Source organism: Rhinoderma darwinii, chromosome 1, assembly GCF_050947455.1.
Source record: "Rhinoderma darwinii isolate aRhiDar2 chromosome 1, aRhiDar2.hap1, whole genome shotgun sequence".
Lineage (NCBI taxonomy): Eukaryota > Metazoa > Chordata > Amphibia > Anura > Rhinodermatidae > Rhinoderma > Rhinoderma darwinii.
In genome coordinates this window covers 289,715,392-289,859,570 of record NC_134687.1, presented here as the reverse complement: position 1 = coordinate 289,859,570, position 144,179 = coordinate 289,715,392, and the positions used below count along the sequence as shown (strand labels likewise).

The window sequence follows — 144,179 nt, the reverse complement described above, 5'->3', positions numbered from 1 at the left end:
CAGGCAGGCAGCTGTAGTACTACAGCGCCCAGCATTCCCTGAGTGCACCGTGGCTGATAGAAATGCTCATTCATTGCCATTTGCCAAGCCAGTGTGTGAATAAGCTTTTATAAGGGACTCATCCCCGTTGCATGGGTTAACATCCAACTTGCAATCCAGGCAGGCAGCTGTAGTACTACAACGCCCAGTATTCCCTGACTGACTGGCACCTTATGAGTCACTGATTTTCCGCCAGTCCGAATAACAATTTAAAAGGGCCTCATTTCTGTCTAAGGGTTTAATTCAACGTGCTAATTAAGTACAGCCGGTGCCTTTGGTGCTATTATATAAGTCACAGCATACACTGACTGCCACCTATTCACAGTCACTCATTTTCAGCCAGTCCAAATAATATTTTATAAGGGCCTCATTCCTCTAGTAGGGGAAGGGGTTTTGATTCAACTTGCTGCACTCCAGCAGTGAAATGTCTGGTAAAAAAAAGGTTGTGAAAGGACGGGGTAGAGGAAAAAACACCCATGCCATGTCCTCTTCCAGTCCAAATGTTGGATCTGTTGGTGCCAGACCCAGTACCAGCATTTTTGGCACAAGACATGTGCCCAGTTCTAATAGTAGCAGCAGCCATGTGCCTGCTGGTAGTAGTAGCAGTATCAGCAAGCCAGACTTGTCAATCTCCTCCGGTGGGCGGGTTACTTTAGACAATATGGCCATTGTGGACTGGTTGGCTGGCTCGCGGTCATCTCAGCAGGAAGACTCTGACGATCTGGCTTCAAGCCAGATTTCGTTGGATTCCAGATCCTCTACAGTTCCTTGGCACAGTGACAGTAGTAATATGAGTATTTCTAGTGTTTCCATTCCATCATCTATGTCTTCACTCCCCCTTCCTAGCGGGAAGCCATCTTTTCTGAGAGTCCTAAGAGACATCTCCTCGGGTGCGAAGGAAGATACTGAACAACATAGTAATGATGATTTGTTTTTCGCGAGCTAGCCAACGGAGTGTGTTGCAGCGGTGGAGGTGGAAGCGGTGTCCGAGACGCATAGCTGTGGTAGTGGGGGTGTTAGTGGTAGCCGTGGTGGCAGACGCAGTAATGAGGGGGGGCATGGAGCCCGCCATGATGTCACATCACATTCACAACACAGTGACAGAAGTGGCAGGGATGATGAGGAGGGCTATGATGATGTTGTTTTAGACAGGACGTGGGAACCAGGTGACGAGGTGAAGACGGCGTCAGAGGAGGAGGGTAGTAGTGGCGGCACTGGCAGTGATAAACAGCCAAGCCGAGGTAGGGGCAGAAGTAAATCTGCAAAACGTTGCAGCGGTAGGGTCAGCTCAGGAGCCGGTGACGGCGACACTGCTGCTACTGGTGTAGGCTCCCGAAAAAAGCCTGCCAGACAAGGGGCAAGCTCGGGTGGTGGTGGTGGTGGACGTGGTACTACCTCTTTACGGTACTCTGCCGTGTGGCAATTTTTCTGTACCTTCCCGGAGGACGAAAACATGGCACAGTGCCGTATCTGCAAGCAGAAAGTAAGGCGTGGGCAGGGCAGCAATGTAGGAACTACCGCTCTACGTAAACACATGGAGCGGCATCACAAGGCCATGTGGGAGAATCGACATGCCCCACCATCATCATGTACATCTAATGAAGACCCCTCTGCCGCTGCTGCTGCTCCGAGTCCCTGTCATCTAAGTAGTAGCCAGGCCTTATCCACCATCTCGTTGTCATCATCATCATCATCACTGTCATCTAGTGCTCCTCCTACGTCCCGTCAGTTATCCATTACGGAATCGTTGTCCAATAAGCAACAATATATACCCAGTCATCCACTTGTCGTGCGGCTTAATTCACACCTGGCTAAGTTGTTGGTGGTGCAGTCGCTGCCGTACCACCTGGTCGACTCCGCCGGCTTCAAGCAATTGATGGCGTGCGCTCAGCCTAGGTGGCGAATACCTAGCCGCCATTACTTCTCCAAAACAGCTGTCCCTGCCTTGCACAAGCACGTGGAGGAAAAGGTGAGCCAGTCCTTGCAATTATCCGTGTGCAGCAGGGTACATGCCACCATCGACACGTGGAGCAGCAACTATGGGCAGGGACAGTACATGTCTTTCACGGCCCACTGGGTCAATATTTTGCAGTCCGATGCACCACCGCAGCAATGCCAGGCATTACCACCTCCACGCTTGTATCTTTCTGGTTCAACTCCGAACACCAGGCACCTACCATCCTCCTCCTCCTACTCCTTGCCCTCCTCAATGGAGGTCTTCCCGTCCCCGACAGGACACAGCGTATCTTCCACTCCTCCTCCCTCCTATTTTCATAGGTGCAAGGTGAAGCGCCACAACGCTGTCTTACACCTGCTGAGCCTGGGTGAGAAAAGCCACACAGGGCAGGAGCTGCTGCTGTGCATCAAGGAGGAAATCGCACGCTGGCTGTCTCCTCTGAAACTCACACTGGGCAATGTTGTCTCTGATAACGGGAAGAACGTTGTTGCTGCACTGCGTCTATGTCACCTGACACACGCTCCTTGTATGGCACATGTGATCAATCTGGTCATAACACGCTTCTTAAAGTCATATGTTGGTTTGAAGGGTGTGCTGGCCATGTCCAGGAGGGTTTGCGTTCGCTTTAGACGTTCGTATGCATTTAAGCACGCCCTCCTGGACTGGCAGCGTCAAAACAATCTCCCAGAACACAGCCTGATTTGCGACGTTCCTACACGCTGGAATTCCACCCTGCACATGTTGGACCGTCTGTACGAACAGCGGAAAGCCGTGAATGATTTCCTGATGCAGCAGACGGGCAGCGTTTGGAGCCAGTGTAATTTCGAGCTCAGGCACTGGCAGCTGGTTAGAGACGCATGTCGCGTTTTGAGGCCCTTTGAAGAGGCCACACGATTTGTGAGCCGTGACGCTAGCGGAATGAACGATGTTATGCCGCTGATATTCATTCTGGAGCAAACGCTCACAGCGATGATTCAGCAAAGGATAGAGGAAGGATCACATCTGGCTATGAATGTTGAGGAGGAGGAGGAGGAGGATGAGGATGAGGAAACAGGACCTGAAAAGGAGCTGGATTTGGAGATGGAATCACAGGAAGGGATAGGGGATGAGGCAGCCGCACAACATGACAGTGATGATGACGAGTCTGACGACGACCTTGATGATGTACAACCATGGCAGTATGGGGCGGAGATGGAACCAACCGGGCCCTCTGAAACGCTGGCCAGGATGGCGAGCTGTATGCTTCGTTACTTGCGCGCTGACTGTCGTATTGTTAGCATGAAGCAAAGAGATGAGTACTGGATAGCCAGACTTTTAGACCCTCGGTATAAAGCCAGAATGGGGGCGTTTTTTGCGCCTTCCGAGAGGGAGGCAAAATTGGCTTATTATCGAGAGAAGCTATGCAGCCAGCTTGTCACGGCTTTCAAACGGCAAACACCTGCTGCAAGCATGTCTGACCGGGGGGCCACTCTCCGCTCCCCACTGTCTCATCGTTCCACTGCCTCTGGCAGAGCTACCTCTGTAATAGGCGGCGGCAGCAGCAGCAGCCAATTCGGTTTGGAAAATATGATGACAACATTTTTACATCCAATATCCCGACCTGACACACATCGTACCCCAAGAGAGCAGCTTCTTTTTCCTAAACCAAAAGTTAAGTCTGAATTACATGTAAGATTCACGACCGATTACCACTCACGCTGGTTCCACATGAAGGAAATATAACAGACCCTACAATTGGAAAATACATAACCAAATACCCCAGTATTTCTGCTCGCAGATTACGAAACCTTAAAGATTTCTTGGTCAAAAGCCATTACCAACACAGAAATTCAAAATTCCCGTTTGGTACTAAGGGTCCTAAGTGGGGTTGCAAGGCATGTGGACATTGCGTCGCATGCCCAAATATTGAAAGAGCGACCTCTTTTGTAGACTCAGCAGGTAAGAAAACCTTTACCATTACACACGCTATCTCGTGTTCTACAAAAGCCGTAATTTATTACGCTACCTGCCCTTGCCCCAAAATATATATTGGCCTAACAACAAGGGAGTTGAAAGTTCGGGTCAGAGAACATATGAGGGATATTTTGGGAGCAGCAGAGGTAGATACATTGGAAATTTTAAAACCTATAGCCAGACATTTCAAAGTCCATCATGCATGTGATCCGACGAAGTTAAAAGTGAGAGGCATTGATTGCATTGAACCCAATATCAGAAAGGGGGACACCTCCAAAAAATTGGCGCAATACAAATCCAAATGGATCTGGACTCTGGGGACCATGCGCCCTTTTGGGCTCAACGAAAATTTGAGTTTTGCTCCATTCCTCTGACTATTGACCTCCAGTGGGCCATTTTTTAACAGTATGTGATGTTTAGTTTTATTTGTATTGTTAATTATTGTTTTTAATGACCTTCATCTTTTTGCAGCTATATATAGATGGTAGTGTTTGTACTACATGGAGACTTTGGAGACGATGGATGGTGGAGGAGAGGGGACTCTGGACAAGTATACGGAATCTCACTTCAGAGCAATAACATATGGAAAATCCGGAGCCCACTTCCTTTACTTTCATCTTTTATCATTTTTCAGATTCATCATGTGTGTTTACGCACACACGGCGTATTTTTTGCTATATGTGCATGGACACACACGTTTACAATATGAACATCAATTTTGTATATATATGGATTATTTCTGTATTTTCTCCATATTTTTGTATTTAAATCGAGATATTTGTGAGATACTACATATGGTTGTTATTCTATATGGAGATTCAGATATTACATTTATTTCCTTTATATATATACACATTCAATTCTATATGCATATATATAATTTTAATTATTCTTTTTTGCTTTTATTATTTATTTGTTGATACCATTGTGGGCTGAGTCAATATGACTTTTTACGATGTTTGGTTTATTTGGATCAATTAACATGCGTTAATCTATTATATCACACACATGGTTGCACACACATCCTCTCTTTGTCTGTCCAGTTTGTTTTAATGTGCCTGAGGCCAGCCCCACCACAGGGCTTTGTCCTGTGACTGTCCAGTCTGTTTTAATGTGCTGCTACTACTACTACCACCACCCTTGCTGTCCGTTGGCTACCTCTACTACCAACAATACCCCTCCACTGCCGTCTGCTACAAGCAGGCCTGAGGCCAGCCCCACCACAGGGCTTTGTCTGTGACTGTCCAGTCTGTTTTAATGTGCTGCTACTACTACTACCACCCTTGCTGTCCGTTGGCTACCTCTACTACCACAAATACACCTCCACTGCCGTCTGCTACAAGCAGGCCTGCCCCACCACAGGGCTTTGTCTGTGACTGTCCAGTCTGTTTTAATGTGCTGCTACTACTACTACTACCACCACCCGTGCTGTCCGTTGGCTACCTCTACTACCACCAATACAACTCCACTGCCGTCTGCTACAAGCAGGCCTGGAGGGCTTGTGAAAAGCCATTGCTTGTTGCTTTTACATCCATGTATGGATGAACCCCGGCAGACATCTGCCAATAAAAAGGGTAAATTTTTGGAGGGCTTGTGAAAAGCCATTGCTTGTTGCTTTTACATCCATGTATGGATGAACCCTGGCAGGAATCTGCAAATAAAAAGGGTCAATTTTTGGAGGGCTTGTGAAAAGCCATTGCTTGTTGCTTTTACATCCATGTATGGATGAACCCCGGCAGGCATCTGCCACCATAAAGGGAACATTTTTTGAGGGCTTGTCAAAAGCCATTGCTTCTTCTTTTACCACCTTATATGTATGAACCCTGGCAGGCATCTGCCACCAAAAATGGTTAATTTTTGTACCTTTTTTAACAATGCATTAAGCATACAACATGCACAAGTGCAGTGGTTTCTGTTAGTTATCACCGTGTCCCATCCGTTTTCCTATAGCCATACATGTTGGCGTAAATTTGACACTAACTTTGCCTTAAAGACAGCTCAAAAGTACTTGGATACACTCATGGGTGACCTAAGAGTGTTATACAGGGCTTCTAGGGCTTTTAAACAGTGTTATACACAATTTTTAGGGGCTTTCTTGAATTACAGGTTCGCTCAGAACTAGTTCGGTCCGAATCGAACTTTTTCATGAAATTCGGCGAACCAGCCGAACCGAACTTTTCATAAGTTCGCTCATCTCTAATCTGAACGAACCCCCGTCTGTGCTCTGAATCAGCCACAAATCTTTTCACAGTACGATGATCACGCTTAAGTTTTCTTGAAATATCCAATGTTTTCATACCTTGTCCAAGGTATTGCACTATTTCACGCTTTTCATCAGCAGAGAGATACTTTATCTTTCCCATATTGCTTGAAACCTGTGGCCTGCTTAATAAAGTGGAACGTCCTTCTTAAAGGCAATGTGTTGCCAGAAAAACATGTTTTGTTTTTTTAATTAAACATTTAGTGTGTGGGTGATTAAACATTGTTCACATTTTTTTTATTTTTTTCACGAGTCAGGAAATATTATAAATTAATTCTAATTTATAGTATTTCCCATTTCTGGTCACTAGATGGAGCTATTCCCAAAATTGCAGCATTGCAAAATTGGGTAAAAAGCCCTCGCTCTAGTGAGCTCTCAGCATCCCCCCCCCTCCTTTATCCTGGCTAGTGCCGGGATAAACGAGGGGTTTGAACGGTGTAACCTCCTACACTGTGTGTCGCCATTTTTTGAGCTAACACACAGTGTAGTAGGTTTACATACAGTAGTAAACACACACAAACACGAACATACATTGAAATCTCTTACCTGCTCCTGCCGCCGCGGCTCCCTCCGGCCCGTCCGCTCCGTCTGCTGCCGCTGGTCCAAGTGCACAAGTCCGGAAGCTGCGACCGGAAGTAGTAATATTACTGTCCGGCCGCGACTTCCGGTCCACAGGAAAATGGCGCCGGACGGCGCCAATTTCAAATTGGACTGTGTGGGAGCGGCGCATGCGCAGTTCCCACACAGACGCCGTACACACAAGTGAATGGGACGGGAGCCATTCGCAGTCCCTATGGGACTGTGGCTGCCGTATTCCATGTCTGTATGTGTCGTTAATCGACACATACAGAAATGGAACAAAAAATGGCAGCCCCCATAGGGAAGAAAAAGTGTAAAAATAAGAAAAAGTAAAACACAAACACACAAATAAATATAAACGTTTTTAATAAAGCACTAACATCTTTAACATATAAAAAAATAATTTGTGATGACACTGTTCCTTTAAGTAGTTTTGCTTTGATTGGGCACACCTGGCAAACTAATTATCACCGGTGTCTGAGATTGATTACAATGATCCAAAGAGCCCTAAGACACAATACCATCCATGAGTTTAATTGAAAAACGAATAATTAAATGTTTATGACACTTAAATCCAATGTGCATAATAATTTGGAACACGGTGTATAAAAGGTGGTACCACTCAAGGAGAGGTAAGCTAATTTAAAAAAGGCATCTAGAGACTACGCTGCTCTCCTTGAGGGCTCATTTACACAAGCGTGTTATGCGTCCGTGATATTCACGCACGCCGCACGAACCTATATTAGTCTATGGGGCCGTGCAGACAGGTGCGTGAAACGCACGACATGTCCTATATTTGTGCCTATATTTGTGACTTCAATGGGTGCGTGAAAACCACGCATGTCACACGGAAGCACTTCCGTGGTACAAGCGTGATTCGTGCAACAGCACTGTAAAGGATGAATGAAAACAGAAAAGCACCACCTTCTTTTCTGTTTACAAACATCCAAACGGAAAATAACGCAGCCGCACATCATACACTGATGACACACGGAGCTGTTAAGTGCCTTTTGCGCACGCATAACGCCGCATTTTTTGCGTGCGCAAAACGCACACGCTCGTGTAAGCCCGGCCTGAGATATACTCGGGTGTTGGCGCAAAAGAGCTTTTCCCTAGGCCTGAAGTTAAGTGACTATTTGTTGCTTATTTGTCTTGTAGGCTTATATACATATATATTTACTGCAGCACACTTTTTATGTATTGTTTTGTTTGCCATAATATTAAGGAACGTTACATTGTTATTCCCCTAGATATCAAATCTATTTTGTGAAACATTTAGTGGCAGTAGTGGAGTATTGCCTAGATAAAAATGTTTGCATGGGGGGCGTGACCGGAAGAGCATGGAGTGAGCCGTCTTTGCCTCAGCTCCTTTGCACCAGACATCTCAGCGGCTCTAAACGGCTTTAACTAAGACGATATTCTCGTCAAACACTGCACTACGACTTGCCTCAACACTTCTAGGCATGGGGAAGGCAAAAAAGAAGGAGAGTTCAGCGAGACTCACAGAATTTTTTCCTTCCATGAGGTCCCAAGATGGCGCTCTTACAAGACCAGACATGGAACTGGAAGATAGAAATACTCCATCGCCAGCTTATTCACTTGTTTCTATAGCCAGTGCTCTGGAATCTGTTCTTTCTCCTCACCTCATTTCCGAGTGGACCTAACAGCCAACGGAGTAATGTGAGTAACTGCGCGGTACTCCCCATTTTGTCCACTCACAGGTCCTGCATCGTGTCAGACGAGCGAGGACACATCGGCACCAGAGGCTACAGTTGATTCTGCAGCAGCATCAGCGTTTGCAGGTAAGTAGCTACATCGACTTACCTGCTAACGCCGATGCTGCTGCAGAATCAACTGAAGCCTCTGGTGCCGATGTGTCCTCGCTCGTCTGACACGATGCAGGACCTGTGAGTGACGTCACAGCGTGATCTGGCAGAAGCTGGGCGTTCTGAAGAGAAGTGGATGATACTTCTCATCAGAACGCCCAGCTAGTAAAAGTATTAAAAACGCCCCGATGTACGCACATAATACACGCCCACTTGGACTTTTACTTTTAAACACACCCACTTGGACTTTTGCAAGCCTCATTTGCATAACTACAAAAATGGTCATAACTTGGCCAAAAATGCTCGTTTTTTTAAAATAAAAACGTTACTGTAATCTACATTGCAGCGCCTATCTGCTGCAATAGCAGATAGGGGTTGCAAAATCTGGTGACAGAGTCTCTTTAAAGCTATGCTAGAGGGTTTGAGATGATCTCTCTAAAAGGACATACAGACAGCCTTTCTGAATATACAGGCTGAATTCTCTGCATTAGGAGAAAGAACGTCCCACATGGAGACCAAAATGGCGAAATTTTCAAATGAGCTAGTTGATCTTAATACTTCTTTGGAGGAAGAGGTGGGAGACATGCACTTGAAATTAGCTTACATGGAGGATCGCTCCAGGTTAAATAATGTGCGCTTTAGAGGAATTTCAGAGTCGATTAAACCGGAACAACTTGGGGAATTTCTCACTGACTTTTTTGTTACTCTTTTACCTGATGCACCCCAACCAGATCTGCTTATTGATAGAGTGCATCACATTCCAAAGCCTAAGGAATTATCTGCCGCCATTCCCAGGGATGTGATTGCTCGGTTGCATTTTTACCATTTTAAGGAAAAGATGATGCAAGCTGCTAGAAATCCTGTGGATCTACCTGAAAGATTCCAAGACGTGTCTGTATTTACAGATCTATCTGCAGCTACACTGGCAATAAGAAGGGAATTTCAGGAAGCTGCAAAAATCCTGAGAATGCATAATATTCCCTATAAATGGGGTTTTCCAGTGAAGATGGTGATTTCGAAAGATGGCAGGAAAGTGATTACGACTTCTCCAGGGCCAAGTAATGCAACTCATTCAAGATTGGCGGTTGGAACCAATCCCCTCTCCTCTACTCCTCCAAGACAGAAATCCACACTTAGATTGGAAGAAGAATGGATAACTAAATCTTCCCGTTGAGAGCATTCTGGTAGTTCTGCTGATGGAACTGAAGTCTTCTGTTTCATTCGAGTGATTTGAACTATGGTGGCGCAAGTCCTTGCTACCACTGATTTCTTATCTTCTAAAACTCTTATGTTTCATATATATGTCATGGTACGGTTCACGTTGAAACACTGCAAATGATGTGTTTCTTTTCCCTCCCATGTCATCCTGCCTTTGGTTGCGATATTTCCTTATTCAGGAACTTGTTCAATGTATGTATGTTAGTTTTAATTATTTTTCTGTTCTCAGGTCTATGTCGGGCATGTGTAAGGTACTTTGAATATAGTAATCCTATACTGATTCTGGTGTTAGCACATAGTCCAACGGAGGTTCCATTAGATGGCCATATTTTTTCAGTAAAATGGTGTAACAAATAGTCTCGCATAATGTAAAGGGACCTAACAGTCCTTTTAAACAGTCTATGGTATGGAAGGATGCCCAAAGAATGCATGCAGATATCATATGTATTCAGGAAACACATTTAAATCAGACGGATATTTGTAGACTTCATCATAAGCAGTTCCCACATATTTTTGTGGCTATAATAGGCTATAATAGTGAGGCATTCGGTAGCTTTCACATTAAGGTCGTCTCATATTGATCCGTATGGGAGATACGTCATGTTAGTTTGTGATATTAACAATATTACATATACCTGAGTGTCAGTATATGCATGGCCGGCCTTACCTATGTGCGACACGTGCGGTCGCACAGGGCGCCGGCCGCCATGCTGTAAGGGGTGCGCCAGCGGGTACGAGCCGCACATCAGAGAGGAGAAATGTTCCACCTGTGTGAAGTGAGCGCTGATTGGTGGAGCAGCAGGGGCATCTGTCTGCTCCACAAATCAGCACAGCCTGTACTGCACCGTCACACAGACTCAGAGCCTCCCGCAGCTCCTTTCTGCTGTGCTGCTGCCACAGTCAAGACTCCTCCACGGAGCTCCGGTGTCAGGTAAGAGCAGCAGCTTTAGGTTAATCCATGTTTATTTATTTGCAGCAGTGTGAGGGAGGAGGAAAGAGGGAGCTTTAAGTGATGTGTAACAGAATGTTTTTTTTTGTTTTTTTTTCCAAGATCGATTTTGTGGGGGAGGGGAGACTAGGTTATAGGTGCTTTGTGTGTGTGTATTTTTTACAGATCGATTTTGAAGGTGAGGGGACATTGCCCTAAATGCTATAGGAGTGTGGGGGGGATTCTTTATAAATGTATTTTGTGAGGAGGGGGACTTCTGTATAGTTTATTTAGTGGTGTAGGAGCTTATTATGAATCATGGGGGAGGTGAACTTGATGTTATATATGGGGAGAATGGATTATTTAGGGTACGGCCACATGGAGCGGCCCTCACACTGTCGCAACGCGGCCAACAACCGCGCTGGTACTATGTAGGAGCGGCTGTCAAATACCTTGTTAAGGGGTATTCCGGTTACATGCTTATGCGCACTGCCGCTCCATTCATTCTCTATGGGAGCGCCGGAGATAGCCGAGTGCAGTGTTCTGCTTTTTCCAGCGTTCCCATAGAGAATGAATAGGGGGTAAGTTGTTGTAATTTGCAAAATCGTGCGGCCATAAAGGGTGTATTAATTCATGGCCACATGTTAACGCGGGTAAACCGTCCCTTTATCTGCAAAATCGTGCGGCCATGAATTAATACACCCTTCATGGCCGCACGATTTTGCAAATTACAACAGCTTACCCCCTATTCATTCTCTATGGGAGTGCCGGAAAAAGCCGAACACTGCACTCGGCTATCTCCGGCGCTCCCATAGAGTATGAATGGAGCGGCAATGCGCATGCGAATGTAACTGGAATACATGCGGCCACTAACAGGCTGTTTGACAGCTGCACCGAACATGTGCCGGCGTGGTTGTTAGCTGCGTTGCGACTGTGTCAGGGCCGCTCCGTGTGGCCTTACCCTTAGAGATAATATTTGTGGGGGAGAGCAACTTGATTATAAGGGTAGGAACAAACAGGGTGGATACGTAAAACTACACAGCGTATACGTCCTGAGAACCGCAGGGAATTTCACCTGAAAAACGGCACCAAATTTTGGTGCAGTTTTTTGGGCGGAAAGACTGCAGAAATAAATTTTAAAAAAAGCTAATACTCCCAGCTGTAGTACCTCTCTCTCTCTGAGCGTAGTCCGACCTCCTGCGATGACACTGTAGTCCAAATGACCGCTGCAGCCTTTGATTAGCTGCAGCTGTCACATGGGATGAATCGTCACTTTTTTTTTTCTCATTTGAGATTAACGATAAGCAAATCTTCTCCTTTGTTAAAACTGACCAAATATCATGACCTGCCTAAGTAGAGTCGTGTGTTAACCTTAGACCATACTATCCCACCACCCCCACTTTAGTAAAGACACATGACACCGAGGTTGGATGTGAAATGGCCACAGCAGCCGTTTATTAATTTCACAGTTTTATAAAAACAATTTAAATCCGAAACATTCGGATAACTAGTTAGGAATCCACCAGAGAATTCCTCCTAATAATTCACATGACCCAACATGGGTCAGAATCGTAAATAACAATTTAACGTTAACATTAACCCGAGCAGAGGAAGTCCTTGAAGCCCCTTCAGATATTCCTTTTTTAAGAACACACCGAATTAGCCATCTGCAAACCACCAATTACCTCCAGCCGTCAACCAGCTCGGAAGCACCGTTCACCTCTGCAGATGGCTCCAACCACTAGAAGTCCACTTCAAGGGGATAACACCCGATGAAGCCCTCAAGTGATATACCGACCACTAGAAGTCCACTTCAAAGGGATAACACCCGATGAAGCCTTCAAGTGATATACCTTCTACCAGAAGACCACTTCAAAGGGATAACACCCGATGAAGTCTTCAACCATGTACCTTTTTTGGGGGACGCATACCCCCGATGCGACCCCCCCACCATTTTGTACTGACTGGCCTCAAGGACTCCCCCCGCCAGCTGCCATGACAACAGAACCTACTCCGGAAAAAAGAAAAAACATGTTAAATAAGCACACAAATAAAAACACAACGCTCATAGACGGACGTACATAAGACCCACAGGAGTAACAAACCAAGGGCGGGAGGGTGGGAGCTTACTTTTCCCGTGTTAATCCTCCCGCTGCTTCCGGCTCAATGGCGAAAAACAGCGGGAAGCTCAGTAACGGCCCCCGTCCCCCCTGACTCCTCCCCGTCCCCCCTTCAACTCCCTCCAACTCTCCCTCACCTAATTAACCCTTTCCCTACCAGGACGGTCATGTCGGCTTTCCCTTAAGCCCTGCAGGCTGCGTCCAGCCTCTTCTTGACCTGCCTAAGTAGAGTCGTGTGTTAACCTTAGACCATACTATCCCACCACCCCCACTTTAGTAAAGACACATGACACCGAGGTTGGATGTGAAATGGCCACAGCAGCCGTTTATTAATTTCACAGTTTTATAAAAACAATTTAAATCCGAAACATTCGGATAACTAGTTAGGAATCCACCAGAGAATTCCTCCTAATAATTCACATGACCCAACATGGGTCAGAATCGTAAATAACAATTTAACGTTAACATTAACCCGAGCAGAGGAAGTCCTTGAAGCCCCTTCAGATATTCCTTTTTTAAGAACACACCGAATTAGCCATCTGCAAACCACCAATTACCTCCAGCCGTAAACCAGCTCGGAAGCACCGTTCACCTCTGCAGATGGCTCCAACCACTAGAAGTCCACTTCAAGGGGATAACACCCGATGAAGCCCTCAAGTGATATACCGACCACTAGAAGTCCACTTCAAAGGGATAACACCCGATGAAGCCTTCAAGTGATATACCTTCTACCAGAAGACCACTTCAAAGGGATAACACCCGATGAAGTCTTCAACCATGTACCTTTTTTGGGGGACGCATACCCCCGATGCGACCCCCCCACCATTTTGTACTGACTGTCCTCAAGGACTCCCCCCGCCACAGCGAAACAGGCCTTGACCACCTTAAGCCTGTGAGTTCCTCCACACCACCACCGCCCTTTCTATGCCTTCTGCTATCGCCAAGCTCCAAAGATCAATGCCAACCTCGGTCAGATGAACCCCATCACTCCTCCAGAAGTTCCCCACTCCTGACTCCAAATCCCTGTGCCGCACGCAAATGCCCCCGCTTTTTGCCACAAAACGGGACACCGCCCGATTAACTTTAATGCGAGCCTTATTGACTCTCTCCACAGATCTAGCCAACCGCCAATGTTTCCTTGGGACTATGTCCGACCACACTATCACCAACTTGGGATAAGAAACCCACAAACACAACATATCGTGTTTGATATCCCGCACCAACTCACGAAAGGGGCGGACTCCTAAGTCATTCCCACCCACGTGCAGCACTAAAACCTCCGGAACCCTATCAAGCCGAGCATATGTCTGAAATTCCGCCAACACCCTGCTCCACGACATACCTCTAAAACCCAGCCAATGCACAACCGCATCCTGTCGCGAAATGCGCAACTGGCGACCATCCGGGCGGACGTCTGCCCTCAAAGCCCCCCAGTGCACGTAAGAATGACCCATCAACCACACCAAACACGGAGGCGAATCTGAAACGGAAAAAACAATTAGGCACCACCATATAACATTTTAAAGCGTTAACAACAAACCTCATAACATATGGGGGCGAACATAGGACTTAAACCTGTTGGACTCCCAACGACCAATACGCCGCACCCCCTCATCATCCAACCCCCAGCGCCCCGCTTCTGTTGCTGCGCCAATCCTGAAGGAATGAGATGAATATGAGCCTGCCGCAACACCAACCGCCGTCAAACATTTTTTAAATACAGCTCCAAACTGAAACCTGGACAAAAACGACCCGTCCACATGACGTAACAAAGGCAAATCTGGAGACCCCCTTTTTGGCGTAAAACCCCGCATGCACTCTACTGGGCACATAACCGACCCCGGGAGGGCGAACAAAACTATCAGCTTACCCTTCCCTACTTGGTCAGTTTTTGACCGACGCAACCATACCTCCAGCCGATCTGCGAATAGGCTCACCTCCCCAGATCTCAGCCCCCCTGCCTGTTTAGTACTTGGCGACACCAACTCACCTATTCTAAATGCCCCAAAGAACGCTAACGAAAAAGCTAACCGAAACAAATCCATTTCGTCTGCAGAACGACAGACCGATGCTAATGAACCGCCCAACGAGCTAAGCAAAGCAAACGACACAGGCCTTCTACTATCCGCCTCCACCCTACCTCGGCGCAACCCCTTCAAAGCCTGCGACACCAGAAATTCCTTCGATACATCCTGAAAACCCCGCAACTTAAACCCAAACGCCACCGCAGATATGAACCGGTTCACCTTTGCCACTGAAAACCCCGCCTCCCAGGCGTCCCCTAACCAGTACAAAAGTGCCACCAACCTGTCTCTATCCGTATTGACGTCACCCAAATCTCTTACCCACTCCTCCCACTGCCTCCAACAAGCAGCATAAGCACTCCACGTCGTGCGCGCCAAAGACCTTTGTAACAGTTGTTCTACGGGACCGATACCAGATCCCAAAGATGTTCCGGACAAGCCAAACCGAGACGTTCCGCTCCCGGTGCCAATTGCCGAAACCGGTCCCACTGCGAGCGAGAAAGAGCATCAGCGATACAATTCCGTACTCCCGGGACATGCACCGCCACCACCCACGCGTTCAACGACAAACACACCAACACTAAATGTCGCAACAATTGAACTACCGGAGGAGAGGACGCCGTGATATTATTAATGGCCAGCACCACCCCCATGTTGTCGCAGTAAAAACGGACCTTCTTATCCCTGAGCCTGTCCCCCCAAATGGTAGCCGCCACCACGATGGGAAACAGCTCGAGCAGGGCCAGATTCCGCGTGAGTCCACTGGACACCCAACTAGCCGGCCATTGACCTGCGCACCACGGACCTCCCCCGTAAGCTCCAAAACCGCCCGCCCCAGCCGCATCCGTAAAAATATTCAAATCACTCGTATCCTGCGCTGGGGCCATCCATAGCGAGCGACCATTGTACTGGCCCAAGAAGTCATCCCAAACCTGAAGATCAGCTCGGTGCTCCTCCTTGAGTCGCACAAAATGATGCGGCGCACGCACTCCCGCCGTTGCCGCCGCCAACCTCCTACCAAACACCCTCCCCATCGGCATAATCCGGCAGGCGAAATTCAACTTCCCCAGCAACGACTGAAGCTCCCGCAGCGTCATTTTCTTCAGTCTACAAGCCCGCCGTACCTCCAGCCTCAAAGCACCCAACTTATCCGCAGGGAGACGACACTCCATTGCCACCGAGTCTATTTCAATTCCCAAAAAACAAATGGTCACTACCGGGCCCTCCGTTTTTTCTGGCGCCAAAGGAATCCCAAAATCCCTCGCCACCTTCTGTAGTGCATGAAGCAAATTACCGCAAACCGGCGAACCCCCCGGGCCAACGCACAAAAAATCATCTAAGTAATGGATCAACGAGTCGACCCCGGATGCTCCCCTCGTTACCCACTCTACGAAGCTACTAAACGCCTCGAAGTATGCACAAGAAAGGGAACACCCCATCGGAAGGCACCGATCCACGTAAAAAGCTCCATCCCAAAAACAACCCAACAGCCGTTGGCTTTCTGGATGAACAGGCAACAACCTGAACGCCGCCTCGATGTCAGTTTTTGCTAGCAGCGCACCTGGACCCACAGCCCGCACTAAACCCACCGCCTTATCGAATGAGGTATAGACTACGGAGCACAACTCGTGATCAATCCCGTCATTTACCGACGAACCCTTGGGATACGATAAATGTTGAATCATACGAAATTTTCCGGGCTCGCGTTTAGGGACAATACCCAACGGGGACACAACTAAATCTTTTACAGGCGACTCAACAAACGGCCCCGACATGCGGCCCAACGAAACTTCTTTTAACAACTTTTCCGACACGACTTTTGCATGCAAGTAAGCCGATTTTAAATTCCTCCGCGTAACCGGAACCTCATAAGGAGGCGGAGGAATAACAAAACCAACACGAAACCCTTCGGAAAGCAACTTAGCCGCCGCCCTATCCGGATACTCATTTAGATAAGGGGCCATCTTTTCCACCCTCACCGGCGACACCCCCTTGACCAGCCGCGGAGGGCTGGTTCCCTGACCTCTTTTTCCGCAGACACTTTGCCGCCCCGTGTGATGCACCATTACACTCGGAACACACGTGCTTGAACTTGCACGTGGCCCCGAACTTACACTGGCCTTCATTAAATTGCCAGCAAAACCCCGCCTTTCCCCCGCCGCTTTGTCCAACCTGACTAGACTGGCCTCCCTGGCCGGCGCTCCCGGGAAAGGACTGCCTAACCGGAGCCGTAACCCGTAACCAGAGAGCAATATCCTTCTGGTCCCACCGAATCGCCGGCCGAACCGCTTTCCGCTGACGGAATTGCTCATCGTATCGCAGCCACGCCTGACCCCCATACGCCCTATGAGCCTCCCCAATGGCATCAAAATAACAAAACAACGCCGAACAATTTTCCGGCGCCTTTTCCCCTATCACACTAGCCAATATGGCGAACGCCTGCGACCAATTAACGAACGTCTGCGGGATAAGCCTATACTGCCGCCGTTCCTCCTCGTCCTTTTTACTCTCGTCCCGCTTGCTCTTATCCAAATTAAATTTAGCGAGCGGCAAGAGAGAAAAAATCTCAACATATTCGTCCTTCCAGATCCGCTCGCGCACCTCCTGCTTTAAATGCGCCCCCAACGGACCTTCGAAACAAACGTACACCTCCCCCCGAGCACGGTCATCAATACGCACCCGATCGCCATCCTTTTGTGCCTCGGTCTGTACCGACACCGCGACCGCCTCTCTAACCGCCGTCAAGGGCCGCGCCTGTAACGATCCCACGTCCCTGGGGCCTTCCCAAACTACCGCAGGGGACACTTCCGTGACTACCGGCGCCGCGGCCCTATCTAGGCGCCCGACCAGCTCCCGTAAGCAACCCACTAAGTCCGCCAGACCCGCTCCGTCGCGCCCGCCCGCGCCACTACCGGCCACCGATGCAATGCTAGCAGCCCCCCCGCCGACACCCGACATAAAAATCGCTGGATAAGACAATGATGGAGTTATACACTCACCGGGCTGCACAGGCGCTGTGTTCTCGTCAGCCGGACCATCCTGACCTCGACGATACACGTCCAGTTCACCTTCCTCCAGCTCTTCTCTCGCCGACGACTGTCCATCCCAACGACATCTTCGGAACGGGGATGAAGACGCGCTGACCGATGGGCCGGCAACCTGCCGCCCGACCGCTGGGACCCAGACTTCCGACCGGACCTGTTGCCTCGACGTCGCTGCAGATCTAGGCGTCCGTCTAGACGATCCTGACGAAGCCTGCCCCCTGGCCGGAACATCACCAGGCGGGGCGGCCGTACCTTGTCCTCCAAATCTTCCATCTGATGGGGGAGGCGTGACAGGGAGCCTGGCCTGCGACTCCCTGCTTACCGCCGGACCCCGTCGCGGCCTGGGATTCCTGCCAGGACGCAGGGCCTGGGAAGGGGCGGTCCTCCCAGCTGCCTGGCCTGCAGCGTCCGAGATCGGGCTCCCTCTGCGACGCCGTGTCCGCGGGACTGCCTCAGGACTGAGGCGCTCTGGAGGTCGGGACCGCCGAGAGGGACGGGTCGACCCGGCCTGAGTCGCCGTCACCCCCGGCAACGCTCTCTGCCTGCTCTGAGCAGGAGCGGTTGTTGCCGACTCCCCCCCCGCCGCCATAGCCATGCTTGTAAGGGGGCTGGGGGAGGGGAGCCTGTCCCCTGCAACAGACCCCGAACGCCGGGCCTGACGTGGCGAAACGGCGTCCGGGATCCTCGTTATTGCAGCCACGGTCTCTTCTAGCCATCCGGGACCGTGGTGCACAGCAGCGGCACGCAGCCGCTCTAACATTACTGCCTCTGACATGCTGAGTAGCGCGGGCAACGGGGAGCTTACTTTTCCCGTGTTAATCCTCCCGCTGCTTCCGGCTCAATGCCGAAAAACAGCGGGAAGCTCAGTAACGGCCCCCGTCCCCCCTGACTCCTCCCCGTCCCCCCTCCAACTCCCTCCAACTCTCCCTCACCTAATTAACCCTTTCCCTACCAGGACGGTCATGTCGGCTTTCCCTTAAGGCCTGCAGGCTGCGTCCAGCCTCTTCTTTATAATTGGTCAGAAACTAGCGAATCATGATGATAATTGGCTAAACTAAATAGGGCTTTAATGGGGGTATATTCAAGCTTAGTGCCTAGGGCAGCGTGAGTTGTAAATACGGCCCTGCTAAAGACGCAGATACTATTGAACACTATAGCAGAGCAGGGAGGTATCTCTCTGCTCTGTGATCTACTAGGCTGGTGGTTCCCAACATGAGGTTCCCATGAGAACCCTCCAGGGGTGCCGCGACACTCCTCTGGACAACTGCCACGGACGTGCTTTCTTTCCTCCTCCTCATAGCGCGAAGTGGATGTGAGTAGGAGGAGATTTTTTTGCAGAACCCCTGTAGATAGCACCCCCCCCCCCCCCCCCCGACTAAATGGACAGAGACGTCAGGGGCTTCTACTGGAGTGGAATCCCCGGTCACAGCGTCGGCAATGCTGTGGACAGGGATTCCGCTTCAGGAGTTAGTTGCCCCTGATGTCACTGTTCATATATGGACCGAGACGTCAAGCACTCCGATACTGTGCATCCCCAAATGGTTCGATGCCGTTGTTTCATGTATTTTGATACTAAGCTGTGCGGCCACACAGCTAAGTATAGTAATTCATGATGAATGAGAGCGGGGCTGCGGCTGTGTGATACAGCCATTGCCCTGCTCCTGAGTCCTGAGTCAGGATGATGCGATGCGGCCAGCGCTGCATTAATGAGCGGTGGCACTGAAGACAGAACATGGCGTCCGCACTGCAAAACACCCCCGTGTTCTGTCTTCGGTGTCTGCGCTCTGCACTGCCGCTCATTAGTGCAGCGCCGGCCGCATCACCTCATGCTGACCGCGTGTGCACTTAATGTCAGGAGCGGGGCAATGACTGTATTACACAGCCGCAGCCCCGCTCTATAACGGCGGAGATCAGAGAAAAATCTCATATCCGCCGCTATTCCCCTGAATGCTGCGATCACATCTGACTGCAGCATTCAGGGGAAAGTGAGAAGGGGGGATGCCACTGGATCGCGTCACAGGGAATTCCTGTGACACAATTGAGGGCCATACCATATATGGGCAGACAGCCCAGGGTCTATTGAAAGACCCCAGGGCTGTCTTACCATATTTCCTGTTCGGGCATACTGAGGTATATCCTAACAACTGCCTGTGTACTATACATACACAGGCTAATGTACTGGCATATATCTGATATATGCCAGTATATTAAAGTTTAAAAATAAAGTAAAAACATAAAGTAATATTAAATGTTAAAAAATACACATACGCCTTTTTTTACACTAAACATTAAAATAAGTCTCAATACATAAAATATACCCATATTCGGTATTGGCGCGGCCGTAATAACCTGTACAACAATTTTTTTGCGTAATTTATGATGTGTACGCTGTAAAAAAATAAAATAAAAACTTCTTTCACTTATTAATGTGAGGCACGAGGTGTGATGAATTTAACCTCCATGTGCCTCACATTAATAGTAATTAACCCCATCATGTACCTCACACATTAACCCATTATGACTGAGAAACATGATGGGGTTAATTACTATTAATGTGAGGCAAATGGAGGTTAAATTCAGCATCACACCACGTGCCTCACATCAGAAAATGGGAGAACTTTTTTTTTTTATTATTACTGTTGGCAAAGTATCGTTTTGGTATCGAAATCGCAAATACTACACGAAGTATCGATATCAAAGTCCGAATTCAGGTATCGTGACATCCCTACTACCTACAAAGGGGCTGTGTTGCACGACCTACAGGGGGCTGTGTGGCACTACCTACAGGGGGCTGTGTGGCACTACCTACAAGGGGGCTGTGCAGCAAGGGGGGCTGTGTGGCACTACCTACAAGGGGGCTGTGTGGCACGACTTACAGGGGTCTGTGTGGCACGACCTACAGGGTCTGTGTGGTACGACCTACAAGGGGGCTGTGTGGCACGACCTACAAGGGGGCTGTGTGACACTATCTACAGGGGGCTGTGTGGTACTATCTGCAGGGGGCATCTGTGAGTGGCAGTACCTTCAAGGGGGCTGTGTGGCACTATCTACAGGGGGCATCTGTGAGTGGCGGGCTGATGGTAATTTTCCTGTGATTTGGGGCTGATGGTAATTTTCCTGTGAGTGGCGGGCTGATGGTTATTTACTGTGAGTGGGGGGCTGATGGTTATTTCACTGTGAGTGGGGGGGGGCTGATGGTTTTCAAGTGGTTTCCACCGCTGACCTCCAATTGAATTTAATAGTAGGAAGAAAACAGCTGTGGCGCTCGTTTGGAGCTTTTTCTGCTGCGTATTTTGCATTCGCTTCAACGGCTTACAAAAACGCAAAAAAACCCCATCAAATAACGCTGTCAATTCAAAAGCAGATTTTTTTTCTGCCTTACAAAAAAACGCTGTGTGAACATACCGTAAGAATGTAGTGCTTATTTTTAGCTATTTTCTGTCTTTCTCTAAACTATTTTTGTAGGGGGCCCCTGAGGATTTTTTTCTTCCAGGGTTGCCTCAAGTCCGAAAAGGTTGGGAAACTCTGTACCAGGCTACAGAGGCGCCTGCAGCCTATGAGGCGCAGGGACAGGATCCCTGCGCAGTCGGCGTGATGACATCTCTGGATCAAGCTGGCCTATGAAAGGATCCTGTCATCAGCATTGTGGATCAGCTCCATTCATCGTGGGAACGGGGCCTAGATGAGTACAATTTTTTTGGTTTGGGGGCACTGTCTACAAAGGAGAGGTGGGGGCTGTATGGCACTGTCTACAAGGAGGTGGGGCTGTATGGCACTGTCTACAAGGAGGTGGGGGGGCAGTATGGCACTGTACAAGAGGGATGTGGGGGCTGTATGTCACTCTCTACAAGGGGGAGGTGGGTGCTGTATGACGCTGTCTACAAAGGGGCGGTGGGGGCTGTATGACATTGTCTACAAGGGGGAGGTGGGGGGCACTGTGTACAAGAGGGAGCTAGGGCTGTATGACACTTTACAAGGGACAGGTGGGGGCTGTATGGCACTGTTTATAAGGAGGAGGTGGGGGATTATGGCACTGTCTACAGGGAGGCTGTACGGCACAATCTACAGGGGGCACTTTCTACAAGGGGGGCTGTGGGGGCATTATACTCTGTGGAAGCCACTAAGCAGACATCATACTGTGTATGGGCACTACAGGGGGCAATATAATGTGTGTGGCACTTAGGGGGCATAACACTGTGTGGGCACAATTAGAGGACAAAATACTGTGTCCTTGAAGGCGTTATAACATATTACATTATTAAATATTATTATACTGTGTGTGGGGCACTAAAGGGGCATTACACTGTGTGGGGGCACTATATAGGGCATTATACTGTGGGGAGGAATTATGCTTTTTATGGGGCATATTTTATAATGGCCTGGGTCGCCGAAAGATAACTGCGCACGGGGCACCATCTACCCTAAGGCCGGCCCTGAGTATATGCTCCCAACAAGAGACAAACGAGGTTCTTTCAGTCTATTTTTTTAATTGATTACTACTGTAGACACAAATCAGGTTCAATCTTGCTTATGGGGGATTTCAATAGAGTAATTGTAAAGGATCTGCCAGACACAGCTTTTGTGTAGATGCCCATGGTTAATCAGTCTGCATCTGTCCCTAGGTCTGATACCACTCAGGCTGGTAGGCTGAGGAGTGGGAGAACCTATCACAGCCTGGCCAGACGGTTCTAGCTCCCGCCCTTGGTCTATTTATACCTTCATTTGCTGCCTGTCCTTTGCCTGTGATTCTTGTGTTTCCTGGCTCTGATGTTCCTGCTATTACCATTGACCTCTGCTTCATATTGACCCTGCTTGACTGACTATTCTCATGTTCTGCTTTTGTTACCGCGTACTGTCCTGGTTTGACTCGGCTCGTTCACTACTCTGTTGCTCACGGTGTTTCCGTGGGCAACTGCCCCTCTTCCCTTGCTTCTGTGTTCCCTTGTCTGAGCGTAGGGACCGTCGCCCAGTTGTACGCCGTCGCCTAGGACGGACTGTGCAAGTAGGCAGAGACTGAGTGGCGGGTAGATTAGGGCTCACCTGTCCGTCTCCCTACCCCGACATTACAGTAATGTGGCCTTCTTTAGATACTACTGTTCAAAGGGCAACGGATAAACCCTCAGATATGTTCGATCTTGCTCATAAAGAAGCCCTATTGGATGTCTGGAGGCTTCAACACCCTTCTGATAGAGATTATACTTTTTTTCTAATCCACATAAGACTTACTCTCGGATTGATATGATTTTTGCTGATAACTTATTGTTTCAACGGGTACTGTCTTCTAGAATTGGAACAACAGATTGGTCAGATCATGCTCCAATATTTGTTTCCATTTTGGGAAAAGTACGGTACTCCTGCATCATCCCTATGGCGTCTTAATAATTACTTTTTGCAATCCCTTAAATACATAAATACCATTAATTGAATTCTACTTAAATAATATGTCTGAGGCTGTTTCTTATTACACACTTTCGTGTGCTCAAAAAGCATATATGAGGGGTCACTTCATTAGCATTGCATCTAGAGATAACAGAATGAAGGTGTCATGCCCATAGCCGCGGCCGTCAGGCTCACTCACCTCCTGACGGCCACAGCCATGGATCTGTGAGCGCTGGCCCCATCTCCTCCTCAGGAAACGCCAGCGCTCACTTACGCTTCTTCCAGCTAGGGTCCCGTAGGGTGCGCGCGCACGCTCGTGCCTGCTCTTAAAGGGCCAGCATGCGCACCTGAGTTAAGTGCCAAATTAGCCCATGAGCACCCTGGACTATAAGAAGGGCCCAGCCCCTTCCTGCCTTGCCTGAGCTTTGTTGTTGTTGTCCGAAGCTACCTCAGGTACACCTATACGAACTATAGACTTTGACCTGTGTCCTGTTGGCCAGATGCCATACCGTTAAGGTGGTACGGTCCAGTGGGTCCACGTAAGCAATGTGACAGTAAGCTCAGGCCATGGACCCCGCTGGTCAATCCAAGACCATGATGACATCACAAGAGATGTGGGTGGATATGCTAGACCTCCAGTCTCGACAGGATCAACTCCTCCAGTCATTGAACATTATTGCACATCGGCTGTAGGTTTAATCTGCCATTCCTCCTACTACACCTCGTGGCAGTACAGATCCTCCGACTACACCTCCTGGCAGTGCTGACCCTCGATTATCTTTGCAGCTTCCTGACCGCTATGATGGAGACGCGAAGACCTGTCGTGGATTTTTGAACCAATGCCAGATCCACTTTAGCCTGTATGCGAGGGCATTTTACTCTGACGGCGCAAGAGTCGCTTTCATCGCCTCTCTCCTCACTGGCAGGGCCCTTGCATGGGCGAACCCTATCTGGGAGAGACAAGGACCAGAGACCCATGACTTCCAGGGGTTCCTACGGACATTTCGCACGGTGTTTGAGGAGCCTGGACGAGTCTCGTCTGCAGCCACCTCCTTTATGAACCTTAACCAGGGGGACACCTCCTTGGGCGAGTACGCCATCCACTTCCTCACCCTAGCGGGAGAATTGTTGTGGAACAATGAGTTCCTGGTGGCTACATTCTGGCAGGAACTGTCTCCTGAGATTAAGGACAAGCTTGCCGCCCGAGATCTACCGTCTACCCTGGATGACCTCATCCTTCTGGCTGCCCAGATTGATATAAGGTTCCGAGAACGGTTCCAAGAAGCTCGTCGGGAGGGATGACTCCCTAGCCAGATTCCTACTTTGCAGCAACCCCTGCTGTCCCTAGATGCTGATCCTCTAGAGGAGCCTGTGAGGACAGACCAGTTTTACGCTGTCTACCCAGGAGAGACAACGCAGACGCACCTCGGGACTCTGTCTATATTGCGGCATCAAAGGCCATCTTGTGCGTCTGTGCATCCAAAGGTCCCAGAACCTAGGGTTGGTGGCAGAGACAACCCTGGGTAAAGAAGGACTTTTGTCTAAATTGTCCATTCCCATGACCATAGTGTCCGGCGAAAAAACGCACCGAGTCTCTGCTTATCTGGACTCTGGATCCACTGCTAATTTCATTCGAGGAGACCTGGTGGATCTTCTCCAATAGCCCACAACCCCTCTGGAGAGGCCTTTGATGGTTGCACCTGTGAATGGACTTCCTCTGCCAGACCCAATTGTAGCTGTGAACGAGGCATTGAGACTCAAAGTGGGAGCCCACCAAGCCGAGATCATCTCTTTCTTTGTCCTGGCTAAAGCCGTCAATCCTGTGCTGCTGGGCCTGCCCTGGCTCCGACTACATGCCCCAGTCCTGGACTGGAATTCTGGAGAGGCTCTCCAGTGGGGTTCCGAGTGTCTCAACCGCTGCCTGGTACAGAATCGTTTGGCTCAGCCTCCTCTGCATTCTCGGATGTCTTCAGCAAGAAAGAGGCGGAGACGCTGCCCCCACACCGGGCATATGAATGTCCTATCTAGCTGGATCCTGATGCATCCCTTCCCCGTGGTAGGGTATATCCTCTCTCCTTGCCAGAGACTCTGTCCATGTCCGCCTATGTTAAGGAGAACTTGGATAGGGGTTTCATACGGAAGTTTTCCTTCCCAGCTGGAGCCGAGTTCTTCTTCGTCAAGAAGAAGGATGGTTCTTTGCGTCCTTGCATCGACTACCGGGGTCTCAACCAGATCACATAAAAAATAGATATCCATTGCCATTGATCTCTGAACTGTTTGATCGTATACGAGGAGCCACGATTTTTTCGAATCTAGACCTATGGGGGGCTTACAACATAATCCAGATTCGCCGGTGTGACGAATGGAAGACGGCATTTAACTTCCGTGACGGACACTATGAATATCTAGTAATGCCCTTCGGCCTGTGTAATGCTCCCGTGGTCTTCCATGATTTTGTTAATTACATTTTCCGTGACCTCCTCTATGTTTGTGTTGTGGTCTATCTTGATGACATCTTGATTTTTTTCTCCAGATCCAATGACTCATCAGAGACATGTCCATCATGTTTTGTGGCGGTTAAGGGAGAATTGCCTGTACGCCAAGTTGGAGAAGTGCATGTTTGAGAAAGATGGATCAAGGCCTCAAGATGGATCCTGGGAAGGAATGGCCACGCCCCCAAGGCTTGAGGTCCATTCAGCGCTTCCTGGGATTCGTTAATTTCTACAGACAGTTCATTCCAAACTTCTCCTCACTGACATCTCCTATCTCTACCATCACCAAGAAAGGCATGAACGCCAAGGTGTGGACTCGTGAGGCGGAATCCGCATTTAATAGCCTCAAGAGTGACTTCACGTCAGCCTCTATCCTCCATCATCCATATGTATCTCGACAGTTCTCGTTGGAGGTGGATGCCTCCAATGTGGGTGCTGGTTCACTCCTGTTCCAGAGAGGTTCCAAGGGCAAGACAATGGTATGTGGCTATTACTTTAAACTCTTCTCTACCGTAGAACGCAACTACTCGATTGGGGATTGGGGTTACTGGCCATAAAATTGGCTCTGGAGGAGTGGAGACATCTATTAGAGGGCGCAGTTCATCCCATTCTGATATTCATGAACCACAAGAACCTCACCAAATGGCCCAACAACCGAATCCCCGTCAGGCCAGGTGGTCGCTGTTCTTTGCCTGGTTCCAGTTTGAGCTCCACTACCGTCTGGCCGACAAGAATGTGAGGGCCGATGCCTTGTCCAGGTCGTTCGAGACAGAGGACACTATAGAGCCTCCACAGAATATCATCGATCCATCCTGCATCATCCCTGTCAACCCTCTGCAACTTAGAGACATTCCCCCAGGGAGGACTTTTGTGTGTCTGGCTGACAGAAGAAGAATCCTCTGGGGACACAGTTCCAAATTGGCAGGTCACTCGGGTGCATGTAAGACCCGAGACCTGATTGCCCGTCACTTCTCGTGGCCCACGCTTCCCAAAGACATCACGGGCTTTGTCTCCTCCTGCACGGTGTGTGCAGCAAATAAAGTTGCCCACTCCCAACTGGCTGGCTTGCTCCAGCCACTGCCTGTGCCCGATGCCCCCTGGCAACATATTGCTATGGACTTTGTTACGGATCTGCCTCCCTCTGCTGGATGCAGTATGGTCTGGGTGGTGTTGGACCGATTCTCCAAGATAACTAATTTTGTTCCACTGACCGGCCAACCTTCTGCTTCTCGACTGGCCAATCTCTTCATCCAACACATCTTTTGTCTGCACGGCTTGCCTCTGCATATTGTGTCGGATCGGGGGGTTCAGTTCACATCAAAGTTCTGGAGAGCCCTCTGCGGACTCCTCCGTGTGAAGTTGGACTTTTCCTCAGCCTACCATCCCCAGTCCAATGGTCAAGTAGAGAGAATAAATCAGATTATGGAGTACTATCTACGACACTTTATCTCCAGGCAGCATGATTACTGAGTGCAGCTGCTTCCTTGGGCTGAGTTCTCCTACAACAACCACACTAGTGAGTCCACCACCTCCAGCCCATTCTTCCTTGTCTATGGCCAACACCCACGAATACCTCTTCCTGTTTCCACTACGTCCAAGGTGCCTGCAGCCAACTCTACATTCAGGGACTTTCTACAAATCTGGCAACGGACCCGATCTTCTATTCTGCTGGCGGTCGACCGCATGAAAAGGAAGGCGAAGGCAAACACAAGAAGATGAGAGTCCCCCTAGTTTCCTCCAGGCACCAAGGTCTGGCTGTCATCCAGGAATATACGGCTGTGGGTGCCATCGTATAAGTTTGCCTCCAGGTTCCTCGGACCCTTCGAGATTTTGCGACAGATCAACCCTGTTTCCTACAAGCTTCTGCTGCCTCCTACCCTGAGGGGGTTTTGTCCTGAAGAGAGGTCCTGGGAGCCAGAAGAGAACCTCAATGCCCCTACCCTGCTGAACAAGTTTCTCTCTTGCTCTGGCCCTAAGAGGAGGGGGCGTAAGAGGGGGGATACTGTCACGCCCATGGCCGTGGCCGTCAGGCTCACTCACCTCCTGACGGCCGCAGCCATGGATCTGTGAGCGCTGGCCCCCATCTCCTCCTCAGGAGATGCCAGTGCTCACTTCCACTTCTTCCGGCCGGGTCCCGTAGGGTGCCTGCGCATGCTCGTGCCTGCTCTTAAAGGGCCAGCGCGCGCACCTGCGTTAAGTGTCAAATTAGCCCATGAGCAGCCTGGACTAGAAGTCGTTACATTAGTTTGTCTCTGCAAATGGTCTCCTAGTGTCTTCCAGTTACCAGTGTTTCCCGTTCCTGCTACCTGTATCCTGTATCCCGTGCTATCCTGGTCAAGTGCTGTATCGAGTTGGAGTGGTGCTGTGCCGTAAACCACGCCTGTCCTGTTACACCACGCCAGGTGTCCGACTGCTGCCAGATGGTTTTACTACCGATTATTATAACAAGTTCAGCTCTATTCTGTTGCCTCACTTGTTGAATTTATTCAATTCCATACAAAATGGAGGCAGTTTTCCTGATGAAATGTTACGTGCCACGGTAGTTATCTTACCAAAACCGGGAAGTCTCCCAACAGATCGGGTGTAGCATCCTTGGCCGCGGGCCGTCAGGTTTACTCACTCCGGTCCGCTGTGTTCCATAGGGTGCGCGCACACGCTCGTGCCCAGTCTTAAAGGGCCAGCGTGCGCACATGTGAACAATCATCATCATCAACTACACTTGATTTCCTGGACTATAAGAAGGGCCCTGCACTTCTGATCCTTGCCTAAGCATTGTTAGTGCATCCCAAGTCTGTCTTGCAAATAGTCCCTTTGTGTTTTCTCATTCCAGTTGTTACCCGTGCCCTGTTACCTGTTCATGTATCCCGTGCTGTGTTCTTGTTCCTATACCTACTAGTGTTGGAGTTGTGTCTACTGCACCTGCTGTCGTTTGCCACATCCTGTGTCATCTGCCATGTCCTGTGTCATCTGCCACGTCCAGTGCCAGATCCACTTCAGACTACATGCCAGGGCCTTCTCTTCTGATGACGTCAGGATCGTCTTCATCATCTCTCTCCTTACTGGCAAAACCCTGACATGGCCTAATCCTCTGTGGGAACATCAGGGACCAGAGACCCGTGACTTGTAGTGCTTCTTAGGGACTATCCGCTTGATTTTTGAGGAACCTGGGAGAGTTTCTTCGGCTGCTGTATCCCTGCTGACCCTACAACAGGGAGACAACTCAGTGGGCGAGTATGCAATCCAGTTCCGTAACCTGGCTGCTGAATTAAATTTGAACAATGAGGCTTTGGTGGCCACATTCTGGCAGGGACTGTCTTCTGGGATTAAAGATGAGCTGGCCGCTCGCTATCTACCATATACCCTGGACGATCTCATCCTAATTGCCACCCTGGTTGACATGAGGATCCGGGAGCGTTCCCAAGAGGTTCTCCGGGAGAGAGAACTTCCTAGGCTGGATGCTATTTTCCAGCAATCCTTACTATCCTCTCCAGTCGTCCCACCAAAGGATCCTACGCAGATTAACCGAGTCAAATTGTCTACCCAGGAGAGACATATTGTGCGTTTATGTCCCCAGAGACCAGAGAGACCCCAGAGCCTAGGATTGTTTGGAGAGACAACCCTAGGTGGAAGGGTACTAAATAAAGCATTCTAACTATTCCTCTGACCATAGTATCCAGCGAGAGGACGCATCAGGTTTCTGTCTATCTAGACTCTGGGTCCACAGCAAACTTCATCCAAAAGGAGCTAGTGGATCATCTACAGTTGCCTACAGTTCTCCTGGAGATACCTTTGGCTGTTGCCTCGGTGAATGGACTGCCTCTGCCCAATTCGATCGTATCGTATCTAAGACCAAGCCGTTGAAGCTCCAAGTTGGAGCCCTTCATTCTGAACTAAATTCATTTAATTGTTCTGCCCAAGGCCATCAATCCTGTTCTGATGGGCCTGCTTTGGCTTCAACTGCATGCCCTCGTCCAGGACTGGAATTCTGGAGAGGTTCTCCAATGGGGCTCCAAGTGCTTCAGTCGTTGTCTGTTGCTGAACCATTCTATCCAGCCTCCTCTGCCTCAGTCATTGGCGGGACTGCCCCCCCATTTCGCTCAGTTTGCAGATGTCTTCAGCAAGAGGGAGGCTGAGAAGCTGCCTCCACATAGAACTTATGACTGCCCCATTGAATTGGTTCCTAATGCCCCTCTTCCCCGGGGACGGGTATATCCTCTCTTCTTGCCAGAGTCTCTATCAATGTCGGCCTATATCAAGGAGAATTTGGAGAGCGGTTTCATACGAAAGTCTTCCTCCCTGGCCGAGGCTGGTTTACTCTTTGTTAAAAAGAAAGACGGATCCCTTCGACCCTGCATTGACTACCGTGGTCTCCACCAGATCACGGTCAAGAACAAATACCCGTTGCCACTTATTTGACCGTATATGAGGAGCCAGAATTTTTTCGAAACTAGACTTGCATGGGGTTTATAATTTGATCCGAATCCGTCAAGGGGACGACTGGAAGACAGCGTTCAACACTCGAGACGGGCACTAGGAATACCTTACAGTCCATGCCATTTGGACTGTGTAACGCTCCTGTGGTCTTCCAGGAATTCGTCAATGATATTTTTCGAGATCTCATCTATGTCTGTGTTGTAGTTTATCTCGATGATATTTTGATTTCCTCCCCAGATTCGACTACTCATCGGAGGCATGTTCGTCAAGTTCTACTGCGATTAAGGGAGAATCGCTTATATGCCAAGCTGGAGAATTGCGTCTTTGAAAATAATTCTCTGCCCTTCCTGGGCTATATCATTTTGGATCAAGGTCTCAAGATACACTACCATTCAAAAGTTTGGGGTCACCCAGACAATTTTGTGTTTTCCATGAAAACTCACACTTATATTTATCAAATGAGTTGCTAAATGACTAGAAAATATAGTCAAGACATTGACAAGGTTAGAAATAATGATTTTTATTTGAAATAATAATTTTCTCCTTCAAACTTTGCTTTCATCAAAGAATGCTCATTTTGCAGCAATTACAGCATTGCAGACCTTTGGCATTCTAGCTGTTAATTTGCTGAGGTAATTGGGAGAAATTTCCCCCCATGCTTCCAAAAGCTCCTCCCACAAGTTGGATTGGCTTGATGGCCACTTCTTGCGTGCCATACGGTCAAGCTGCTCCCACAACAGCTCTATGCGGTTGAGATCTGGTGACTGCACTGGCCACTCCATTACAGATAGAATACCAGCTGCCTGCTTTTCTCTAAATAGTTCTTGCATAATTTGGAGGTGTGCTTTGGGTCATTGTCCTGTTGTAGGATGAAATTGGCTCCAACCAGGCGCTGTCCACAGGGTATGGCATGGCGTTGCAAAATGGAGTGATAGCCTTCCTTATTCAAAATCCCTTTTACCTTGTACAAATCTCCCACTTTACCAGCACCAAAGCAACCCCAGACCATCACATTACCTCCACCATGCTTGACAGATGGCATCAGGCACTCTTCCAGAATCTTTTCAGTTGTTATGCGTCTCACAAATGTTCTTCTGTGTGATCCAAACACCTCAAACTTCGATTTGTCTGTCCATAACACTTTTTTCCAATGTTCCTCTGTCCAATGTCTGTGTGCTTTTGCCCATATTAACCTTTTCCTTTTATTAGCCAGTCTCAGATATGGCTTTTTCTTTGCCACTCTGCCCTGAAGGCCAGCATCCCGGAGTCGCCTCTTCACTGTAGACTGGCGTTTTGCGGGTACTATTTAATGAAGCTGCCAGTTGAGGACCTGTGAGGCGTCTATTTCTCAAACTAGAGACTCTAATGTACTTGTCTTGTTGCTCAGTTGTGCAGCAGGGCCTCCCACTTCTCTTTCTACTCTGGTTAGAGCCTGTTTGTGCTGTCCTCTGAAGGGAGTAGTACACACCGTTGTAGGAAATCTTCAGTTTCTTGGCAATTTCTCGCATGGAATAGCCTTCATTTGTAAGAACAAGAATGGACTGTCGAGTTTCACATGAAAGCTCTCTTTTTCTAGCCATTTTGAGAGTTTAATCGAACCCTCAAATGTAATGCTCCAGATTCTCAACCAGCTCAAAGGAAGGTCAGTTCTATAGCTCCTCTAAACAGCAAAACTGTTTACAGCGGTGCTAACATAATTGCATAAGGGTTTTCAAGTGTTTTCTAATCATCCATTAGCCTTTTAACACAGTTAGCAAACACAATGTACTATTAGAACACTGGAGTGATGGTTTCTGGAAATGGGCCTCTATACACCTATGTAGATATTGCATTAAAAACCAGTCGTTTGCAGCTAGAATAGTCATTTAGCACATTAACAATGTATAGAGTGTATTTCTGATTAATTTAATGTTATCTTCATTGAAAAAAACTGTGCTTTTCTTTTAAAAATAAGGAAATTTCTAAGTGACCCTAAAGTTTTGAACGGTAGTGTGTATCCTGAGAAAGTAAGAGCTGTCCTGGAATGGCCACGTACTCAAGGCCTGCGGGCCATACAGTGTTTCCTGGGATTCGCCAATTTCTACCGGCAGTTTATCCCAATCTTCTCATCACTGACGGCTCCCATCTCTACCCTTAACAAGATGGGTGTGAACGCTAAGGTACGGACTCCAGAGGCAGAATCCGCATTTATTAGCCTCAAGAAAGCCTTAACTTCAGCCTTGATCCTCCATCATCCTGACGTATCTGGCAGTTTTCTTTGGAGGTGGACGCTTCTTCTGTTGGTGCAGGTGCACATCTGTTCCAGAGGAGCTCCAAAGGAAAGGCAGTTGTATGTGGCTATTACTCAAGACTTTTTTCTTCTGCAGAGTGCAACTACTCTATTGGGTATCGGGAGCAACTGGCCATCAAATTGGCTCTGGAGGAATGGAGACATCTTCTAGAGGGCGCAGCTCCCCCCATCCTGATCTACACCGACCACAAGAACCTCACTTATCTTCAGACCGCTCAACGACTAAATCCCCGTCAAGCCAGGTGGTCGCTGTTCTTCACCCGTTTCCAATTTGTGCTCCACTACCGTCCCACTAACAACAATGTGAGGGCTGATGTGCTGTCCAGGTCATTTGAGATGGATGACACGGTGGAGTCCCTTCAGAGTATCATAGACCCGTCCTGCATTGTCACTGCCAATCCTTTGCAGGTTAGAAATCTTCCTCCGGGGAGGACTTTTGTTCGGTTGGCAGACAGAATTCTCTGCTGGGGACACAGCTTTAAACTGGCTGGACACGCTGGTGTTCATGAAACCCGAGACCTGATTGCTCGTCACTTCTGGTGGCCCACGCTACCCAAAGATGTTGTGGACTTTGTCTCTTCCTGCACGGTGTGTGATTCTAAAAAGGTTACTCACTCCAAGCCTGCTTCAACCCCTGTCTGTACCCAATGCCCCCTGGCAGCACATTGCGATGGTCTTTGTCACAGACCTTCCTCCCTCAGCAGGATGCAACACTGTCTGGGTGGTGGTGAACCGGTTTTCGAAGATGGCACATTTTATCCCACTGACCGGCCTACCTTCTGCTTCCCGACGCGAGTCTCTTCATTCAGTACATCTTCCGCTTGCATGGCTTGTCCCTTCACATTGTGACCGATCGGGGGTTCAATTTACCTCAAAATTCTGGAAAGCCCTCTGTAGACTCCTGGATGTGAGATTGGACTTTTCCTCAGCCTATCACCCCCAGTCCAATGGGCAAGTCAAGAGGATCAACCAGATCATGGAGAATTATCTCCACCACTTCATCTCCTTGCAGCATGATAATTGGGTACAGCTTCTTCCATGGCCGAGTTCTCGTATAACAACCACACAAGTGAGTCCACCACTTCCACACCATTTTATATTGTGTACAGTCAACATCCTAGAGTCCCTCTTCCTGTGTCGACTACATCTCAAGTACCCGCTGCTGACTCTGCATTTGGGGACTTTCTGTAAATCTGGCAACAGACCCGGTCCTCTTTTTTGCTGGCTACTAGGTTTTGGAAAACTAATAAACCAATTAAACAATAGATAGAAATTGAGAAAAGTATACATGACAAGGTTCCTGTTGATGCCCAACTGTGGCTAATCTCTAGGGGTGATTCGGTACCCAAATCAAATTTTTTTACTTTGGATGCAGGATTTAAAATTTGGAAAAAAGTCAGTGTGACTCATCCTATTTTACCTAAGAGATCTTCTTATATTCCACTTCGACTCATTCCCTTTCTGATCCCTGATATTGTTATCCAAAATCGGATTGATGCCGGAATTGAGAACCTTTCTGATATTGTAGATCAGCATCATCTTATGACGTTTATGGACATTTGCAGTAAATTTGAAATTCCTCTGCATACGACATCTGTTGAACTCCTTACCTAGCTATGGTGACTCTTCCAGATCTAATTTGAAATTATCCTTTAATAACTTGAATAAATCTGTCAAGGGTATTTCACGACTTTATGCTGTAATTTGTGAAACTCTACTTAGAGCAAAAATGACCTGTTTGACTCGTTGGGAGAGAGGTCTGGGAATCTCTATCAATGTAGAGGAATGGGAATCAACTTTTAGACCGGCAAGTTCTTTTTCTAGATGTGCAATACATTTAGAGTCTTCAAGGAAAGTACTGTATAGATGGTATTATACTCCGAATCATTTATCCCTTATATATCCTTCCTCTTCAGATAGATGTTGGAGATGCTTGGTCTCTAGAGGTACCATACTCCATATCTTTTGGGACTGCATAGTTCTTAAACGCTTCTGGAGGAACATAGAACAATTACTATTCTCTATTTTGGGGATTAATATTAATTTTACTCCAGCTCTTGCTCTTTTGCATGTTAGATTGGCAGATTTCTCTCCTGGCGATAGGCTTATCCTCTTTCATGTGTTGTTGTCAGCAAAAATTTTAATTGCAAAGTATTCGAAATCCACTAGAATGCCTAGTATTCCTGAACTCATCCACTATGTGAATAATAACTGCTATATGGAGCGCTCACTTGCTTCAATTCAAGGTTTATATACACGGAGTTCTTTGTGGGAAAAATAGATGTCCTTAAAGTGTTATAGAAATCTTCTGTAACTGGATACAGCTATGTTCGAAGGATGTGCAGTACCTGGGATAGACATTGTTACCTGGTTCTAACTGTTGTAATGTATGTATTTGTTAAAAAAAACTTTTTGAATCTAGCATTTCTGTTTTTCTGTGCAATGTAAAGGATCCTATGAATTGATATGTATTTGAAATTGGTTAAATAAAAACTTTTATTGTTAAAAAGTGTTTGCTAGACTTAGTATGTTTACTAAGCATAGAAAAGGGGGCGTAGTGAATCCTGGCTACTGCCTGGGTGGGTGTCTAGTTTTGTTCCGTGGACCCCCATAGCACTGGAATGTAATAAGTATATGGAGAGAGAGCAGCTTGCAAACCCAATGCAAACTGTTACCCAATTTGATCTCTAAAGGTAGGAAAGAAAGTCTGCTGCAGCTGCGGGGTGGATCTGTATGCAGGCACTCCAAAGTCAACAATAGGAAATTGACACTCTACGCTTACTTGTATTACAAACAGCCTTGAGAGGTTCCATACATGTTAGGACTCTGAGTAGGGGTCAGAGGACGAGAATGCACTAGTCAGAACCAATTGTCAAAGACTAAAACAGAAGTAACACAGCGTACTGGAGACAGGATGGAGTCAGGGCAGGCAGCCACTGATACAGGAGCCGCAATGACTGAGGAAATGCATGGCTACACAGCGGGGAAGTTAACAGAGTTGGGTTGAAGGTTTAGACAACAACAGCCTGTAGAGTGTTTGATGACATGGGTTCCATGGTGCTGATCATTCTAAACAGTCAGGAAGCGATAGGCTTGGGCAGCATTTATGCAGATCGCATGGTACATCTGAAGATAAGACGTGCCAGAGACACAGCCGACAATGTCTCCTTGTTGAACTTAGTGAGAGATTCAGTATCACAGGTTTACAACAATCCCACTGTACTAATACCACACACTTCCTGGGATACTATGTCAAGAGGAGTTCAGAGATTTAGGGAAATAACTACATAACATGGAGTCCTCTGCCTGACGCAAATGAGGAATTTGCAGTTGTAGAGGATTAAAAGGGACCAGATGCAGGATTATTCCCTGCAATAATGAGAACCAAATAGATAGAGCGTGCCCCACCTTCCGACAAAACGCTATTGTTCAATATGTTAAGTGCATCCATTGGAAATTTCACCACAGTCTACACTGAATGCAATTTTCTATCTCAACTAGGAGCTCTAGATAAATCATAGCTGTCTACGAATAGAACAGTAGAGAAAAAGGAGCAAAAGAGGGATTATACCCAAATTAAGATATCAAGGAATTACATAGTTACATAGTTACATAGTTAGTACGGCTGAAAAAAGACACATGTCCATCAAGTCCAACCAAGGGAAGGGAAAAGGGAAGGAAAAATTACTACACATAGGAGCTAATATTTTTTTGTTCTAGGAAATTATCTAACCCTTTTTTAAAGCCATCTACTGTCCCTGCTGTGACCAGCTCCTGCGGTAGGCTATTCCATAAATTCACCGTTCTTACTGTAAAGAAGCCTTGTCGCCTCTGCAGCTTGAACCTTTTTTTCTCCAGACGGAGGGAGTGCCCCCTTGTTTTTTGAGGGGGTTTTACAAGGAACAGGATATCACCATATTTTTTGTATGTGCCATTAATATATTTATATAAGTTAATCATGTCCCCCCTTAGTCGTCTTTTTTCAAGGCTAAATAGGTTTAATTCTTTCAATCTTTCCTCATAACTTAAATTCTCCATGCCCCTTATTAGCTTCGTTGCTCTTCTTTGTATTTTTTCCAACTCCAGGGCATCCTTTCTATGAACTGGAGCCCAGAACTGAACTGCATATTCTAGATGGGGCCTCACTAATGCTTTGTAAAGTGGCAATATTACATCTCTGTCCCGCGAGTCCATGCCTCTTTTAATACACGACAATATCTTGCTGGCCTTTGAAGCAGCTGATTGACACTGCATGCTGTTATTGAGTTTATGATTTACAAGAACACCCAGATCCTTCTCAACAAGTGAATCCGCCAGTGTAGCTCCCCCTAGGACATATGATGCATGCAGGTTGTTGGTACCCAGATGCATAACTTTACATTTATCTACATTAAACTTCATTTGCCAAGTGGACGCCCAAACACTTAGTTTGTTTAAATCTGCCTGCAATTCACAAACATCTTCCATAGTCTGAACTATATTACATAGCTTGGTGTCATCTGCAAAAATAGAAATAGTGCTATTAATCCCATCCTCTATATCATTAATAAATAAGTTGAATAATAGTGGTCCCAGCACTGAACCCTGGGGTACACCACTTATAACCGGTGACCATTCAGAGAAGGAATCATTGACCACAACTCTCTGGATACGGTCCTTGAGCCAATTCTCAATCCAATTACAAACTATATTTTCTAAACCTATAGTCCGTAATTTACCCATTAGGCGTCTATGGGGGACAGTGTCAAATGCCTTTGCAAAGTCCAAAAACACTAAATCCACAGCGGCCCCTCCGTCTAGACTTCTGCTTACCTCTTCATAAAAACAGATTAGGTTAGTTTGACAACTTCTGTCCTTAGTAAAACCATGCTGGCTGTCACTTATAATGCTATTTATTGTCACATAATCCTGTATATAGTCCCTCAATAGCCCCTCAAACATTTTCCCCACGATGGATGTTAAGCTTACTGGTCTATAATTACCCGGGGAAGACCTAGAGCCCTTTTTGAAAATAGGCACCACATTTGCCCTGCGCCAGTCCCTTGGCACTATACCAGTCACTAGAGATTCTCTGAATATTATGAAAAGGGGGACAGAAATAACTGAACTAAGCTCTTTAAGAATTCTAGGGTGTAACCCATCTGGTCCCGGAGCCTTGTGCACATTTATTTTATTTAATTTAGCTTGGACCATCTCTACATTCATCCAATTCAGTATATCAGCCGATATATTAACAGCACTGGCACCGGCTACATCAGCTGCTCTTTCTTCAGTTGTATATACAGAGCTAAAGAACCCATTTAGTAACTCTGCCTTCTCTTGATCCCCTGTGACCAACTCCCCATTACCACTATCTAGGGGTCCTACATGTTCAGACCTTGGCTTTTTTGCATTTATATGCTTGAAGAATTTTTTAGGATTTGTTTTACTATCCTTGGCCACCTGCCTTTCATTTTGTATTTTTGCTAATTTTATTACATTTTTACAGATTTTATTAAGCTCTTTATATTTTACAAAGGCTACAGCTGTACCCTCAGATTTGTATTTTTTAAATGCCCTTTTTTTGTCATGTATTGCCCCTTTCACAGAAGGTGTAAGCCATGTGGGGTTTAATTTGAGTCGTTTATACTTATTACCTGTAGGAATAAATTTTGCACTATAATAACTCAAAGTAGATTTGAAAATCTCCCATTTATCATTTGTTCCATTATTTGACATTAGTTCTTCCCAGTCCATATCCTGAATTGCAGCCCTCATCCTGGGGAAATTGGCTTTCTTAAAATTAAATGTTTTTGCCCTCCCAGCCTGCGTTTGTTTTTTACAGTATAGGTAAAATGTAACTATATTGTGATCACTGTTACCGAGGTTTTCACGAACATTGACATTCCCAACAAGATCTGCATTATTAGAAATGACCAGATCCAACAGAGCTTCACCTCTAGTCGGGTCTTCCACAAACTGGCCCATAAAATTTTCCTGCAACAGGTTGAGGAAATGTCTCCCCTTTGCAGTTGAAGCCGAACCATGACACCAATTAATATCCCGGAAATTAAAATCTCCCATTATCACTACAGTACCCGCCTGTGCAGCCCGCTCCATCTGTTTATATAGCTGAACTTCCATCTCCTCAGTTATATTGGGGGGTCTATAGATTACACCAAAAGTAATTTTTTCAGTGTTTACCTCCCTTTCTAGTTCCACCCACAAGGTTTCAACCTCCTCACAGTCTTCACCCACTATTGTCTCTTTCACACTCGCCTTCATATCACTTCTCACATACAGACATACACCACCACCTTTCCTATTTGTCCTGTCTTTACGAAAAAGTGTAAAACCCTGTAGATTTACAGCCCAGTCATGTGAAGAGTCCAGCCATGTTTCAGCAACACCAACTATATCTATATTTTCTTCCAGTATCAAGGCCTCCAGCTCCCCCATTTTACTTGCTAGACTTCTGGCATTTGTGAACATACACTTTAACTTGCCTGTCAGTTTTTCACTTTTATTATCAGAAATGTGATTTGACATTAATCGGTCCTTTTTATTTACACTGATGTTTTGTAACGAAAGGATCTCCTTATCCTGTTGTCCAGTCCTCTCCCCACATTCTGTTTCTCCCCCCACCAATATAGTCTGACCCCTCTCTAACCTGGCTACCCCTTTTTTTTCTACATTGACCTCCCTCCTCAGCCCTAGTTTAAATACTCCGCCACCCCAGCTAGAATTCTCTCCCCCAGCACAGCGGACCCCCTTCCATTTAGGTGCAAATCATCTGCAGAATACAGTTTGTACCCCAATGAAAAGTCAGCCCAGTGCTCTAGGAACCCAAATCCTTCTCCTCTACACCAAGACTTCAGCCATGCATTTAACTCCCTAAGCTCCCGCTGTCTTTCCTGTGATGCGCATGGCACAGGCAGTATTCCTGAGAATACAACCTTGGAGGTCCTTCCCTTCAGCTTGTAGCCTAGTTCTTTAAAATTATTCTTAAGGCTCCTCCACCTACCATTTATTCTGTCGTTGGTACCGACATGGACCACGACAGCTGGATCATCACCAGCCCCTCCCAGCAATTTGTCCACCCGTTCCACCACATGCCGAACCCTGGCACCAGGGAGACAGCAAACCATTCGGTTGAGGTGGTCTTGGCGACAAATAATTCTATCCGTCTTCCTGATTATAGAATCCCCTACGACTATCAATTGTCTTGGCTTACCTGCATTACCATCCCGCCGACTACTAGCTGGGCTGTTCTCCCGGCTGTTAGGGAGATCAGTATCCACTAGGGCTGCCATTTCTGAGACTGACACCCTCGCATCATCACCCAACTTGGCAATTTTGCCTGGAATGTCAGAAACCGGATCGGCCTTCCTTGTCTTTGACCCCTTTCTACTGCCCCTAACTACATTAACCCAGCTACTTACCTGATCCTGCTCACCCATGTCTTCACCCTCCAGTTGTAACCCACTAACTGCATGCTCTGTGAGCAGCAAGCTCCGTTCAAAATTGTCTATCCTCCTCAGTGTTGCATTCTGCTCCTCCAGATCTCTAATACGAGCTTCCAGGTGAACAATATGCTCACATCTGCCACAGAGATATTCACCCTGGAACTCCGGCTCCAGTCGTGCATACATATGGCAAACTGTGCACTGAAGAAAACCTCCAATCTTGCTGTCCATTATCCCAGTTACAAAAAAAACAGCGAACAGGTGTTAACCAAAAAGATAAAGAAGTAGAAGAGCACTTACTTGGGCTTTAACTCCTCTTTTGAACTCCGGTTTTTGGAACTCCACTTAATATACAAACCACTTGCAATTCAAGCCACAGAGCAGGCTCTACAGAGTAGTGAGGCCTGATTTATACCACCTGGTAGCAGCTAAGCCCTCCCCCTTACTCAGCTACTCAGGAAACTGCAAAGGAAAAAAAAGGTTACAAATTATGTCACTTTTGCAAACTTTGTAGCAAGCAAGCAATCAATACATATATCACATACAATGGCCCCCCACTTTGTCACACACAACACAGTAAATCAATCCGGTTTTTGGAACTCCACTTAATATACAAACCACTTGCAATTCAAGCCACAGAGCAGGCTCTACAGAGTAGTGAGGCCTGATTTATACCACCTGGTAGCAGCTAAGCCCTCCCCCTTACTCAGCTACTCAGGAAACTGCAAAGGAAAAAAAAGGTTACAAATTATGTCACTTTTGCAAACTTTGTAGCAAGCAAGCAATCAATACATATATCACATACAATGGCCCCCCACTTTGTCACACACAACACAGTAAATCAATCCGGTTTTTGGAACTCCACTTAATATACAAACCACTTGCAATTCAAGCCACAGAGCAGGCTCTACAGAGTAGTGAGGCCTGATTTATACCACCTGGTAGCAGCTAAGCCCTCCCCCTTACTCAGCTACTCAGGAAACTGCAAAGGAAAAAAAAGGTTACAAATTATGTCACTTTTGCAAACTTTGTAGCAAGCAAGCAATCAATACATATATCACATACAATGGCCCCCCACTTTGTCACACACAACACAGTAAATCAATCCGGTTTTTGGAACTCCACTTAATATACAAACCACTTGCAATTCAAGCCACAGAGCAGGCTCTACAGAGTAGTGAGGCCTGATTTATACCACCTGGTAGCAGCTAAGCCCTCCCCCTTACTCAGCTACTCAGGAAACTGCAAAGGAAAAAAAAGGTTACAAATTATGTCACTTTTGCAAACTTTGTAGCAAGCAAGCAATCAATACATATATCACATACAATGGCCCCCCACTTTGTCACACACAACACAGTAAATCAATCCGGTTTTTGGAACTCCACTTAATATACAAACCACTTGCAATTCAAGCCACAGAGCTGATTTGTTTTTTTAATCTTCTAGCTAGTGGGGTCCCAAAGGAGATGATAAATGGGATCAAGACTAGTGAACTGTTGAGAACTGTTGAAGAGATGGTAAGATCTGAGGAAGCAAAGTAAGCTACAAACAGCCAGACCAAAGAGGCTGGAGACTAGTTATGTAGATGGGTGGGAGAGAGACGAGACACCGGAGGAAGGTACACACTGCAAAGTTCCGACAGCCCCTTAGGCTCCCCCCTATTCCCCACACACCACACCCCATGTCATTATTCACAAACGGACTTCCCCTTATGCAGAAGCAGAAGAGTCGCTTGAACAATGGCGTATGTCTCAGCCCTTATGAAGGGAAGGCAGGTCCTCGTCCCCAAGTGTGGTACTAGTAGTACACATACAAGCTATAATTTACCCTTATGTAAAAGCAATTCCGTATTGGTGTCATTTGACTAAACCAAAACATGTGACTGCGATGTTAGATACTGAGACAGAAGTGTCCTTGTTCCAGGGATCTGGGAAAGGACATCAATGTGTGATGACTGAGGGGTTAGGGGGAACCCAAACTCCTGCATGCAAGGTAAATTGTGGGATGAATTTCAGCAAAGGGCCTGTGTTCTAGGCCGCCGTGCTCGTCTCGGAGTTACCTAACATGGGTATGGACATTTTGAGAGGGCAGCTAATTGACACAGAAAGTAGGTGTTATACTTTTGGTGCTGTCATCCGTACTCATTGTATTTCAGCCATCAAACCCATTGTGAGGGGGTATACGAAGTTGACTCCAGTGCACATCCCGGCCCCTTCAACACCAGAGCATCTGATGCAATACTGCATTCCTGGAGGACACAAAGTAATTGCATAGACAAGCTCTACTACAAGCTGGAGTTTTCAGACATTCTCCTTTAAGAAACTGAAGGCGAAGTGTTCATCTTACCTGACAGCTGGGCTGTGTACAAAGGCCTAACTACTCGAATGCGCACATGGCACCAACACAAATGAACAGTGAATTAAAAACCACTTTGTGTAGGCCCAGAAATATTGACTAGATGTGAAAGGAAGGAACAAGAAGGACCATTTATGTGGGGCTATGTAAGAGGTCATGTACCTGGCAACATTGAAGCTTACAACTTATCTAAAGTCAGGAAAGCCAGTACAGAAGAACAGTCAAACTTAAGAAAACGGGTCCATGAACAGAGTGGCTATGATAGTACTGAAGCCATCTACAACTAAGTGGATCCCTTTAGCATTGAAAGATTTAAAAAACATCATAGCTGAAAATCTAGTATGCCAAGAGGTCAAGCATAGAAAATGGAAACAACCTATGGGACAGATACATAGAGGTCAACATGGAGGCCACGGTTGGCAAATTGACTTTATTGGACTACTTACAGTGGGGAAAGGTCGAGTACGCTATTGTGCTATAGCAATGGACACATATTCAGGAGTACTGCTCACTTGCCCTATCAAACATGCAGACCAATAAACCACCTTAAAGTTACTACAGCACCTAAAGGTGTCTTATGGACTACCACAGGAAGTACAATCTGATAATGGCTCCCATTTCACAGGTCGCAAAGTCCGGAAGTGAGCACAAGAAAATGATGTGCACTGGGTCTACCGCATTCCCTATCACCCTCAAGCAGCAGGCCTTATTGAAAGGATGAAGGGCTTGCTAAAGGAACAAATATGCAAGCTTACACCTACACAAACATTGAGAGGGTGGGACAGGGTACTTGTTGATGTAATTTTCCCTTTGAACAATAGGGTAATACAAGACCATACTCCAACCAAGAGGATGATAGAATTATATACAGACACTGAAGACAAAGCTTTGCATTCACAAGTACTCACTGAATAAAAAAAAGTTCTCAAACAGGTGAAATTCTAATGTATAAACCAGAGAACAAGGAATGGGAAGAGGATTGGGATTCTGATCATGAGGTACATAAGGAAGGGAGACCTTCTAGATTCTATACAGGCATTGTTAAAATCTCTAAAGATTATAAACTGATAGTCTTGCCAATTGCTCAGTTAGTATCTTGGTGTCAGTTTGAGGACTCCACAAGAGTGGATGAATTAAAGGAACATTATGTCAGGGTTGATCCCTTTTCCGATGGGATCGTTACTGACGGACAGGAAATTTGTCAGATGATGCTGTGGATGATGCAAGTGAAAATTAGGCATAGTGACGGGTATTCTAAAAAGAAGTGCTATGAAGAAGTCTATTTATGATGAGTGGTTCGGTCCAAGAGCTTCCAGCAAAAAATGGGTTGCCATATTTGGGGTCATGGTCTTGATTGCGGGACTGATCTGGCTCATTTTTGAAGGCCGTCAACTAGAACATGCTAACAAAATCACACGTTTAAAGAGAGACCTCGCTGAAAACCAGCTGTTAAAAAAACCTTTAATAAAACTGACTATTGGCTGTGCACTCATGCTCCTGTTTCAGCACAAGTCATAAAGATGGTAGCAATACAAGCTACATTACAGGACATTCAAATTGCTTTAAATTTTTCTTACAGTTAAATCACTTGACCTGCATGTTTTGGCGCCAACCAATATTTGCAATTTACTAACAAATCAGGTGTTCTCGTATCTGCATACCGCACGTTGAAAGACGTAAAGACGAAACCCAAAAGAAAATGGAGGAATCAGTTTTTTCCAATTCCACCCCACTTACAATTTGTTTTTCAGTTTTCCAGTACATTATATGGTCATTTAAAATGGTGCAAATAGAAACTACAACACCTACCGCAAAAAACAAGCCTTCACACCACTCTATTGACAGAAAAATAAAAAAGTTATGGCTCGTTGAAGGCGGGGAGTGCAAAACGAAAATGAAAAAAATATAAAAATGGCTTGGACGCTAAGGGGTTAAGGTTACTAACACATTTGTGGTTATCAGTATTCTATTCAAAAATGTTAAAATTATTGTGGTCAGCAACCAAACAAGTAAAATACCAACTTCTGTAAACACTTTTAGTTCAAATGGAGACACATGAAAATATAGGAATACTCACTTCAGTGTAGAAAGAAAGATCAGACTCATGGACATTAAAAATAAAACATTAGGGTAACTAAACGTTCGACAAACTTCTGACATGTTATAGTGACATGTCAGAAGTTTTGAATGTTCAGGGTCCGAGCACTGAGACCCCCACCAATCGCTAAAACGAAGTGGCAGAAGCGCTCGTGTGAGCGCTGAGCCGCTTAGTTTCTGTTCGACTTTTTACGGAAAGCCGATGTATCGGAGTACGGGCTCATAGACTTCCCCAGAGGAAGCCGGAAGGGCGAAACCCAGGGTCGAGCGAGAGTGGCGCCTAGAAATTTTAAAGATTTTTACTTACCTTGATGCTTTTATTTCTTGTTACTTCTGAGTTCTTTGAACGTCGAGAGATGATACAGAGCTCTGTGGGACTACAGGGATAAGAATTACCATCCACACCCTTATTGGAATGCGGATTGTCCACTGCATTTTTCTGGGAGAGAGTGTCTATACTGAATGATATTGGACTGTAAGGATATGTGCACACGGTGAGAGGCTTTTACGGCTGAAATGACAGACTGTTTTCAGGAGAAAACAGCTGCCTCGTTTCAGCCGTAAAAGCTCCTCCTCGTAATTTACGAGGCGTCTGTGACGCTCGTAAATCTTGAGCTGCTCTTCATTGAGTTCAATGAAGAACGGCTCAAATTACGTTGCAAAGAAGTGCCCTGCACTTCTTTGCCGAGGCAGTCAATTTACGCGTCGTCGTTTGACAGCTGTCAAACGACGACGCGTAATTTACAGGTCGTCTGCACAGTACGTCGGCAAACCCATTCAAATGAATGGGCAGATGTTTGCCGACGTATTGTAGTCCTATTTTCAGACGTAAAACGAGGCATAATACGCCTTGCTTACGTCTGAAAATAGGTCGTGTGAGCCCAGCCTTACCGTTTACGGTATTTGTTGGATCATACCCAATTTAGTTTTACCTGCTCCGGTCTGAGAGATATATTGTGGGTATTTGAGCCAGGAGAAACTACCATTATATTTGATATATGAATCTGATGTATATCAATTCTTAGTTGTTTTGGACATCACACGTGTAGTCAGAGGTACATTGAATTATAATTATATACAGATTTTGGCTCAATTAATTGACAATATCTCTGAGATATCTAACCAAAAAAATATTGCGTTTGGACGAGAGTTACAAATGTTACACAGACAAGTAGCCCAAACCATAATTGTATTGGATTATGCGACTGTCAGTATTGGTGGTTTATGTACTGTAGTAGGCCCCTCTTGTTATCACTTTAGATCCAATTCCACTGACATTGAAAAAGTGATTGAAAATCACATAGCACAAGTAGAAACGTTGAAGGATGAGTTTGGAGAGCAGCATCAAAGTAACCTGCCTGAGTGGATGGAAAAGCTCAGCCCTACTAATTGGTTCAATTGGATGGGTAGGAGGTATATTACAAACCACTGCGTACATAATATATAACATAGATAATATTGCTTATTTTATATTTACTTTTTCGTTTTTGTATATGCTATGGTTTGCAGATCAACCGCTTTTCGGCTTGATGAATTGCCATTACCGTGTTTCCCCGATAGTAAGACACCCCCGATTGTAAGACGTATCGGGGGTTTCAGGGGGGTCGGCTAATATAAGCCGTACCCCGAAAGTAAGACATATGTCTTACTTTCGGGGAAACACGGGGGTATTGCCGCCTCCTGCCCACTTCCGCGCCGCCCCCCTCTCCATACGTCTCCATCAGCGGCAGGAGCACGGCTGTTATACACAGCCTGGCTCCTGCTGCAACTGCCGGAATCGAAGCGCGCGCCGATTCCGGCAGTTTAACCCATTAAATGCCGCTGTCAATAGTGACAGCGGCATTTAATGTGTTTGACAGAGGGGGGAGCTCCCTCTGTCACCCGATCGGCGCCCCCGCAAACAAATCGCGGGTCGCCGTCGGGTTTCCATGACAGCCGGGGGTCTAACAAAGACCCCCAGGTCTGCCTTCAGGATCTGCCTGTTAGGCGATGCCGGAGGCATGACCTAATAGGTTGCCTGTCAGTTTTACACTGACAGGCAATAATGCTTCGGTATACTAAGTATACCAAAGCATTATATATGCGATCGGCACATCGCATAGTGAAGTCCCCTGGTGGGACTAAAAAAAAAAATGTAAAACAGTTAAATAAAGTTTGTGAAAAAAATAAAAATAATAATTCGACAATTTTTTTTCCAATATAAGACATACCCCGAAAGTAAGACATAGTGGAGCTTTTGGGGATAAAAAGAAAGTAAGACACTGTCTTACTTTCGGGGAAACACGGTAGTTAAGGTTACTTAAAGTGGTAGAACAAGGGGTGGAATGTAAACAAAGAGTTAACTTTTGTTGGTTCTACCACTTCCAGTTGGTGTTGCAAAAATGTACTGAGGGGTTAACATAGCACAAGGATGTTATGCATTCCTAAGAGTAAAAGTTCACATCATGCATGCACATAGACATATTTTGCTGATAAGGGAGCCTTGTGAGAACAAGGGTGAATAGGGCATGAAGGGCATAAAAGGGCATAAAAGGTGATACCACTCAAGGAAGGGTAAGATCATTTGAAATAGACATATAGAAACTATGCTGCTCTTAAGTATTGGTGCACGCAACAGAGCTTTCCCCAAGGCCCGATGCTAAGTGACCATTCCTTTACTTTTGTATGTTTCCTTATTTATTGCTATTCTATATAGTTTGTTGCTTATTTGTCTTGTAGGCTTATATATACAGTGGATATAAAAAGTCTACACACCCCTGTTACAATGCCAGGTTTTTGTCATTTTACAAAGTCAGTTCAAGATGAATCATTTCAGAAATGTTTCCACCTTTATTGTCACCCATAATCTGTACAATTAAATATTCACACCCTTAAACTAATACTTTGTTGAATTACCCTTTGAATTTATGACAGCATTCAGTCTTTTTGGGTAGAAGTCTATCAGCATGGCACATCTTGACTTGGCAATTGTTGCCCACTCTTCCTTGCAAAAGCACTCCAAATCTGTCAGATTGTGTACAGCCCTCTTCAGGTCACCCCACAGATTTTCAATGGGATTCAGGTCTGGCCTCTGGCTGGGCCATTCCAAAACTTTGATCTTCTTCTGGTGAAGCCATTTTTTTGTTGATTTGGAGGTATGCTTTGGGTCGTTGTCATGCTGAAATGTGAAATTCCTCTTCATCTTCAGCTTTTTAGCAGAGGCCTGCAGGTTTTGTGCCAATACTGCCTGATATTTTGAACTGTTCATAATTCCCTCCACCTTGACTAAAGCCCCAGTTCCAGCTGCAGAAAAACAGACCCAAAGCAGAATGCTGCCTCCACCATGCTTCACTGTGGGTACGGTGTTCTTTTGGTGATGTGCAGTGTTGGCTTCGCGCCAAACATACCTTTTGGAATTAAGGCCAAAAAGTTCAACCTTGGTTTCATCAGACCATAACAATTTTTCCCACATGCTTTTGGCAGACTTGATGTAGGTCTTTGCAAAATATATCCAGGCTTGGATGTTTTTCTTTGTTAGAAAAGGCTTCCGTCTTGCCACCTTACCCCACAGCCCAGACATATGAAGAATATGGGAGATTGTTGTCACATGCACTACACAACCAGTACCTGCCAGAAAGACCTGCAGCTCCTTTAATGTTGCTGTAGGACTCTTGGTAGCCTCCTGGACCAATTTTCATCTTGTCTTTTCATCAAGTTTTGAGGGACGTCCAGTTCTTGGTAATGTCCCTGTTGTGCTAAATGTAATCCTCTTCTTGATGACCGTGTTCACTGTGTTCCATGGTATCTCTAATGCCTTGGAAATTCTTTGGTACCCTTCTCCTGACTGATGGCTTTCAGATCCATTTGATGTGTTGTAAGCTCTTCACAAACCATGGGTTTTGCTGTCACACGCAACAAAGAAAATGTCAGGAAAATCCTAATAGAACAGCTAAACTTTATATGGGGTTACTCAGAATCACTTTAAATAATGGCAGCTGTAAACTGACTACTATTTAACATGAGTTTAAATGTGATTGGCTAATTCTCAAGACAACCATATCTCCATTTATAAGAGCGTGTTTACACTTATGTAACCACATTATTGTAGTTATGTTATTTTTATTTTTCCCCTCTAAATGATTCCAGTTTGTTTTTCAATGGAATTGCACAGATTATGGGTCACATTAAAGGTGGAAAAAGTTCTGAAATTATTCATCTTGTACTAATTTTTTGACATGACAAAAACCTGTCATTTTAACAGGGGTGTGTAGAGTTTTTATATCCACTGTGTGGGTTTTTTTATTTACTGCAGTGCACTGTTTATTGCTTTGTTTACCCCTTAACGACTAGCGACGGATATATCCGTCACAAGAGAGTGCATTGTGATGGATATGCTCTTATCTCGTGGGTACTGCCATTGTAGCCACGAGATCAGTGGCAGGAGCACTTCTGTTATGCACAGCCAGGCTCCTGCTGCAACTGCCGAAATCGAAGAGCACTTAGAGTCCGGCAGTTAAACTCCTTAGATGACGCAGTCAATAGTGACTGCGGCATCTAAGATGTTTGACAGAGAGAGGGAGCTCCCTCTGTCACCCCATCGGCACGCCCGAGACGCAATCGTGAATCGGCACGCCCAAGACGCAATCGTGAATCGAAATTGTGCATTTTTTTTCCATTTTTTTTTAATTGTATTAGTACAATTTTGCTTTCTATTTCTTTCCACCAATCCCAATTTGCAGTGGAAACTATACTTACTTAAGAGCTATGATAATTGATCTAAAGCGGACAACCAAGAACGAACCGGACAAAACAAGAATTCTAGTTCTGTATTATTATTTGCATTGTAAAAAAATCGTAGGGCCCTATTATAGGAGGGACCATTACCAGCACAGTGGCCAACCATCCTTTATCTTGATTGTACTTTAGCTGATTTACTCATTGGGCTGGGACACATCAATGTAAAACTAATGTTATTCTGATTATTCATATACATATTACCGAAGATACACAAGAGTCTGTTTGACCCTCCTGGGCCCCCCTACTTTTGGGCTCTGGTTCCCTATATGTGAATATTGCTACATACCTTGACAAAGTTTGCAATTGAGAATAGATTCTACATAAGGGACACAGCAGACTTCTTCACACGCTTACAGGGGGTCACTCTGCAGCAAGTGAAGAGGTTATTCCTGTGTCCTTTGCTATAGTGGCCCTATATTTATTTATTAATCATGAAAAGGGACTGTCCGCAGTCTTTAAAAAGTTGCTTTCTTCTGATTTTTCACTACCATTTTGTGACTTTATATGGGAATTACTTGAGTTGGTACTTACCAACAACTATTTCCTGTTTGATGACAGCTATTAATTATAGTTGCAGGGGACCGCCATGGGCGCCACTATGGCACCTACTTATGCTAACATTTAAATGGCAGTCCTTAAGGAGGATTTCGTCTATGTGTCCCACCACTTCAGCAAAGTTGTGGCGTGGTGGAGATACATAGACGATGTCTTCCTCATCTGGAGGTGTTCTGATGAAGAGCTCAATGCTTTGCGTACTGGCCACCAGCTACCTGTTGAAAATAAACAGTGAGTGTCTGTCAGTAACCTAAGGTTCCGGGGTGACAGAGACCCAGAACAACCGAAGTTGTTTACAGGTAGCTGTAGAAAATAGACAGAAAATGAGTGTCTATAAGTAAACTAAGGTTCTGGGGTGAAAGAAACCCAGAACAACCTAAAGATGGGTAACCTATTTACTAGAGCAGAGAAGAAAGCATTAGCAAAGTGCCTGGCGTGAGTGTCTGTTGGAACACTCGTCTAAATTTCAGTCTAATATATTTTGAGCCATTGACTTCCACGACAGTAATGGTGCTAAAAAAAACCCAGGAGATTGCTTGTCTGATAGAGAGGTGTGGCTTTGCATCTGTGAATTACAAAAAAAACGCGGTAGGTAAGGAGCTTATTGTTACACCATTCACACATGTATTGCGTAAGCCTCGGAATTTAGCTGTCATGACGTCACATCTTCTGGACGTGGCACTTAATCCAGCAGTGGTATGAAAGTTGGATCCAAAAAGGTATGTTGAAACTTTTTGTGTGATGAAAGATTGCAGGTGCGTACGTGATCTTGAACTGTTGATATGAAAGACATGAGAGAATTTTTTTCCAGCAATTACATTGTTAAACAGAAAAAATTGTGAGAAGTGTAAGACCCCCCCCCCTTTGGAATGCAGTGACGTAGCGCATGGCGGAGAGAAGTTGTGACTCACATGTGAAGTATTTGAAATTAAAGGATTGTAGTACCAAAAGCTATACCCCGGCAGTGAGGGGTTTGTAGATGTTTGAAATGAATGTGACCAACTCCTGTTTGATTCAATGGAGGTTTCTAAAGTATGTGAAGGCAAAATAACACACTGTAAAAAAATTGTTGAAGAGGCTGGCAGCCGTAAGATGGATCTTTGCATGTGATAAATAGAATGGTTTGTGGAAAGTTGAGAAAGAGACGGTGGATGGCCAGGACAAGGCATAAGTTAAAATGACAAAGTAAGTGATTACAGGTGGTTACAAGTAAGTTGATGTGAGAAAGAACAATTTGAAAACAGGTGTAAATTTTGATAGGAAGAGTGAAGAAAACGGAGCAGCCAGGTACATTGCAGTGACTAATGTGAGTCAGAACGGGGGGAGTGTAATGTCAACGGGTGTGATGTGACATCTGTGTGATGTGTGAGACATGTGTGAGACATGTGTGTAATGTAATGTGTGAAGTTTGAAACTAGTGGCCACAATAAAGCAGATCTATATTGTATGTTCTTATTTTTAACAGCAGTAATGTCTAAAAAAAATAAAATTCTTAGTGTTTTGTGTATGGGGTTAAAATACACCAAGTGAGAAAAATTATTACAGCCGGTTGGATTTGTCTGCAAAAAGATAAAAGTTACGTTGCATATATATGTGTTATGATGTGATAAGATTTCATGTCGGAATGTTTTGATGTTAATTCAAATGAATTAAAATACAGATATTGTGAGACATGGGGCCTTGAAAATGTTTGTACCCCAATTGTTCCCTATTCTTATATATAGTTTATTGGTTTGCAGTAATTGATATTACCAGATATATTATTTGCTGAATAAAAAATTACATTTGTTTTGTTTTTGTTTTCACACATGCAGGCACGTGCTATAGTGCTGCCTAAATGTTATTTTTGAAAATGTATGATGTTTTACAGGTAAATGGTTGCAAGTTGTTTTAAAGATAAAATTTATTTTTGTCAGGAGAAAGTCATTTTTGCTCCAGGCTATTGTGTATTACAGGGGGCAAAACAAGTGCCCTCCAGATAGAGTGCCCGACCTTATTATGATGAGATATGTACTTTTGAACCCTGTTACATTATTTTCGAAGAGTTCAAATAGTAGGGAGTAGTGAGGGGACTGAGCAGGTACAATTTTGTTTTGTTTTGTGTTTTATTTTGTTTTGAATTAATGAATTTGGTTCTATGAGGTCTACAAAATGTGTATGGGACCCTAATGAGTAATCCAGATTAAATGTGTATGACAGTAACCTAAATTTTGTGTTTTTTCCATATAGATGGTTCCAGATCCTTCCAGAACGATAAATATGGCACTGGGTATGCTGTGCTGTAGTCTCCACCCAATATGAGGTATTGTCTAAGAGACTATCCCCCTCCAGCACATTTACACAGGAGGCAAGGTGACATCACTCACAGATGAGTCTTTACAGATTTAGATGGAGAGAAGGCAAAACAAAAAATTTGTCTGAACATTGTTAATTTTATGCCAGATTTCAGTAACATAATTTGTTTGTTTTTGTATTAATCAGGTATTTACAGGACCTGGTGGGGGTGGGATTTACAAGTATCCTGGATCATCAGATGAATGTGGAAAAATAAAACTCCACCCTTTTGAAATAGTCTATCTATATGTGACATGGGTTTCCAATGTCAATTTGTAATGTAGAGATACTTGATCATATACACTATGTACGAGACAGGGAACACAATAGTTACAATGCACGAGGTAAATCATCCAGAAACCACTCTCACCTTCTTGTTCATCTCAAGAAGCATAACTGGAGGTGCTCGCTGAGGCTTGTAACCTGGCAGAAGGTAAGACGGCCGACATTTACACTGACTCTAGGTACGCTTTTGGCATCGCCCACAATTATGGGGCCATTGGTAGTGGGAACTTTATTGGATCATCGGGTAAACCAATTGAGAGCGCAAGAAAAGACAGAACTGACAACAAGAGCATGTGCAGCCAGGTGTCAGTAAATTGGCTTGTCCCTGGATACAATAATGCCACCACTAGGTTTGTAGCAGCCTGCATGATGTGCGCACGGCATGACATAGGTAAAACAGCAAAGGTACCTATGAAAAGTGCACCCTGGCCAGATTACCCATCCCAGCGACTGCAGAACATACAACTACCCGAGGTAGAAGTGTATGAAAAGGTGCTCGTATGTGTAGACCTGTTCTCAGGGTGGTCTGAAGCCTGGCCAGTACCTTCCCCACTGCAGAAGTTGTGTGTAGTGACAGGGGAATCGTTTTTATCCCAAGCATTGAACTGGTGTTTGTACAATAAGATGCCAGCAGTTCTACAGATCTTATTCCAAAGTTAGTTTGTTTAACCCCTTCCCGCTCCTTGACGTACTATTACGTCATGGCAGCTGTATCGTTCGCGCTCCATGCCGTAATAGTACGTCTCGGGAGTAACGGCCGTTTCGGCCGTCCTCCCGACACATACAGGAGCTGTGACGCTGCTGTCTTGTTCAGCAGCTGTCACAGCTCCTACAGCGGGGACCGATCGCTGTGTCCCCGCTGATTAACCCCTTAAAAGCCGCGTTCTATAGAGATCGCGGCTTTTTAGGGGTTAAGCTGCCATCGCCGGCCTGCTACGCGATAGCGGCCGGCGATGGTGACTATGGCAACCGGACACCAAACAATGGCGTCCGGCTATGCCATAGACGGAAGCCTAGTGGGTCCTGACAACGTCAGGACCCACTATGCTTGCTGTCAGTGAGTAGCTGACAGTTCTAATACACTGCACTACGCATGTAGTGCAGTGTATTAGAATAGCGATCAGGGCCTCCTGCCCTCATGTCCCCTAGTGGGACAAAGTAATAAAGTTAAAAAAAAGTTAAAAAAAGATGTGTAAAAATAAGAAAATAAAAGTTTTAAAAGTAATAAAAGTAAAAGTCCCACTTTTTCCCTTATCAGGCCTTTATTATTAATAAAAATATATAAACAAACAAATAAACTATACATAATTGGTATCGCCGCGTCCGTAACGGCCTGAACTACAAAATTATTTTGTTATTTATCCCGCACGGTGAACGCCGTAAAAAAAAATATTAATAAACCGTACCACAATCACAATTGTTTGGTCACTTCACCTCCCAAAAAATGGAATAAAAAGAGATCAAAAAGTCGCATGTACCTAAAAATGGTACTGATGGAAAATACAGTTCGTTACGCAAAAAATAAGTCCTCGCACGGCTTTATTGATTGAAAAATAAAACAGTTATGGCTCTTAGAATAAGGTAACACAAAAAGTGAATGATTGTTTACAAAACTTATTTTATTGTGCAAACGCCATAAGACATAAAAAAAACCTATAAACATCTGGTATCGCCGTAATCGTATCGCCCCGCAGAATAAAGTGAATATGTCATTTATAGCGCACGGTGAACGCTGTAAAAAAAAAAGTATACAAAAACAATAGTAGAATTGCTGTTTATTAGTCACCACGCCACCTAAAAATGGAATAAAAACTGATCAAAAAGCCGCATGCACCCCAAGAAAACTACAATGGATTCCTCAAGGGGTCTAGTTTCCAAATTGGGGTCACTTTTGGGGGGTTTCCAATGTTTTGGCACCACAAGACCTCTTCAAACCGGACATGGTGCCTAATAAAAAAGAGGGCTCAAAATCCGCTAGGTGCTCCTTTGCTTCGGAGGCCGGTGCTTCAGTCCATTACCGCCCGAGGGCAACATGTGGGATATTTCTCTAAACTGCAGAATCTGGGCAATAAGTATTGAGTTGCGTTTCTCTGATAAATCCTTTTGTGTTATAAAAAAAATGGTATAAAAAGAGTAAATTTCACCTCTACTTTGCTCTAAATTTCTGTGAAACACCTAAAGGGTTCATAAACTTTCTAAATGCTGTTGTGAATACTTTGAGGGGTCTAGAATGGGGTGTTTGATAGGGGTTTCTAATATATGGGCCCCTCAAAGCAACTTCAGAAATGAACTGGAACCTAAAAAAATAAATAAATGAGGCAATACTTCGCTTCTTACATTATACTGATAATGAGCCGTGCCCACTCCGAGATGACCCCAGTTTTGACCGTTTGTATAAACGGAGACCCCTATTAGACCGTTCCAGTGCCCGGTTTTCCCAAGCATACACCCCCGAGAAGTGTTTTTCTATTGATGAGTCCCTGGTACATTTTAAAGGGAGGGTTCAATTCCGCCAGTACCTGCCAGGTAAGAGGGCAAGGTATGGCATGAAGATGTATAAGCTGTGCGAGAGTGCATCAGGGTATACCTACAGGTTTAGGATATATGAAGGAAAGGCCACCCCCAAACCAGACTGCATCCTGGACTACAATAGGTACATGGGAGGGATGGACTTGTCAAATCAAGTCCTGAAGCCCTACAGCGCCATGCGGTGTAGTATAAGAAGCTGGCCGGGCACATCATACAGATGGCTTTGTACAATGCGTATGTGCTACGTCGATGTGCAGGCCAGAGGGGAACTTTCCTGGAATTTCAAGATCTAATCTTTAGGGACCAGGAAGGGGGGGCGCATCGTACCAGGGCAACACTTTCCAGGAGAAGGTCCCCAAACCGGTGGAAAGGGAAAGAGTCAAAAGAGGTGCAGAGTCTGCTATAAGAGGGGGATAAGGAAGAACACAATATACCAATGTGACACGTGTCCCGAAAAACCAGGGCTCTGTATAAAAGATTGTTTTAAAATGTATCATACATCCCTTGATTTTCAATTTACCCTGATGCACTCCGCACAGCTTACCCCCCTCATCTTTCCCTTCTGAGCCCTGCCGTATGCCCAGGCAGCTGATAACAGCCACATGTAGGGTATTGTCGTACCCAGGAGAACCCACATTACAATTTAAGGGGTGTATATCTCCGGTGGCGCATGCTGGGCACACTATATTGGACACTGAAATGGCATATACATATATAAAATTGCAAATCTCACACTGCACCATCTGCTGCGCATTATCTTTTACACAGTACCTGTGGGGTCAAAATGCTCACTACACCTCTAGATGAATGTCTTAAGGGGTGTAGTTTTTAAAATGGGGTCACTTCTCGGGGGTTTCAACTGTACTGGTACCTCAGGGGCTTCTGCACACATGACTTAGCACCAGAAAAGCTCCAGTAGGCCAAATGGTGGTCCTTTCCTTCTGAGCCCTCCCATGGGCCCAAAGGGCAGTTTATCACCACAAATGGGGTATTGCCGCACTAAGGACAAATTGGGCAACAAAATGGGGTATGTTGTTCCTTGTGAAAATAAGAAATTTTGATCAAAAATGACATCTTATTGGAAAAAATATCATTTTTTTCATTTCACAGCCCAATTCAAATAGGTGCTGTGAAAAAACTGTGCGGTCAAAATGATAACAAAAACCATAAATGAATTCCTTGAGGGGTGTAGTTTCCAAAATGGGGTCACTTCTGGTGGGTTTCCATTGCTTTGATACCTCTGGGGCTCTGCAAATGCAACATGGCACCCGAAAACCAATCCAGCAAAATCTGGACTCCAACAAACACATAGCGCTCCTTTCCGTCTGAGCCCTCCCATGGGCCCAAACGGCAGTTTATCACCACAAATGGGGTATTGCCGCACTAAGGACAAATTGGGCAACAAAATGGGGTATGTTGTTCCCTGTGAAAATAAGAAATTTTGATCAAAAATGACATCTTATTGGAAAAAATATAATTTTTTTCATTTCACAGCCCAATTCAAATAGGTGCTGTGAAAAACCTGTGCGGTCAAAATGATAACAAAAACAATAAATGAATTCCTTGAGGGGTGTAGTTTCCAAAATGGGGTCACTTCTGGTGGGTTTCCATTGCTTTGATACCTCTGGGGCTCTGCAAATGCGACATGGCACCCGAAAACCAATCCAGCAAAATCTGGACTCCAACAAACACATAGCGCTCCTTTCCTTCTGAGCCCTCCCATGGGCCCAAACGGCAGTTTATCACCACAAATGGGGTATTGCCGCACTAAGGACAAATTGGGCAACAAAATGGGGTATGTTGTTCCCTGTGAAAATAAGAAAATTTGATCAAAAATGACATTTTATTGGAAAAAATATCATTTTTTTCATTTCACAGCCCAATTCAAATAGGTGCTGTGAAAAAACTGTGCGGTCAAAATGATAACAAAAACCATAAATGAATTCCTTGAGGGGTGTAATTTCCAAAATGGGGTCACTTCTGGTGGGTTTCCATTGTTTTGATACCTCAACGCCTCTTCAAACCTGGCATGCTGCCTAAAATATATTCTAATAAAAAAGAGGCCTCAAAATGCACTAGGTGCTTCTTTGCTTCTAGGGCTTGTGTTTTAGTCCACGAGCGCACTAGAGCCACATGTGGGACATTTCTAAAAACTGCAGAATCTGGACAATACATATTTAGTAGTGTTTCTCTGGTAAAACCTTCTCTGTTACTAAAAAAAAATTGAATAAAATTGAAATTCAGCAGAAAAAATGAAATTTGCAAATTTAATTTCCACTTTGCTTTAATTCCTGTGAAATGCCTGAAGGGTTAAAAAACTTTCTATATGCTGTTTTGAATACTTTGAGGGGTCTAGTTTTTAAAATGGGGTGTTTTATGGGGGTTTCTAATACATAGGCCCCTCAAATCCACTTCAGAACTGAACTGGCACCTTCAAAAAAAGGCTTTTGAAATTTTCTTAAGAATATGAGAAATTTCTGTTTATGTTCTAAGCCTTGTAACGTCCAAGAAAAATAAAAGAATGTTCAAAAAACGATGCCAATCTAAAGTAGACATATGGGAAATGTGAACTAGTAACTATTTTGGGTGGTATAACCGTCTGTTTTTCAAGCAGATGCATTTAAATTCTGAAAAATGCTATTTTTTGTAAATTTTCTCTAAATTTTGCAATTTTTCACAAATAAAGACTGAATATATCGACCAAATTTTACCACGAACATGAAGCCCAAAGTGTCACGAGAAAACAATCTCAGAATCGCTTGGATAGGTTTAAGCATTCCGACGTTATTACCACATAAAGTGAAATATGTCAGATTTGAAAAATGGGCTCTGAGCCTTAAGGCCCAAACTAGGCTGCGTCCTTAAGGGGTTAATAACTGTATTCAAGAAGTAAAAACTGAGGTTACGTTTTATGTAAAGTTCTAGACCAGCGTGCCTCAGTATTGAACTATTGGAGGCGTCAGACAAAAGGTACAGCAGTGGGATATTACCATGGGATATTCCCATTTGAAAACATATTTTTTGGTTGTGAAAGGAAAATTTTAGAGCAGAAAATTCTGTGCAGTATGTGTATATATAAAGAAGACAAATGAGTTTGTATGTATCACTTCTAGTTACTGCTCAAGGTGAACGTTTAATGTAAAGATGTTATTTGTTAATATTTTTCTTCAATTTAATTTTCTGATTAAGATCAATGATTATACAGGAAGAGTCCAACTGGGAGCGGAAGGAGTGAAAACCAGATTCTAACACAATGTGGAAGGATAAAGGAAGGTAAACCGGTAGCACCCAAGGCACTCTTGATGGCACTTGCATTGATGGTGTGACCTCACATATGCCTCAAGACTGCAAGGATCGATTGGGTAAAATCTAATTGGTATGTCCCAGGTTTTTACAGCTGATGCTGCTAAATTCTGTTAGAGCTGTTTGACTTGCCTGCAGAACAGTCCTGCCAGACCGGTGCCAACCTTATCATACCCGCCTTCCACGAAGAGAACAGACCTTGAGAGGCCTTCCCAGGCAATACAAATCAGAGTAAGAAAAATTGGTTTGCGACATTTGTCAGATAAACATGTGGAATCTGTGTATATTTTTGTGAGTTGGAGCTGTTCCAGGCAATCAGCTCAGATAAAGGTACAAATCCTGCTGAAAAGTGTAACACCAAGTGCAAATACAATGTACCCAGTAACTACACATCTTCTAGGTGCCCTGTCCATTGGGACAGAGAAGTTTTTCTTATATAAAGGTGTGTGTTTGATTTAGTTTAAGGGCCTGACATTGTTATTGTATGTACTTAGAACAATTTTTATATTACGTAGATGATATCACCAGGTTAGTATTTATTTTAACAATTAACAAGGGTTGGGGGTCCCCAGCAAGTGCCAGTAAACATGAAATAAAAGACTTTAACATGATGAACTCCATCACTGAGATGCGGCAGGCGCAGCCTCAGCCAATACAACATGCTTGTCCTGAACTGACGGCAGTGTCACAATACTAAGCAGCCGCCTAGATAAGTAACTTACTGGAGGAAGAGGACAGATGCGGAGGGTTTGTGGTAGTCATAATAAAACTCCACTAATCCGTCTACGTGGGAACTCACCCCAGGCTCACAGTACAGCCCGGTGATGTATACTAAAAGAGACGGTGACTGACAAATGAGGAGGACAAAGCCAAGTCCTGAAGACATTAGCAAAGTTCAAAGTAAAACAAAGACCAAAAAAAAAAAGTGAACCCGTTAGCAGCATCCAAGTGTTTTAATAAGTAAGTGACCAGGAGGGGGTAATAATAAATCCCCCACTGGACACCACCGTACAGTCTGAAACCATAATTGTGTCTGTTACCCTAAGGGTGACAGTCAGTGAAGAGCAGAAGATAGAAGAGGATGATGATGATGATGATATACTTGACTTGTCAATGCACTGGTGGGACCCTATACCCAAACTGGGCATTGGTGATGGCATTATATTATTAGTTGTGGCCCTATTGATATAATGTTTCAGGTTTATAATCATAATATATAATTTCTTTAATTTAATATGAGAAAAAGGGGGGTTTGTGAAGGATGGTTTATTTGCTTATATTCTCTGTATGAAATTACATTATGAATTATCAAGCAGGATGCCAAATTACTAAGATATGTATTAAGTGAAAGTGATTGTAATAATGTTTGAATGATTTAATTTCAGGCAGCAGCCATCTTGTCTGGAGTTCCCATCTTGTTTCTTTTGTAGTGAACACAAGTATATTAATGTTGATTTCGTATGTTTCTTAGTCAGTTATCTTTGACCTTGGTTCCCATACGAAGCTTGCAGAGAAGGCACAGGGAGTGAGATGGGAGGGTGGCAAATATGCTTGTGGGAATGCGACCCCCATCTTACAGGAACATTCTTGTATATAGAGATAAAACCACAGAGTGTATGTATGGTTACGGATGACCCCGACACACTAAAACCTTTTTTATTACAGGTACCCTTTTCCGGATGTATATTTAATGTTAGTCCTATAGAATGGAAGAACCGGACTATTGTATTTCTTCTGGATTTGGATGAGATTGTAAGCACAGTATTAGTCTCCCCTTAGATGAGTTGAATAAAGTTCTAAGAGACGCAGAAGAGGTAAAAGAGATGGTTAGGAGACATAATGTTACACTACAAACAGTCAAAATGAATGCTGTTATAAGTGGGAAAATGCTGCGACATTTAGGATCCCAGATTAAGGATGACACGGCTCATCACTGGTATGATATATTTACAGGTTTTTCACTGACTGTCAGTTCAGTATTCAGCTACTTATTCCAACCACTAATATGTATTATGATTGTCTTTGTCATTATGACTTGTTTTAATTGTTATGTGTTTTCTAAGATACAGAGAACTTTCACAGTGAGGCCTCTGGAAAGAAGTGACAGGTTGTTGTGAAATTAGAGGCAGGTAATGATTACCAGACCTATAAAATCGCAAAAGGTGGGAAATGTGAAAGGAAATGTATTTTCCAAAGTGTTTTATACCTACTGTATGCCTTATATGCTCCTAATCTTATATGTTTGTACAAGTTAGTTATATTAGAAGGTAGATACTCTGCAGAGCTGGGACTTTAAGGCAGTAGTGCCATGTGCAAAACACTACAGAGACTAAACATGGGGGAATCACGCGCTACGATTCATGATTGCACGAGGGAACGGCCCCTCTAAAAACCAATTAAGTCGTGGGACTATGCCTAAACTTTATGACTCATTTGTTATTGTCCGTCTATAAATATCCGCTGCTGATTAGAATAAACTAGAAGTATTTCCATACAGTAACGTGTCTATGTGTGTATTTGCTTCTCCGAGCTGCTCGTATTCATAAATTGATTCTTAAAAGCCAAATTGGAGCTGGATGGAACTCAAGGCATAGTGAGTTGCGAAATTGCGCTCACAATTACCTTAACTGTATTAACTTAAATGTAAAAATTACAAAGGTATTTTCTCATACTGCTGTACAATTTCTTGATGTTATGGTCTCCATTTCTATAGGCACAATCACAACAAATTTGTACGAAAAACCTACCGATAGAAACAACATCCTAAAATTTAAGAGTAACCACCCTAGACCTATGGTCAAATCATTGCCCTACAGCCAATTTTTAAGGGTGAAGAAAATAAGTGATAGGGATCGCCTCACAAAAGGATTTGAACAAATTGCCTCTAAATTCATTCATTCATTTTATACGTCAGTGGTAACCCAAAACAATTGTACAGGAAAATATGGACAAAGTCGACACGTTAGATAGATCAACTTTACTGAGGCATGATAGGTCTAAGGTTATACACAGTCGCATCCCTTTTGTTTCCACATACACTGAGCACAACTGGAAACATTGGCCCTTATTATTAGAAATAGCCTGTCACACATTCCTGAGTTTTGTAACCCACCCCTGTTTTCTTATAGGAGATCTGAAAATATAAAATACATACTGGTGCATTCTGATATAGGCCCCCAGAAAACTAGTAAACAATTGTCCTTAACTGGGATGACACGTAAGGGATGTTTTCTCTCTCTGAATTATGTGAATTGTCCTCTAATGTTGAAAGGGGACAAATTCAAACATCCTTCTAATGACAAAGCATATCATATTAGACATTTTCTCAATTGTAATAGTGATCACGTAATTAATTTTCTCCAATGCCCCTGCAATATGTGGTATATAGGGAAACAACGCTAGATCTTAAAACGAGATTAGGACCTACCGGTGTCTAAACATTTAGCCAATTATAATCACAGTGAGTGGCAATTGAGATTTAGGGTCATAGACCACGTCCCTCCACTAAGACGTGGGGGGGAACAGGTCCCAACTCCTTATGAGGAAAAAGTTACAATGGATCCACAGGTTGGGAACACTCAAACCCAATGGTATGAATGTGGATTTTAAAATAGGCGGTTTACTAATTTCTATATATTATAATTCTGTTTGCCCTTGGTATTATCCGGCAGTGCATCTCCTCCTCCATAGGGTTTTTGATAATTTAATAATATATATACTCAATTTATTAGTATGTCTTTTTAATAATACTCTGTTTCTAGACACGCAAGATTGAATTCACCTCACTTCCTGAATCATCAGAGAATAACTAGGAATTTGTCTCCTCTTTTCCCCATAATATATATGTTTGGGCTTTTTTTCCTTATTTGTAATAAATGGAATTTGTAAATTTTTTATGAACTATTAGCTGTCGATTACTTGATGGTTTTAGTCCCTGTCACTGATCGTGAAACACCATAATTAGGCTGTGTTTACACTAATTCTGTCTTCTATGCAGGCATCTGTGCAGTATCTCCCATTAGTATCTCCTCCTATAGGCAGCAGAAACATTGGGTTTAGTGCCACTTTAATAGTGACACAGCCCTGTCTATTAGACTGGGATATGATCCCTTATATAGGATGACATGTCTCATTCTTTTTGGCCACATGTATCTTATTGGCCCTACCACTGATCCAAGGGTGTGTTTGTGTTCATTCACAGGCATCACCCATACAGCGATACGGTATCCACAAGCATAGTCCTCCTACCTGGGCTAATTTTACCTGGGCTATGTGCAGTCATTTTCATTGATGTCTCTTTGGGATTCTGCCGTTTCTATGATGCTCGTGCACACTATCCCATAGGCTGCTGCTCTGTTACGTGTTTGCCCCTAACCAATATTGCGCTAGTGATATCTCCTTATACCGTGCACATGCGCGTTGCAATGTGGAATGATAAGACCCAGGTAGACCAGCCCAATAACTTTGAATGTGCGCAGTTAGGCGTCTAGGATGCCGAGTACATGCTGCTTGTTAACAAGCCTTATATGGGGACCTTTTTCTAGTGACTATGGTGAGTTTGAAAATATTTCACTTGTGCACTTTATCATATTGCTTAAAGATATGTTTGTATATCATGTATATTTATATAACTTTTTTATACATTGCTGCTGGACACGTTCCGTGCATTATGAACTCATTACCTGTGAACACAATATGTTTTTAGATGTATGTGGATTAATGTTTAATCACTTTTTGTACATAATTGTATCATTGTTGGATTTATTGATTGGCCTGTATAAATATGGTATCATTACACTCTATGTTTGCTTGATAAAGGAAGTTGCATCTGCCGAAACGTCGATTATGTATTAAAGTTCATCATTATTGGTATTACACCTTGATATCCAGGAGTGCTGCCTATTTGCCCTTAGGCGTGCACCCAACTTTGCTCTTTTTTGTATGGTGCTGCTCCAGACTTTCTTTTTCTAATGTTTATTCTGAAAGATTAGACTCTGAGATCACAAAAGCACTGACACAGAATTAATTTCTTGATTATTTTTAATAGATCTATTGTTCATTTGTTTTGACACACAGACATGTTCTAAGGAAGGTCCAGTGATCTGGAAAATATATACTAGTCCAGCATCATACTAGATTATGCCAGCAGGTGTTCTGCATACATTCATAGGAGAACATTCTGTGGGTTGTATTGTGACTTCTTGCACAACTGTTGTAATATTGTTACACTGCTTGTAGTTATAGTTTCTATATGTATTATGTTTTTACATTTCAAGCCTGGAGTAAAAGCACTCCTAGTCACATGCATGTGTTTTACCAGATGAGATAATTGAGTCCTAATTTTAGCAAGAAATTATTGCTCTGCAGACAATGTGTTAAGATGCATTAATTCACTTCATAAAAGATCATTAACATCATTGCCTCGCCTAGGAGTCACATAGGCAGATCCTGCCTTGTACCACTCTTAAACAGTACTGTCCAGGCGGGATTAAGGCACAAAGGAAACTACTAAGCTACTAAGCTTTCAGTTGGAGATAGTTGCAGTATGCACAGGTAGCTGTATCACCTAGATCTCCTGTAAGATGTTGAGAACTCCTCCTTTCCAGCCTTCGTCATACTTTAAAGGACCTTCTCCCTGCCTCCACTTGTATTAAGTTTCTTGAACCAGCAAAACCTGGACATATTTGAAATCAGTCACAGGTAAGTTTTGACAGTGTCAATTGAATTTAGTGTTTTACAATTTCATCTGCCAAACCCACTAGTAAAATCCAATGCTAAGCTGTATAATATGACCTTAGTGGCAGTTAGTCAGAACTCACATTGATAGGTTATTTTGATATTGTTTGCCAATAGGCTATAGGACAGTAAAGAGGTCCAAAAAACTTCCAAGTGCCCTTTTTACCTTTGTTTTTTTCCCCTTAGGTCCAATGGAAGATTATGTACCATATGTGAGGGACACTTTGACCTTCTCCCTGTGGGACTATGGGGTATTTGCTGTAATGCTCCTGGGATCCACAGGAATTGGACTGTTTTATGCTCTGGCACGTGGGGGGCAGAAGACATCGGATGACTTCTTTACAGGGGGTAGAAGCATGTCAGCCATTCCTGTAGGATTGTCCTTATCTGCTAGCTTCATGTCTGCTGTGCAAGTGCTTGGAGTACCAGCTGAAGCTTATCGATATGGTGCCAAGTTCCTTCAGATGTGTCTGGGTCAGACATTAAACAGTGCCCTGACCGCCTACATATTTATGCCAATGTTCTACAGACTGGGTATCACAAGTACATACCATGTAAGGAAGTTATATTATCTATTCATTTCAGTAGAGCAAATATTTACTGAATTGGTCTTTCCTGCATGAGCCATTATGCACAGTATCGGTTGTTGGGCTTTTTTGCCCCTTTTTCGTATACTGACCACACATCTTGTTCAACCGTGACAGCTTGTGATAATGTTTCTCTGTCTTCAATGCAGTATTTGGAAATGAGGTTTGGAAGAAGTGTTCGACTCTATGGCACTATCCAGTTCCTTGTAGGAACTGTAAGTATACACCTATCATAAAAGGTCACAAATAACAAAGCTGACATGCCATTATTAAATTGTTCCCTTCCTTTTGCAGATGTTATACACTGGCATTGTCATCTATGCTCCTGCACTAATCCTCAACCAAGGTTGTTATATTATCCCTACTTTTATTGCAAATAGATTTACTCTTATAAGTCCTTTCATTCAACTTTTTTTTACTATTAGTTACAGGACTAGACATCTGGGCATCTCTGTTTTCTACCGGAGCAATATGCACATTTTATACGTCAGTGGTAAGTAGAAAAACTATTAACTATTAACTATCATTAAACTATAAAGCTGTATCAATGTGCAGATAATAATTTTTTTTAATACAATCCCCGTTTTGGAGACTAGCAGCAGGACAAATTGATTATTTGCATGTTACTAGCCTGCGTAGTAGGCTACATGTAATGCTGTGCAAGGACCGGTGTCACACAAATGTCAATGCATCATTTGAATATTTGAAGGTTTTTTGAGACAGGTAAAATCCAGTTGGGTAGATTTAGCATTGGTGTTGCACCAGAATTTTGGCCTAAGTTGCACCTTCTTTTTGGCGCAAATCATTTTAGAAATATTTATCAATGAAATGCGCCAAAAAGAACAGATGTGTGAACTCTTCGGAGATGGGGCATGTCTTAGATGAAAGTAGGAGTGGCTTAAGGTGCAGCAAATTGTGCCAAAATTTTGGCGCAAAGGAGTGGTCTAAAGTAAGAGTGGTATAAAGTTAGACAGAAGTGTGTACAGATGTGCCAAATGTATTATCCAGAATGAGCCACTATAATATATTTAGCGCATCTACTGTATTCCTAATTCCAAGCTGTCTAAATTTAAGAGAATATTAGTATATCTGCCCCAGTATCTTTGTTTCCTTTTTCCATTATCTTGGAAAAGGCTTTGTTCACATCTGCGTCGGGGTTCCGTTGATGGGTTCCGTCAGACCTTTCTGTCAGGGGAACCCATAAACAGAAACCATGGTTTTCCATTTGCATTACCATTGATTTCAATGGTAATATTTCCGTTGCTGATGGTTTCCATTTGTCTCCGTTCTGTTTTTTGGCGGAAACAATAGCGCCGTATTAGTCAGAGACATATGTATACAATTTAATGTATTGTAAAAAATATCATCTGTGATTACAATAAACAAAGTTCCTAACAATTTTGTGGTTTGTCTACTTCTCTGGTGGCATAAAAATCCATACTATGTTAGTAAGTAGCGTAACAAGGTATTAGATAGTTGGCATGCATTCTGGGTATATACTGTAAGAGGTGAGTTACACCATACATCCCACACTTGGTGAAACTTATCCGGCACCTCCTATTCTTAAAGACAATCCCCTCATATGTTATTATTGTATTGATCATCCATCTCATTGCCACTGTCTTCTGTGCAAGTAAGAGTGTTTCCCGCGATAAAACATAATTTCTACTGTTACTGTGTTGATATTGTAAAGCAGATCTACATCACAAATCTGTTTAACAATATTATTTTTTCTATAGCAAAATAAATGACAGGCAAAAAAAAAAGTGCAAGTTTTACAGGTTACCACCTTGTGCATGTTTTCCATAGGGTGGTATGAAAGCTGTGATCTGGACAGATGTATTCCAAGTCCTGGTAATGATCTCTGGTTTCTTTGCAATCGCTATTCGAGGTGCTTTGCTGGTTGGTGGACCATCTTCTGTCTTGGATATTGCAAGAAATTACTCCAGACTTAACTTTGGCGAGTAAGTATATATTATATAGTGGTTATAGGATTTAATTTGATTATTGATACAGTAATCTCTCATTTAAGGCTTCACATCTGCGTCAGGGCTCCGTTCTGGTGTTCCATCAGAGCTTCCCGTCAGAACGGGACCCTGACTGAAACAAAGGGAAACCATAGGTTTCCATTTACATCACCATTGATTTCAATGGTGACGGATCTAGTGCAAATGGTTTCCGATTGTCTCAGTTGTGCAAGGGTTCCATCGTTTTGACGGAATGAATACCATAGTCGACTATGGTATTGCTTCTGTCAAAACGACGGGTTCTGTTCTGACGGGACGATCCGGCGGCACGCCAGAACGGAGCCCTGGTGCAGATGTGAAGCCTAAGTTTGTGTCTTACTGTTCATTGTAAATAGTTTGCTAATATGCTGTTATCATTACCAACCATTGCAAAATAGTTTTCCCACCTGAGATATTTACAGCATGCCAATTTGATAGATGGGGGGTCTCTGTCGCCCCCACCCCGCACCTATTTCTAGAAACTCTCTGATAGACACAAGAATTTTGTACAACAAGAAGCTTACCTGCTCTGACATTGCAGACAAAGAAGTGAGGGGAAGGTTCCTGTTTCAGCAAGCTGCCTTTATGTCAGATATTGGCCTAATCTGAGATCTGCGTAAATAAGGGTGGGATAAAATGGATTCCTTTTCAGCACACTTATCAATTCTGTTTAAGTACATTATCTAAAAAAAAATGCAATAAAGCTAATGTTAATTTATTGAAAACATTGTAAAAATGTACTCATAGCTCTCCGAATAAAGTCTAAAAGAGGATGCTTTGAATTCCGACAAAATGCTTTATATCAATATACAATTGTATGTCACTGACAATTCAGCATAGGATTATGGAGCATATATGCACAAAGATGTGATGGGCTACATCCAGGAGGATCACATAAAGTACAATGTGTATAATATCTACATATATGCAATATAGTGAATGTATTTCAAACTTTGGAAAAGATACAAGCACATAGTACCATCATTAATGATGAGTTCTGTGTGGCTTCCCACAGATGTATACATGTCAGTGATATTCTCTTTTTGTAATAGCTTTGACCCAGACCCTCGCAGGCGATACACCTTCTGGACATTTGTCTGTGGCAGCACGTTCTTATGGCTTTCCATGTATGGGGTACATCAGGCACAGGTTCAGCGCTACATATCCTGTAAATCTGAGCGTGAAGCTAAACTGTGAGTAACCAGTTAAATTTGTAATTCTGTCAATTATTTTGTCCGTATGTTTTAATTTGTGACTAGAATTCTAGATACCATAACTATGGCACATACTACAGATGATGTGATTAACATATTTGATTATATTAGTGATAAACTAATGGGGCATATGAACAAGGGATTTCTTCTGTAACAGTCTGATCAGTTATTAGATTAACGAATTTTTGCTACACAAATCAAATTCAGTTCGAATTTCCCAAGAGTTTCAGATTTGGCAAAATCCGAAACTTTTGGGATTTGCCATTGCCGGTGCCATAATGCTGGCTTGGCATTAAAGTACTTTGCCATTTTGCTTATTTTCACTAATGTGTGGGAAACAGCATTATGCGCCACTTACTAATACAAAATTATTAGAATATCAATGTTTTCCTCTGTGAAGCGCCGCTCCTTGTAAGTACAGCCTTCTCCAAAGGCTGAATGGCAATCCCATTCTGAACATGGCCGCTGATGGAAGGAAATGTGACCAGGCACGTCCATCAGTGGACTCCATTAAATGGCACTGAGCAAGCACTAGTTTCCCTTGATGTGCGCAGTGTTATTTAATGATGGACATACCTGGTCACATTCCACTCCATCAGCGGCTATGTTCAGAACAGGAGCACCGTACAGTCTGTGGAGAAGGCTGTACTAACAAGGAGGCGGCACTAAACAGAAGAAGACTTCGGCGCTGATCTACTAATAACTATGTAATAGCAAGTGGCACAAAATGCTGTTTTCCACACATTAGTGAAAATAAACATAAAGGGGCTAACTCCTTCACTTTTAGTAAACATCAAAGAGGCAGACACAAGCAATTGGGGCACTTGCGATTTACAGCTAATTTATTTGGCCAAATCAAATTGGACGGTCATTTCAATTGAATTGGACCTAAACAAATTTTGTTAAATTCGCTCATCTCTATCAGTTATGTACCATTGGTTGCTGTGTCCCATCTTTGTACTGCTGGGTGCATGTACTGTTTTGTACTTACCCTATCGTAAATCTGTTGAGAGAATTAGACTGTAGACAATCAAATTTCAGTTCAGATGTTTATAAGGAATTCTATGAGGTATGTCAGTAGGAAATAACTAACATAAGTATGTACTCGCCATAAATTAATGGAAATAATCAATAAAAAAGTAGATGCAAAAAAATACTTTTTGAAATATGCTTAATCTCAGAATGACGCTCTGAATATTACGTATGTTTGCGTAAAAGTACACAAAATTGTGGACTCAGGCATAATGTAGCAACCAGTTTCTGAGCCTTAAGATGGACTACAGTCTTTATCTAATCAAATGTGGAGCAATAAGTAATATTGTAAAGAACACATTTTGGTGGAATATTCAATTGACTTACAGATGCCCAATTTAATAGAAAACAACACATTGTAATATTTCAACTCATTGAACTGCTCCTTTCCTGATCCTGATGGCTTTGGTTGAATTGGAGTCTGAGTGTCTCTTTTCTCACAGAGCAATCTTGGTGAATCAAGTGGGCCTTTACGTCATTGTGTCAAGTGCGGTCATCTGTGGAATTGTAATGTTCACATTCTACCTGAACTGTGACCCTCTTCTTGCTGGATATGTCTCTGCTCCTGACCAGGTAGTTATATAGTCACTTATTCAAGGATTAAAAGTATTGTGATTTTTTATAAAAAATATTACTTGCCTTTATGTCTTTATTGCGAGAGAAATACTCATGAATAGAGTAATAATTTACTTTTACTACTTGTCTCTAATTCATATAGTGAGGGATGGGAGCTGAATGTTAAGCAGGAACCTCGTAAAATTGTTAGATATCTTTTTGTAGTTTAATGTTTATCGTAGATACTAATATACATCTTAAATATGTACATAAGCATAAAAAAAACATGACCTACTAAAAATATTAAAGAGAGTTTTCATCACAGAAAAGGATGGCATTATCAGTAGGATATGCCGTCACTTTCTGCTCGGTGGGAGTCCAACAGCCGGGACCTCAAATGATCCTGAGTATAAAGGACGTTTTTCCCTGCACAGTGGCGCTCCCAGGAGTCCTTGCAACTGCAGAAGAGCCCATTCACTTAATTCTCTGTTTGTGTAAAACATTGAAGTTATTTTAGCTGTATCTCTCTACCAGCAGGGAGGAAGTCATTCAAGTCTCCTTCTACTCAGCCCTATACTGAAATAAGTGGAGTGTGCAGCCTTCAAGTGTATGAAGCCAATAAATAGTATAGAACGCTCATTTTTAATTATAGTTTAGAAACTTGAAGTAAACAGAGGTGTATATCTTAAGAGGTTTTTAAGATGATCACTAAAGGTGTTGTCCAGTTTTTATTAGTTTTATTTATTTGTAGAATAGGAAATCATACCATTTTTTAACCCCTTCACACCATACGGCTCTATAAGTTCCAATTGCCGATGCCCCGTGCAGTTGTCACATATATAAACGTTGGCAGTCTGGAACAGGTTTAACCCTTTCAGGACCAAGGTCATTTTGGCCCCTAAGGACCAGCCAACATTTTTTCAAATCTGACGTGTCATTTTATGTGGTAATAACTCTGGAATGCTTTTGCCAATGCAAGCGATTCTGAGATTGTTTTCTCGTGACATATTGTACTTTATGTTAGTGGAAAAAATGTGGTCACTAAATTCATAGCTTATTTGTGAAAAACACAAAAATGTAAAGAAAATTAGCAAAAATTATATATTTTTTTATTTTTAATGTATCTACTTGTAAAACAGATAGTGATACCACACAAAATTGTTGCTAATTAACATCCCCCATATGTCTACTTTATATTTGCATTGTTTTTTGAACATTATTTTATTTTTCTAGGACGTTACAAGACTTAGAACTTTAGCAGCAATTTCTCACATTTTCAAGAAAATTTCAAAAGGCTATTTTTCAAGGACCAGTTCAGTTCTGAAGTGGCTTTAAGGGCCTTATGTACTAGATAGACCCCATAAATCACCCCATTTTAACCCCTTCCCGCATTTTCACGTACATGCACATCGGGGAATGCAGCCTGTTCGCGCATTCCCACGTGCATGTACGCAGTGGCGGATTAAGTAGACTATGGGCCCTGGGCTGTTACCCAAACTTGGGCCCCCCTTCTCCCCCGCCGAGCCGTAACACTACCTTTTTGTGCAAGCATTAACAAATGGGTGTTACGATTCGCCTTGTCAAAGGGCTGTGTCCCTACATACTGACAGTCTTCAACCATCGCTGACAGTATCAGGCCTCATGCACACGACCGTATTTTTTCCCACCCGTAAATACTGGCGTAAATACGGGTCCGGTGTCAAACGTATTCCACCCGTTTTGCACCAGTATTTACGAACCCGTGCCCGTAAATATGGGTCCGGTGTCACACGTATTCCACCCATATTTACGAGCACGTTTTTGGCGGCAAAATAGCACTGCACTAATCGGCAGCCCCTTCTCTCTATCAGTGCAGGATAGAGAGAAGGGACAGCCTTTTCTGTAATAAAAGTTAAAGAAATTCATACTTACCCGGCCGTTGTCTTGGTGACGCGTCCCTCTCTTCACATCCAGCCCGACATCCCTGGATGACGCGGCAGTCCATGTGACCGCTGCAGCCTGTGATTGACCTGTGATTGGCTGCAGCGGTCACATGGCCTGAAACGTCATCCAAGACGTCGGGCCGGATGTCGAGAGGGACGCGTCACCAAGGCAACGGGCGGGAGACCGGACTGGAGGAAGCAGGAAGTTGTCGGTAAGTATGAACGTCTTTTATTTTTATTTTTTACAGGTTTATACTGATCGGTAGTCACTGTCCAGGGTGCTGAAAGAGTTACTGCCAATCAGTTAACTCTTTCAGCTCCCTGGACAGTGACTATTTACTGACGTCGCTTAGCAACGCTGCCGTAATGACGGGTGCACACATGTAGCCACCCGTCATTACGAGAGCTCCATAGACTTCTATGGACTGTCCGTGCCGTTATTACGGCCTGAAATAGGACATGTTCTATCTTTTTCAACGGCACGGGCACCTTCCCGTGAGAAAACGGGAAGGCACCCGTCGCCAATAGAAGTCTATGAGCCCGTTATTACGGGTCGTAATTACGACCCGTAATAACGGGAGTTTTTACGGTCGTGTGCATGAGGCCTCACACTGTGCAGGGACACATCCTCCTAACAAGGGGAATGGTAACACCAATCTGTCTATGAGTCCTGGACTGCACAAAGACTTTTAGTGAAACACAAGGATTTCCTATAATAAACATGTCAGGAGAGGTGACAGATTCTCTATAAATCTAGTGACTCACAGGTGACGACTCCTCAGATTCTGGTAACTTTTTTCCTCTTTTCTTCTCCATCCGGTCCAGACTTCATGACGACTTCTCCCGGCCATGACCCATTTCTGCAGAATTTGCCACTTAGATGTCTTCTGTTGCTCACTTTTCCAACATTTCTACACCTATAAACGAAAACAAAATGATCATGGTGCCACAGACTGTGTCTCTAACTATAATAGCACCAAACACTGCGCCCCTGAATATAATTGTGTCAAACACTGTATAGTAAAGCACCACGTGCACAAAGGCCCCTGTATATAGCGTCACACACATCCCCCTGTATATAGCGTCACACACACATCCCCCTGTTTATAGCGTCACACACACATCCCCCTGTATATAGCGTCACACACATCCCCCTGTATATAGCGTCACACACAGCCCCCCCTGTATATAGCGTCACACACATCCCCCTGTATATAGCGTCACACACACATCCCCCTGTATATAGCGTCACACACATCCCCCTGTATATAGCGTCACACACAGCCCCCCCCTGTATATAGCGTCACACACAGCCCCCTGTATATAGCATCACACACACACAGCCCCTGTATATAGCATCACACACACACAGCCCCTGTATATAGCATCACACATACAGCCCCTGTATATAGCATCACACACACATCCCCCTGTATATAGCATCACACACACACAGCCCCTGTATATAGCATCACACACACACAGCCCCTGTATATAGCAACACACACACACAGCCCCTGTATATAGCATCACACACACAGCCCCTGTATATAGCATCACACACACAGCCCCTGTATATAGCATCACACACACAGCCCCTGTATATAGCATCACACACACAGCCCCTGTATATAGCATCACACACACAGCCCCTGTATATAGCATCACACACACACAGCCCCTGTATATAGCATCACACACACACAGCCCCTGTATATAGCATCACACACACAGCCCCTGTATATAGCATCACACACACACAGCCCCTGTAGATAGCATCACACACAGCAGTGATGAAGGGAGGGAGTGATGGAAGAATGAAGGGAGGGAAGAACAGATGGAGGGAGTGAGTGATGAAGGGATGGGGGTTTGGAAAAGCACTCACCAGCCTGGAACGCTGTGTAAAAACTTGACTGGTGGGCGGGCCTTCTTCCCTGCAGATATTCTGCTCCTTCACTGTGATAGACGGACCTGATTGGTGGGCGGGAGTCACATGGGCACGACGTCATCAAAGGTCCTTTAGCCTTCAATTCGGAGCACATTTATGTAGAGGTAACGTTCACTATCCCGGCTAAGCCCGCCCCGAATTGTTCTGCCTGCACCTTCTCTCTGCAGTGACAGTTAGCGCTGCATAGTTTTTACGATTATGTGCAGTTCGGGAAGCAATGGGCCCCCTGAGTGCCTCGGGCCCCGGGCGACCGCCCGAAACGCCCATATGATGATCTACCATTGCATGTACGTGATGGAGATCGCGCGGGCACAGAAGCTGTGGCCGCGCGATCGCCGCGGGAGCCCGGCTGTGACTGACAGCTGGGCTCCCGCTGCAACTGCCGAGATTGAAAAAAACTTCAATTTCAGCCGTTTAACCCATTAAATGCCGCAGTCAATAGCGACCGCGGCATTTAAATCTATTGACAGAGGGAGGGAGCTCCCACTGTCACCCATCGGCGGCCCGCGATTGCGATCTCAGGCTGCCAACGGGTTGCCATGGCAGCCGGGTGTCTAACAAAGACCCCCAGGCCTGCCCTGGCTGTATGCCTATTATGCCAGAGGCATAATCTATTATGCCAGAGGCATGGCATAATAGATTGCCTGTCAGTTTTACACTGACAGGCAATAATGCATTGGTATACTAAGTATACCAAAGTATTATATATGCGATCAGTCCCTGGTGGGACTAAAAAAAAAAATGGAAATCAGTTAAATAAAGTTTGTGAAAAAAAAACAAAAAACATTACAGTCAAAATCAAATAAATAAATAAATGGTTTTATTTAGTAAAAGTGTCAAAACAAATAACACATACACATATATGGTATCCCCGCGATCGTAACATTTTGACCAATAAAATGAACACATTAATTAAACCGCCGGATGAACGGCGTCCAAAAAAGACGCAAAAAACAACGGCAAAATTCTCTCTTTTCTCCCATTCCCCCCATAAAAAATTAAATAAAAGTTCATCTATAAGTCCTATGTACCCCAAAATAGTACTAATGAAAACTACACATTTGCCCTCAAAAATCAAGTCAACATACGTCCACATCGACGGAAAAATAAAAAAATTACGGCTCTTGGAATGCGGCGATTCAAAAACAAGTAATTTTTTTCTAAAAGGCTTTTTATTGTGCAAACGTAGGAAAACATATAAAACCTTTACATATTTGGTATCCCCGTAATCGTGCCAACCCATAGAATAAAGTTAACATGTTATTTACGCTGCATAGTAAATGGCATAAATTTATAACGTGAAAATCAATGCTGGAATAGCTGCTTATTTTCAATTCTCTCCTAAAATAAAGTCAATAAAAGTTAATCAATATATTATAAGCATCTAAAAATGGTACAATTACAAAATACAACTCGTCTCGCAAAAAACAAGCCCTCATAAGGCTATGTCGACGGAATAAAAAAAAAGTTACGACTCTTGGAATGCGACCGTGAAAAAACAAAAAAATAATCCTTGGTCATTAACGCGCAAAATGGCCTGGTCATTAAGGGGTTAAAAACTGCACCCCCTCAAAGTATTCAAAACATCATTCAGAAAGTTTCTTAACCCTTTAGTCGTTTCTCAGGAATATATTTTAGGCACCATGTCAGGTTTAACCCCTTCCCGCTCCTGGACCTACTATTAGGTCATGGTAGCTGTATCGTTCGCGCTCCATGACCTAATGGTATGTCACGGGAGTAACGGCCATTTCGGCCGTCCTCCCGACACATACAGGAGCTGTGACAGCTGCTGTCTCGTACAGCAGCTGCCGCAGCTCCTACAGCAAGGACCGATCGCTGTGTCCCCGCTGATTAACCCCGTAAAAGCCGCATTTAATAGGGATCGCTGCTTTTTAGGGGTTAAGCTACAATCGCCGGCCTGCTACACAATAGCGGCCGGCGATGGTGACTATGGCAACCGGACACCAAACAATGGCGTCCGGCTATGCCATCGACGGAAGCCTAGTGGGTCCTGACAAAGTCAGGACCCACTATGCTTGCTGTCAGTGAGTAGATGACAGCTCTAATACACTGCACTACGCATGTAGTGCAGTGTATTAGAATAGCGATCAGGGCCTCCTGCCCTCAAGTCCCCTAGTGGGACAAAGTAATAAAGTAAAAAACAAAGTAAAAAAAAGATGTGTAAAAATAAGAAAATATAAGTTTTAAAAGTAATAAAAGTAAAAATCCCCCTTTTTCCCTTATCAGTCATTTATTATTAATAAAAATAGATAAATAAACAAATAAACTGTACATAATTGGTATCGCCGCGTCCGTAACGGCCTGAACTACAAAATTATTTCGTTATTTATCCCGCACGGTGAACGCCGTAAAAGAAAATAATAATAAACTGTACCACAATCACAATTGTTTGGTCACTTCACCTCCCAAAAAATGGAATAAAAAGAGATCAAAAAGTCGCATGTACCTAAAAATAGAAATGATTGAAACTATAGTTCATTACGCAAAAAATAAGTCCTCGCACGGCTTTATTGATGGAAAAATAAAAAAGTTCTAGCTCTTAGAATAAGGTAACACAAAAAGTGAATGATTTTTAACAAAACGTATTTTATTGTGCAAACGCCATAAGACATAAAAAAAAACTATACACATATGGTATCGCCGTAATCGTATCACCCCACAGAATAAAGTGAATATGTCATTTATAGCGCATGGTGAACGCTGTAAAAAAAATAGAATGAAAAAACAATAGTAGAATTGCTGTTTTTTAGTCACCACGCCACCTAAAAATAGAATAAACACTGATCAAAAAGCCGCATGCACCCCATGAAAACTAGAATGAATTCGTCAAGGGGTCTAGTTTCCAAAATGGGGTCACTTTTGGGGGTTTTCCACTGTTTTGGCACCACAATACCTCTTCAAACCGGACATGGTGCCTAATAAAAAAGAGGCCTCAAAATCCACTAGGTGCTGTTTTGCTTCGGAGGCCGGTGCTTCAGTCCATTACCGTACTAGGGCCACATGTGGGATATTTCTCAAAACTGCAGAATCTGGGCAATAAGTATTAAGTTGCGTTTCTCTGGTAAAACCTTTTGTGTTATAGAAAAAAATGGTATAAAAAGGATTATCTGACAAAAATAAATATGTCAATTTCACCTCTACTTTGCTCTAAATTCCTGTGAAACACCTAAAGAGTTCATAAAATTTCTAAATGCTGTTGTGAATACTTTGAGGGTTCTAGTTTCTAAAATGGGGTGTTTGATGGGGGTGTCTAATATATAGGCCCCTCAAAGCAACTTCAGAACTGAACTGGAACCTAAAAAAAAAAAAAAATGAGGCAATACTTCGCTTCTCCTAATGAGCATTGCCTACTCCAAGATGACCCCAGTTTTGACCGTTTTAGTGCCCGGTTTTCCCAAGCATACACCACCGAGATGTGTATTTCTATTGATGAGTCCTTGGTACATTTTAAAGGGAGGTTTCCATTCCGCGAGTACCTGCCAGGTAGAAGGGCAAGGTATGGTGTGAAGATGTATAAGCTGTGCGAGAGTGCATCAGGGTATACCTACAAATTTAGGATATATGAAGGAAAGTACACCAGTGCTCAGCCTCCAGAATGCCCCCCCCTTATAGGGAGTTAATGCAAAAATTGTGTGTGCACCCACTGCTGGACCAGGGTTACCACCTCTACCTGGATAATTTTTATACCAGCGTCCCACTCTTCAACTGTCTCGCTTCCAGAAGTACTGCGGCATGCGGCACTGTTAGAAGAAATCTGAGAGGCCTCCCTAAGACTCTGCATGGGCAAACAAGAAGGGGTGAGAGCAGGGCACAATCTAGCAGCAACATATTGTGTGTCAAGTACAAGGACAATAGAGATGTCACTCCAGTACCCAGGTACCTGTACGAGGTACCAGTACAGAGACCCCCAAACCAGTCTGCATCCTGGACTACAATAGGTACATGGGAGGGGTGGACTTGTCAGATCAAGTCCTGAAGCCCTACAGCGCCATACGGTGTGGTATAAGAAGAGAGAAAGCAGCATGGAAGCCATGTAGTTAAAAAGTGAAAAAAACTTTATTAAACATAGTTACATACACAGAAAAAGTTTATAAAAAGGTACAAATGGACAGAGAGACTCTATACAATTCCAGAGTAACAGGAATGGCAGACTCAATATTACACCCCTTTACTTGTAATATTGAGTCTGCCATTCCTGTTACTCTGGAATTGTATAGAGTCTCTATGTCCATTTGTACCTTTTTATAAACTTTTTCTGTGTATGTAACTATGTTTAATAAAGTTTTTTTCACTTTTTAACTACATGGCTTCCATGCTCCTTTCTCTCTTCTGTATATAAATGCTTATTTAGGAGTGCCTTAAATACGAATTAGGTAGTATGCTTTACACCAATAGCATCTAACCCTTTACCGCTATTTGCAATAGGAGTTCTTTTGTGTATAATGGTGTGGTATAAGAAGCTGGCCGTGCACATCATACAGATGGCATTGTACAATGTGTACGTGCTACGTCGATGTGCAGGCCAGAGGGGAACTTTCCTGGAATTTCAAGAGGTGATTATCAAGAAACTTTTAGGGACCAAGAAGGGGGGAACCCAGTTCCTCTGGAAGCAGGGCCACACGCATCGTACCAGGGCAACACTTTCCAGGAGAAATTCCCCAAACTGGCAAGAAAGGAAAAAGTCAAAAGAGGTACAAAGTCTGCTATAAGAGGGGGATAAGGGAGGACACAATATATCAATGTGACACGTGTCCCGAAAAACGAAGACTCCGTATGAAAGAGTGCTTCAAAATGTATCATACATCCCTTGATTTTTAATCTACCCCAGTTTTACTTACCCTGATGCACTCCGCACAGCTTATCCCCCTCATCTTTCCTTTCTGAGCCCTGCCGTGTGCCCAGGCAGCTGATAACAGCCACATTGAGGGTATTGCCATACCCGTGAGAACCCACATTACAGTTTATGGGGTGTATGTCTCCGGTCAAAATGCTCACTACACCTCTAGATGAATGCCTTAAGGGTGTAGTTTTTAAAACGGGGTCACTTCTTGGGGGTTTCAACTTTACTGGTACCTCAGGGGCTTCTGAATACAGGACTTCGTACCAGAAAATCCCCAGTAGGCCAAATGGTGGTCCTTTCCTTCTGAGCCCTCCCATGGGCCCAAACATCAGTTTATCACCACAAATTGGGCATTGCCGCACTCAGGATAAATTGGGCAACAAAATGGGGTATTTTATTTCTTGTGAAAATAAGACATTCTCAGCCAAAACGACATATTATTGTAAAAAATTTATTTTGTTTGAATTCCCAGCCCAATTCAAATAAGTTATGTGAAAAAACTATGGGGTCAAAATGGTCACAACACCAATACATGAATTCCTTGAGGGGTGTAGTTTCCAAAATGGGGTCACTTCTGGTGGGTTTCCATTGCTTTGATGCCTCTGGGGCTCTGCAAACGCGACATGGCACCCGAAAACCAATCCAGCAAAATCTGTACTCCAAAGAACACACAGCGCTCCTTCCCTTCTGAGGCCTCCCATGGGCTCAAACGGCAGTTTATCACCACAAATGGGGTATTGCTGCACTCAGGAGAAATTGGGCAAAAAAATTGGGTATTTTGTTCCCTGTGAAAATAAGAAATTTTGATAAAAAAATCACATCTTATTGGAAAAAATGCCATTTTTTAAATTTCACAGCCCAATTCAAATAGGTGCTGTGAAAAAACTGTGGGGTCAAAATGGTAACAACAACCATAAATGAATTGCTTGAGGGGTGTAGTTTTCAAAATGGGGTCACTTCTGGTGGGTTTCCATTGTTTTGATACCTCTGGGGCTCTGCAAATGCGACATGGCTCCCGAAAACCAATCCAGCAAAACCTGCACTCCAAAGAACACACAGCGCTCCTTCCCTTCTGAGGTCACCCATGGGCCCAAACGGCAATTTATCGCCACAAATCGGGTATTGCTGCACTCAGGAGAAATTGGGAAACAAAATTGGGTATTTTGTTCCCTGTGAAAATAAGAGATTTTTATCAAAAATGACATCTTATTGGAAAAAATTTAATTTTTTTAATTTCACAGTCCAATACAAATACGTGCTGTGTAAAAACTGTTGGTTCAAAATGGTAACAACAACCATAAATTAATTCCTTGAGGGGTGTAGTTTCCGAAATTAGGTCACTTTTGGGGTATTCCTACTCTTTTTGCACCTCAACACCTCTTCAAACGTGGCATGCTGCCTAAAATATATTCTAATAAAAAAAAGAGGCCTCAAAATGTACTAGGTCCTTCTTTGCTTCTGGGGCTTGTGTTTTAGTCCACGAGCATACTAGAGACACATGTGGGACATTTCTAAAAACTGCAGAATCTGGACAATACATATTTAGTAGTGTTTCTCTGGTAAAACCTTCTGTGTTACAGAAAAAAATTGAATAAAATTGAAATGCAGCAAGAAAAATTACATTTGCAAATTTCACCTCTAATTTGCTTTAATTTCTGTGAAATGCCTGAAGGGTTAAATAAACTTTCTAAATGCTGTTTTGAATACTTTGAGGGGTCTAGTTTTCAAAATGGGGTGTTTTATGGGGGTTTCTAATACATAGGCCCCTCAAAGCCACTTTGGCACTGAACAGGTACCTTAAAGAAAGGCTTTTGAAATTTTCTTAAAAATATGAGAAATTGCTGTTTATGTTCTAAGCCTTGTAACGTCCAAGAAAAATAAAAGAATGTTCAAAAAACTATGCCAATCTAAAGTAGACATATGGGAATGTGAACTAGTAACTATTTTGGGTGGTATAACCGTCTGTTTTACAAGCAGATGCATTTAAATTCTGAAAAATTCAATTTTTTTATCCATTTTCTCTACATTTTGCAATTTTTCACCAATAAACACGGAATATATCGTCCAAATTTTACCACTAACATAAAGCCCAATGTGTCACGAGAAAACAATCTCAGAATGGCTTGGATAGGTTTAAGCATTCCGACATTATTACCACATAAAGTGAAATATGTCAGATTTGAAAAATGGGCTCTGAGCCTTAAGGCCAAAACAAGGCTGCGTCTTTAAGGAGTTAAAGAGGTCTTGTGGTGCCAAAACAGTGGAATCTCCCCAAAAGTGGTTTTGGAAACTACACACATCAAGGAATTCTAGGGGTATAGTTAGCATCTTGACCCGACAGGTCTTTTGCTATATTTATTGGAGTTTGTCTGTGAAAATTAAAATCTAGTTTTTTTCTAAAATAATATAAAAAAAATAATTTTTACAAGGAATAAAGACTAAAAAGCACCCCAAAACTTGTAAAGCTATTTCTCCCGATTACGGCAATACCCCATATGTGGTAATACACTGCTGTTTCGACCCACGGCAGAGCTTAGAATGGAAGAGTGCCATTTGGTTTTTGGAGCGCAGATTTTGCTTGGTAATAGTTCTGTTTGGGGTTTTGCTGGTATTTCAGTTTATAATGTGGTGGCATATGTAAGCTGGGCAGAGTACATCAGGGCATAATAAGAGAGTATAATAGGGTAAATAAATAATAATTCATAGATATGTGGCCGGTGTCGCACTGATAACTCGTGCCCAATCTTATCCGCTTTTGGAACTTTCTGTCGCTATATTCTCCACCTTGCGAGGGCTTATTTGTTACGTTACAATCTGTAGTTTTCATTGGTACAATTTTAGGGTACATGTGATTTTTTTTAGCACTTATTATTACATTTTTATGGCAAGCAAAGTGACAAAAAAAACATACATTTTTCGTCCTTTTTTTTTTTTTTTTTTTTTTTTACAGTGTTCACCGTGCGCTATAAATGACATTTTACTTTATTCTGCGGGTCGATATGATTACGGCTATACCATATGTATATCGGGTTATTTTGTTTTGTGGCGTTTGCGCAATAAAATCACTTATTTAAAAAATTATCAATTTTTTGTGTCACCATATTCTGAGAGCCATAATTTTTTTATTTTTCAGTCAAAAAAGCTGTGTAAGGGCTTGTTTTTTGCGGGATGGGTTGTAGTTTTTATTGGTATTATTTTGGGGTACATGCGACTTTTTGATTACTTTTTATTCTATATTTTGGGAGGGGTGATGACCAAAAAAATAGTGATTCTAGCATTGTTTTTTAATTATTATTTTTTTGCGATGTTAACCGTGCGGAGAAAATATTATTATAGTTTTATAGTTTGGGTCGTTACGAACGTGGTGATACCAAATATGTGTACTTTTTTAACGTTTTCATTTTTTTCCTATAATAAAAGACTTACTATAGGAAAAAAAGCATTTTTGGTTTTTATAACATATAACTTATTTTTACACTTTTATAAAACATGTGTATTACTTTTTTTTTTACTTTTATTACTTGAACACCTGCAGGACCACTGATAGGAAGCCTATGAGGACCAGTTGGTGTTTTGCCCTGCAACCGACAGCAGCACCCGCAATCGGTCCCCGGGTTCCAGTTTTTTGCTACAACAAACTTTCCCTGCGATCACATAATCGGGACCTGAACCAATCAGGTCCCAATCAAGTCTCCGGGACCAGAGGTAGGAGTTGACAGCGCATTTCGGTTGTCACCGCTACTCTCAGACATCCGGATCGCGCTTTTAACACCCACTGTGAATTCACATCTGCGCTGCACAGAGCCCAGCATGCGCCAACGTGAATTTACTCTGGGCGGTCAGGAAGCAATTGGTTCGGCTATCGGTGAACAGGTTGCTGGAGAGACGGGGACACTGACACCGCCGGCGTCAGAGCGCTCTCCCCAGCGCTATGCTGGCAGAAGCAGAGGTCCGCAGATTCACGTCCTATCTCCACGGGGTATATGCGGATAGGACGTGAATCTACAGATTGTCGATGTGAAAGGGTTAATGAGTGCAGTGCTGCTTTAGTGTAAGCAGCGCTGCACTCTCATGTCTGCGAGGGACTTGAGAGCCCTCCTCTGTAGATAGCGCCACACACAAATCCCTGTATATAGCGCAAAATCCCCTGTAGATAGCGCCATCTAAGCTCCATCTGGGGGATCGGAATCCTCTGCCAGCGCTCTGGCCAGGGATTCCCCTCCTAGAGGGAGCCCTCGACGTCTACCTATCCCCCTGTAGACAGTGCCTCCCGCCTTGTAGATAGCAACCCCCCCCCCACTGTAGATAGCATCGCACACCCCCCCCTTCTGTAGATAGCGCCACCTAAGCTCCCTCTAGGAGCGGAATCCCCGGTCAGATCGATCTGGCTGGGTATTCCGCTACTAGAAAGAACCCCTGACGTCACTGTCCATTTGAATACGCTGTTGCAGCTCCTGAAGGAATTTTAAGGCAGATTTTTCTGCCTGCAAAAACTCAGTGAACACGGAGCGGCCCTGAAACAGTTATGATGCGGCCAACAACCGGGTCGGCACCATGTTCGGCGCAGCTGTCATATACCCTGTAAATGGCCGCGCATTATTGCAGGTAAAACAGCCCTTTACCTGCAAAAGCGTGCGGCCATAAACGGTGTATTAAGTAATGGCCGCACGATTCTGCAGATAAAGGGACGTTTTACCTGCAATAACGCACGGCCATTAACAGGGTGTTTGACAGCCGTCGCCGAACATGGTACTGGCGCAGTTTTTGGCCGTGTTGCGACTATTAACAACATGACAATATCCCAGGAGACAGGTAGCCATTTATACAAGTAAATACACACACGGTGAAGTAGTTGTTCATCATTACTCTACCATTAGGGCTTGTCCACACATAGCGGAATTGCTGCGTATTTTACGTCTGGAATTGGGGATAGAAAATACACAGCAGAATACAGTAGCAGCAAAGCGGGTGAGATTTAACAAATCTCATCCACACGCTGTGTAAATATTCTGGGTAGAAATTGACCTGCGGTGCGTATTTTTCACACTGCAGCATGTCAATTCCTGATGCGGAAAGTGGACTGAATTGCTGCGTTTTTTAGAGGAGATGTCACCATCTCCCAGCATTGTGGAAAAACGCAGCAAAACACGCACCATTTTCTGCAATTAAAAATGCAAGAAATGGTGCGTTTTTGCTGCAGCAGAATGTCTGCTACTTTCAACGGAATTGCTGCAGAAATTTTGTGCAGCAATTCCGTTACGTGTGGACAAGCCCTAAGTCCTATTTTGCTCCAACACATGTTATGTCATTTAACCTTGTTGCAAAGTGTGTGTGTGTGTAGGGCCGGCCTTAGAGATGTGCGACCTGTGCGGCAGCACAGGGTTCATCCCTCCTCCTGAGTCTCCTGCTGCTTCAGGAGACTGTCCGCATGAGAGATCCTGCATAGGAGGTCAGTATATGTACAGTATATATATGTGTATGTATAGATCATATATTAGAGACACCTCTGATTTTCTGATAAAAATTAGGGGTGTGTCTATACTTGATGATGCAATATAGGTATCATTTGATGTCACTAGTTTGTACACTAGTATTAATCATGAACGTTGGCTGAACTGTGTTTCTAGGGCTTTGGTTACAACGATAGTTGAAATTATCTTGACTTTATTATTATTTCGCACTTATTTTTTATTTTATATTCAGTTGTGGGGAATTGATATGGGGTCTAATATGGCCCCTACTTATGCAAATATGGTCATGGCCTAGACTTAGGAGACATGTGTCTATGTGTCCCACCACTTCAGTGGTGGTGATACATAGACGACGTCTTCCTTGTATGGAAGGAGGATGTTCCATCATTTCATGAATTCTTTGTTTTTCTTAATTAATCTATTTAATTCCTTGACACTATGATTTACATAGAGGGCGATCGATTAGTCAGTGATATTTTCACTAAGCCTACGGATCGTAATAATTAGTTAATCGCTAGCACCTCAGGAACATGATCAAATCCTTGCCATACAGCCATACAGCCAGTTGCTGTGAGTTAAAAGGATTGTGGAGGAACCCCATAAAGTCCCGAACAGATGGCTAAAAAATTTGTAAGTAGCGGACATCCTAAAAATTTTGGAAAGGAACATATGAGAAAGGCCCAGACAGAGGAGCGAGATAGACTTTTGGAGAGAAATGAAGCAATAATAAAGAGCATAAAAGACTACCATTTATCTCCACTTATAGTAGTCATCGTGTTCAGATGTCTCAGATTATAAACCATACACAGAAGAGAAAAATGAGCTTATAGCCAGATTATATATAAAAAGTGGAATTTATTTAACACATATGACAAACAAAGTTTTAAAATTGAACAAAAGGACAAGACCAAAATATGAACATAGGAGCAATTAATGACTCTTGCTAAATATTGTATACAGGTATATGGTCTATAAGTCATGTATAAACCCAAAAGGGAGAGGCTACCCAATTTAATAGTTGGTGACCCATATATATATGTTCAGAAAGTAGTAGAACAGGAAAACGGGGGGAAAAAAAACACTGATGGAATAAAGTGCTAGTGCATCAAAATACTATTTGAATCAAACAGCCTTACCCATAACAGCAAGAAAAGGTAGTAGTCAATGCTCGCTCCTACACATGAACCACAACGCGTGTTTTGCTAAAGGTGCTTCCTCAGGGGGGATGTGTGTATATGTCTTGAAAATATCTGCCCTTATATAGTGTGTTACACTTGAAGTAGCGCAGTGTGACGAATGGTGGCGCATCCCCAGTGACGCGGCCGGAAACGAGGCCTGCCCCACTTCTGGCTCCAGGCACTGGAGCGCACAACCGGATTCCCGACGCGTAACGGGAGTTCCGGACATGCGCAGTGCGCCATTGGAGACGGAGGGGGCAACAGCGTCGCCGCCAGCAGCTGACATGGGCATGCGCACTTCATCACCCGGAGAGACTCCAATATTGTACGTTGAAAAGTATGTATGCTGCACGATTACTAAATCTCTAGATTATTAAAAGAACCCATTGAAGATCCACAAAAAAGAGGATGCCTATCAATATATATGAAAAAAGGGGGAGATAGTTTTATAAAGTGAATAGGGACCTGGCCATACAAATAAGAATATCTGTTAATCCTGTCTCGTAGTACGCAATATTCGTGAGCTTAAATAGGCGAATAAAGAATGATAAAAGTCTGTGTAATGGAAATATATAATGTGATGAGGTGAAGCTAATCCCATTGAAAAAAGGGAGTAATGGTAAAAAAGAGGAAATTACATAAAAACTGAAGTGTGTTGATACAAAGGAAAAAATGTGACACAAACACAATGAAAAAGAAATCAGTGGAAAAAATTATATGACAATAACCGCAGCTAATGTAAACATATGTGACAATTGAAAAACAAATATGACAGTTGTAGGAGGGTAAATATTAACCCAATAATGCAAAAAATAAGATAATGAATATAATACTAAAATTACGAAGACATGTGAGGACGAACAGTGATAGGAATGCGTAAAAATTCCCAAAAATTATAATTATTGCGTAGTGCCACTATTACAGGAGGATATATTAGAATTAGCAGACATCTATATGCCAAAAGGGGAAACACAGTTGTTAATAAGGACGGAACAGATTAAAGAAATATTCACTTGGCTTAATATGGCAGAGATTGAACAGCGGGTCCACATTTTCATTCAGCACCATTCTACACAAAAATTCAGGTCTGTATTTTCTGACCGTATTCTATACAGCAAACAGCAAATATTGGATTTTTCTCATTCCAACTTTCGGGCATTGGGCGAATATACGTGTTGTACACAGGCCTAATAAAAACATACAATACAGAACATAATTAATTGAATAAAAACACATAGATGATAGAGATTATAAAAATGGAACAAAGCTTAGCTTTTCATTAAGACCTTGAGGTGTCATGGATCCTAACATCACGACCCATTTACATTCTCTTTGTGTCAAAACTCTCTTCACATTGCCCCCCGCCCTGATGCCACAATGTATTCTGTCAATACCACGTATTGATAATGTTTTAGGGTTGCATCTATGATGTACTTTAAAGTGTCAGGGTAAGGTTTTTTACGGTTGTTAGATTCTCAATTTCACTTGCTATCGCTTAATATCCCGTATATGTTCCCTTGTGCGGATTCTCAATTCTCTAGAGGTAAGTCCTATGTATATTTTCGGGCAACCACATGTGGCATAATATACCACATGTGTCGTACTACACAAAATGTACTCCCTAATCTCAAAGTGCCTCATTCCGTCAACTGATGAAAAGTTGGTTGCCCGACATATATTGGCACAGGCTCTACAGTCGCCACAGGGATAACATCCCTTTCTGGGCCCTCAAGAGCCAAATGGACATATCTGGCGTGGTATGTAGTGGCTTTTAACAAGGAAATCTTTCAGATTTTTAGCTCTTCTAGCTGTAATCATAGGCCTTTCAGATAGGTTCTGAGCCAGTTGTGGCTCAGATCTCAAAATATGCCAATGTTTTTCCAGGATAGCTCTCATTTTGTTCCACTGTCCATTATATGTCGATATAAATCGTACCCCTGGCTCACTCAACCATTGTTGTTTGGGTCTCAAGAGCTCATCCCGTGGAGTTGTTCTCGCTCTCCTGTAGCCTGACTTGATAGTTCTATTACTATAGCCCCTATCTCTGAATTTAGATCTCAAATCTTTAGATTGCTGTTCAAATAGGGCATCCGAGGAGCAGATCCGCCTCATCCTGAGGAACTGCCCAACAGGGATGGCCTTGATGGTGAACAGAGTGCGAGCTGATGATGCATGCAGCAGAGAATTGACTGATGTTGATTTACGAAAAACATCCGTATGTAAAAAACCACGACCATCTGTAAATATCTGTATGTCCAGGAATTCTACACTTTGCTGATGATATTTATATGTCAGCTTAATGTTGAATGGATTTTTATTAAGTTGCTACATGAAACTCATCAGATCAGACTCTGATCCTTGCCAAATAAAGAAAATGTCATCAATATAACGTAACCATAAATGCACATGGTCAGCGGCGCAGGCGCCATCCCCATGGAAAACCTGTCTCTCCCAATATCCGAGAAACAGGTTTGCATAGGATGGCGCGCACGCCGCACCCATTGCAGTACCCTGTTTCTGTAAATAATAACAATCTTTAAATACAAAAAAAATTGTGACTCAAAATAAATTGCAATAATTCCAGAATTAATTTGCATAACAAGCCATCATGGTTGCCAGTCCCCAGGAAAAAGTGGACCGCCTCCACCCCATCATGATGTCTTATACTCATGTAGAGGGACTCTACATCTGCAGTCACCAAATACATATTCGGTTCAATTTGGATCCCATTGATCCTACTATGTACGTCCGTCGTGTCCTTGACAAACTAAGGTAAATTGGTTACCAGAGTTTTCAAGTAGTGGTCAATGAATTTGCACACGGGATCGCACAATCCGTCAATCCCGGACACGATCGGACGTCCCGGGGGGTCAATGGGATCCTTATGGATCTTTGGCAAGAGATACAGGGTGGGAATTTTGGGATCATTGGTCATTAGTCCATCATATGTTTTTTTGGGGATAATGCCTCTCTCAAGCGCTGTGTCCAAGATTATCCGCAGCTCTTAATAAAAGAGACACATAGGGTTTGTGGGTAATCTGAAATATACGTCTGCCTATCCCGTAGTTATCTAAAGACTTCCTTCTCATATTTCACTATTGGCCAAATCACCACATTTCCCCCCTTGTCCGCAGCCTTAAAGACTACATCATCCCATGCTTGGAGTTCTTTAAGTGAATTTCATTGATCTATGGTTATATTATCATTCGTCCTATTGGTGGACAACCTTTTAAAGTCATCAATAACGAATTTGGTAAAAAATTCTACCTGGGGACTTAGGGACAACGGGGAAAATCTGGTAGATTTAGGCACAACAGTTGATGGAAACATACCTGGCACTTCAGTTGTTTGTTCTCGCAATAAGATCTTGAAGTGCCAGTAAGGCTTCCCTTTCCAATTGACTAGTGAATTCTATGGGTCCCTTACAGTGTAATTTCTTTAATACCACTTTCCTTAAAAAAAGGTGTAAATCTTTTAAAGCTGTAAAAAAATTAAAGGAATTGGTAGGTGAAAAAGTCAAACCCTTCCCTAGAATCTCACATTGGGCATCAGAGAGGGCATGTGAGGAGAGATTTATTACCTCTAGATTAATCCTAGGTTTTTTGTCCCGCTGATGATTGGATACATTCTTCCTTTTTGCTTGTTGGTCAAAATGCCATCGCGGGCCCTGGGAGCCCTGAGTGTTACCAAGTTCTAACATATTTCTAGTTTCTCTAGATCTGGAGGGTTCCTCTATAGAGGTACAGGATGAGATGGAGGATGACCTAGAGTGGGATACACTTCTGGATCTCCCCCATTCATGCGCCATTTATACACCCGGTGCTGCTGACAGTCATGGATGTCTCTTTGAAATTTACCAGCTATAACTGCACATATCTCCTTCTCCCATTTTACAAAATCCTTATCAAGATCCTCAGAGAGTTTGTCTAGTGCTGCACTGCGGAGTTCTGATTTAAGTATTGCTTGGATGCCCTCAATCTCCTTCTCAATTTCTACCAGACTTGCTTGATTGGAGCAGACAAGCAGTTCCATAAATCCCTTAGAACAATTGTCAGAGAGCTCCTCCCATTTTTTCTTAAACTCATCATTATCCATTTTGAAGGAGGGGAACACTTGAACTCTCAAACCACGTGGGATGAGATTTTTTGACAAGTATTTCTCTAAAAAAGCTTTGTTCCACCAAATTTTGGTTCTTTGGTTTAATAACATTTTTAGCTTTTTGCTAATTTCTCTACAATCTCTACCACTACCATCTAAAATCAAACTAGAGTCTTCCCTAAAAATCAAATTGCAAGAGCCATGATTGATCACGGACTCTAAAATCCATTTGATGCGGAGAGCCAAGAGCTGTGAACAACACAGAATAGGTTATAATCAATATGTACATTCAAAAAGCATTTGTACTAAGGGCTGGGCACGCTTCACAACAGAGACGTCCCCGCATAATTTACTATATAGGCAGCTCCATATTATAAACCATACACAGAAGAGAAAAACGAGCTTATAGCCAGATTATATATAAAAAATAGAATTTATTTAACACATATGACAAACAAAGTTTTAAAATTGAACAAAAGGACAAGACCCTAGTATGAACATAGGAACAATTAATGACTCTTGCTAAATATTGTATACTTGTATATGGGCTATAAGTCATGTATAAACCCAAAAGGGAGAGGCTACCCTATTTAATAGTTGGTGAACCATATATATATGTTCAGTAAGTAGTAGAACAGGAAAACGGGGGGGAAATAAACAAAAAACACTGATGGAATAAAGTGCTAGTGCATCAAAATACTATTTGAATCAAACAGCCTTACCCATAACAGCAAGATAAGGTAGTAGTCAGTGCTTGCTCCTACACATGAACCCAAAAGCACCATTTGCTATGTGGACATTGGTCTACTGTCTCTCGGTGTTACAAGGAGATCCCCGAATTTTCTGTACCACCACTGTTTTCGTACAGGAGGTCAAAACAATCTCAGGATAGACTTGTAATGACGGGGGTAGGGAAACGGACAAGTGAGCCCTAATCTACCCGCCACTCTGTCCCTGCCTACTTGCAACGACCCGCCCTAGGCAACGGGGTACAACTTGGCGGCGGTCCCTCAGTAAGTGCACGAGACAAACAGACAAGGGAACACAAAGCAAAGGGAAAGGGGCAGTTGCCCACGGCAACACCGTGAGCAACAAGAATGGTGAACGAGCCGAGTCAAAACCAGGAGTGCACGAGGTACCAAACGCAGAGCAGGAGAGTAGTCAGTAAGCCAGGGTCAGTATGGAGCAGGATCAAATAGTAGAAGCTGTAGCTGGGCCAGGAAACCACACGAGGAGAATCACAAGCAAAGGAGGAACAGGAAAGGCAGGTATAAATAGACAGAGGGCGGGAGCTAGCTTCGTCTGGCCAGGCTGCGATAGGCTCTCCCACTCCTGAGCCTGCCATCCTGAGTGGTGGAAGATGGAGTCAGTCTCAGAGACACAGACTCAGGTGCAGACTGATTACCTATGGGAGTATACACAGAAGTTGTGCCTGGCAGATCCTTTACAAGACTGGTAAAAAACTGATATTGGAAATACCGCGAGTTACCAGACCGGTAATTGATGAGATTAGATGAGGATATATATCATGGAGACAATGGTGTGTCATAATTGTTTTTTTGTGGTGTACACCGCCTAGAACCTTCCAAGGGAGATTTATTGCTATAAGCATTGAGATGTTGTTTACTTAAAGGCGTTGCCTGGGAACATATACACAGTTCTCCCGATTTGGAGGTGGTTCCACTGAATCCTTGTGTAAGCCTTTACCCTGTCTGCCAGTTAGTAAGATGGTGACTTCGGGTTGTAGTAAGATATGTGCAATTGCGCTAGATGCACGTTCATTGGTTATCAGCAACATGTGTTATTGTCTCACCTATTAGGGAGAGACTGGGACGAAGGCGCAGCAGCGCTAGTAACAAACATACACACATGAACATGTGGATAGTTAGATCTCTTGGGTGAGTGGCAATTTCTTATTTCCTGTATGAAAATTCTGCTCGATTACGATATTTGACACATGTAATTATTGGAACGTAATTATGGATATTTAAAGCTAATACACTAATGTGAATGTATTTATATTTTATGTGTTGATATTTTTTATATGTATCGTAAATCATACACACTGTGATGAGGTCATATTATGCACTTTGCTTGTACTAGATATATGAATGTATCTATAATGATGTTATTTAATCATGCTAATGTTTGCAAATTTTTGTATGGGATGGGTGTGTATACACCGCGTTCCAAATTATTATGCAAATGTTATTTTTCTCTGATTTTCCTAAATAGTCGATGCAAATGACAGTCAGTATAATCTTCAAGCCATCAACCGTTGGAGTATAATGCGAATTTTATTGAACAAATCTCCTAATGATAACAGGTTTTTCTTTAGAAGTAAAAAACTCAAAATGCACTGTTTCAAATTATTATGCACAACAGAGATCAAAACATTTTAAAGGTTGTAAAGAGAACTAAAATGGTAATTTGTTGAATTTGCAGCATCAGGAGGATATATTTACAGAAATCAAAAGCTCTTTCAACCAAAAAAAATCTTAACATGCCAAAATACATGTTAACATAGGACCCCTTCTTTGATATCACCTTCACAATTCTTGCATCCATTGAATTTGTGAGTATTTGGACAGTTTCTGCTTGAAAATCTTTGCAGGATGTCAGCCTCCCAGAGCTTCTGTTTTGATGTGAACTGCCTCCCACCCTCATAGATATTTTGCTTGAGGATGCTCCAACGGTTCTCAATAGGTGTAATGATGGGGTAGGGAGACAGACAGGTGAGCCCTAATCAACCAGCCACTCAGTCCCTGCCTACTTGCACGGCCTGTCCTAGGCGACGGCGTACAACTGGGCGACGGTTCCTACGCTCAATATGTGCACAACAGACAAACAGACAAGGGTACAGAGAAGCTAAGGGAAATGGGGAAGTTGCCCACGGCAACACCGTGAGCAACAAGAATAGTGAACGAGCTGAGTCAAACCAGGAGTATACGAGGTACCAAACTCAGAGCAGGAGAGTAGTCAGTAAAGCCAGGGTCAAATAAGCAGAGGTAAATAGTACTAGCAGGAGCAGCAGAGCCAGGAAACCAGACAGAATCACAGGCAAAGGAGGAGCAGGAAATGAAGATATAAATAGATAGAGGGCGGGAGCTAGCTCCGTCTGGCCAGGCAGTGATAGGCTCTCCCAATCCTCAGCCTCCCAGCCTGAGTGGTAGCAGATCGAGTCACTCTATCAGACTTAGGAGCAGGTGCAGACTGATTAACCACGGGAGTCGACACAGAAACTGTGTCTGGCAGATCCTTTACAATAGGGTTGAGGTCAGGGGAACATGGGGGCCACACCATGAGTTTCTCTCCTTTTATGCCCATAGCAGCCAATGACACAGAGGTATTCTTTGCAGCATGAGCTGGTGCATTGTCATGCATGAAGATAATTTTGCTACGGAAGGCACGGTTCTTCTTTTTGTACCACAGAAGAAAGTGTTCAGTCATAAACTCTACGTACTTTGTAGAGGTCATTTTCACACCGTCAGGGACCCTAAAGGGGCCTACCAGCTCTCTCCCCATGTTTCCTGCCCAAAACATGACTCCGCCACCTCCTTGCTGACGTCGCAGCCTTGTTGGCACATGGTGGCCATTCACCAACCATCCACTACTCCATCCATTTGTACCATCCAGGGTTGCACGGCACTCATCAGTAAACAACGCGGTTTGAAAATTAGTCTTCATGTATTTCTGAGCCCACTGCAACCGTTTCTGCTTGTGAGCATTGTTTAGGGGTGGCTGAATAATAGCTTTATGCACACTTGCAAACTTCTGGAGGATCCTACACCTTGAGGTTCGCGGGACTCGAGAGGCACCAACGGCTTAGAATACCTGTTTGCTGCTTTGCAATGGCATTTTAGCAGCTGCTCTCCTAATCCTATTAATTTGTCTGGCAGAAACCTTCCTCATTATGCCTTTATCTGAACGAACCCGTCTGTGCTCTGAATCAGCCACAAATCTTTTCCCAGTACTATAATCACGCCTAAGTTTTCTTGAAATATCCAATGTTTTCATACCTTGTCCAAGGTATTGCACTATTTCACGCTTTTCGGCAGCAGAGAGATCCTTTTTCTTTCCCATATTGCTTGAAACCTGTGGCCTACTTAATAATGTGGAACGTCCTTCTTAAGTAGTTTTCCTTTGATTGGGCACACCTGGCAAACTAATTATCACAGGTGTCTGAGATTGATTACAACTATCCAAAGAGCCCTGAGACACAATACCATCCATGAGTTTAATTGAAAAACTAATAATTAAATGTTTATGACACTTAAATCCAATGTGCATAATAATTTGGAACACGGTGTATATACCTGAGCATCCCTTATTCACTTTGCTTGAAAATTACTCTATGGTAGAGTCCAAACATCGCCACGTGTGTGAATGTGGATATATATGATTCTTGTAATGGTACTGTAATGGTATTTTCAGACATTTTCGTTTTGGAGCAATGATTGTAAAACTGTGTTTCTGCTGTTTTTTAACAAAAACATACTGTGTAGTGTACAATATATAGTGGTATTAAGTGTGTTTAGAGTATATAGCGGTATTATATGTGTGTAGTGTATATAGTGGAGTTATATGCATGTAGACTATATTGCGATATTTTGTGTTTATAGTGTATGTAGCGGTATTATAGGTGTAAACATTATATAGCGGTATTATACAGTGAAGGAAATAAGTATTTGATCCCTTGCTGATTTTGTAAGTTTGCCCACTGTCAAAGACATGAACAGTCTAGAATTTTTAGGCTAGGATAATTTTACCAGTGAGAGATAGATTATATAAAGAAAAAAACTGAAAATCACATTGTCAAAATAATTTATATATTTATTTGCATTGTGCACAGAGAAATAAGTATTTGATCCCTTTGGCAAACAAGACCTAATACTTGGTGGCAAAACCCTTGTTGGCAAGCACAGCTGTCAGATGTTTTTTGTAGTTGATGATGAGGTTTGCACACATGTTAGATGGAATTTTGGCCCACTCCTATTTGCAGATCATCTGTAAATCATTAAGATTTCGAGGCTGTCGCTTGGCAACTCGGATCTTCAGCTCCCTCCATAAGTTTTCGATGGGATTAAGGTCTGGAGACTGGCTAGGCCACTCCATGACCTTAATGTGGTTCTTTTTGAGCCACTCCTTTGTTGCCTTGGCTGTATGTTTCGGGTCATTGTCGTGCTGGAAGACCCAGCCACGAGCCATTTTTAATGTCCTGGTGGAGGGAAGGAGGTTGTCACTAAGGATTTGACGGTACATGGCTCCATCCATTGTCCCATTGATGTGGCGAAGTAATCCTATGCCCTTAGCAGAGAAACACCCCCAAAACATAATGTTTCCACCTCCATGCTTGACAGTGGGGATGGTGTTCTTTGGGTCATAGGCAGCATTTATCTTCCTCCAAACACGGCGAGTTGAGTTAATGCCAAAGAGCTAAATTTTTGTCTCATCTGACCACAGCACCTTCTCCCAATCACTCTCAGAATCATCCAGATGTTCATTTGCAAACTTCAGACGGGCCTGTACATGTGCCTTCTTGAGCAGGGGGACCTTGCGGGCACTGCAGGATTTTAATCCATTACGGTGTAATGTGTTACTGATAGTTTTCTTGGTGACTGTGGTCCCAGCTGCCTTGAGATCATTAACAAGTTCCCCCCGTGTAGTTTTCGGCTGAGCTCTCACCTTCCTCAGGATCAAGGATACCCCACGAGGGGAGATTTTGCATGGAGCCCCAGATCTATGTCGATTGACAGTCATTTTATATATCTTCCATTTTCTTACTATTGCACCAACAGTTGTCTCCTTCTCGCCCAGCGTCTTACTTATGGTTTTGTAGCCCATTCCAGCCTTGTGCAGGTCTGTGATCTTGTCCCTGACATCCTTAGAAAGTTCTTGGTCTTGCCCATGTTGTAGAGGTTAGAGTCAGACTGATTAATTGAGTCTGTGGACAGGAGTCTTTTATACAGGTGACCATTTAAGACAGCTGTCTTTAACGCAGGCACCAAGTTGATTTGGAGCGTGTAACTGGTCTGGAGGAGGCTGAACTCTTAATGGTTGGTAGGGGATCAAATACTTATTTCTCTGTGCACAATGCAAATAAATATATATAATTTTGACTATGTGATTTTCTGTTTTTTTTTATATATAATCTATCTCTCACTGGTAAAATTAACCTAACCTAAAAATTCTAGACTGTTCATGACTTTGACAGTGGGCAAACTTACAAAATCAGCAATGGATCAAATACTTATTTCCTTCACTGTATGTAAGTATAGTACATAGTGGTATGATATGTGAGTACAGTATATAGCCGCATGATATGTGAAAACAGTATAAAGTGGCATAATAGGTGTGTAGTGCATACTGATATTATGTGTGTAACTTATATAGCAGTATTATAGGTGTGTACAGTAAATAATAGGTGTGTATGGTGTAATGTATTATTTATACATACAATATATAGTGGTATATGTGTACAATGTAAAGCAGTGTTATATGTATGTACAGTATAAAGTGGTATATATATTAGTCATTCTCAATTAATAAGAATATCATCAACAAGTTAATTTATTTCAGTAATTAAATTCAAAAAGTGAAACTCATATTATATAGATTCTTTAAACACAGAGTGATCTATTTCCAGCATTTTTTTTTCTTTTAATGTTGATGATTATGGCTAACTGTTAATGAAAACCCAAAATTTAGTGTCTCAGAAAATTTGAATATTCTATAAGCCCAATTTCAAAAATGATTTTTAATACTGAAATGGGCCTACTGAAAAGTATGTACAGAATATGCACTCAATACAATGCGGCGCAGCATGGAAGCGAGCAGCCTGTTGCACTGCTCAGGTGTTATGGAAGCCCAGGTTGCTTTGATAGCGGCCTTCAGCTCGTCTGCATTGTTGGGTCTGGTGTCTCTCATCTTCCTCTTGACAATACCCAATAGATTCTCTATGGGGTTTAGGTTAGGCGAGTTTGCTGGCCAATCAAGCACAGTGATAATGTGGTTATTAAACCAGGTATTGGTACTTTTGGCAGTGTGGGCAGGTGCCACGTCCTGCTGGAAAATGAAATCAGCATCTCCATAAAGTTGGTCAGCAGAGGGAAGCATGAAGTGCTGTAAAATTTCCTGGTAGACAGCGGCGTTGTCTCTGGACTTGAAACCCCTGCGGTTACTGTCCATATATGGACAATGATCTCAGTGGCTCCTCCTGGAGTGGAATCCCCGGCCAGAGTCGGCAACGGGGATTCCGCTAAAGGAGTGGCCGCTGACCATATATGGACAGTGATATTAGGGCTTCCCTGTAGGAGCAGAATCCCACGCCTATGCCCTGCTATCTACAGGGGGGCTGGTGCTATCTTCATGGGGGTGTGGCACTATCTACATGGACATTGTGGCACTATATAGGGGCACTATCTACAGGGCACACTGTGTCGCTAGGTACATGGGCACTATATACATGGGCACTGTGTCATTATCTGCAAGGGCACTGCCACTAGGGGCAGCTAAGGGGGCATTATACTGCATTGGGCAGCTAGGGGGCATTATGTTGTATGGGGGAATTTGGGCATTATACTGCATGGGGGCATCTTATGGGCATTATACTGCATGGGAGAATATGTGTGGGCATTATACTGTATGGGGGCATCTGTGTTGGCTTTATACTGTATGGTGGCAGCTATGAGGGCATTATACTGTATGGTGGAGTCTATGGGGGCATTTTACTGTGTGGGGGCAGCCATTTGGTATTATACTGCAAAGCACTATGGGAGCATGATACTGGGAGGCACTATGGGAGCATGATACTGTGTGGGCTTAATCGGGTGTGTATGGGCCGGGATTGGGTGGGATTAGAGGCGTGGCTTAAAATAAAAAAATTGTCATGACGCGCTGTGCGCGCCGCATCGGTTATCCCTCTTTGTGATTCTTGAAAGTTGGGAGGTATGGATAATGTAGTAGCTGTTACCCGCAGTCCTATGTAACACCAAAGATAACACAGTGATAACTCTCTGAGTAAAGAAATGTAGTTATGTTACTTGCAGTCCTATGTAATACCACAGATAACACAGTGATAACTCTCTGACTACAGATAATGTAGTAGCTGTTACCTGCAGTCTTATGTAACACCACAGATAATACACAGTGATAACTCTCTGAGTACAGATAATGCAGTTATGTCATCTGCAGTCCTATGTAACACCACAGATAACACAGTGATAACTCTCTGAGTACAGATAATGTAGATGTTACCTGCAGTCCTATGTAACACCACAGATAACACAGTGATAAACCTCTGAGTACATATAATGTAGTTATGTTACTGTCACGGTGCGGGGTGTGGAGCCACTAGGCCGTACCGCGTAGCGGAATAGCAGCTGGCCAAACAGGTATATTTGCAATGTCTATAGTTCTGAAAGAGTACCTGAGGCAATGTAGACAGTAGCGGTGGTTTCAGGCTAAGATGAGGCTCTGGCAGTAGACAGACACCCGGCGGGGTGCGACACAGTAGATGCAGCGGAGGGCATGACACAACTCCAACTCTAGAAGGCACAGAGGCACGGTAGCATGGGATACAGGGTACAGGCGGCAGGAACGGGAAACACTGGGAACTGGAAAACACTAGGAGACCATTTGCAAGGACAAACTTAAGGTAACACAACAACACTCAGGCAATTATTGAGAGGGCAGAGCTCCTTTTATAGTCCAGAGGAATTCTGGGATAATTGCAGCTATTCTGCAAATGTGCGCGTACTGGCCCTTTAAGGCCGAACACACACTGGCGCGCGCACCCTGCGGGAGACAGTATCCGAACCTGGAAGTGAGTGCCAGCGTCTCCCAGGAGGGAGATGCCACCGGGAACTCGCTCGTCCATGGCCGCGGCCGTCAGGGGGTTAGTCAGGGCGACAGTCCGCGGCCATAGACGTTACAGTATCCCCCCTCTTACGCCCCCTCTTCTTGTGACCAGAGCGGTAGAGAAACTTCTTCATGAAGGCAGGAGCATTGATGTTCTCCTCTTACTCCCAAGGCCTCTCCACTGGGCCAAATCCCCTCCAATCTACCAAATAAAACGTTCTTCCTCCTACTCTCTTGGTGTCCAAGATCTTCCTCACCTCGAATGTCCCCGATGAACCGCTATGAGCCACTGTGGAACTAGAAGTCTTGGAGTAGTGGTTCAGGACCACAGGCTTCAGCAGAGAGACGTGAAAGGAGTTTGGGATCTTGAGGGTGGGAGGCAGCCGAAGCTTGTAGGAGACAGGATTTATCTGCAGCAGAATCTCGAAAGGTCCGAGGAACCTGGGAGCAAACTTGCAAGATAGCACCCTCAGCCAGATATTCTTAGAAGACAGCCAGACCTTAGTGCCTGGAAGAAACTGGGGAGGCTCTCGTCTTCTGGTGTCTGCCTTTCTCGTCATGCGGTTGACCTCCAGCAGAATAGAAGATCGGGTCTGCTGCCATATCTGTAGAGAATCCCTGAAAGTAGAGTCAGCTGCAGGCACCTGGGACATATTGGAAACAGGAAAAGGTATTCGTGGATATTGGCCATAGACAATGAAGAATGTGCTGGAGGTGGTGGACTCACTAGTATGGTTGTTGTAGGAGAAGTCAGCCCGAGGAAGCAGCTGCACCCAGTCATCATGCTGCATGGAGATAAAGTGCCGCAGATAGTTCTCCATAATCTGATTAATCCTCTCAACTTGACCATTGGACTGGGGATGGTAGGCTGAGGAAAAGTCCAACTTCACACCAAGGAGACTGCAGAGGGCTCTCCAGAACTTTGAGGTGAACTGAACACCCCGATCCGAAAAAATATGCAGAGGCAAACCGTGCAGATGGAAGATGTGTTGGATGAAGAGGCCGGCCAGTCGGGAATCAGAAGGCAGAGCAGTCAGTGGAACAAAATGAGCCATTTTGGAGAATCGATCCACCCCCACCCAGACCGTACTGCATCCAGCAGAGAGAGGCAGGTCCGTGACAAAGTCCATAGCAATATGTTGCCAGGGGGCATCGGGCACAGGCAGTGGCTGGAGCAGACCCGCTGGTCTGGAGTGGGCAACTTTATTTGCTGCGCACACCGTGCAGGAGAAGACAAAATCCATGACGTCTTTGGGCAGCGTGAGCCACCAGAACTGACGGGCAATTAGGTCTCGGGTCTTATGGGTACCCGCGTGACCTGCCAGCTTGGAACTGTGTCCCCAGCGGAGGATTCTTCCTCTGTATGCCAGACGCACAAAGGTCCTCCCTGGCGGAATGTCTCTAACTTGCAGCAGGTTGACAGAGATGATGCAAGAAGGGTCAATGATATTCTGTGGGGACTCCACAGGGTCTTCTGTCTCAAACGACCTAGACAAGGCATCGGCCCTCACATTCTTGTCGGCAGGCCGATAGTAGAGCTCAAACTGGAACCGAGCGAAGAACAGAGACCACCTGGCCTGACAAGGGTTCAGCCGTTGGGCCGTCTGGAGATAGGTGAGGTTCTTGTGATCCATGAATAGCAGGATTGGATGAGCTGCGCCCTCTAGTAGGTGTCTTCACTCCTGCAGAGCCAGCTTGATGGCCAGTAACTCCCGATCCCCAATCGAGTAGTTGCGCTCTGCGGGAGAAAAAAGTTTAGAGTAGTAGCCACATACCACAGTCTTGCCTTTGGAGCCTCTCTGGAGCAGAAATGTGCCAGCACCAACAGAGGAGGCGTCCACCTCCAACGAAAACTGTAGAGACACATCAGGATGATGGAGGATTGAGGCTGACTTGAAGGCCTTCTTTAAGCTCTTGAACGCGGCCTCTGCTTCTGGAGTCCACACCTTGGCGTTCATGCCCTTTTTGGTGAGGGTAGAGATGGGAGCTGTCAGTGAGGAGAAGTTGGGGATGAACAGCCGGTAGAAGTTGGCGAATCCCAGGAAGCGTTGTATGGCCCTTAAGCCTTGAGGGCATGGCCATTCCAAGACAGTCTTTACCTTTTCAGGATCCATTTTGAAGCCCTGATCAGAGATGATGTAGTCCAGGAAGGGTAGAGACTTTATTTCGAACACGCACTTCTTCAGCTTGGCATGTAGATGATTCTCCCTTAATCGAAGCAAAACTTGGCAGACATGTCTCTAATGAGTCGCTGGATCTGGGGAAAAAAATCTAAATGTCACCGAGATACACCACAACACAGACATAGAGGAGATCACAGAAGATGTCATTGACGAACTCTCGAAAGACCGCGGAGGCGTTACATAAGCCGAAGGGCAAACCAGGTATTCGTAGTGCCCATCACGTGTATTAAATGCCGTCTTCCATTCGTCACCCTGACGAATCCGGATTAGATTGTTGGCCCCTGGCAGGTCTAGTTTGGAAAAAAAATGTGCTCCCCGTATGCGATCAAACAGTTCAGAGATTAAAGTCAACAGGCATCTGTTCTTTACCGTGATCTGGTTGAGACCCTGGTAGTCAACGCAGGGTCGGAGGGATCCGTCCTTCTTTTTAACAAAGAAAAACCCGGCCCCGGCCAGGGATGAGGATTTTCGTATGAAGCCCATCTCTAAATTCTCCTTGATATAGGCAGACATCGACTGGGTCTCGGGTAAGGAGAGAGGGTATACTCTAACGCGAGGAGGAGACGAATCAGGGACCAAGTTAATAGGACAATCATATGCCCGGTGTGGCGGCAACGTCTCTGCCTCCTTCTTGTTGAAGACATCCGAGAACTGAGAGTATCAACCCTGCCAATGACTGATGCGGAGGAGGCTGAAGCGGATGGATATGCCCCAGTCAGCGGTTGAGGCACTTGGGACCCCATTGGAGGACCTCTCTGGAGTTCCAATCCAGGACTGGGGCGTGTAGACGGAGCCAAGGCAAACCCAGCAGCACTGGGTTGACGGCCTTGCGCAGGACAAAAAAGGAGATGAGCTCAGAATGAAGGGCTCTAACTTGAAGCCTCAGCGGTTTGTTCACAGACAATATTGGGTTGGCAGCGGCAGTCCATCTACTGAGGCAACGATTAACGGCTTCTCCTGAAGCGTAGTGGACAAGTGAAGAAGATCCACACTGTCTCCGCGTATAAAATTGGCTGCAGAGCCAGAGTCCAGAACAGACTGGAGTCCTCTCGCCAGCGACAATAGTCACAGGGATGGACAGCTTGGAGGAGAGTTCTCTGTCAAATGCTGTGTCACCCAGAGTTGTCTCACCAACCAATTCTAGGCGTTGGAGTTTTTTGGCTTCTGGGGACACAGACGCATGACATGGCGGGGAAGGCCACAATATAGACAAAGTCCAGAAGTGCGCCTGCGCTATTTCTCCTGGACAGATAGTCTAAGCCGATCCACTTGCAACGGGAACTTGGATGGAGCAACAGATGAGGACAAGAGGAGTTGCTGGAAGTTGGGAGCCAACCTAGGAAGCCTTCTCTCTTGACGAACCTCTTGGGCTCTTTCTCTGAGTCTCATACAAACCTGGGTAACTAGTAAAACTAGGTCATCCAAGGTAGGTGGTAGATCACGAGCAGCCAGTTCATCCTTGATCTCAGATGATAGACCATGCCAGAAGGAAGCTACTAACACCTCATTGTTCCAGGAAAGCTCCCCTGCCAGGGTCCGGAACTGGATGGTGTACTCGCCCACGGAGTTGTCTTCCTGATGAAGGTTCAGTAGAGAAGTAGCTGCCGACGAGACTCGTCCAGGCTCCTCAAACACAGTGTGGAATAACTGCAGGAACCCCTGGAAGTCTCGGGTCTTGGGTTCCAGTCATTCCCAGATAGGGTTCACCCACTCCAGGGCTTTAGCGGCAAGCAGAGAAACAATGAAGGCAATCCTGGTGCCGTCCGAGGGAAATGCTCTGGCGTGCAGGGTGAAGTGGATATGACACTGGATGAGAAATCCCCTGCATGCGCTTGCATCTCCGTTAAACTGAGGCGGTATTGGCAACGAGAACCGAGAATCAGAACTGGTGCTGACAGGAGGTGTAGCAGGAGGATCAGCCGGAGAAGCTGGAACAGGAGCAGAGGAGAAAGCAGCTAGTGCCCCTAGCTTTAGAGCCATGGAGTTTACTGCCACAAGGAGTTGTTCCTGTCGTGTTTGCAGGTCCTGCAGGTCCACTTGATTGGCTTATGAAGGTGACAGGCCCTTGAATTGACCAGCGCGGTCCATGGCCTGAGCGTACTGTCACAGCGCGGGGTGTGGACCCACTGGGCCATACCGCGTAGCGGAATAGCAGCTGGCCAAACAGGTATATATGCAATGTCTATAGTTCTGAAAGGGTACCTGAGGCAATGTAGACAGTAGCGGTAGTTTCAGGCTAAGATGAGGCTCCGGCAGTAGACAGACACCTGGGTGCGACACAGTAGATGCATCGGAGGGCACGACACGACTCCAACTCTAGAAGGCACAAAGGCACGGTAGCACGGGATACAGGGTACAAGCGGCAGGAACGGGAAACACTGGGAACTGGAAAACACTAGGAGACCATTTGCAAAAACAAACTTAAAGGCATGGTGTCGCCCCAAAAACATGTTTTTTTTTTTAAATTTAAACATTTAGTGTGTGGGTGATTAAACATTGTTCAAATTTTTTTGATTTTTTTCGCGAGTCAGGAAATATTATAAATTTTTTCAAATTTATAATACTACCCATTTTTGGTCACTAGATGGAGCTGTTTGGAGCTAGTTCCCAAAATTGCAGCATTGCAACATTGGGTTAAAAGCTATCGCTCTAGTGAGCTCTCAGCATCCCCCCCTCCTTTATCCTGGCTAGTGCCGGGATAAACGAGGGGTTTGAAAGGTTTAACCTCCTACACTGTGTGTCGCCATTTTTTGAGGTAACCCACAGTGTAGTAGGTTTACATGCAGTAGTAAACACACACAAACACTAACATACATTGAAATCGCTTACCTGCTCCTGCCGCCGCGGCCCGTCCGCTCCCTTTGCTGCCGCTGTTCCATGTGCACTTGTCCGGAAGCCGCGACCGGAAGTAGTAATATTACTGTCCAGCCGCGACTTCCGGTCCACAGGAAAATGGCGCCGGACGGCGCCAATTTCGAATAGGACTGTGTGGGAGCGGCGCATGCGCAGTTCCCACACAGACGCCGTACACGGCAGTCAATGGGACGGGAGCCGTTCGCAGTCCCTATGGGACTGTGGCTGCCGTATTCCATGTCTGTGTGTGTCGTTAATCGACACACACAGAAATGGAACAAAAAATGGCAGCCCCCATAGGGAAGAAAAAGTGTGAAAATAAGAAACAGTAAAACACAAACACACAAATGTAAATAAACGTTTATATTAAGGCACTAACATCTTTAACATATAAATAAATTATTTGTGATGACACTGTTCCTTTAAGGTAACACAACAACGCTCAGGCAATGATTGAGAGGGCAGAGCTAATTTTATAGTCCAGAGGCATTCTGGGCTAATTGCAGCTATTCTGCAAATGTGCACGTACTGGGCCTTTAAGGCCGAGCACGCGCGGGCGCTCACCCTGCGGGAGACAGTGTCCAAACCCGGAAGTGAGTGCGGCATCTCCCAGGAGGCCATGGCCGCAGCCGTCAGAGGGTAAGTCAGGACGACGGTCCGCGGCCATAGACGTTACAGTTGCCTGCAGTCCTATGTAAGACCACAGATAACACAGTGATAACTCTCTGAGTACAGATAATGTAGATCTTACCTGCAGTACTATGTAACACCATAGATAACACAGTGATAACTCTCTGAGTACAGATAATGTAGTTATGTAAGGCCTCGTTCACATCTGCGTTGGGGTCCCGTTCTGACTTTCCGTCTGAGCTTTCCGTCAGAACCGGAACCTGAACAAACACAAACTGACACCGACGGAAACCAGATGGCGGATCCGTTGCCCATGGTTTCCGTTTGTCTCAGTTGTGCACAGGACCCGTCGTTTTGCCGGAAGCAATAGCATAGTCGACTACGCTATTGCTTCCGGCAAAACGACGGGTCCGGTGCACAACAGAGACAAACGGAAACCATGGGCACCGGGTCCGTCAGCATTTAAATCAATGGTGATGGAAACAGAAACCTCTGGTCCCCGTTTGTGTCATTTTGTGTCTTTTTAGGGTCCCGTTCTGTCGGAAAGCTCAGACGGAACATCAGAACGGGACCCCAACGCAGATGTGAGGCCTTACCTGCAGTCCTATGTAAGACAACAGATAACACAGTGATAACTCTCTGAGTACAGATAATGTAGTATATGTTACCTGCAGTTCTATGTAATACCACAAACAACACAGTGATAACTCTATGACTACAGATAATGTAGTAGCTGTTACCTGCAGTCCTATGTAACACCACAGATAACACACAGTGATAACTCTCTGAGTACAGATAATGTAGATTTTACCTGCAGTCATATGTAACATCACAGATAACACATAGTGATAACTCTGAGTACAGATGATGTAGTAGATGCACACACACAAATACACACACACAAAGACACAAAGACACCCATACTGAAACTTATACACACACAAACACAGAGACACACAGACAAATAGAGGCACAAACATACAGACTGAGTACTCACATCCCCTTCCTCACAGGCTTCTTGCATGTCGGGCTGTGGGTGGAGCTAACTGTGCCTTGGACACCACGTCCTTGCCAAACATATATATATATATATATATATATATATATATATATATATATATATATATACATGATATGGAGGTATTATTTATATGTACAGTTACAGTATTGTTAATGTGTACATTATATGGCGGTATTATTTATGTTTACATTTTATAGAGTTATTATTTATGTATAGAGTATTATTTATGTATAGAGCATTATTTATATGTACAGTATATACTGCTTTATTTATGTGAAGGACATATGGTGGCATTATTTATGTGGATGGTATGTAATATGGTAGGGGGCACGAAAACAATCCTGCACAGGGCGCTCTCTAGCCTAAGACCAACTCTGTGTGTGGGGGGAGGGGGTTACATTACTGACGCCATGTTTAGACCTATTCAGTTAGCCTATGAATGCTTTACACAGACTAATCTGTGGGCTATACCATTCTACTGTGAAAATACGGAGGCCTATTACACTGGTGTAAAAAAGCAATGTAAGCAGAATTTCTAATACATGTATACTAGAAAACAGTAGGATCTCCTATTTTATAAACAAATACATTTAAAAAAATTAAAAGAGGACAACCCCTTTAAGGGAAATACTTATTTAGGTGATATTGTTAAACTGACAACATATTCAAGTGGAAAATACCAAGTTACCTTAATATTGGCAATACCAGGGATTTCGATCTAGAAAAGCCCAGCCAATTACTTACTGTTTTCTTCTAGTACATTCCATACCTGGTGTTGGAGATATTTGAACAGTATCCAGGTGTACCAGGTCTTTTCCTTGCCTGTGCATACAGTGGGACACTCAGGTACAGTGACTCATCAAAATATACATTCACATTTTCTACAGTATAGGGTAAGCAATCTTTTCCTTCATCTTATTCATTTTATATATTCCTACAGCACAGCATCTACAAGCATCAACGCTATGGCTGCAGTGACGGTTGAAGACCTCATTAAGCCAAGAATGCCAAATATTTCAATGAAAAAGTTAATAAGGGTTTCAAAGGGACTGTGTGAGTATCTTATTGTGTGTCTTCTGTTTCAGAAACTTTGGAAATATCTTATGCAGTGCTTGCCCAACAGGCCCAATTGAAATTCTGCAAGATGTACGTGGGGGCGGGGAGTCGTATATTACTGCATCCCCACATACATGTATATGATAGAGGACTTGCTTCGGGGCTGCAGAAACGGTCCTTTTACTCCTTCAACTTCAAAATTAATAGCAAACACGGTGCAGTCAATTGGGGAGGTGGTTTTGTTTCGACAATGATCGCTGCCTCTGCATTCTTTTTGCTAGGGTACTGCCATTGTGCCCTGGCACTGTCTAGTGCTATTGCCTGCTAGAGCATAACTGGGTATGTTCTAGTAGGTCGCCTTTCCATTGCACATCGACAGGCAGCAATGTAGGTAAAAAAAAAAGTCCCTTAACGGGACTAAACATTTTTTAATTTAAAATAAATTATATACATATATATATATATATACACATACATACATACATATATACAAAAAAAAATAAAAAGAAAGCAGCACTGTGATTCTTTAAAGATAGCCCGGGCGCAAGCCCTTCAATACTTATCCAATATCCAACTAAATATAACGAAATATAAAAAAGGAAAAAATCCAGCACTCTGGTAAAATTAGTGAAAAAGTGAGTGGATTTCTTCACCTCCGCAACATTTTAGCTCACTCAATGGAGCCTTTCTCAAGAAATGTGACATAGACAAGCATATAAAGGTACCAGTACCAATAAGTGTAATTAACATGTTAGTTCAAACAGTGTATTCATTTATCAAAATATATCAAAGATGTGTGTTATTATATAGGGGTTAATTAAAAATTTTTGTACATACACAATATTTGTAAATATTAAGTCCCCATGCACACGACCGTGTTCGGTCCGTGATATACAGTCCGCATGTCGACCACATGTCCCGGACCGAACACAGTGCAGGGAGCCGGGCTCCTAGCATCATACTTATCTATGACGCTCGGTGTCACTGCCTCTTGGCGGGAAATCTGTCCCGTACTGTAATCATGTTTTCAGTATGGACAGTAGTTCCATGGACAGGCAGTGACACCTAGCGTCATAGATAAGTATGATACTAAGAGTCCGGCTCCCTGCACTGTGCTTGGTCCGGGACATGCGGCCGACATGTGGACTGTATAGCACGGACTGAACACGGTCGTCTGCATGGGGCCTAAGACTTATACGTAATCATCGGCAATAACAATTAATAATGATCAGCTGCCATATATTATTGACATGTGACTTACCGTGATGGTGAATCTTTCAGAGACTGCCAGGCACCCTGGAGAGAAGACAGAAGTGTTTTTTACTGCTTTTGTCTTCTTCGTACTCACGAACACAGCATCAAAATGTATAGAATAGAGACAACAAGCAGCAGCTATTGGTCTCGTGATCATGTGACTGGTTACATGATTGCCGGGATGTCAGTTGTAGGAGGCTGCTACTTGGTCTAACAGCACAGCCCTAATAGTGACAAAATTCACTATAACAGGGCTGATTTCCCTTGTAACTGGGGCATACGTGTGGCTCGCTCCATTCAGTTCAATGGGAGTTATGAAAACAGCTGAGCAGCGCTTGCTCGGCTGTTTCCGTAACTCCCGTACAACAGAATCCGAAACTCCCGTACAACGGGGCTACCCTTTTCCAGTATTCCCTGCCATAAGAAATGGGGGTCAGATGACCACCATTCTTGATATGGATGTTGGTCCCAGAGCTAGGACCCGTACCTATCAGACATTAATGGCAGATCCTGTGGATATGCCATACATTTCTAAGATGGGAATACCCCTTTAATGAGCATCTTCATACACACTGAATGGCTTCATTATTAGAGACACCTGCCCTTTTATAACTGGAACTACCCTGTACACAAATTGCATTGACCCCGGAGTGCAGCATAAAATCAAGTGACTGAGTTTTCCGTGGATCAGTTTAAATATAAAACCTTCAGTTTATTTAAAAAACTGCCAACGTTGTGGGGTTTTCCTGTGCAATGTTGTCAAGAGTATACCGAGAATGGTGTGATTGGGTAAAATACATCCAGACAAACGGGATCCTGTGGACGAAAACAACTCGTTGAAGAAAGGGGTCAGAGGAGGATGTCAAGATTTGTTCTGATGAAGAGGCTGTGTACAGTCAAGCAAACTGCAGTGAATACAACGCTGGTGCTCCAACTAGTGTGTCTGAAAACACAATTTGTCGTTCCTTATAACGGATGAAATATAACAGCAGACGGACCAGTTAGAGAACCATTGCAGTCTAAGGAAAACAGAATAGCAAACCTTACAGTAGGCAAAAGAGCGCAAATATTGGATCACCGAGCACTGGAAAAACATCGCCTGGTCTGATGAATCCAGATTTCTCACCATGCTGATGGAAGAGTCAGAATTTGGGGCAAGCAGCAGGAATCGATGAATCCTTCCTGTCAGGTGCAACCGTTCAGGCTGGTGGAGGTGGAGTAATGGTGTGGGGAATGTTTGGCACATTCTGGGACCTCTGATACCTGTGGATGGATGATTGAACAGTAGGGCTTACCTAAGAGTTGTGGTCGACCAAGTTCATCTTTTCATGGTAGCAGTTTTCCCTATGGCAGAAGGACACTTTAGCAGCAACTGCGAGAAGCTATTCAGTCTGCATGGGCCAAAATTCCTACAGAAAAATCTCAACACCTAGTGGAATGTATGCCATGACAAATTGCTACAGCTCAGAAGACTAAATAAGGCTCAGCACGCTATTAGATTGGTATCTCTAATAAAGTGACCATTCAGTGTACAGTAGCTAGGTGCTCATGTGCATGGAAGTAAAAGTCTTGTATTAGAATTATACATTTGTAACACAAGTCAACAGCTATTACAATAGGTATAGTAAATGAAAATGGTATCGGTCAACGTATTAACGTATATTTATGCATTACATTAACAAAGAGTTTTACTTTGTTTACATGGAGGGTTGTATTATGGGTCATTGCAGCTTCAGAGCAGTTCATTTTTGTGTTTCAAAGTGTTGCATGTGTCGTGGATAATTTATCATCAAACAGTTGCTCCAGATTCACGTATATTCATTTGCTTAAACCCTTGCCACATAATCACGTACATGCACACATTCCGCTGTACATGCACGTGATTCAGTTAAACTGCTCCCGCACTAAATTGTGCGGATGCACTTTAACAAAAACTGCTGACAGCCCCGGACAATAAGTGTCTCTTGCTGGCCAGGGACGAATCAGCTGTTGTGATCATTGTGATTGGTCCGTATCTACGAGCAGACCAATCACAATGAGAACTGTCAAGAGGCTGTCTCTCCAGCTCCGTTCCTCTCATATGTGAGAGAGAAGAGGTCGAAGCTTCAAGTGCAAGGCTACCAGGGCAAATAGATGGCTGTTCTGATTCAAGTTCAAGTCCACGCAAACAAACCGCACCGTTTCTGTGCTTCCAGTTCAAGTTCTAATAAATGGTATTGCTGGTAGTTCTAAAAAAATAAATGGTATTGCTCCCGTTTCAGGTTCAAGTTCACCTGGACAAACTATATAGTTGCAGCTTTTCGAGTTCACACAAACAAAATAGATATTTTTCTGTGCTTTCTATTCAGGTTCAAGTTGACCTGAATAAAACACATAGATACAGTGTTTTTTGTTTTTGTTTTCCAAGTCCAAGTTCAACTGGGCAAAATACAGAGTTGCAGCATTTGATGTTTACCCGAACAAAATATATAGTTTATGTGCTTCCAAATCAGGTTCACGTTCACCCGAACAAACGACATCGTTACAGAGCTATAGAAGTACATAGTCCAGATATATAGATTAGATAAAAATCAGCTGTATAGGTCATATATACTTCAAGTTCAAATGACAGCTTTATATATCATCGACATACTTCCAGTTCTGATTGGAAGGATTTGTCAGGGTTAGCGCTCGAGTTTTAGCGTAGCTTAGTTAGACTAGGGTAGGTTAGATAAAAAGTACAAAAAAAATGTTAAATAAAAAGATACAGAAATAATTTACGTTACAAATTAGCCTCATAGTTAAATTATAAAAATGTCTGAACAGGTGTACAGAGCCGAGGAGGCATTTCCTATCTTAAATTCAGAGTCAGACTCTGACAGTGGAGAAGTGCATTTTCTGCTGTCATCTTCTTCATCTGATCCGTCAAGTGACGAATTGTCCCATCAGTGCTCCAAGTGACACTAGCTGGACCTCCGCTAGTAATTTTGCATCCCAAGTGCCAGACTTTACAGCCAGTGAGGGAATTCGTGTGAACACTGCAGGGTTCAAGGAAGTGGATTTCTTTCATCTTTTTTTAGAAGAAGAATTAATAGAAATGACAGTGGAGCAAACCAATACTTATGCCCAGCAGTTTTTAGCTGCCAACCCCAACTGATATTACGCAAGGCCCCGTCAGTGGACTCCCATCAGCTCAGTAGAGATGAAAACATTTTGGGGTCTACTCCTCAATAAAAGAATAATAAAAAGGCCCACAATAAGGTCATATTGGAGTAATGACCTTTTATATTACACTCCACTGTACTGCAACATTATGCCCAGGGCTGCTAAAATTTCTGCATTATAATAACAAGGCACATTGCACACTCCCTAATGACCTGCATATGATTGCTTATTTAACCCCATAGTGACAAGCCTATTTTAGGCCTTAACCCCTTAAGGACGCAGCCTTGTTTTGGCCTTAAGGCTCAGAGCCCATTTTCAAATCTGACATATTTCACTTTATGTGGTAATAACTTTGGAATGCTTAAACCTATCCAAGCGATTCTGAGATTGTTTTCTCGTGAGACATTGGGCTTTATGTTTGTGGTAAAATTTGGTCGATATATTCAGTGTTTAATTGTTAAAAACACCAAAATTTAGAGAGAGCTTGAAAAAAAAATAGCATTTTTCGGAATTTAAATGCATCTACTTGTAAGACTTAAGGGTTATACCACCCAAAACAGTAAGGGTATGTGAACAGACAAACCTTGTAGCGGGCTGTAGATATCACAGCTCCTGTATGTGTCGGGAGGACGAAATGGCCGATCCTCATGTGACGTACTATTAGGTCATGGAGCGTGAATGATGCACTTACCATGACCTAATAGTACATCAAGGAGTGGGAAGGGGTTAACGATATAGCAATTTTTTTCATTTTTCCATCGTTGCATTTTAAGAGCTTTAACTTTTTTATTTTCTGTCGACATAGCTGTATAAGGTATTTTTTTGCGGGATTCGTTGTAATTTTTAATGGTACCGTTTTGGGGTACATATAATTTTTGGATTAACTTTTATTAACTTTTTTTGGGGGGGAATAGAAAAAAAAACAGCAATTCCGCCATTGTGCGTTTTATATTGACGCCGTTTACCGTGCGGCATAAATAACATATTACATTTATTTTATGGGTCAGTACGATTACGACGATACCACATATGTAAAGGTTTTTTATGTTTTACTACTACTGCATCGTCGCTTTCCAAGAGCCATCATTTTTTTATTTTTCTGACAATTTACTTATATGTGAGCTTGTTTTCATTGGTACTTTTGTGAGACATAGTTTTCATTGGTACTTTTTGGAGGTACATGGGGCTTATTAATTAACTTTTATTATGACTTTTTGGGGGGCAATGAAAAAAAAAGCAATTCCGCCATAGATTTTTGCGTTTGTGTTTTTTACAGTGTTCACCTTGCATTTTAAATTACATGTTAACTTTATTGTTTGGGTCATTAGGGTCGCGGTGATACCATGTATGTGTACTTTTATTTCCTTTTTACACTTTTACTACATCAAACCATTTTTTAATGGAAAAAATAGTTGTTTTTTTTTTTTAACTGTAAACTTTATTACTAATTTTTATTTCACATGTATTACTTAGTTTTATTAGTCCCACTAGGGGACTTCACTATGCGATCTTTAGATCGCAGATATAATGCTTTGGTATACTTAGAAAAACTGACAGGCAATCTATTAGGATGTGTCTCTGGTACGACCTAGTAGGCACATAGCCAGGGTAGGCCTGTGGGCCTTTGTTAGGCCCATGGCTGCCATGTCACCCCATCGGAGGCCTGCAATTGCATTTGCGGGCCGCCAATGGGTGACAGAGGCACCTCCCTCCCTCTGTAAATGACTTAAATGCTGCGGTCGCTATTGAAGCAGGAGCCTGGCGTCCATCAGAAAACCGAGCACCCACTCCTTCCTGCATGGGACACCCGTGCAGGACTTAGACTAGGATGTAGTGAAAAGGCGGCGGCCTAGTCTAAGGCCCCTTAGTGACCGCCGTGAAAAGGTGTATTAGTGGTCACTAAGGGGTTAATATTCGGGCTATTATAGACCACTATAATCTTACATTTTCCCAGGTATACATCCCCCACAAACATGTAGCCATAGGTCAATCCCTAGTGCACTTCAAGGGCAATATAACGGTTCTCACCGGTTTGTTCATGGATCCTCGGTGTCGTCTGGGAGATGGTGCTTGGAACACAGCGGGTAGAGGTGGTTGGATGGATTGGCAGAAGTCAGGACAGGCAGCAGACATCATAACGGGTATGGCAGCAATAGGTTAGGGCAGGCGGCAGGCGCCGTAATGGGTATGAAAGCAATAGGTCAAGGCAGGCGGCAGGCAAGGATAGTCAAGTTCAGGCAGAGGTCAGCAACGGGAAATCCAGACAAAAGGCAGAAGGGACCCAAACAGGGAACCAGGGCACAGGGAAACTCACGGGGAACTTGGTTGAAGAAAGCATGGATGCAAGGAAGGAGGAACCTTAAATAGGAAGTCTTAGGAATTAAGGCGCGCGCTGGCCCTTTAAGACAGGACGAGTCAGCGCGCGTGCCCTCTAGTGACTGCAGCCGCACATCGAAGATTGGGCCGTGGAGGGAGGTAAGGGATGCACTTACCTGACGTCGTCCAGGGCCAGCAGAGCATCCGGATCGGGTAAGTGGAGCTCGGCATGAGCATGTGGAAATGGAGGACGCTGGAACCGGAGCAGAGGCCATGGGGAAGGCAGGGAACGGCGTGGCAGCCATTACAGTACCCCCCTTTACACCCCCTCTTTTTAGGCTTGCTTGGAAACCATCGCTCAAAGTCCTTGATGAGAGCTGGGGCATTGATATTCTCCACGGGCTCCCATGATCTCTCCTCAGGACCATAATCTTTCCAGTCCACTAGGTACAATAATCTCCCCCATGATCCTTTTACATCCAGGATTCAGCCGCTGGCGCAGGATGGACAGGAATTTTCTTTGAAAAACGGTTGAGTATAGTGGGTTTCAGCAGAGAAATGTGGAAGGAGTTAGAGATTTTCAGAGACTGAGGAAGGCGAAGTCTGAAAGTTACTGGATTGATTTTTTATTTTATTTCATAGGGACCCAGAAACCAAGGAGCTAGCTTGTAACAAGGGGTCTTCAGACGTATGTACCGGGTGGACAGCCAGACTTTATTCCCAGAAAGCAGCTGCGGCGGTATCCTGCGTCTTTTATCCGCGTCTCTCTTAAACCTGGCTACGGCTTTGTGGATGGAGTCCTTGGCCTTCTGCCAAATCCGTACAAAGTCGCGGTGGACCGTGTTAGCAGCTGGAACCTCAGAAGGCACAGAGACTGGTAGGGGAATTCCTGGGTGCTGACCATACACCAAGAATAAGGGAGAAGAGCGGGTAGATTCCCCCGTATGGTTGTTGTAGGCAAATTCGGCCCATGGAAGCAGACCTGCCCAGTCGTCTTGTCGCGGAGACACGAAATTCCTGAGGAAACTTTCAAGTATTTGGTTTATCCGCTCTACTTGACCATTGGATTGAGGATGGTACGTGGAAGAGGAATCTAGTTTGACCTCCAGCAGTTTGCACAAGGCTCTCCAGAACTTGGATGTGAACTGAACTCCTCTGTCAGAAACAATATGCTTAGGAAGACGATGCAGGCGAAAGATGTGCTTGATAAACAGCGTTGCCAGTCGGGAAGATGACGGAAGGCCTGAGAGAGGTACGAAGTGCGTCATCTTGGAAAAGCGATCCACTACAACCCAGATCACCGTACACCCAGCAGAACTAGGCAGGTCGGTGAAGAAGTCCATGGCAATGTGCGAACAGGGAGAGTCAGGCACGGGCAGAGGGTGCAAAAGGCCAGCAGGTCTTGAATGGGAGACTTTATTTTAAGAGCAGGTGGAGCAGGCTGAAACAAAGTCTTTAGTGTCTTGGGACATGGAAGGCCACCAGTAATGACGGGCAATAAAATTGAGAGTCTTTTTTATGCCAGGGTGCCCAGAAACCCTGGAGGCATGACCCCAACGAAGAACACAATCCCTTTGTTTAGGGGGTACGTAGGTCTTTCCTCTGGGAATGTGTACCACTTCAGCTGGAGTAGCGATCACAATACGTTTAGGATCTATAATAAACAATGGGCTGGGCTCTTGGTCTGTGGGGTCAAAACAGCGAGATAAAGAGTCAGCCTTGGTATTCTTTCCAGCGGGTCTGTAGTGAAGCTGAAAATCGAATCTGGAGAAGAATAATGCCCACCGAGCTTGACGAGAGTTTAGGTGTTGAGCAGTCTGTAAGTTTAGGAGGTTCTTATGATCTGTGTAAATGATGATGGGATGCCGTGCACCCTCAAGCAAATGTCTCCAATCCTCCAGGGCCAATTTAATAGCTAAAAGTTCTTTATCTCCAATTCCATAATTTTTTTCAGCGGATGTGAACGATTTGGAGAAAAAAACGCAGGCCACCAGTCTCCCTCTACAAGTCTTTTGTGAAAGGATAGCTCCGACTCCCACAGATGAAGCATCGACCTCCAGAACAAAGGGTTTGGTGGAATCCGGTCTATGTAGGACTGAAGCAGAAGAGAAGGCAACTTTAAGAGCTTGGAATGCAGATTCAGCCTCCGTGGTCCAGTCTTTTGCATTAAACCCTTTTTTGGTCAGAGCAGAAATAGGGGCTGTCATAGAGGAGAAATGAGGAATAAACTGGTGGTAATAATTTGCAAATCCCAGCAGGCGTTGGACCGCTTTGAGTCCTTGTGGACGAGGCCAGTTGAGAATAGAAGATAGCTTGGCTGGATCCATTTGAAGTCCCTGGCCGGAAATTACATACCCCAGGAAAGGCAGGCTGGTTTTCTCGAAGAGGCATTTCTCTAGCTTGGCAAACAGAGTGTTCGCATGCAGATGCTGTAACACTTGGCGCACATGCACACGATGAGTTTGAATATTGGGAGAAAAGATTAAAATGTCATCTAGGTATACCACCACACAGCTGTACAACAAATCTTGAAAAATGTAATTAACAAGCCTGGAAAACCGCAGGAGCATTACAAAGTTCAAAGGGCATGACGAGGTATTCAAAGCGCCCATTACGAGTGTTGAAGGCGGTTTTCCATTCGTCTCCCTCGCGGATGCGGATGAGGTTATAATCTCCACAAAGGTCTAGTTTGGTGAAGATTTTCTCCTCCTGTAGGCAGTCAAAGAGTTCTGAGATCAATGGTAATGGGTACTTGTTCTTTAACGTGATATTATTCAATCCACGGTAAACAATACAAGGACGCAGGGAGCCGTCTTTTTTTACCACAAAGAAAACCCCTGCGCCAGCAGGAGAGGAGAACTTGCGGATGAATCCTCTCTCCAGATTTTCTTGGATATACCGAGACATGGCCTCCATCTCGGGCAAGGACAAAGGGTAGACTCTACCTTTTGGAGGCGTGGCGTTGGGGACCAGGTCTATGGCACAGTCGTATGGCCTGTGAGGAGGCAGCGATTCAGCTTGTTGTTTACAGAAGACATCCGAGAAGCTTTTGTATGGAGTAGGAAGCCCTACTGAGTTAGGTTCTGTAGGCTGAGGCATGGGTGGGCGAATAGATTGTAGACAATGTTGGTGACAGAAGTCACTCCAGCGGGTAATTTGACCTCCAGTCCAGTCAATAACTGGAGAGTGCTTCTGCAACAACGGTAGACCTAGAAGCAAAGGGTTCAGAGAGTTCTTTAAAACATAGAAGGAGATACGTTCCTGGTGCAGTGCCCCTGTTAACAGGAGAATGGGCTCGGTGACAAGATAGACAGTTTCCTGTAGAAGCCTCCCATCTACAGAAGCATTTGACAACGTTTTGGTTAGTTTTTGCAATGGGATTTGGTAGCGATTTACGAAGGACTGGCACAGAAAATTCCCAGCGGATCCGGAATCTAGTAAGGCTTGAACGCAGAAAGTGGTTCCTGCAAAGGACAGCTTTGCTGGTATGGTCATCTTCTGAGAGGAAGGTATTCCACCTAGGGTAGCCTCTCCTACTTGCCCTAGGCGTTGGAGTTTTCCGGCCTCACTGGACAGTCTCTGAGGAAGTGCGTTTTACCACCACAATACAAACATAAATTCAATTGTGTCTATTCTGGCGCTCCTCAGGCGTGAGTCTTGTTCCCTCCACACGCATGGGTTCGTCCGACCGAGAGGAAGATGTGGCCAGAAGAGGTCTTTGGAAGGTTGGTGCCAACCGGGATGTCCGATTGCCTCGAGCAGATTCTTGTTGTCTCTCACGGAAACGTATATCTATACGATTAGCAAGAGTAATCAAGTCATCCAAGGACAGTGGAAGGTTTCGGCCAGCAAGTTCATCCTTGATTCGGCCCGCCAGACCCTCCCAGAAGGTAGATACCAAAGCCTCATTATTACACTGGAGTTCAGTAGCCAGGGTGCGAAATTGAATGGCGTATTTGGCTACAGTGGAGGTACGTTGCCGGAGCTTGAGTAGAGTGGAAGCTGCAGAAGAGGCTCGACCGGTTCTTCAAACACCCTTTTAAACGTGGAGAGAAAGTTCTGAATGTTGTTCATGATGGGTTTGTTTTTCTCCCACAAGGGCGATGCCCAAGCCAGCGCTTCACCAGATAGTAGGGACAGGATATAGGCCACCTTAGCCCGGTCTGAGGAAAAATGATGCACCATGACTTCAAAGTGGATGGTGCATTGGTTAACAAATCCCCTGCAGGTCTTTGGGTCTCCCTCATAGCGGGCAGGCGTAGGTAAATATAGTCCAGGATTGTAGACAGGAGCTTACGGTGGTGGTGGTGGTATTGGAGGCGCCGGAGGCGCTAGTTCGTTCAAACGAGTGGACACATTCTGCAGTAGCGGAAACAGCTGATCTTGGCGGACTCATTGTCTGGAAAGCTCCTGAGCCATATCTGCCATATCAGGCAGGGCTGTGTCAAGGGGACCCATGGCTTGTTCAACCTATAACGGTTCTCACGGGTTTGTTCGTGGCTCCTCGGTGTCGTCTGGGAGATGGTGATTGGAACCCAGGCAACGCTTGGCACAGCGGGTAGAGGCGGTCGGATGGATAGGCAGAAGTCAGGATAGGCGGCAGGCGGCGTAACGGGTATGGCAGCAATAGGTTAGGGCAGGCGGCAGGCGTCGTAACAGGTATGGAAGCAATAGGTCAAGGAAGGTGGCAGGCAAGGATAGTCAAGTTCAGGCAGAGGTCAGCAACGGGAAATCCAGACAAAAGGCAGAAGGGACGGAAACAGGGAACCAGGGCACAGGGAAACTCACGGGGAACTTGGTTGAACAAGCATGGATGCAAGGAAGGAGGAACCTTAAATAGGAAGTATTAGGAATAAAGGCTCGCGCTGGCCCTTTAAGACAGGACGAGTCAGCGCGCGTGCCCTCTAGTGACTGTAGCCACACATCAAGGATGACGGCCACGGAGGGAGGTAAGGGATGCATTTACATGACGCCGTCCAGGGCAAGTGTCACGAAGCGGGTTAGTGGACCCACTAGGCCGTACCGCCGCAGCGGGGAGGCAGCTGGCCAAACAACAGGACACCCCAGAAATACAATGTCCCGCACAAGGGTACCTGAATAGTCCAGATGGTGGCCGCAGCTCTGACACAGATGAGATGGGTGCAGCAGATGGCGCCAAACTTGGCGGATGACACAGGAGCCGCAAGTTGCGCCAGACGTGGCGGATTCCTCCGGATTTGGCAGATAACACAGGACGTGGTGGATTCCTCCGGATGAGGCGTATTCCTCCGGACGTGGCAGATGACACAGGACGTGGCGGATTCCTCCGGACGTGGCAGATGACACAGGACGTGGCCGATTCCTCCGGACGTGGCAGATGACACAGAAAGTAGCGGATTCCTCCGGACGTGGCAGATGACACAGGACGTGGCAGATTCCTCTGGACGTGGCAGATGACACAGGACGTAGTAAGACTAGATAATAGGGAAAAGCACGGGAAACAGGAACAGGGAACAAGGTACGGGTAACAACAGGAACGGGAAACACTAAGGGACCATTTGCAAGACAGACTGGGAAAACTAACAACGCTCAGGCATCGAACTAGGGGGCTGGACCCCTCTTATAGCCCAGGGTACTCACGGGTCAAAGGTCGTTCAAGATGTCCGGTGCGCGCGCTGCCCCTTTAAGAGCGGGGACGAGCACCCTGCGGGCTTCGGCGGAGGTGAGTGGATGCAAGCGCTGGCGTCTCCTGAGGAGGAGGCTGGGGCCAGCGCTTGCCGACTCGTGGCTGCGGCTGTCAGCGGGAGGCTGGAGCTGACATCCCGCAGCCACGGACATTACAGTATCCCCCCTCTTACGCCCCCTCTTCTTGGGACCGGAGCGAGAGAGAAACTTCTTTAGAAGAGTAGGGGCATTGAGGTTCTCCTCTGGCTCCCAGGACCTCTCTTCGGGACCAAACACCTCCAATCCTCCAAATACAAGGTCTTTCCTCTCACTCTCTTGGTGTCCAAGATCTCCTTTACCTCAAAGATGTCCAAGGAGCCGCTGGGAGCAACCGCAGGGCTGGGAGTCTTGGAATAGCGGTTTAGGATCACAGGCTTCAGGAGGGAGACATGGAAGGAGTTGGGAATCCTGAGGGTAGGAGGCAGCCGAAGCTTGTAGGCGACAGGGTTGATCTGCTGCAGGACCTCGTCCAAGGAACCTGGGAGCGAACTTGTATGAGGGCATCTTCAAGCGAATGTTCCGAGAGGACAGCCAGACTTTAGTCCCCGGAAGATACTGAGGCGGCTCTCTTCTCTTAGTATCTGCCTTTCGCTTCATGCGATCTACTGCCAGCAAAATAGAGGACCGGGTCTGTTGCCAGATTTGCAGGAAGTCCCCATATGCAGTCAGCAGCGGGAACCTGGGATGAAGTCGACACAGGGGGGACTCTGGGATGTTGACTGTAGATGATGTGAAATGGAGAGGAAGTGGTGGACTCACTTGTGTGGTTGTTGTAAGAAAATTCGGCCCATGGTAGAAGCTGTACCCAGTTATCGCGCTGAGAAGAGATGAAATGGCGGAGATAATTTTCCATGATCTGGTTGATCCTCTCAACTTGCCCATTGGACTGGGGGTGATAGGCAGAGGAAAAGTCCAATCTGACATCCAGGAGTTTACAGAGGGCTCTCCAGAACTTAGAGGTAAACTAAACCCCACGGTCGGACACAATGTGAAGAGGCAAGCCATGCAAGCGGAAGATGTGCTGGATGAAGAGACTTGCCAGACGAGGAGCAGAAGGTAGGCCGGTCAGCGGGATAAAATGAGCCATCTTAGAGAACCGGTCCACCACCACCCAGACAGTGTTACATCCTGCTGAGGGGGGAAGGTCTGTGACGAAGTCCATCGCAATGTGCTGCCAGGGGGCATTGGGTACAGGCAGAGGTTGAAGCAGGCCGGCAGGCTTGCTGTGAGTCACTTTGTTAGAGGCACACACCGTGCAAGAAGAGACAAAGTCCAGAACATCCTTATGTAGCGTGGACCACCAAAAGTGACGAGCGATCAGGTCTCGGGTTTTACGGACACCAACGTGCCCAGCAAGTTTAGAACTATGTCCCCAGCGGAAAATTCTTCTCCTGTCCGCCAACCGAACAAAAGTCCTCCCAGGAGGGATGTCTCTAACCTGCAGAGTATTAGCAGTGACGATGCAGGACGGGTCTATGATGGTCTGCAGGGACTCCACCGTGTCTTCCGTCTCAAACAATCTGGACAGGGCATCTGCGCTCACATTCTTGTCCGCGGGACGGTAGTGGAGCGCAAACAGAAAATGGGTGAAGAACAGCGACCACTTGGCTTGACGAGGATTAAGTCTTTGAGCGGAATGAAGGTAAGTGAGGTTCTTGTGGTCGGTGAAGATCAGGATTGGGTGAGCAGCGCCCTCCAGAAGATGTCTCCACTCCTCCAGGGCCAATTTGATGGCCAGCAGCTCCCGATCTCCAATGGAATAATTGCGCTCAGCAGAAGAAAACAGTCTAGAGTAGTAGCCACATACTACAGCCTTTCCTTTGGAGCTCCTCTGGAACAGAAGTGCACCTGCACCGACAGAGGAAGCGTCCACTTCCAGTGAGAACTGCCGAGATACGTCAGGATGATGGAGGATCGAGGCTGAAGTGAAGGCACTCTTCAGGGTATTAAATGCAGACTCTGCCTCTGGAGTCCACACTTTGGCGTTCACACCCTTCTTGGTAAGGGTCGAGATGGGAGATGTCAGAGAAGAGAAGTTAGGAATAAACTGCCGGTAGAAATTGGCGAAACCCAGGAACCGCTGTATGGCCCTTAAGCCTTGGGGACGTGGCCACTCCAGGACAGCCTTCACTTTCTCAGGATCCATCTTGAGGCCTTGATCCGAGATGATGTAGCCCAGGAAGGGCAGAGAACTCTTCTCAAAGACGCACTTCTCCAGCTTGGCGTATAAATGATTCTCCCTCAATCGTAGTAGAACCTGACGAACATGCCTCCGATGAGTCGTCTGATCTGGGGAGAAAATCAAAATATCATGGAGATAAACAACAACACAGACATAGAGTAGATCTCAGAAGATGTCGTTAACGAACTCCTGAAACACTGCTGGAGCGTTACACAGTCCGAAGGGCATCACCAGGTATTCGTAGTGCCCGTCCCGGGTGTTAAATGCCGTCTTCCATTCGTCACCCCGGCGAATCCGGACTAAATTGTAAGCCCCACGCAGGTCTAGCTTAGAAAAAATGTTGGCCCCTCGTATGCGATCAAATAGCTCAGAGATGAGTGGCAACGGGTATTTGTTCTTGACTGTGATCAGGTTGAGGCCCCTGTAGTCAATGCAGGGACGAAGGGATCCATCCTTCTTTTTAACGAAGAAGAATCCAGCCCCGGCCGGGGAGGAAGATTTTCGTATAAAACCCCTCTCCAGATTCTCCTTTATATAGGCCGACATGGATAGAGATTCAGGCAAGGAGAGAGGATATACCCGTCCACGGGGAAGAGAGGCATTAGGAACCAGTTCAATGGGGCAGTCATAGGTGCGATGTGGAGGCAGCGTCTCAGCCTCCTTTTTGCTGAAAACATCTGCATACTGAGCAAAATGGGGAGGCAGTCCCGAGAGCGACTGAGGCAGAGAAGGCTTGACAGAATGGATCTGCAACAGACAACGACCATGGCACTTGGAGCCCCATTGGAGAACCTCTCCAGAATTCCAGTCCATGAAGTCGAAGCCAAGGCAGGCCCAGCAGAACAGGATTGATGGCCTTGGGCAAAACAAGGAACGAAATAAATTCAGAGTGAAGTACTCCAACCTGGAGCTTCAACGGCTTGGTTTTAGAGATAATGGGATCAGGCAGAGGCAGTCCATTAACTGAGGCCACAGCCAAAGATGTCTCCAGGGGAACTGTGGGCAGCTGAAGATGATCCACAAGCTCTTTCTGGATGAAATTTGCAGCACAGCCAGAGTCAAGATAGGCAGAGACTTGATGCGTCCTGTCGCCGGATACCAGGGTCACAGGAATAGTCAGTTTGGAAGCAAATCCTCTGTTAGATTCTGTTACACCTAGTGTTGTCTCTCCAACCAATCCTAGGCAATGGGGTCTCTCCGGCCTCTGGGGGCACAGACGCACAATATGGCCTCCATGGCCGCAATACAAACAAAGTCCAGAAGTGCGTCTGTGTTGTTTCTCCTGGGTAGACAATTTAACATAATTACTCTGCATCGGGTACTCTGGTGGGATGACTGAGGAGGATTGCGGGACAGCAGAATCCAGCCTAGGAAGTTCTCTCTCCCGAAATACCTCTTGGGAACGTTCCCGGATCCTCATGTCGACGCGGGAGGCGAGTAGGATAAGATCGTCCAGGGTAGATGGCAGATCGCGAGCAGCCAGCTCGTCCTTGATCCCTGAAGACAGTCCCTTCCAGAATGTAGCCACCAAAGCCTCGTTGTTCCAGGTCAATTCAGCAGCCAGGATACGGAACTGAATGGCATACTCGCCCACGGAGAGGTCTCCCTGGTGTAGGGTCAGCAAGGATGCAGCAGCCGAAGAAACTCTCCAAGGTTCCTCAAAGATCAAGCGGAAGGTCCGTAAGAAGCACTGCAAGTCCTGGGTCTCAGGTCCCTGATGTTCCCACAGAGGATTGGCCCATGCAAGGGCTTTGCCGGTAAGGAGAGAGATGATAAAGGCGATCCGGACGTCATCCGAGCAGAAGGACCTGGCATGTAGTCTGAAATGGATCAGGCACTGATTCAAAAATCCCCTGCAGGACCTCGGATCTCCGTCATAGCGCGGAGGTAGCGGCAAGAAACACAGAGGATTGGTACCGGTACAGACAGGAGGTGTAGCAGGCGGAACCGCAGGAACGGGTGCGGTGATGACTGTGGACGGAGCAAGCAGCCGATGGGCTATGGCGTTCACCGACAGGAGGAGCTGGTCTTGTCGTGACTGGAGATCCTCCATCTCAGCCAGCATGGCTTGTGCAGTCAACGTCTCAGGTTGACCAGCGGGGTCCAGGGCCTGAGCGTACTGTCACGAAGCGGGTTAGTGGACCCACTAGGCCGTACCGCCGCAGCGGGGAGGCAGCTGGCCAAACAACAGGACACCCCAGAAATACAATGTCCCGCACAAGGGTACCTGAATAGTCCAGATGGTGGCGGCAGCTCTGGCACAGATGAGATGGGTGCAGCAGATGGCGCCAAACGTGGCGGATTACACAGGAGCCGCAAGTTGCGCCAGACGTGGCACATTCCTCCGGATGTGGCAGATAACACAGGACGTGGTGGATTCCTCCGGACGTGGCGGATTCCTCCGGACGTGGCAGATGACACAGGACGTGGCGGATTCCTCCGGACGTGGCAGATGACACAGAAAGTAGCGGATTCCTCCGGACGTGGCAGATGACACAGGACGTGGCAGATTCCTCTGGACGTGGCAGATGACACAGGACGTGGTACAACTAGATAATAGGGCAAAGCACGGGAAACAGGAACGGGGAACAAGGTACGGGTAACAACAGGAACGGGAAACACTAAGGGACCATTTGCAAGACAGACTGGGAAAACTAACAACGCTCAGGCATCGAACTAGGGGACTGGACCCCTCTTATAGCCCAGGGTACTCACGGGTCAAAGGTCGTTCAAGATGTCCGGTGCGCGCGCTGCCCCTTTAAGAGCGGGGACGAGCGTGCGCGCGCACCCTGCGGGCTCCGGCGGGGGTGAGTGGATGCAAGCGCTGGCGTCTCCTGAGGAGGAGGCTGGGGCCATCGCTTGCCGACTCGTGGCTGCGGCTGTCAGCGGGAGGCTGGAGCTGACAGCCCGCAGCCACGGACATTACAGCAAGCAGAGCGTCCGGATCGGGTAAGTGGAGCTCGGGATGAGCATGTGGTAATGGAGGACGCCGGAACCGGAGCAGAGGCCGTGGGGAAGGCGGGGAACGGCGCAGCAGCCGTTACAGGCAGATTACATTTTTGCCAATACCTGCCCAACAAATGGGCCAGGTATGGCGTAAAGCTTGAAAAATTATGTGAGAGCACATCTGGCTACACCCATAAGTTCAGAGTCTACAAAGGGAAGGATTCCAAAATAGAGCCCCCAAACTGCCCCGCCTGTCCTGAAAAAATAACTGGCCAAATAGTATGGGATCTGCTTCACCCCCAAGGGTACAATTTGTTTCTAGATAATTTTTATACAATTGTCCCACTACTGAAATACATGTTTTCAAGAGGTACTGTAGCCTGCGGAACTATCAGGTGAAACCAAAAAGATTTGCCTAAAAGTTTCATAGGGCAAAGGATGAGAGCGGGGGAAAGTAGGGCGGTGTGCACTGACAACATGATGCCTGTCAAGTACAAGGACAAGCGTGAGGTCCTTGTACTGACCGCCGTACATTCTGACAGATCCAGCCCCGTCCCAGTCTGTGGAAACAGAGAGCCGGTTACCAAAACCTGTGTGTATCCTGGATTATAATAAGTTTATGGGAGGGGTGCATCTGTCAGACCAGGTGCTGCAGCCATACAGTGCCCTTCGCAAGATTTGGGCGTGGTATAAGAAAATTGCACTACACCTGACCCAAATAGCCCTTTATAATTCTTTTGTGATCTACAAAAGTGTAGGAAACAGAGGGAGATTCCTGCAATTTCAGGAATAAATAAAAAAGGCCTTCATATTTGGGGAACACGAAGGAGAGGGGAGCAGGTCCTCAGGAAGCGAGGGCAGAATAATTCCAGGGCAGAATTTCCCTGGAGTTGTTCCCCCTAAAGAGACGAGGAGGCGGCCACAAAAAAGGTGTCAGGTATGCTCCAAGAATGGAATTAGGAGGGACACTACATACCATTGTGAGACCTGCCACTCAAAGCCCGATCTTTGCATACAAAACTGTTTTGAAATTTACCACACCTCAGTTGACTTCAACTAACCTGCCCTCCCTTCTGTCATTTTCTCAAATACCCCCTGAAATAACTTTTTTTTTTATTATTCTTGTTATTACAAATGGTTAAGAAGAAAATTACTTTATTCAATAATTTAATTCCCATTTTTACCTATTACAATATTTCCAGCATTTCAATTGGCAATCTGGTAAGATCCAAAAACAAAGCTAAAAATTCTCATTACACCCGTAGATAAATACCATGCAAACACAAAGCGGATCCTCAAAATAATGAGTGTAAAAAAATAGGCCACAAAATGCCTTGTTATATCAATTCCTATTACTGTTTGGTATCGGCCTGAACACAGGAGAAACTGGGCAATAAATGTTTGGGTGCGTTTCCTGAGTTTCATGTACTATGTACAATAAATATGTGCTATAAATGACGCATTTGTGAACATGTGGGCCCAAACAACTCGCTATACCCCTAGATGAATACCTTAGGGGTATAGTTTTCACTTCTGGGGTTGTCACATCATTCTGCCAGCTCAAATACTTTGCAGGCAAGGAGTAGGGCCTATAAGTCATTCAAGCTAAAATGATGTCCTGAAAAGCCAAAGGGTGCTCCTTTGCTTTTGGGCCACACTGTGTGGCCATGCAGCAGATTACGGCCTAATTGGGGTATTTCTGAACACAGGAGAAACTGGGCAATAAATATTGGGGTGCGTTTCATCAGTTTTATGTGCTATGTATGAAAAATATGTCCTATAAATGACGCGTTTGTGAAAAAACTGAAAATTAAATTTTTTACACCAAATTTGCATTCATTCCAGCAACAACATGTGGGCCCAAACAACTCACTACACCCCTAGATGAATACCTTAGGGGTGTAGTTTTCAAAATGGGATATGCCCCCTTAGCTGCTCCTGGTGCCAGTGCCCTTGTAGATAGTGACACAGTGACTATGTAGATAGTGCCCATGTACATAGCGCCACAGTGTCCCCTGTAGATAGTGCCCCTATATAGTGCCACAGTGTCCATGTAGATAGTGCCACACCCCCCTTGAAGATAGCGCTACCCCCCATTGGGACTCCCTCTAGGAGCAAAATCCCCAGCCAGAGTACAGGCCAGGGATTGCGCTCCTAGAGGAGATCCCTGATGTCACTGTCCATATATGAAGAGTGACATCAGTGGCTACTCCATGAGCGGAATCCCCGTTGCCGACTCTGGCCGGGGATTCCGCTCCAGGAGGAGCCACTGACGTCAATGTCCATATATGTCAATGTCCAGCCAGATCGGCAACGGGGATTCCGCTCAAGAAGTAGCCACTAATTCTGAAGCAGGGAACCATCAGCTCCCTACTTCAGAATTAGTTCAGAGAAGTGTAGCAGAGGGAGCTCCTCCGCTCGTTGAGGATTCCCCAGGCACAGCGCTACTTTCATATATGGACAGTGACGTCAGTGGCTACTCCTTGAGCGGAATCCCCGTTGCCGACTCTAGCCGGGAATTCCGCTCCAGGAGTAGCCACTGATGTCACTGTCCATATATAGACAGTAACGTCAAGGGCTTCCCAGAGCACAGCGCTTAAAGTAGCACTGCGCCCGGGGAGTCCTTGGCGAGCAGAGGAGCTTCCTTCCTCCGCTATGAACTAATTGTGAAGCAGGGAGCTGATGGTTCACTGCATCAGAATTAGTTTGACATACCCCCAGGCCGCCCGGGACACCGCCCGTAACCCGGGACTGTCCCGCTGAATCCGGGACTGTCCTGCTAAATCTGGGACGGTTTGAAAAACAAACAAATAAAACAAACAAACAAATAAATAAAATAAAAAATATCCTCCTACACATCCTCCGAGCCGGACGCATGCGCAGACCAGCTTGATACAGTGACATCATCACGCCGGCCTGCGCAGGGAGTCTTCCCAGTGCCTTATAGGCTGCAGGCCAACGTGGCAGCCTATAGTATTCACTTGTATCTGTGTCCTGAGAACACAGATACAAGTGAATGTGGCTGTCGCTAGCACCAGGGCCCCCTCCGATGCTAGCGACGCCACCGGGCATGAGGGGGCCCGTGCGTTCATGTGCTGTTCGGGCCTTAATGATAAGCCGCCACTGCACGGACCAAACACGGTCGTGTGCATGAGGCCTTAGAGTCAGTTTTTTTTTTTATATATAACGGTAAGTCTTATAAGTCCCACTCCCAACATGGCCTTCTATATGCCCCTTCTTAAAAAATAAAAATAAAAAATAAAAGTATTTTTTCTTTGTGACTTAAAGTGTCTCCATGATTCATAGCGCTTGCGATGTCTGCAGGCTCAAGGAACATTAAATATATGTGTAACACCTTCAGAGAAAGCATTGTATATAGAGGATGCTGCAGTTAATGCCAAGCAGGGACTCGCATAAAGAGACTTTGGCACATCTTCTTCTGAAGTGCAGTGGATTACATGTCCCAGCAACACTTGCTTCTCTATACCCCTGCAGCCTAGGAGAGGAGCAGCAAAGGGGAGCACTGATTGGCTGAGCAGGGGATTGTGGGACAAGGCTGAGCAGGTAGGAGAGACAGTGGCCATCTTTGGGAGAGACACATGGTCAGGAGATAGGGAGACTGTGAGTGCATTGCAGAGAGAAGAGAGTCCTGCACTGGGGCACACAGCACAGAGACCCAGAGACAGTCCTGACAGCCCACCAGCTCACTGTATGAGAGGAAGAAATGCTGCAGCAGCATCACCTCTGCAAAACAGCCTGATTCCAGGGAGGTTCCCTGGTCTGCAGCACAGGAGGATTTTGCCTGCAACTCCATTGTCGTCCAGGCGTCTGAACGCTGCGGCCCCGAGCTGGATCCCGGGGGAATATCATCTTTGCTGCAAGAAGTAGTGAGTACACATTGTGCTGATATTGAGGACTTAGTGAGAGAACTGTTCTTGAGAGGAAGTTCAGTATCTAAGCGCACCAACGGTTCCTGAAAAGCGCGCCAACATCCGCGGCAACAGGGCCCAACGTTTGGACTGTGTTCATTGCATTACTACAGCCATTAGTACAGTATAAGTTTGTGCCAGCTATTACCAGCAGTATGAGTGTGGGTGAGTGATCATTTTCCTGTGTGGGTCACTTATATACTGTATATGTTTGGTGAAGACAGTATCTTAACTCTTTGTTATCCCCATAACATTTCTGGGAATATTGATATGTGTTCTACCAGCCAGGCCTGGCATATAGCTCATGCCCAACTATTTATAAAGTTTTTTCATCGTCACATTTTTAAAAAGTCATAACTTTTAAAAACATTTTTTTGCAGATATAGCTGTGTGAGGGCTTATGTTTTGCAGGACGAGTTGTAGTTTTTAGTAGCACCATTTTGGGATACATATAATTTATTTATTAACTTTAGCTTTTTCGGGGGTAATAGAAAAAAAAAAATCGGCCATTCTTTTTTGCGTCCTAAATTTAAAATGTATGCAATTTACTATATGGTATAAATAACATAATAACTATATTTTGTAAGTCGTTACGATTACGGTGATACCAAATGTTTATATGTTTTTATGTTTTGACAATAACACTTTTTTTTTTTAAGTATTTGTTTTATGTAGCCATATTCTAAGAGCCATAACTTTTTTTTCCCGCCTCTGGCAGGGCCTAATAGGCATACACTGATGGCATCGCAGAGGTGCAGATGAGGGGACAGAGGAAACCCCCTCTCTATTAAACCACTTAGTAGCTGTGGTCGCTATTGACCACGGCATCTAAGGGGTTAAACGGCCAGGATTGGAGGTATCACGGATCCCGTCCGTTAGAGCAGGAGCACGGCTGTCTTTAGACAGCCTGATACTTGCTCTAGCCAGCACGGGAAACCTGTGCTGGGCTTATGACACGGCGCCCTGAAAAGGGCGGTGCAGTAGCATAAGTACCCTTAGTAACTACCATGAAACAGCATATGGGTGGTCATTAAAGGTTTAAAGTTATACTTCCAGTGGATCAAATTATTTTATATGGTCATGTGATGGACACACAGGTGCATGGTTCGTTACAGTTACAATATGTGTATCAGACTTCTGTCTTCTAACCATCCCAGCACCTGTGTGTACATCACATGACCATGGACAGAATTTTAGAAGTAAACAATGAATTCTTCTACTAGATAACAAGAAGCAGAAATCTTAAAAACCCTGAGGAATTAATACAGAAAGTATATCGGAAAAGTGTATAACTTTTAATTATGCTAAAAATAACTTTTATTTGCTGAAACCGGACAATCCCTTTAAACCACTTTCTCATGAAATAGTCTTCATAGTGTTCAAGTTGCAAAAAAATCCACCTATGTATAACAATCTTACACTGAATGTGAATATGAATGACTGATCCTGTCTTATTTTTCTCAGCTCTGTTCTATGGGTGCTCGTGTATTATAGTAGCTGCTTTATCATCATTGCTAGGAGGTGGAGTTCTACAGGTATCAGTATAATAAACTGGGGATAAAGGATAGTATAACTCATTGTTGTCATGATCCTGACTCTTAATTCTTCTATCTCTCTTATGCAGGGCTCATTTACAGTGATGGGAGTGATCAGTGGTCCATTGCTTGGGGCTTTTATGCTCGGGATGTTGACTTCTTCATGCAACATTCCTGTAAGTCCATGTTCTACTGTATTTAAACCGCTATATAAAAATAAATCCATGTATCTATTATTATAGCAGACGTACGTGCCAGGTCATTATACACGTGTGACAAGAATCATTTGGGTAGCTTGACATTTAGTTCACAAGCCAATGTCTAATTACTGCTGTATACATTAAAGCAGGGGCGTAACTAGGAAAGACTGGGCCCCATAGCAAACTTTTGACTGGGGCCCCCCCTCCCCTGGGTGTCACACCCCCCCCCCTTGTAGATAGTGCCTTTTTTACAGCCCCCCTGTAGATAACGCCATACAGCCCCCCTGTAGATAACGCCATACAGCCCCCCTGCAGAGAACGCCATACAGCCCTCCCTGTAGAGAACGCCATACAGCCCCCCCCCCCTTGTAGAGAACGCCATACAGCCCCCCCTGTAGGGAACGCCATACAGCCCCCCCCTGTAGACAATGTCATATAGCCCCCCCCTGTAGGGAACGCCATACAGCTCCCCCCCTGTAGGGAACGCCATACAGCCACCCCCCCCTGTAGGGAACGCCATACAGCGTTCCCCCCCTGTAGGGAACGCCATACAGCGTCCCCCCTCCCAAAAAAATGCGACCTACAGTGTGTCCTACAAAATACATGTATCCCCTCTCCACAGGATCTCCACAGGATAGGGGATACATGTGTGATCGCTGGCATTGATAGGGAGAACTGGGGACTGAAAGTCCCCTGAACTTCTCCATGACAAACCTCTGACTTCCGGCGTCTGCGCAGCTCAATAAAAATGAAAGGAGCGCTGGTCACGCATGCGCACAAGCACGACCGGCGCTCCATTCATTTCTACGGAGCTGCCGACACAGACCCCGGAAGTCCGAGGTTTGTGATGGAAAACTTCAGGGGACTTTCAGTCCCCCGTTCTCCCTATCAATGCCAGCGATCACACATGTATCCCTTATCCTGTGGAGATCCTGTGGAGAGGGGATACATGTATTTTGCTCTATTTTGCGCCTTCAGGACCAGACACCGTTTAGCCATTTTTAGCACGTGTTAGTTAAATGGCTATAACTTTTTTATTTGTTGCGCTAACTACGTGATTTTTGCGACGTTTTTTCCGTAGACAATGCAGGTTTCATTTTTTTATCGTTTTTATACACGCCTTTTTTGCTATTTTAGAATTTTTATTCATAAAGTTTGAAAATAATAGTAAAAAAATAAGCTTTTTTACATTTCAGCTATTTTTTTTTTGGTAATAACATAGTTTTACCCTAAAATAGACCTTTTATTTGTGATCGCCATTGTCTACCGTAAATTTTTATATATTACATGTCTATATTAGGGTAATTGGGTCAGCGCTAGCGTTACAACAATGATTGGCGGGGGGGGGAACGTTTTTTTTGGGGTGGGTATTTTATGTGTATTTATTATTTACATTTTTTTTGCACTTTACTTTATTATTTTTTTATTACTATGGTCTGTCCCCCAAAGGTCAAAGAAGACCTTTGGGGAACTTTATATATTTTTTTTCTTTCTTTTACACCATGTTTTTCCACTGTAACTGGGGCTGCACAGCAGCCCCAGTTACAGTGGAAATCAACCCTCTCATAGTGACGATTGTCACTAACTGGGCTGTGCTGGGTCTAGTAAGACCCAGCAGCAGTCTGCCACTAACGGCACCCGGCGATCATGTGACCAGTCACATGATCACCGGGAGGAATAGAGACAGCGCCGCTGCTGCTGTCTCTATTCCTGTACACAGCGCGCATTCAGCGCTGTGTACAAGTGATCAGAGAAGACAGAAGCAGCGAAAGCTGCTTCTATCCTCTCCTCGGGGTCCCCGGCAGTCACTGACAGCCGGAGACCCGACATTCAGCTGCCCGATCGCGCGGGCAGCAAGTTAAAACCCGAGCCGTAGAAAGTCTATGGCTCGGGTTTTAAGGACCCTGACCGCTGGCCGTAAAAATACAGCCAGCGGTCGGGAACCAGTTAATGGCAGAGCGGGGAGATACCTCCCTGCTCTGCCGTAGTGTTCAGTTGCGTCCCGCTGTAGCAGCCATAGCGGCTGCTAGCAGAGCCTCCGGCCATGGTGGGGGCCCGTGCCGGCGGGCGACACGGGCCCCCTCATGCCGCGGGCCCCGTAGCAGCCGCTACTGCTGCTACGGCGGTAGTTACGCCACACATTAGTCAATCCCTTTTTTGCCAGAAGGGCTCCTTGATGATAAGATGAACAAGGTGTCTAGTTATTGAAACCCCCAGTGATCAGCTGTAATCCATAGGGATCCTGGCAGCACAACGTTCGTTTTTCTGCAGCACCACCAGAGGAAAAATGAAGCACTACACACGTAGGTGGGGCTGTTGGTGTAATGCCTGGACATCCTGGGTCCTACAGTCCAAGAGATGCTCTTTGTAGACACTCTGAACAGCAGACAGCTATATGAAAATAGGTTTTTCAAATTAGACAACCCATTTAAATATGTGAGGATGTGAGCTGTGAAACTCATAATAATAATAATAATAATAATAATGTATTTTGTTTTTTATGAGCTGTCTTCTTTCTGAAATGGCATAATTACTATAAAATTGAGTTATAATCCTCTCTATACCCTTGTCCAGGAAGTAGCTAACTTCCCAGAGACTTCTACATAAAAATTATACCTATAACCATGAAATATAGTAACATTTGAAAGCTTATATATGTCAGACTAAGGGTATGTGCACACGTAGTGACCAAAAACGTCTGAAAATACAGAGCTGTTTTCAAGGGAAAACAGCCTCTGATTTTCAGACGTTTTTTGAGCAACTCGCATTTTTCGATGCGTTTTTCGCGCCGTTTTCGCGGCGTTTTTTACGTCCGTTTTTGGAGCTGTTTTCATTGGAGTCTATGATAAAACAGCTCCAAAAACGTCCAAAGAAGTGTCCTGCACTTCTTTTGACGAGGCTGTAATTTTACGTGTCGTCTTTTGACAGCTGTCAAACGACGACGCGTAAATTACAGGTCGTCGGCACAGTACGTCGGCAAACCCATTCAAATGAATGGGCAGATGTTTGCCGACGTATTGGAGCCGTATTTTCAGGCGTAAATCGAGGCATAATACGCCTCGTTTACGCCTGAAAATAGTTCGTGTGAACCCAGCCCAAGATACACCTGGGTTACAGGATATTTCCACATAGATAGTAATTGAAAGGAATGAAATCTTAAGTCAGTATATTAAAAAACACACCTTTCAGTACAGTTCTCACCTTTAAGTTTACAGGGGCATGAACTTGGCATTTGCATGTAAGAGTTTTCCTAAGGGTGCAGTCACACGAGGCAGATTTTGTTTCAGAAATGTTTGCGACAGAAATACTGTTCCATTCATCTGAATGTGGTTGTTTCTGCAGCAAGCATATGGATGTGATGAGTGAAACAGATTTTCAGTCGCAGAAATTTCTGCAACAAAATCTGTCAATGCAGGTAACAATTCGGCATCCAGTGTTGTCACATGCCGGTCATTGCTTAGTTAATAGTGCTTCTGAGACACTACACATAAAGGAGGAATGTAAGGTATATTTAATAGCCCCCATAAGCATGAACAAAGAGGAACATTCTAGAATTCTATATTCTCATTATACATGACTGATTTTCTTATTTTGGGTATATAACACATTTCTGAGATTATTCAAGTGTAGGTGATAAGAAATAATATACAATTACAAAAAAAATATAACATAACATACAGCAAGGAATTTATTACTATTGTTTCTTCAATTTACACTTTTCCAATGATGGGACACTCTGAATCCTCCTGTAAGGCCTTGTTCACACAGTGCTAAAAAACCCGTCATATAAACACATAAAAAACGCTAGAATTTTTTCAAAGTGCTTTTTTAATTAAAGACCTTTTTGATGCATTTTTTGCCGCGTTTTTTTTTTGCCGCATTTTCAGCGCGTTTTTGGGCACGTAATTAGGAATTCCATTGATTATGGAAATTAGGCTGGTTTTCAGCACGTTTTATATGGCAAGAATTGACCTGACGCTTCTTTTTTTACAGGACGCATTTTTTAAACATGCGAGCGTAAAAAAACACATGGTGTGCGCTACAATGCGTTTTCCCATTGATGTCAATGGGAAGCTTAAAGCAAGCGTTTTTGACGTGTTTTTCAGCGCATACAGATAAATGACCCAGGGAAATTATTTTTCTTGTGGCTGGCAAAGCTGGAGCTTGAAATATGGAAAGGTGCTACATAGTTATTTATGCCTCCACATTGTGACATGGCAGATTATGCAGTCAATAGGTCCTAAAGGCTATGGACACCTCTGCCCTGATTTATTGTTTCATTGCTCATATGTTTTTAAAATCCAAAATTAGGAAACTTTCTAAATAATTTTCATTACAATTTTCCTACTATTTTTCTGCTGTAGCGTCTGTGCAACTTCTGTACATACACTACATGGACAAAATTATTGGGACACCTACACATTTTACCTACAGGAGATTTTATGACATCGAATTCTAAATCCATAGGCATTAATATGAATTTGGTCCCCGCTTTGCTGCTAAAACAGCTTTCACTTTTCTGGGAAGGATTTCTACAAGATTTTGGAGTGTCTGCTGGAATTTTTACCCATTCATCCAGAAGAGCATTTGTGAGGTTAGACTCTGATGTTGGACGAGATGGCCTGGCTCACAATCTCTATTCTAGTTCATCCCAAAGGTGTCAAGTTCTTCCACAACAAACTCACCCAACCATGCCTTATGGACCTTGCTTTGTGCACTGGGGCTCAGTCATGCTGGAAGAGATAAGGGCCTTCTCCAAACTGTTACCACAAAGTTGTAAGAAAACAATTGTCCAAAATGTCTTGGTATGCTGAAGCATTAAGTTTTCCCTTCACAGGAACGAGAAAGCCTTGGCCAACCACTGAAAAACAACCCCATAGCATTATCCCTACTCCACCAAACTTTTTGGCACAATGCAGTCAGGCAGGTAACATTCTCCTGGCATCCGCTACACCCAGACTAGTCCATCAGACTGCCAGATAGAGAAAACTTTTACACTTTTCCAGAGACCAGTGGCGGCGTGCTTTACACCACTCCATCAGACGCTTGGCATTGTGATGTAAGACTTGCATGCAGCTGTTCAGCCATGGAAACCCATGTCATGAAGCTCCCGGTGCACAGTTTTTGTGATGATGTTAATACCAGAGGAGGTTTGAAACTCGGCAGTTATTGAGTTAGCAGAGCGTTGGCGACTTTTATGCACTATGCGCCTTAGCACTCGGCGACCCTGCTCAGCAACTTACATGGTCTGTCACTTCGTGCTGAGTTGCTGTGGTTTCTAAACGCTTCCACTTTGCAATAATATCACTCATAGTTGATCGTGGAAGAAATTTCACAAGCTGACTTGTTGCAACAGTTGCAGCCTATTAGAGTGTATTCACACTGTACGGGTTTGCCGCACAGCTGAAAACCGTATAGAAAAAACGCATGCGTTTTAACGACGATTTTAAAAACTTGCTGTAAAATAACTTGGTTTTTTTGTTGCTACAATTGGAAGCGCAGCAGAAAGTGCTGCTAAACCGCACCGCGTGAATACACCCTTACAGCACCACGCCCGAATTTAGTGAGCTCTTTAGAACCACCCATTCTTTCATAAATGTTTGTAAAGATGACTGCATGACTAGGGGCTGGATTTTATACACCTGTGGCAATAGGACTGACTGAAACACCAGAATTCAATGATTAAGAGGTCTTTCCCAATACTTTTGTCCATACAGTGTAGCTGGCTGTGGTGCTGTAGTGGCAGTTACAGGTAGCCAGCATGTTATCTTTTAAAAATGTTTATGCTGGGGATTTGGAGCTCTGTATTAGAAAAACGGAGCTCTAACCGCTATAAAGATAAATACCATCAGCAGGATTTGCTAGCTAGGCTCCTGTTAGTGGGTTTGCCCTTGTTAGGGCGATTTATCTATTTTAGGCAGAGCCCTAGTACATTGAGGGGGGGTCACATGACTAGATCGCCACCTCTTGATAAGTCGGGCAGCTAGCGCCAAGTTTGGCAGTGGGCAGACTTGTTCTTTCATCAGTCATGTTGCAAGACGTTTAAGGTAAGGTACACCTAATGATGTGGCATGTAACTAGCTGCAGTCAATGGTTGTTAGGCTATAATAAAAAAGAAGAAAGGGGAGAGAAAAACTCACTTGTTGTATATTATATAGAGTATATAGTCACACAGGGCTGCATCGTCCATAAGGCGAAGTGAGCTTCTCTCTGGGGAGAAGGCAGTGCCACTGAAACCAACCGCCGCCACCCCCTCCTGCACTATAATTTTATCTGTGTCTATAGGAACGCACATACAATTACATGGATCACTAGAAGTGAAAGGCAGGGCAAGGAACTACTAATGTTCCTTGCCCTGCCATTCAGTGCCTTTCGACTACGCAAGCGGCGTGATGCCATCATTGCGCCACTTGCATCATTGAAAGGTGCTGAATGGCAGGGCAAGGAACATTAGTAGTTCCTTGCCCTGCCTTTCAGCGCCTATCAATGACGCAGGCGGCGCAATGACGTCATCACGCCGTTTGTGTCGTCCAGCTCCAGCAGACTTACTCAGAAGAGACCAGGCCTGCGTTGCTAGAGGGCGGTGTGGGAACGGGATCAGGTGAGTATTTAAAGTATTCTTCTTTCAGCTAAGAATGTAAGTGGCATTATCTACAGGGTGGCTTTATCTACAGGGGGCTCTATATACAGGGGACTCGGGGGGGGCAGTAACTACAGGGGGCTGTATGTGGGGAACTATCTCCAGATGGGCTCTATGGAGGGCACTATCTCCATAGGGGCTCTATGGTGGGCACTTTCCACTTTCTAAATGGGGCTCTATGTGGGGCACTATCTACAGGGGGCTCTAAGGGGAGCATTATCTACAGGCGGCTCTATAGGGGGCACTATGTATGGGGCACTGTCTACAGGGGGCTTTATGAGGGCACTGTCTACAGGGGGCTCTATGAGGGGCACTGTCTACAGGGGCTCTATGAGTGGCACTATCTACAGGGGGTTTTGAGGGGCACTGTCTACAATAGGCTCTATGAGGGGGACTGTCTACAGGGGACTCTATGAGGGGCCCTGTCTACAGGGGGCTCTATAAGGGGCACTGTCTACAGGGGGCTCTATTAGAGGCATTATTTACAGGGGGTTCTATGAGGGGTACTATCTACAGAGGGCTCTATGAGGGGCACTACCTACAAGGGGCACTGCGTGTGTGCCTGCGCGCGCGTGTGTGTGTGTGTGTGTGTGTGTGTGTGTGTGTGTGTGTGTGTGTGTGTCACAGTGTATGGTGCTATTTTAATCAGGGACACAGTGTATGGTGCTGTTATAATTAGAGCAGCAGTGTGTGGCGCTATTATTTTTAGGGCCGAACTGAGTGGTACCAAGAGAATTTTATCTTCGTTTATAGGTGCGGAAATGTATAAAAAGCGAGAAGCTGAGAACATCTGAGCGGCAAACTGCAAAAATTGGTCGTGGCTGGAAGAAGACCTCATAGAGGTCTGGACCGCATGGAGAATAAAAGAGAAAAAGAACCACTAAAATCTGAGAAGACGTCAACTGTGAGTCACTCAATGTAAATGCTTATTCTGCCTCTAATCATTACTATAGTCACTCTATGATCTGCAGCGAGATGATGGGTGGTATGATTTTTTTTGTGAAACAGCAACTCCCAGCATATCCTTACCATTGTTCGGGTCATGCTGGGAGCAGTAGTTTTATGGACCTATACGGCAGGGGTTACACTGAATTTGCAAATGATCTCTGTACTCTACTGACCTGTATTTGTGCTGGTGACGTATTTATGTACTGAGCTTGGTTCTTGTGCTGTATTTATGTACTGAGCTTGATCCTGGTGCTGTATATATGTACTGAGCTTTGTTCTGGTGCTGTATATATGAACTGAGCTTGGTTCTGGTACTGTATTTCTGTACACAGCTTTGTTCTGGTGCCATATATATGTCAGAGCTTTGTTCTGGTCTGTAATTATATAGGATATATTTAGAATTACAAAATTGCAGGTAAGATGGAATTGTTGCAATTTGTTGTCTATTTATTGGAAACCTTTGAGGTAGTTTTAACCCCTTGAACCCCCATCATGCGGTAATACATGACCTGACAATATTTCCAAACATTCCCCTGTATGTTTTTTTCAGAGGCAGCAAAATCGATAAAATCAAATTTTAAAACAGCGCACGCTGTATGCTAATTACTCTATAAAGGGTCATGGGGCGGTGCCGCTATCCTTAAGAGTCACACATTCCTGACTCCAAACCCACCTTTCCATGCTTGATTGACATCCCCCTGGCTGTTCTAAATAACTACCAGTCTCCTCCAACTTTCTCGGATGCGCCATTACCTTGTACTACTTGGGCACGCACCGTGCAACTAGGTGTACTCTGCCTGGCTTGATCGCTGCACTGCGAATGCCAGGAGAGAACAAGGCAACGGCGCATGTGCAAGAGTTGGAGGTGGCTAGTAGTGATGTAGAACATTCAGGGGGATGTCAATCAAGATCTGGGGGGCGCCATTTCAATTTTTGCCTCAGGCAGCAGAAAAGCTAGAATCGGCCCTGTAATCACATGTGTTTTCTGTAATAAACCTGTCTGGCTGTATTGTATTATATTATATATGTACACAAAACACAGACATAGACACAACATTACTAACTGCCCATATACTTCATAATCTCAATGTTACAACAGGGGCTTTATAATTAAAATAATCATTTATATTTACAATATAATCTTTTCTGACTGTATGTATTTCTTGCTAATTGTTGTCAATGCTTATCTCCTGTGTTCAGGGTGTATTCTCAGGTCTCGTTGTGGGTTTTATTCTATCCCTCTGGGTAGCAGTTGGAGGTACTCTTTATCCACCTTCTCCAGAAATAATGGGCGTGCTGCCCACGTATGCAGTACAATGTCCCATCTATAACACCAGTCAAGGTATCATATTTGGATCACCCCCACCAAGAAACATTACAGCTCCTCTACCAAGGTGAGAGATGTATTAACAGTATAACTGCAAAGTAAAAAGGTTATTTGATCAAAGACATTGGTAGCATTTTGCTCGTGTATGCCACCATTATGACCCCCCAGGTCAACTAGAAATAGTTAATAGCCGTCCATGTGGTTGTTGGAAATAAGCCGAGCAGAGTCGACAAAATATGGAATCGCATGGTGGACGTTTCATCGGTAGTCAATCGCAAATGATAACTTTGATGAAACAACCATTTTAATTTAGTTGACTGGTCCTAAAAACACAGTCTTCTTGTATTTTCTTGGCCACTTGTACTGACAAGATATTAATTTAAAAGTGGTGTTACGTGGGTCAGTAGTACCAAGCTTTTATGGTAACTGTGAGATAATAATTACAAGTCTACATTATGCCCTTAAAAAATGAAAATGACTGCAACGTCAAGGGGTTAACTAGCTTTATTCAGTTAATACAATAAACTCAATAATAATGTTATCATTTAACTCTATGTCGATGCAGAGAATTTGGTGCTGCAGCCACAGTAAAAGCTATATTAAAAATTAATCTGCACAAAATGTTGGACCTAAAGACAAATGGTGTTAAAAAGTGGACATTTACTTTAACCCTTTCCTGTCGCTCCACCGGCGATTTATGTCGGGAAAGTGTTTTTAAAAATGGTGCTCACTCAGAAGCTGAGCGGGCGCAATAGATGTCGGATCTCTGCTGTGTTACACAGCAGGGACCCAGCAGCAATGCTTGTGTTAAGAGACATCTCTGATCGCCAACATTTAACCCCTCAGATGCCGGTGTCATCTTTCAGTTTGCTGCCGGTCACCGGCTCCTGTGTGGCAAGGTCCCGCGAGCCGGTGTATTCCTATAGCAGCTGGGAGCCTTGTGAACGATCCCAGCCCTGCTATAGGAAGATTCCCATTAGGAATGCACTGATTTTTCCATAGACTGCAATACTGTGATTTTGCAGTCTATGGCATAGAAATCTAATGATCACAGGTTCAAGTCCCCAAGGGTGCTAAAAAATAGTACTAAAAAAATGCAAAAAAAGTTTTTTCAAATATATATAAAAACATTCAAATCATACCTCTTTCTCTAGGTCACATATAAAAATAAATAAACAAAAATAAACATAAACACATTAGGTATCCTCATGCCCGAACTATAAAAATATAAAAATATTTATACAATACGGTGAACGCCGTAGCGGGGGGAAATATCAAAATTGCCGAATCGCTATTTTTTTTTGCCACTTCAACCCACCCAAAAAATGTAATAAAAAGTGATCGAAATGCCAGACATTCACCTAAATGGCATTAATAAAAACGACATTGTTCCCTGTACAAAAAGACACCTTACCTAACTCTGTACACAGAAATATAAAGAAGTTACGGGGGGTCACAGTATGGCGATGCAAACAAATCTTTGTTTCTCTCATACGTTTACATTTTTTTAAAGATATTAATACATAAAAAAAACTATATAAATTTGGTATCACCACGATCGTCCTGACCGGCAGAATAAAGGTAACGTGTCATTCTTACTGTACAGTGAACACCATAAAAACGAAACCCATAAGAAAATGGCGGAACTGCTGTTTTTTTCCAGCTTCCCAGTACATCGCACATAATATTAAATATCACCATTAGAAAGTACAATTTATCCCGTAAAAATATAAATGGGATTTGTAAATTTTTAAAAATATAGCTTCCTCCCCAGTGTACTACTTTGGAACATTATAACATTTTTTAAGAATTAACTTTATATTTCCATTTAAATATAAGCTGTTTTTTTTTCCCCGCACAGGACAACCATTGCAGATGAATTCTATTCTTTGTCTTATTTGTATTATGGTGCCTTGGGCACCTTTAGCACAATTATAAGTGGAGTTATCGTCAGCTATATAACAGGTAACATAACAAATAATTTGGACATGTTTGGTTATGCATGCAGGTTACAGCAACAATGATAATTTGTTCTATGTAATTTAGGACCTACAAAGAGAGAGACAATAGCTCATGGCTTACTTTGGTGGGACCTAATAAGCATACCGCCTTTAAAACCAACAGAGATGCCACCCGAGACTGAGAAGGTATGTTAACAAGAGAGTGCCATTTGTTGTACCATATAATGTATTAGAAAACTGGACAAAAATTCTTTGTGGGGTGGAATAGGAAAAAAACAGTGATTCCTCAATCTTTTGAGGGGTTTCTTTTTACGGCTTTCCCCATACAGTAAAAATGACACGTTAGCTTCGTTCTACAAGTCAATACGATTATGGCGATACCAAATTTATATAGTTTTTTTTTTGTTTTACTACTTTTACAACGAAGAAACTAATTGTTAAAAATTACAATTTGTGTCTTGTCACCACATTCTGGGAGCCATAACTTTTTTTATTTATCCATCGATTGAGCAGGATGAGGGCTTGTTTTTTGCAAGGCGAGCTATAGTTTCAATTGGTACCATTTTGGGGTACATGAGACTTTTTGATCACTTTTTATAAAAAAAATTGGGAGATATGAAAAAAAACAGCGATTCAGGCGTTTTATTTTTACGCCATTCACCATGTGCATTAACTAATGCTCTAGTTTAATAATTCAGACTTTTACGAATGCAGCTATACCAATTTTATCGATTTTATTTTAAACATTACTTCAGAGGAAATATGGGAAAAGGTTTTTTTTCTGAACTTTTAATTTTAAATTTTTTTGTTTTACACTACTAAAATTGTTATTTAACTTATTTTTACACATTTCTATCAGTCCCCATAGGGGACTTGAACCAGCGATCGTTAGATCGCTGGTACAATACACTGCAATACTAATGTGTTGCAGTTAATTGTCATTTTTATAGGCTCCTGTTAAGCCGTGCCAGAGACACGGCTTAACAGAAGATGAAGAAAGGCAGCCCTGGGGGCCTTCATTAAGTCCCTGGGCTGCCAAGACAACCATTGGAGCAAAGGGATTTTGCGTAAAGGGATTTTGAATAAGGAAGGCTATCACTCCATTTTGCAACGCCATGCCATACCCTGTGGACAGCGCTTGATTGGAGTCAATTTCATCCTACAACAGGACAATGACCCAAAGCACACCTCCAAATTATGCAAGAACTATTTAGGGAAGAAGCAGGCAGCTGCTATTCTATCTGTAATGGAGTGGCCAGCGCAGTCACCAGATCTCAACCCCATAGAGCTGTTGTGAGAGCAGCTTGACCGTATGGTACGCAAGAAGTGCCCATCAAGCCAATCCAACTTGTGGGAGGGGCTTCTGGAAGCATGGGGTGAAATTACTCCCGCTTACCTCAGCAAATTAACAGCTAGAATGCCAAAGGTCTGCAATGCTGTAATTGCTGCAAATGGAGCATTCTTTGAAGAAAGCAAAGTTTGAAGGAGAAAATTATTATTTGAAATAAAAATCATTATTTCTAACCTTGTCAATGTCTTGACTATATTTTCTAGTCATTTTGCAACTCATTTGATAAATATAAGTGTGAGTTTTCATGGAAAACACAAAATTGTCCGGGTGACCCCAAACTTTTGAACGGTAGTGTATGTTGTTCTTATAAATGATACATGTTGTTTTATTAAAGGGTAACTAAATTTTCAACAAACTTCTGACATGTCATACTGACATGTCAGAAGATTTGATCAGTGGGAGTCTGAGCACTGAGACCCCCAGCGATCGCTAAAATGAAGTGGCAGAAGGGCTCAGGTGAGCGCTGAGCCGCTTAGTTTCTGATTGGCTTTTTGTATCGGAGTACGGGCTCATAGACTTTCTATTGTGTCCGTACACCGTTACATCGGCTTTCCGAGAAAAGCCAATCAGAAACTAAGCGGCTCAGTGCTCACCTGAGCGCTTCTGCCACTTCATTTTAGCGATCAGTGGGGGTCTCAGTGCTCAGACTCCCACCGATCAAAACATCTGACATGTTACTATGACATGTCAGAAGATTGTTGAAAGTTTAGTTACCCTTTAAGGTAGAACGTTAAAGGCTGTCTACTGTTGTTGTGTGTTGAGTTTGAAAAATGACTCATATATTCTAACTCTATAGAGTCCTCAAGCTACAGAGAAGATGGACATTCAATATTCGACATTTCAGCCTAACCCCAAATTCCCAAATGCTGAGAATAATCAATACATGTTGAATTCAGATCCCACCTCCTTCCAGAAGAAAGACACAAAGCATCTTGCAGAAAACAGTTGCTTTACTTTTTGGTCTACAAACAAAGTCGACAGAGAATCCTATATATGATTTTCAACTAATTGGCTAATAAATCTACAAAAAAAAAAAAAAGACAGTCTAACCTAACATGGGATCATGTACAAAGGAACTGACTTTTCTGTCACCAGAATTTTTGCTGTTGATTTACACTTCTTTTAATTTTTTTACAATTTTTGAGAAAATCCTTCCAGTATTGACCCAAATGACTAAAATACAGAGGGAAAATCTTGATATTTTTAAATGCATTGTCTGCTTTATACACCATGTTCTAAATTATTATGCACATTGGATTTAAGTGTCATAAACATTTAATTATTAGTTTTTCAATTAAACTCATGGATGGTATTCTGTGCAGATTAATTTTTAATATAGCTTTTACTGTGGCGGCAGCACCAAATTCTCTGCATCGACATAGAGTTAAATGATAACATTATTATTGAGTTTATTGTATTAACTGAATAAAGCTAGTTAACCCCTTGACGTTGCAGTCATTTTAATTTTTTCCTCCCCGCATTCCAATTGTCATAACTTTTATTTTTCCTTCATCTTGCAGAATGAACACTATTTATTGTACCATATACACCGTATTCCAAATTATTATGCACATTGGATTTAAGTGTCATAAACATTTTATTATTAGTTTTTCAATTAAACTCATGCATGGTATTGTGTCTTAGGGCTCTTTGGATCATTGTAATCAATCTCAGACACCTGTGATAATTAGTTTGCCAGGTGTGCCCAATCAAAGGAAAACTACTTAAGAAGGACGTTCCACATTATTAGCAGGCCACAGGTTTCAAGCAATATAGGAAAGAAAAAGGATCTCTCTGCTGCCGAAAAGCGTGAAATAGTGCAATACCTTGGACAAGGTATGAAAACATTGGATATTTCAAGAAAACTTAAGGGTGATCATCGTACTGTGAAAAGATTTGTGGCTGATTCAAAGCACAGACGGGTTAGTTCAGATAAATGCATAATGAGGAAGGTTTCTGCCAGACAAATTAATAGGATTAGGAGAGCAGCTGCTAAAATGCCATTGCAAAGCAGCAAACAGGTATTCTAAGCCGCTGGTGCCTCTGGAGTCCCGCGAACCTCAAGGTGTAGGATCCCCCAGAGGTTTGCAAGTGTGCATAAAGCTATTATTCGGCCACTCCTAAACAATGCTCACAAGCAGAAACGGTTGCAGTGGGCTCAGAAATACATAAAGACTAATTTTCAAACTTTTACTGATGAGTGCCGTGCAACCCTGGATGGTCCAGATGGATGGAGTAGTGGATGGTTGGTGAATGGCCACCATGTCCCAACAAGGCTGCAACGTCAGCAAGGAGGTGGTGGAGTCATGTTTTGGGCTGGAATCATGGGGAGAGAGCTGGTAGGCCCCTTTAGGGTCCCTGTGAAAATGACTTATGCAAAGTACATAGAGTTTATGACTGACCACTTTCTTCCGTGGTACAAAAAGAAAAACCGTGCCTTCCGTAGCAAAATTATCTTCATGCATGACAATGCACCATCTCATGCTGCAAAGAATACCTCTGTGTCATTGGCTGCTATGGGCATAAAAGGAGAGAAACTCATGATGTGGCCCGCATGTTCTCCTGACCTCAACCCTATTGAGAACCTTTGAAGCATCCTTAAGCAAAATATCTATGAGGGTGGGAGGAAGTTCACATCAAAACAGAAGCTCTGGGAGGCTATTCTGACATCCTGCAAAGATATTCAAGCAGAAACTGTCCAAATACTCACAAATTCAATGGATGCAAGAATTGTGAAGGTGATATCAAAGAAGGGGTCCTATGTTAACATGTAACTTGGCCTGTTAAGTTGTTTTTTATTGAAAGAGCTTTTGATTTCTGTAAATATGACCTCCTGATGCTGCAAATTCAACAAATTACCATTTTAATTCTCTTTACAACCTTTAAAATGTTTTGATCTCTGTTGTGCATAATAATTTGAAACAGTGCATTTTGAGTTTTTTACTTCTAAAAAAAAAATCTGTTATCATTAGGAGATTTGTTCAATAAAATTCGCATTATACTCCATCGGCTGATGGCTTGAAGATTATACTGACTGTCATTTGCATCGACTAGGAAAATCAGCGAAAAATAACATTTGCATAATAATTTGGAATGCGGTGTACAATTCCTTGTTATATGTCATATTAGAGCACATTGAGCAAGCAGACAAGATTCGTCCTAACCACACTGTATAAGGTTAAGGGCACATTCAGACGTGGCGGAATTGCTGTTGAATTCCGCTGTGGACAGTCCGCAGTGGAATTCTGCAGCAGCCGTTATTTTACATTTGTTTCTATACATTTTTAGGAAAGTTAGTTCAGACGTTGCAG

At 44.3% G+C, this 144,179-nt stretch overlaps 1 protein-coding gene across 1 annotated transcript; it reads left to right on the top strand.

Annotated features, from left to right (window-relative positions):
• Positions 1 to 64,407: 64,407 nt before the first annotated feature.
• SLC5A5 (solute carrier family 5 member 5) lies at positions 64,408 to 141,876 on the top strand. Its single transcript, XM_075850920.1, has 15 exons — positions 64,408 to 64,512; positions 64,695 to 64,760; positions 64,840 to 64,891; positions 64,971 to 65,038; positions 66,355 to 66,509; positions 67,604 to 67,744; positions 69,241 to 69,370; positions 105,134 to 105,222; positions 105,317 to 105,429; positions 128,371 to 128,441; positions 128,531 to 128,617; positions 137,430 to 137,623; positions 139,418 to 139,521; positions 139,603 to 139,703; positions 141,665 to 141,876. Exons 1-15 carry the CDS (start codon positions 64,423 to 64,425, stop codon positions 141,863 to 141,865), a joined length of 1,662 nt encoding a protein of 553 aa, XP_075707035.1. The 5' UTR covers positions 64,408 to 64,422; the 3' UTR covers positions 141,866 to 141,876.
• Positions 141,877 to 144,179: the final 2,303 nt, after the last annotated feature.

Excerpts from the sequence above, each read along its gene's own strand:
- SLC5A5 (XM_075850920.1), top strand. The coding sequence starts at position 64,423 with ATGTGTCTGGGTCAGACATTAAACAGTGCCCTGACCGCCTACATATTT. Across the intron at positions 66,510-67,603 it reads TCCAGACTTAACTTTGGCGA|CTTTGACCCAGACCCTCGCA; the intron begins GTAAGTATATAT and ends TTTTTGTAATAG. Across the intron at positions 128,442-128,530 it reads TAGGAGGTGGAGTTCTACAG|GGCTCATTTACAGTGATGGG; the intron begins GTATCAGTATAA and ends TCTCTTATGCAG.